This window comes from Ranitomeya variabilis, chromosome 6 (genome assembly GCF_051348905.1).
Source record: "Ranitomeya variabilis isolate aRanVar5 chromosome 6, aRanVar5.hap1, whole genome shotgun sequence".
Lineage (NCBI taxonomy): Eukaryota > Metazoa > Chordata > Amphibia > Anura > Dendrobatidae > Ranitomeya > Ranitomeya variabilis.
In genome coordinates this window covers 423212544-423356722 of record NC_135237.1, presented here as the reverse complement: position 1 = coordinate 423356722, position 144179 = coordinate 423212544, and the positions used below count along the sequence as shown (strand labels likewise).

Below are 144179 nucleotides of genomic sequence, written 5' to 3'. Positions count from 1 at the left end.
GCATAGTTAGTCCTCCGGCTGGCGCGTGGCATATAGGAAGCCGTAGGTATGCTCCCTGGCTACTGTTAGTTGTGTGGTAGATTTAGCTCACGGTCAACTCGAGTTTCCATCACCCGAGAGCTCGTTCGTTACTTATATGTTTCTTACGTTCCCTTGCCAATGGGAACCATGACACTCGCCCATATTTTTTGCAAACTGATTGGGACTGTTTTGGGCCCATTGTGGCATAACTGTCCACGTCAATTGTCGTCCCTGATGAGTGAATGCAAATAGAAATTGGCAATCTGGGTGTAATGGAATGTTGAAGAAGGCATTGGTAAGGTCGATGATTGTGAACCAAGCAGCGTTATGAGGTATCTGGGACAAAAGAGTATGTGGATTAGACACCACCAGAGTTTCTAGAACAGTAGCTGCACTAACTGCCCGTAGATATTGTACACAGGGGGTTGGCCGGGTGGGGTCTTTTTCTTAACGGGAAACAAGGGCGTGTTACATGGGGAAACACAGGGTACCATGGCACCATAATCAAGTAACGTTTGTATTTGCCCCTTGAGGCCCCGCTTCTGATCATGTTTCAAAGGGTATTGATGGACTTTGGGAAAAGGGGCACCAGGTTTGAGAAACACTTTTACTGGTTTTACAGGCATTTTCCCTATATCATCTGGCCTTTTTGACCAGAGTTTGGGTGGTATCTCTGAGAGATATGGGGCAAGTCGTTGATCCTCAGGCATTGTTGGGGGTGGATCTGGGCCTATCAGGGCCATCATAACTGTGGGTAGGGCGTGTAGGATACAGATCTCCTTATTGTGTTTATCTGCATAGGGGTTATATAACGTAAGGACCATCTGATTATTATCTTCGAATTGTAGTCTGGAGCGGAATTGTGATAATAAATCTGCCCCCAGTAAATTTACCGGACATATGGGAGAGATTACGATCTGGGCCGTGACTTCAGGGAAAGGTCCCACAGGGATGGGTTTTGTAAGAGTATATTTATTGGGTCTGCCAGCTACTCTAATTAAAACAAGCTCTTGATCTGAGAATTGACATGGCGGGGCTGGGAAGGGAGGTTCCCAGACATAGGGTTAAAAGAGATATTCGAGTATGGGACTGGATTTGTGTAAGGTGGGGAGGGCAGGAGCTGAAGTCTGTTACGTGGGCCACTGATAAGGAACGGAGCTGCGTCCTTGTAGCTAGGGTGGGGGCTAAGATTGGAGAAGGAATCGCTGTGGCCATTGATTTAACCTTTAATTTCCCTGCTGATGCAGAGCGGGGTAAGTTCTGAAAACTTTGTATTACTTTTAAATGCATCATCCGGAGTGGAAGTCTCAATATTGGATCTGACTGACATTATTGCCTCTTTCAATTCAGATTTAAGGCCGGACATTAAAGCTACTACAAAAATGTGTGAATGGGCTTTATTTTACAATGAGAAACCCAGATCTTTAAATACTACCATAAGACGCCCATAGAACTTCTCGGCAGTTCAGGATTTTCTAGAACAGTAGCTGCACTAACTGCCCGTAGATCTTGTACCAGCCGGTACACAGGGGGTTGGCCAGGTGGGGTCTTTCTCTTAACGGGAAACAAGGGCGTGTTACATGGGGAAACACAGGGTACCAGGGCACCATTATCGAGTAACGTTTGTATTTGCCCCTTGAGGCCCCGCTCCTGATCATGTTTCAAAGGGTATTGATGGACTTTGGGAAAAGGGGCACCAAGTTTGAGAAACACTTTTACTGGTTTTACAGGCATTTTCCCTATATCATCTGGCCCTTTTGACCAGAGTTTGAGCTTTATTTTACAATGAGAAACCCAGATCTTTAAATACTACCATAAGACGCCCATAGAACTTCTCGGCAGTCCAGGATATATTGGTGCCTTGGGGTTAAGGGGCATAGGGCTTACAGTCGGGAGGAGAGGCTTAATTTTCTGGGGAGGGACCATATTATCTAGCAGGGAGATCCCCTGTCCCAAATTTTGTATTGTTTGCTTTCCCAACACATTAATCTCAGTCACTTTCTCAGTTCCTTCTTGCACCATAAAACATCCAGTTTTTTGTCATAGTAATAGACAATTTTCCTTTTTCAACGTAACAAAAACAATCAGAATTCACTTCCTCTGTTGATCCTCAATTTGCTATATATCAACCACTCAACTTGAAGCAGGTAAATCTTTTATGAATTTTTTTAATTACATTGATAACTAAACAATCATTTACAAGTTTCCTTTTAAAATTTAGTCACCATATTTCATTTTTAATTTTCAATTTTAGTTTACAATATTTTTTTTATTTCAATATATACAGTATTATTGTTTTAAACATAAATATTCCAGCGTGTACTATACCAAGGACAGAATATATCGAGAATCTTGAGAGCAGCTACGTGTCCCCTCCATACCAGAGATTTAGAGATAAGAATAGAGAGGCGACAATCACAAGCAAATCCCGCAGCGGTTTGATTCCCCCCTCCCATCAGGTATTCAGCAGAGATAAGAATTCACAGCATTCCTCAACACAGAAAGGAGAAAGCAATAGCGCAGCTGTTTGACTCACCCCTCCCATCAGGTATTTTAGAAATTTCACACAGAAACAGAATACAGCAGTTCTCAGACTTAATTAATTTCTACAAAACCTTTATCACTCAATTCATGTGCCAGACCACCTTAGAAAAACCCATGATTGAGAATATCTTTCCTGCATTCTTGACAGATTTCTTTTCCCGTCTCTGGGCTAACAATATCAGATTCATCACACAAATTCAAAGTCTTCTTTTTCTTCCACGGGGACAACAACAGCGATGTCCGTTATTCCATTGGTGGTCGGTGGGCGCGGCCATCTTGCTTTGGCCGCAGAATCGGCGCTCTGCTGGCCGCGGCTTCAGGAAAATGGCCGCGGGCATCCGCGCGTGCGCAGATGGCTATCGCGGCGGCCATTTTCGTGAAGCAGAATTCGCATCTCGGCTTCACGAAAATGGCCGCCGCGATAGCCATCTGCGCACGCGCGGATGCCCGCGGCCATTTTCCTGAAGCCGCGGCCAGCAGAGCGCCGATTCTGCGGCCAAAGCAAGATGGCCGCGCCCACCGACCACCAATGGAATAACGGACATCGCTGTTGTTTTCACACCCCTGGCAGAGGATTCGGGACCTTGGGCATGCGCACACCACTACGCCACCAACGGAACACTACGCAAGATCTGGGGGAGGACACCACACCCTTTTGACCTGACCAGCCTGATTGACAGGTGAAAACGACTACTTCGGTAACGTATTTCGGCAGCATAGGTGGGAAATCGGGGTACACAAACTACACTATTGTAATGCACAGCTCAGGCCCTATTTAACGGTATTTTTATCTCATACCGAAAAAACGGGGTGACAGGTTCCCTTTAAGTGTTGTGCTCATGATCAGTAAATTTCCGTCCGTATTTGCAGGGTTTTATTTTCTGCAGCATATCAATTCTTTTTGGGTTTCTGCAGCGTTTTTGACTCATTGACTTCAATTGAGTAAGTCAAATCTGCAGCAAAAATGCAGGTGTAAAAAGGTTTGCGTATTTCCTGCTAAAAACGCTGCAATTTGTCAAAGGGAAATGATATCAGAAGGAGGAATAGTGTGTAAGCGGTGAATATGTGTGTTTCTGTGTGTGTGGACGGAGAATATGTGTGTGTTTCTATTTGTGGGCAGAGCATATGTGCGTTTGTCTGTCTGTGCACCCATCAAAACATTTACATATTCACATTAAAAATACATACTCACCAAACACCTAATCCCCGACGCCCGCGTCTTCTGCAAACAATCAAAATTAATAAACCATGGGGGGCGTGGCCTGACTGCGAAGGAGAGCAGTCGCACATCGTGGGAGCTCCTGCCTAGCTCGGGATTTCTTTTTAACCTACTGGCCCCGCGGTGAAAGTCATAACTCCGGGAGCAGCTGGAAACGCTTTGCCCGACCCCGAGTGCATTCTTGGACGGAAGGCACACCTCGTCCCAGTGCGGGATCGACAGCGGAGGAGAAGGAGAGAAGTGAGTGAGGCGCCGCCATCTTGGGCGACGCACGGGCTGAGAGCGCCACAGACTTCAGCGGCACCGGGAAGGTATGAGCAGCCCCTTACTGGGCCTCCCTCCCCTGCATCAGCCCACCGCTTACACGGCCGTTGCTTACCTGCATCAACGTCCCCTGTGGCCCGGCGTCTCGTGCGGCACGCTGGACTGTGGTTGCTGGACCCCAGCTGCCGTCCCCTGCCTGCGGTGTTTAGCCGGGGAGAAGGAGGACGTGCCTGGCGGCAGGACTGCTGAGAGGGATCATCGTCCTTAACGGCGCCCTGTGTCTCATCCGGCTGCATCGGTGGAATAGCGCGCCCCTGGGAGCGGGGTGAAGGACCAGGGGACTTCCTGCCAAGCCCGGCACCATCTTGGACCCTCCGCAGGGTGCAGGGAGGAAAGATCCCTGCAAGCTGCGCTCGGGGCAGGATCGCTCCCCTTCTACGGCTCGTCTCTGTGCCTCCCCTCCTGCTGCCCCATACCCATATACCCAGTACAAACCCCACAAAATAACAACCTGGCTGTGGGTTGCATTGAGGGGATAGTCTGGCATTGTGCGCTGGATCTGGCTGTGTCGACATTCGGGCTGTGCCTCTGTGACACAAATCGGAGATCTTACTGACTTTTTCTTGTAATACATGTGCCATTACTTTTATATTTCTTGAATTTTCCAGTGGCTACCAGCGTGCCTGATTTTACATAAAGACGCTGGATCAATCATTAAGGGTCTTTGCTGACATCCTGTGGTGAAACCTGGAACAACGCCAGATTTACATTATATCCGTTATCTTAGGGTACTGGGATCCAGCTTACAGGGTCTTGTACACGTCCCTAGTGAATACCGAGAACTCGGCCCGGGGTGGGCTTGCTGATGGGGGGCTAGGCTCTGTGGAGTGACGGCCCCACCCCCCATATCCCATCAACATTCTAGACACATAGTGCTAATCACAGACATCTATGGCAAAAAACAGAAGGATCCCTGAACAGAAAGTAAACTCGATCGGGGAAACTACCTCTGAGGATATGAAACGCTACTTAAATCCGACCCCCCAGACTAGACACACAAGGTCTGCAATGACTCCTTCTACTAATCGTGACAATTTCCCGCCTGGGGAGTCAATGGGTGCACGTAGTTCGTCGGCTGATGACTTCGAAGAGGACAACGCAGATTAGGAGGAAATGAACATTGTAGAACTAAGCAAGTATATCAAAGCTCTACCTACAAAAAAAGATCTTGAGGGATTTGCTTGCAGGCTTGAAAATTCATATAAGCAAGAAATCCACAACTTGCAGAAGGAATTCACCACACGAATAGAGGACGTGGAAAAAACTCAAGAGAACATCTTCCGTGAACTGCAAGCTCATAGAGACATTTTAATAGATCACACTCTTAAAGGGAACCTGTCACCCCGTTTTTTGAAGATGAGCTAAAAATACCGTTAAATAGGGGCAGAGCTGGGCGTTACATTAGTGTCTTTGTGTGCCTTTATAACCTACCTAAGCTGCCGAAATACCTTTGTAAAGTCGCCGTTTTCTGCTGTCACGCTGGTCTGGTCATATGGGCGTGGTGACAGCGCTGTTTCTCCCCCAGAAACCTGCTCATCATTACGTTGGTGGCGTAGTGGTGTGCGCATGTCCAAAGCGAAAATCCACTGCCCAGGAGATTCAAAACAGCGCGGTCTTCGCTATTCGCCGCTTACCGGTGGGCGCGGCCATCTTTCCTGTGGCCGCGCGTGCGCAGATGGAGCGCTCTGCTGCCCGGGGCTTCAGGAAAATGGCCGCCGCGATCTCCATCTGCGCACGCGCGGAATCCCGGGGCCATTTTCCTGAAGCCCCGGGCAGCAGAGCGCTCCATCTGCGCACGGTAACACGGGGTGACAGGTTCCCTTTAAGCTAGAAGATATATCATCTGGCATGGAAGACCTTGAAAATCGCAATAGACGAAATAACATTCGTATACGAGGTCTACCAGAATCTATTGGCTCCTGTTGTGAATTCTGCTCTTGGGCTCCCTCCGGTGGTTGTAAGTGGTAGCGCTGCTGTCTCTGAATCGCAGCATTTATCAGGTGTGTTCACTTTTTGCAATTTTGACTGGGCTATTTAGTCTTGCTTCACCCTTTAGTCAGTGCCAGTTGTCCATTGTTCCTGGAGGATTCACATCCCTGCCTGGTCTCTTCTGCTTTGCAGTTCATTTCAACAAAGATAAGTTCTGGCCTTGATTTTTGCTGTCCACATGCTGTGGCCTTATTGTTCAGTTCTTTTCCATGTTTTTGTCTTGTCCAGCTTGGTTTTTATAAGGATTTGTTTAGCCAAGCTGGTATCTCTGGAGATGCAGATATACCCTCCATATCTTTAGTTAGCTGTGGAGATTTTATATTTTCTGTGGTGGATATTTTCTAGTGTTTTAATACTGACCGCATAGTACTCTGTCCTATCCTTTCTATTTAGCTAGAAGTGGCCTCCTTTGATAAATTCTCATTTCAGTCTGTGTATGTTTTTTACCTCTCCTCTCACAGTCAATATTTGTGGGGGGCTGTCTATCCTTTGGGAATTTTCTCTGAGGCAAGATAGTTTTCCCTTTTCTATCTCTAGGGGTAATTAGTCCTCCGGCTGTGTCGAGATGTCTAGGGAGCGCTAGGTACATTCCACGGCTACTTCTAGTTGCGGTGTTAAATTCAGGGTCTGCGGTCAGTACAGGTACCACCTTCTCCAGAGTACGTCTCATGCTGCTCTTAGGCCACCAGATCATAACAGTACAACTGGCCAACAATGAGTTAACCGCATCTCAGAAGAAGGGAAGGAAAGTGCTGAGCCATTTTTTTTTCTGTAGTCTGTTGTGTTGTTTTTTTTCTTCCCTCTTTACCTCTGGGTGGCTCAGGAGTTCGGCGCTGGTATGGATGTTCAGGGATTGGCTTCTCGTGTGGATCAACTTGCTGCTAGAGTACAGGGTATTTCCGATTATATCGTTCAGACTCCGGTTTTAGAGCCTAGAATTCCAACTCCTGATTTGTTTTTTGGGGATAGGTCCAAATTTCTGAGCTTTAAAAATAACTGTAAACTGTTTTTTGCTCTGAAACCCCGTTCCTCTGGTGATCCCATCCAGCAGGTTAAAATTGTTATCTCTGCTGCGTGGTGACCCCCAGGATTGGGCATTCGCCCTGGAACCTGGGAATCCGGCGTTGCTTAATGTAGACACCTTTTTTCAGGCGCTTGGGTTATTGTATGATGAACCTAATTCAGTGGATCATGCTGAGAAGACCTTGTTGGCCCTGTCTCAGGGTCAAGAAGCGGCAGAATCATATTGCCAGAAGTTTAGAAAATGGTCTGTACTGACTAAATGGAATGAGGATGCCTTGGCGGCAATCTTCAGAAAGGGTCTTTCTGAATCCGTTAAAGATGTTATGGTGGGGCTCCCCACGCCTGCTGGTCTGAGTGATTCTATGTCTCTGGCCATTCAGATTGATCGGCGCTTACGCGAGCGCAGAGTTGTGCAGACTATGGCATTGTCTTCCGAGCGGAGTCCTGAGCCTATGCAGTGTGATAGGATTGTGTCTAGAGCTGAACGACAAGGATTCAGACGTCAGAATAGGTTGTGTTTTTACTGCGGCGATTCTGCTCATGTTATTTCTGATTGCCCTAAGCGTACCAAGAGAATCGCTAGTTCAGTTACCATCAGTACTGTACAAACTAAATTTCTGTTATCTGTGACCCTGATCTGCTCATTATCGTCATTTTCTGTCATGGCATTTGTGGATTCAGGCGCCGCTCTAAACTTAATGGACTTATAATTTGCCAGACGTTGTGGTTTCCCCTTGCAGCCTTTGCAGAGTCCTATTCCTTTGAGGGGCATTGATGCTACACCATTGGCTAAAAATAAACCTCAGTTTTGGACACAGCTGACCATGTGCATGGCGCCAGCCCATCAGGAAGATTGTCGTTTTCTGGTGTTGCATAATTTGCATGATGCTATTGTGCTGGGTTTCCCATGGTTACAGGTGCATAATCCGGTATTAGATTGGAAATCTATGTCTGTGACTAGTTGGGGTTGTCAGGGGGTTCATGGTGACGTTCCTTTGATGCCAATTGCCTCCTCCCCCTCTTCTGAAATTCCTGAGTTTTTGTCAGATTTCCAGGATGTTTTCAATGAGCCCAAGTCCAGTTCCCTTCCACCGCATAGGGACAGTGATTGTGCTATTGACTTGATTCCAGGCTGTAAGTTCCCTAAGGGCCGACTTTTCAACCTGTCTGTGCCAGAACATACCGCCATGCGGAGCTATGTTAAGGAGTCCTTGGAGAAGGGACATATTCGGCCATCTTCTTCACCATTGGGAGCAGGGTTTTTTTTTGTTGCCAAAAAAGATGGCTCCTTGAGACCCTGTATTGATTATCGCCTCTTGAATAAGATCACGGTCAAATTCCAATACCCTTTGCCTTTGCTTTCTGATCTGTTTGCTAGGATTAAGGGGGCTAGTTGGTTTACTAAGATTGACCTTCGAGGGGCATATAATCTTGTTCGTATTAAGCAGGGTGACGAATGGAAAACTGCGTTTAATACGCCCGAATGCCATTTTGAATACCTTGTGATGCCATTCGGACTCTCTAATGCTCCATCTGTGTTTCAGTCCTTCATGCATGATATATTTCGGAATTTTCTTGATAAATTCATGATTGTATATTTGGATGATATTTAGATTTTTTCAGATGATTGGGAGTCTCATGTGAAACAAGTCAGGATGGTATTTCAGATCCTTCGTGATAATGCCTTGTTTGTGAAGGGGTCTAAGTGCCTCTTTGGAGTACAGAAGATTTCTTTTTTGGGCTTCATTTTTTCTCCCTCATCTATAGAAATAGATCCGGTTAAGGTTCAGGCCATTCATGATTGGATCCAGCCCACATCCGTGAAGAGCCTTCAGAAATTTTTGGGCTTTGCTAATTTTTATCGCCGTTTCATTGCCAACTTCTCCAGTGTGGTTAAACCCCTGACCGATTTGACGAAGAAAGGCACTGATGTGACGAATTGGTCCTCTGCGGCTGTTTCTGCCTTTCAGGAGCTTAAACGCCGATTTACTTCTGCCCCTGTGTTGCGTCAGCCGGATGTTTCTCTTCCTTTTCAGGTTGAGGTTGACGCTTCTGAGATTGGGGCAGGGGCCGTTTTGTCTCAGAGGATTTCTGATGGTTCCTTGATGAAACTGTGTGCCTTCTTTTCTCGAAAGTTTTCGCCTGCGGAACGCAATTATGATGTCGGCAATCGTGAGTTGTTGGCTATGAAGTGGGCATTTGAGGAGTGGCGACATTGGCTTGAGGGGGCCAAGCACCGTATTGTGGTCTTGACCGATCATAAGAATCTGATTTATCTCGAGTCTGCCAAACGGCTGAATCCTAGAAAGGCCCGATGGTCCCTGTTTTTCTCCCGTTTTGATTTTGTGGTCTCGTATCTTCCGGGTTCTAAGAATGTTAAGGCTGATGCCCTCTCTAGGAGCTTTTTGCCTGATTCTCCTGGGGTCCTTGAGCCGGTCGGTATTCTGAAGGATGGGGTGATTCTTTCTGCCATCTCCCCTGATTTACGACGGGTTCTTCAGGAATTTCAGGCTGATAAACCTGACCGCTGTCCAGTGGGGAAATTGTTTGTTCCTGACAGATGGACTAGTAAAGTGATTTCGGAGGTTCATTGTTCTGTGTTAGCTGGTCATCCTGGGATTTTTGGTACCAGAGATTTGGTTGGTAGGTCCTTTTGGTGGCCTTCTTTGTCACGGGATGTGCGTTCTTTTGTGCAGTCCTGTGGGACTTGTGTGCGGGCCAAGCCTTGCTGTTCCCGCGCTAGTGGGTTGCCTTTGCCTTTGCCGGTCCCTGAGAGGCCTTGGACGTATATTTCTATGGATTTTATTTCGGATCTTCCAGTTTCCCAGAGGATGTCAGTTATCTGGGTGTTTTGTGACCGGTTTTCTAAGATGGTTCATTTGGTACCTTTGCCTAAGTTGCCTTCCTCTTCTGATTTGGTTCCGTTGTTTTTTCAGCATGTGGTTCGTTTGCATGGCATTCCAGAGAATATTGTGTCCGATAGAGGTTCCCAGTTTGTTTCTAGGTTTTGGCGAGCCTTTTGTGCTAGGCTGGGCATTGATTTGTCTTTTTCTTCCGCATTTCATCCTCAGACAAATGGCCAAACCGAGCGAACTAATCAGACTTTGGAAACTTATTTGAGATGCTTTGTGTCTGCTGATCAGGATGATTGGGTGGCTTTCTTGCCATTGGCCGAGTTTGCCCTTAATAATCGGGCTAGTTCTGCTACCTTGGTTTCACACTTCTTTTGTAACTCTGGTTTTCATGCTCGTTTTTCTTCGGGGCAGGTTGAGCCTTCTGATTGTCCTGGGGTGGACTCTGTGGTTGACAGGTTGCAGCAAATTTGGGCTCATGTTGTTGACAATTTGGTGTTGTCTCAGGAGGGGGCTCAGCGTTTTGCTAACTGTCGTCGGTGTGTTGGTTCCCGGCTTCGGGTTGGGGATTTGGTCTGGTTGTCTTCCCGTCATGTCCCCATGAAGGTTTCTTCCCCTAAGTTTAAGCCTCGGTTTATTGGCCCTTATAGGATTTCTGAGATTATCAATCCAGTGTCTTTTCGTTTGACCCTTTCAGCCTCTTTTTCCATCCTTAATGTTTTTCATAGATCTTTGTTGCGGAAATATGTGGTGCCCTTTGTTCCCTCTGTTGATCCTCCTGCCCCGGTGTTGATTGATGGGGAGTTGGAGTATGTGGTTGAGAAGATTTTGGATGCTCATTTTTCGAGGCGGAAGCTTCAGTATCTTGTCAAATGGAAAGGTTATGGCCAGGAGGATAATTCTTGGGTTGTTGCCTCCGATGTTCATGCTGATGATTTGGTTTGTGCCTTTCATTTGGCTCGTCCGGATCGGCCTGGGGCTCTGGTGAGGGTTCGGTGACCCCTCCTCAAGGGGGGTTACTGTTGTGAATTCTGCTCTTGGGCTCCCTCCGGTGGTTGTAAGTGGTAGCGCTGCTGTCTCTGAATCGCAGCATTTATCAGGTGTGTTCACTTTTTGCAATTTTGACTGGGCTATTTAGTCTTGCTTCACCCTTTAGTCAGTGCCAGTTGTCCATTGTTCCTGGAGGATTCACATCCCTGCCTGGTCTCTTCTGCTTTGCAGTTCATTTCAACAAAGATAAGTTCTGGCCTTTATTTTTGCTGTCCACATGCTGTGGCCTTATTGTTCAGTTCTTTTCCATGTTTTTGTCTTGTCCAGCTTGGTTTGTATAAGGATTTGTTTAGCCAAGCTGGTATCTCTGGAGATGCAGATATACCCTCCATATCTTTAGTTAGCTGTGGAGATGTTGTATTTTCTGTGGTGGATATTTTCTAGTGTTTTAATACTGACCGCATAGTACTCTGTCCTATCCTTTCTATTTAGCTAGAAGTGGCCTCCTTTGCTAAATTCTCATTTCAGTCTGTGTATGTTTTTTCCCTCTCCTCTCACAGTCAATATTTGTGGTGGGCGGTCTATCCTTTGGGGATTTTCTCTGAGGCAAGATAGTTTTCCCTTTTCTATCTCTAGGGGTAATTAGTCCTCCGGCTGTGTCGAGATGTCTAGGGAGCGCTAGGTACATTCCACGGCTACTTCTAGTTGCGGTGTTAAGTTCAGGGTCTGCGGTCAGTACAGGTACCACCTTCTCTAGAGTACGTCTCATGCTGCTCTTAGGCCACCAGATCATAACAGGCTCCTCTGATCTAGACCGCACAGTACAAAGTATCTTCCTAGACTTGCTGGACGATAAGGAGGGCAATTCTATTGAGTTTGATAGGATCCATCACGCTCTGGGTCCCAAACCCACTTCTGACACGCGACCACGCGATGTCATATGTAGAATTCACTATTACAGGATCAAAGAAGCCATAATGATGGCTGCCAGGAAAAAAGAAGTTGTCCGTTTTGAGGGACATCAAATTTTAATTCTTTGAGACCTATCCAGAAGCACACTACTTCTACGCAGAGCCCTGAAACCATTACTGGCCGAACTTAAAAAGAAAGACATCCCATACAGATGGGGGTTTCCTTTTCAATTAACAGCAATTAAGGGAGGCAAAACGGCTTCTTTTCGAAGGCTATGTGATTTGTCTACTTTTCTGGGCACCTTCGAACTTCCTATGGTAAATCTTCCTGAGTGGCCCGTGAGCCCGATGCTTCCAGAAGCCCCACCAGAATGGCTCAAGGTCCAGCAAGCCAAAAAACGAGACAACAAGCGTGCTCCATCTGATCCGCCATGAGAACTTCCTATTTTTGCTTGTGTGTCCTGGTGGGTGGGCTCTGCCTATTGATAGAGTGGGCCTCATAAGACGGCTTCTATAGTCTGGTTTTTCTTCTTTCTCTGTTATGCTAGACAGGGTTGTCTGGCAATCATTGCATAGTTTTATTTTGTTAGCACCTCATTTTTATATTCTTCGTTTCTTATGTGCAGATGTTGCGGACCAAGGGAAGTCATAGGTTCGTAGCAGGAGTTCTCCCTCCAAACTCTTCCCCCCTTTTCTCTCAGGTCTTTCCTCCTTTCCCCCTCCCCCCCCCTTTTTTTTCTTCTCTTTTCCCTCTTCCCTTCTCTCCCTTCCCTCCCTCTCCTCTTCTCATCTATATGGGAGATTTGCCTGCATAAATAGGCTTATACCAATATTTTCCATAGCTTATAAAACAACCTCGACTTTACATCTTGGTACCTGCACAGATAGTTAATCTCCTTGTTTTCATATACAACATATATAATTAGTAGTGTTGACATGTGTCTAACTGTTATTTTTCATGTTTTCTTGGGTTGGGGGGGGCTGTTCATGGCTCCTCTTTGGGCTTCCTTCCCCTTGGCTGGGTTCTCGGGTAGTATGCTACCAGAACGCGTCTTAGCGTTGCAAGAATTACTGAGTCTTGGCTCCATTGTAACTATGGATGTGTTTTGTTTTCTCTTTGTTTCTCTCTTTTTCTGTTCTGCGCACTTCCCCTTTCTTCTCCTTCCTAAATGTCTCTTATCTATGCGGGTACCTCTCTCGGGTGGATCTTTGAAAATTTGTTGCATTGTGAAGTATTCGGACTATGGGTAAAATAAAGTTTTGCTCCTTTAATGTAAAGGGGCTAAATATCCCTGAAAAAAGAAGGCAGGTTCTATGTACAAGCCACAAGCAGCAGGTTTCAGTCTTAATGCTCCAGGAGACCCATTTTAAAACAGGGGTTGTCCCTCTATGTATCTCAAAATATTATCCCAAATGGTACCACAGTTCCAATCCACATGCCAAATCTAAAGGGGTTTCGATAGCTTTCCATAAAAATTTTATGCCTGAAGTTCTGAGTTCCTTAGTAGACCCAGATGGTAGATATGTGTTTCTAAAAATTTCCTGTGATGCACGCCAACTGGTCTTAGCTAATGTTTATTTTCCGAATCAAGGTCAGCAGAGTTTCGGTGCGGAGTGTGGGAGGCGCCTCGGGGAGTTTGCTGGCTCCTCTCCTGTGATACTGGGGGGCGATTTCAACATTCCCATGAATCTGGTGGTAGACGTCTCCTCGGGTAAGACTTCTTACTCACTTTCTTCTATTAGTCGGATTCGGAAACAAATGCGCGATATGAGACTAGTAGACGTATGGAGGGTTCTTCATCCGGGCACTAGGGATTACAGTTTTTTTTCACAAGTACACAACACATATAGCAGAATTGATTACTTTTTTATCTCACATAACCTGCTGGATCTTCCAGTGGAGGCAGAGGTGGGTTCGATTCTGTGGTCGGATCATGCTCCGATATATTTCTCAATTCTGCTTCATTCTAACATAAAACCGGGATTTTCGTGGCGCCTAAATATGAACTTACTCCAGGATACACTATGCAAAGCCGATGTGGTAAAAACGATCTCCAACTTTGTAACAGACCATGAGGGGGATACTACATCTCCTCCTATGAAATGGGAGGCTCTAAAAAGCGTAATACGGGGAGTCCTCATCTCGCATGGTGCGCGCCTGAAGAGGGAGAGGGTTGCGGAAATAATCAAACTATCAGACCAAATTTATAAATTAGAAACGCAACATAAAAGGGATCTTAATGATGTTACGTTTGCACACCTGTCTACAGCTAGGCAAAAGTTGCTCGCCTTATTGGATCAAAAATCACGCTACTTCAGGGAAAGGCTCCGAAATCGCTTTTATCAATTTGGAAGTAAAAGCGGCAAGATTCTGGCTAGATATATTAACCCACGCGGCCCAAATACATTTATTCCTTTTATTAAAAACGGGAGAGGGGAGAAGGTGCACAACACCAGGGACATCATTTCGTGCTTCAATGACTATTATAAAGACTTATATAACATAGATGGACACTATAAGGATATGTCTACATCCTCACTCCATAACAAAATTAACACATATCTACAACAAAATAAAATACCCCTCTTATCAGAAGATAAGGTACTGGATCTAGAAAGGGAGTTTACATTGGAAGAGGTATTGGAAACTATTAAAGATCTGAAGCAGGGGAAAAGCCCAGGTCCAGATGGGTATTCAGCTGGTTTTTATAAGTTATTTTCCACATCATTGAGCCCGATCTTTCTTGGAATGTGCAATTCTGTTTCCTCCGGCGGTTCCTTTCCTCCTCAGGCTTTAGCCACTCATATCACGGTCATACCAAAACCGGATAAGGATCCCTCGTTGTGTAATAACTACCGTCCAATATCCCTAATAAATCTAGACGTAAAAATCTATGCAAAAATGATTGCAAATAGACTGAGTCCTCTCCTTCCTGATGTGATAAATCAGGATCAGGTGGGCTTTGTCCCGGGTAGGGAGGCGCAGGATAACACCATACGGGCCATCTCTTTAATAGACAGGGTGGGACGGGAGGGAGGAGATCCTATGTGCATCCTGTCGATTGATGCTGAAAAGGCCTTCGACCGGGTGCACTGGGAGTTTTTATTCCAGGCCTTGAGGATGATTGGTTTGGGAGAAAATATGTTGCATAGAATTAAGGCCTTGTATGCCTCTCCTAGCGCTCAGGTTAAGGTAAACGGCGCCTTTTCGGATGCGTTTGCAATTAGGAATGGCACGAGGCAGGGGTGCCCGCTTTCCCCTCTCTTGTACATTTTGTCGATGGAATATCTGGCCACTGCCATACGTAATAATCCCTCTATTAGGGGAGTTAAACTAAGATCGGAGGAGCACAAGTTGGCGCTTTTTGCCGACGATATTCTTTTATATATTACTTCCCCTATAACTAGTATACCCAATATTATATCAGAATTAACAAAATTTGGACATTTAAGCAATTTTAAAATTAATTCCCATAAATCAGTGATCTTAAATATATCATTACCACTATCTGAGGTGGGCCGGTTGCGCACCTTCTTCCCGTTTGGATGGCGCTTTGACTCACTTACGTATCTAGGGGTCAGGTTAACAGCCAGAATCTCTGGATTGTATGACGCAAATTTTAAAACGACGTTACAAAAAGCGGAGCTGGACCTGGAGAGGTGGCATAAACTTCAATTGTCCTGGTTTGGTAGAGTTAACGTAATCAAGATGGACTTGTTGCCACGTCTTTTATATTATTTCCAGACAATCCCGTTGTACCTTCCTGCTTCCTTCTTTTCGCGACTTAAGAAAGCGGTCATCCGATTCATCTGGTCCCATACCAGATCCCGAATATCATATTTTGTTGTAAGCAGGTCCAAGAAAATGGGGGGAATTGGCCTACTGGATTTCCTAGTTTATAGCCGTGCCTCAATCGGTACATGCATTTTAGATCTATACCACAGCAGAAATAATAAGAAATGGGTTGGCCTGGAGGGTGATCTTGTTGGTGGGGATCCTCAGACGATACTATGGAACACGGGAGGAGGGGGGTTTGGGTCTAGCCTACCCTTCATGACTAGGAACATGCTCCTGCTTATCCCGCAGAGTGGCAGGAACATAATAACCTCTACATCCCCGGGACCACTAACCCCATTATATGACAATCCTCACTTTCCTGCAGGACTCCGTAGGGAAACTTACCTGAGTAAGAACAGGGCTTCACGGCCCATCATATATGACTTCATAAATCAGACAGGTATTAAGCCCCTACACGAAATATACCAGGGGGAGGAACCTCCTGAGGGCTCTTGGTTCTTCTATGAGCAGTTAAAAAGCTTCATAAGCGCGACATTCAAACTTAACAAGTCCATGGGAACTCTGACCCCTTTCAAGAAAATTTGTATTGCTGGGGAGCCCCCGGTCCGCAAGGTCTCCTTGTTATATAACCTTTTCCAGGAGAGTCAAACCCCAACACATGACTTTCCTACGTTTTTTTCGAGATGGGAGAGTGACTTGGGGATATCTTTGTCTCAAGAGGAGAGGGACAAGATTTTATTATTTACTTTTAGGACCTCGCTGTCTGCTATGTCACAGGAGAGGAGCTATAAGATTCTGTCGAGATGGTATAGATGCCCTTACCAGGTTCATGCTATGTTCCCGGTGATCCCAGATATCTGTTGGAGATATGCAACAGAAAAGGGGACATATGTCCATATCTGGTGGGAATGTCCGCCTATAAAGAAACTATGGACGCTAGTCTTTGATCTTTACAATAAATTATCTATTCGCAAAATACAGCCCACGGTGGAACTAGCCCTTTTGTCTCTGTGTGACCTATCGATCTCTGGGTTTAAGAGGAGTCTTCTCAGATATTTTCTCACGGCAGTCAGGAACTTGATTCCCCGATATTGGAAGCAGGATCGTTACCCCTCATGCTCCGATTTTGTTGCGGAACTAAACGATATTTACAGAATGGAACAATTGATTAACCAATCCACTGGGGATTCTGGAAAATTCTATAACATTTGGGCTCCATGGATTGTATTCAGGGAGACCCCAGAGCTGGACGCGTGGCTGTCCAGATCCTAACCTGCATCTGAAACCGCTCCAGATGTGTTCATGGAGTGGATGCTGCCCCTTTACCCCAACTTACTGTTGTGGCTTAAAATCAATGTCAACGATATATCGGCTTCCCCACCGCTGTATGGGGATTGGGGCTCACCCAGGGGGGGTCGCATTCCCCGTACTTATCGTACCCTTCTATCTCTACCCGCATTCCCTTCTTTCTCCCTCCTTTCTTCTTTTCTGTAACTTTCTCTCTTTCTAACTGCCTTTTCTACTTAGTGACGTTTTTTTTTTTCTAAAACAATCGACTCAACATAGTGAGTAATGAATGATTTTCTTCGTTGTTGTTTACCTGTTACAATAATGAATGTTATTATTACTAAATTGAAAGTGATAACATTGGCATTGGCCAATAACACCCGGAAACCGCTGGGACTTTATCTTCATGTTTGAATCATGGGTTGTATCCTATTGATTTAACCATCTGTGTTTCAGCGTTGTTCCATTTCTGTATTGTTCATTTGCTTCAATAAACTTGATTTATACAAAAAATTAATAAACCATCATATACTTACCTTTTCGCCATAGTCCATTTAATACCGAGTGTCCCTCGTCGATCTCACCCGGCCGCCGGCGATACACTGACAGAAGGTAATTGCTCCCGCAGTGTATCACTGAGCCGCTGTGAGAGTTCACCGGAGTTCATCAGGTGATCAGCTCCGGTGCTCTCGCTTACGGCACCACTGCGTGGGAAAGTTCTCACACAGCGGTAGTGCCGTAAGTGAGAGCAACAGAGCTGATGAACTCCGGTGGACTCTCACGGCAACTCAGTGATACACTGCGGGAGCAATTACCTCCTGTCAGTGTATCACCAGCGGCCAGGTAGAGCGGTCCCATCTCCCGATGTGACTGTTCTACATGTGAGATTACCGTTGGACACTCGGTATTAAATGGACTACGTCGGACAGGATAGTATATGTTGGTTTATTATTTTTTTGATTGTTTGCAGAAGATGAGGGCGTCGGGGATTAGGCGTTCAGTAAGTATGGTAAAATAGGTATTAGACCTACCGATAATTATGTTTCCAGGAGTTCATCCTGACAGCACCATGGAGGTTGTCGTCCTCCTTGCAGGGACAGGAAAGCACACAAGAGGTTAAAAGGCCCCTCCCCACCCCATTCCCTCAGTGTTTTAACAAGTACCACACCATGGTTGATGGAACTTAACAATTTTACAAATTTATTAATCAATATCATATTAAGACATCATGCAAAATAACATAATCCTCATGGAGAGGTGATCCAAGGAATGCCCACCTATAGATTTTCTGGCTGGGCCCACCAAAGTAGTGATCTTCTCACTGCCGGGGATAAGGACGTTGCTCTGTCGTGTGAAGACTGGCGCCAATCTCAGACTGACAAGATTTCCCTCTGCAGGGCTCTAGAGTGGTACTGGGCCCTCCGGACACAGGAGATGCAAGCCGTCAGGACGCCTAAAACTTTCATTGCAGACCTGATGGAAGCGCGACTTCTCAGGAGCTCTCTGATTCTGTTCCGCACCGACTCCTGTTTCACTACTAGTAAGCAGGATGTTCTGCGACTGGAGTCCAGCAACACGCCCAGGTAAATTTCCCTGTTTTCTGGGTCCAAATCCAACTTTTTTCTGTTGATAATCAAATCCAGGTACTCCATTGTGGATTTGGTAATTTCCCTGTGCAGTTGGAGTTCTTCCGCTGAACTTGCCACTAGGAGGAAGTCATCTAAGGGTACTGTCTCACAGTGGCACTTTGGTCGCTACGACGGCACGATCCGTGACGTTCCAGCGATATCCATACGATATCGCTGTGTCTGACACGCTACTGCGATCAGGGACCCCGCTGAGAATCGTACGTCGTAGCAGATCGTTTGAAACTTTCTTTCGTCGTCAAGTGTCCCGCTGTGGCGGCATGATCGCATCGTGTAACAAAGGTTGTATACGATGTGCGCACAGTAACCAACGGCTTCTACATCGCAAATACGTCATGAAATTATCGCTCCAGCGTCGTGCATTGCGAAGTGTGACCGCTGTCTACGACGCTGGAGAGATATTGGAGCGACGCTGGAGTGTCACGGATCGTGCCGTCGTAGCGACCAAAGTGCTACTGTGAGACGGTACCCTAAGTACGGTACTATGATAATCCCCTGGTTTCTCAGATAGGCTATCACTTCCGACACCAAATTGCTAAAAACTCGGGGAGCCAAAGCCAGGCCAAATGGAAGGCAATGAAACTGGAAGTGGCAGGTCCGATTCCGGAATTTCACCGCAAACCTCAAATATTTTTGGGACGCCAGGTAAATATGAACCTGATAATAAGCGCTTTTCAGGTCGAAGGTGCACATTAGAGCGTCTTTGTCTATAAGGTGAACCGCTGATTTTACCGACTCCATCCTGAATCTCTTGGATTTGACGAAAAGGTTTAAGGGCTTCAGGTTTATTATGGTGCGGGACTCCCCCGATGGCTTTATGATGGTGAAAAGAGAGGAGTATTGACCCTCGCCCACCTCTGCCTGGGGATCAAAACTATAACAGCTGAGCTGACCAGCTGTCTTACATCCGCCAACATAGTAGATTCTGTCAGTAAGATCCAGGGCGCGATAAACCTTTTGGGGGAGGTGTAGCAAACTCTATTGCATAGCATTCTGCTATGGTTCTGAGAACCCACTGATCCTGGGTAATCTGGGACCAATTTGCCACAGTTGTCCCCTAATCATTGCCTTCTGGATCTTGAGCTCGACACAAACAGGGTCCCCTTACTTCCCCCCCCCCCCTGCTGTAGGAGCTACTGTAGGTTCCCTTACTGGGCTTCCCCTGGCCCCTGGATTGTCTCCAAGAGGGGCATGCCTTACAAAAGGACTGGTTCCTCCTAAACCTGTCTTCCGGGAACCCCTTCTTTTTATCGTAAGCCTTCTCTAAAATATCATCCAGTGGCGACCCGAACACCCTTAACCCGGAGAAGGGAATGGAGCATAACTTGTTTTTAGAAGCCTTATACCCCCGACCAGGTTTTCATCCATATAGCTCTATGGGCCGCATTGGACAATGAGCTATTTCTAGCAGCGACTCTTACAGATTCGGCAGATGTATCTGCTAAAAAGGCAGTAGCAGATTTCATCAGAGGAAGGGAGGCTAAGATGTCCTCTCAGGGTTTTGTTGGTTAAATGCGCCTCCAGTTGCCCCATCCATAAAAACATAGACCTGGTAGCTGAAGTAGCGGCTATGTTGGTCTTAATCAAAGCCACAGATGACTCCCAGGCCCGTTTCAGGAGATTATCCGCCTTCTTATCCATAGGATCCTTTAAACTTGAAGAGTCCTCAAAGGGGATGGATGTCTTCCTGGCGACCTTAGCGACTGGCACATCAATCTTCGGTATCTCTTCCCAGATCTTAATGTCCTCAGGATCAAAGGATAGATGTTCTTAAAGCCCCAAGATATCACTAAGCACCTCTCAGCATCCTCCCACTCCTCCAAGACCACAGCCCGAATGTGATTGTTTACCGGGAACACACGCTGCTTTTGAGCTCGGAGACCCCTGAACATTACGTCCTGTCTTGACGGACATCCTCCACTTGCGTTCGTATTTCTGAGAGCTTGTACAAGCTCGCCATATCCTCAAGAGGAAAACAGTTATCTCCTGCCCCAATCCTGACTCTCCGATAGCACTTTGCCCTCTTCCTCCTGGTCTGACCCCAGGGGTTGAGATTCCTCATCTGAACTGAGCTTTATCTCCCACCGAGGTCTCTTAGCACATGGACCTGGACTGGGAGGCTGCGGACGAGTAAAGCTGGATATGGAAGCGTGAAACTCTTCCCGAATCAGGGACCTCATCTCAGACAGTAGGGATGGCTGCTCTTCCATCACAATTTTGATGTTGCAGGTGTCACAAAGCATTCTGCCATACGTGTCCGGAAGTTTTACATGGCATATAGGGCATCGTCTGGTCTTTGCAGAGGCTTTGCCAGACCGTTTGGGCATAGGCAGGGACATAGCTGGGGTTCCCTTATCCTGCACAGCGCAAGAGAGGGAATAGTCAGGGGCCCTGCTCTTACTTCACCGTCAGCGCGACGGAATTCTCCACCGTGTGACTTCTGGAAGTAGCGGTGCCGGCCGGCATCCAGGCCGAAAGCCTCCCACCGGGTGGAAGCGTGTTATGACCCCAATGGCGAGGGTCTCAGAGGAACGTGGAAGTCTGCAGAATACAAAAATCCAGCTCATAGGGCAGTGGTAACTGGGTTGACCATATATCTACTCCTAACGCCAACACTAGAAGTAGCCGGGGATCATTCCTACGTTGATTCTAGATGACACGCGCCAGCCGGAGAATCTAGCTACCCCTAGTAGAGGAAAACAAAGACCTTTCTTGCCTCCAGAGAAGGGGACCCCAAAGCTGGATAGAAGCCCCCCACAAATAATGACGGTGAGGTAAGAGGAAATGACAAACACAGAAATGAACCAGGTTTAGCACAGAGAGGCCCGCTTACTGATAGCAGAATAAAGAAAGGTAACTTATATGGTCAACAAAAACCCTATCAAAATCCACACTGGAAATTCAAGAACCCCCGAACCGTCTAACGGTCCGGGGGGAGAACACCAGCCCCCCTAGAGCTTCCAGCAAAGGTCAGGATATAGTTTTGGAACAAGCTGGACAAAAATACAAAACCAAAACAAATAGCAAAAAGCAAAAGGCAGACTTAGCTGATATAACTGGAACCAGGATCAGTAGACAAGAGCACAGCAGACTAGCTCTGATAACTACGTTGCCAGGCATTGAACTGAAGGTCCAGGGAGCTTATATAGCAACACCCCTAACTAACGACCCAGGTGCGGATAAAAGGAATGACAGAAAAACCAGAGTCAAAAAACTAGTAACCACTAGAGGGAGCAAAAAGCAAATTCACAACAGTACCCCCCCCCTTAGTGAGGGGTCACCGAACCCTCACCACGACCACCAGGGCGATCAGGATGAGCGGCATGAAAGGCACGAACTAAATCGGCCGCATGAACATCAGAGGCGACCACCCAGGAATTATCCTCCTGACCATAGCCCTTCCACTTGACCAGGTACTGAAGCCTCCGCCTGGAGAGGCGAGAATCCAAGATCTTCTCCACCACGTACTCCAACTCGCCCTCAACCAACATCGGAGCAGGAGGCTCAGCAGAAGGAACTACAGGCACAATGTACCGCCGCAACAAGGACCTATGAAATACATTGTGAATAGCAAACGACACAGGAAGATCCAGACGAAAAGATACAGGATTAAGGATTTCCAATATCTTGTAAGGCCCAATAAAACGAGGTTTAAATTTGGGAGAGGAGACCTTCATAGGAACAAAGCGGGAAGAAAGCCATACCAAATCCCCAACGCGTAGTCGGGGACCCACACCGCGGCGGCGGTTGGCAAAGCGCTGAGCCTTCTCCTGTGACAACTTCAAGTTGTCCACCACATGATTCCAGATCTGCTGCAACCTATCCACCACAGAATCCACCCCAGGACAGTCAGAAGGCTCCACATGACCCGAAGAAAAGCGAGGATGGAAACCAGAGTTGCAGAAAAAAGGTGAAACCAAGGTGGCGGAACTAGCCCGATTATTAAGGGCAAACTCAGCCAACGGCAAGAATGTCACCCAATCGTCCTGATCAGCAGAGACAAAACACCTCAAATAAGCCTCCAAAGTCTGATTGGTTCGCTCCGTCTGTCCATTAGTCTGAGGATGGAAAGCAGACGAAAACGACAAATCAATGCCCATCCTACTACAAAAGGATCGCCAGAACCTGGAAACGAACTGGGATCCTCTGTCAGACACAATATTCTCAGGGATGCCGTGCAAACGAACCACGTTCTGGAAAAACACAGGAACCAGATCGGAAGAGGAAGGCAGCTTAGGCAAAGGAACCAAATGGACCATCTTGGAGAAGCGATCACATATCACCCAGATAACGGACATGCCCTGAGATAGCGGAAGATCAGAAATGAAATCCATGGAGATATGTGTCCAAGGTCTCTTCGGGACAGGCAAGGGCAAGAGCAAACCGCTGGCACGAGAACAGCAAGGCTTAGCTCGAGCACAAGTCCCACAGGACTGCACAAATGACCGCACATCCCTTGACAAGGAAGGCCACCAAAAGGACCTGGCCACCAGATCTCTGGTGCCAAAAATTCCCGGGTGACCTGCCAACACCGAGGAATGAACCTCAGAAATGACTCTGCTGGTCCACTTATCCGGGACAAACAGTCTGTCAGGTGGACAAGACTCAGGCCTATCAGCCTGAAATCTCTGCAACACACGTCGCAGATCCGGAGAAATAGCTGACAAGATAACTCCATCTTTAAGAATACCAACAGGATCAGCGACTCCAGGAGCATCAGGCACAAAGCTCCTAGAAAGAGCATCGGCCTTCACATTCTTTGAACCAGGTAAATACGAGACAACAAAATCAAAGCGGGAGAAAAACAATGACCAGCGGGCCTGTCTCGGATTAAGGCGTTTAGCAGACTCGAGATACATCAGATTTTTGTGATCAGTCAAGACCACCACACGATGCTTAGCACCCTCGAGCCAATGACGCCACTCCTCAAATGCCCATTTCATGGCCAACAACTCCCGATTGCCCACATCATAATTTCGCTCGGCAGGCGAAAACTTCCTAGAGAAAAAGGCACAAGGTTTCATAACAGAGCAACCAGGGCCTCTCTGCGACAAAACGGCCCCTGCCCCAATCTCAGAAGCATCCACCTCAACCTGAAAGGGAAGTGAGACGTCAGGCTGGCACAAAACAGGCGCCGAAGAAAACCGGCGTTTCAACTCCTGGAAAGCCTCCACGGCAGCAGGAGCCCAGTTAGCTACATCGGAGCCCTTCTTGGTCATATCCGTCAAAGGTTTCACAATGCTAGAAAAATTAGCGATAAAACGACAGTAGAAGTTAGCGAAGCCCAAGAACTTCTGAAGACTCTTAACTGACGAGGGCTGAGTCCAATCAAGAATAGCTCGGACCTTGACTGGGTCCATCTCCACAGCAGAAGGGGAAAAAATGAACCCCAAAAAGGGAACCTTCTGTACACCAAAGAGACACTTTGAGCCCTTGACAAACAAAGAATTTTCACGCAAAATTTTAAAGACCAACCTGACCTGCTCCACATGCGAATCCCAATTATCAGAAAAAAACAAAATATCATCCAGATAAACAATCAAAAATTTATCCAGATACTTCCGGAAAATGTCATGCATAAAGGACTGAAAAACTGAAGGCGCATTGGAGAGACCAAAAGGCATCACCAAGTACTCAAAATGACCTTCGGGCGTATTGAATGCGGTTTTCCATTCATCACCTTGCTTAATGCGCACAAGGTTGTACGCACCACGAAGGTCTATCTTGGTGAACCACTTGGCACCCTTAATCCGGGCAAACAAGTCAGACAACAGCGGTAAAGGATACTGAAATTTGACAGTGATCTTATTTAAAAGCCGATAATCAATACAAGGTCTCAAAGATCCGTCCTTTTTTGCCACAAAAAAGAATCCCGCACCAAGAGGGGAAGAAGACGGACGAATATGTCCTTTCTCCAGAGACTCCTTGATATATGAACGCATAGCGGTATGTTCAGGTACCGACAGATTAAACAGTCTTCCCTTAGGAAATTTACTGCCTGGGATCAAATTTATAGCACAGTCACAGTCCCTATGAGGAGGCAGTGCACTGGACTCAGACTCACTGAAGACGTCCTGATAATCAGACAAATACTCCGGAACTTCCGAAGGCGTAGAAGAAGCAATAGACACAGGCAGGGAATCCCCATGAATACCACGACAGCCCCAACTTGAGACTGACATAGCCTTCCAGTCCAGGACTGGATTATGGGTCTGTAACCATGGCAGCCCTAAAACAACCAAATCATGCATTTTATGTAAAACCAGGAAACGTATCACCTCGCGGTGTTCAGGAGTCATGCACATGGTAACCTGTGTCCAATACTGCGGTTTATTTGCAGCCAATGGTGTAGCATCAATACCCCTAAGAGGAATAGGATTTTCTAATGGTTCAAGAGTAAAACCACAGCGCTTAGCAAATGAGAGATCCATGAGACTCAGGGCAGCACCTGAATCTACAAACGCCATGACAGGATAAGATGACAGTGAGCAAATCAAAGTTACAGACAGAATAAATTTAGGTTGCAAATTACCAACGGTGACAGGACTAACAACCTTAGCTATACGTTTAGAGCATGCTGAGATAACATGTGTAGAATCACCACAGTAGTAGCACAAGCCATTCCGGCGTCTATGAATTTTCCGCTCATTTCTAGTCAGGATTCTATCACATTGCATTAAATCAGGTGTCTGTTCAGACAACACCATGAGGGAATTTGCGGTTTTTCTATCACATTGCACCGAATTAGGTGTCTGTTCAGACAACACCATGAGGGAATTTGCGGTTTTGCGCTCCCGCAACCGCCGGTCAATTTGAATAGCCAGTGCCATAGTATCATTCAGACCTGTGGGAATGGGAAAACCCACCATAACATTCTTAATGGCTTCAGAAAGGCCATTTCTAAAATTAGCGGCCAGTGCACACTCGTTCCAATGTGTCAGCACGGACCATTTCCGAAATTTTTGGCAATACACTTCAGCCTCGTCCTGCCCCTGAGACATAGCCAGCAAGGCCTTTTCTGCCTGAATCTCAAGATTGGGTTCCTCATAAAGTAAACCGAGCGCCAGAAAAAACGCATCAAGATCAGCCAATGCCGGATCTCCTGGCGCCAGCGAAAAAGCCCAATCCTGAGGGTCGCCCCGTAAGAACGAAATAACAATTTTTACTTGCTGAGCAGAATCTCCAGATGAACAGGGTCTCAGGGACAAAAACAATTTACAATTATTCACGAAATTCCTAAACTTAAACCTGTCTCCGGAAAACAGTTCAGGAATCGGTATTTTAGGTTCTGACCTAGGATTTCTGATAACATAGTCTTGTATGCCCTGCACACGAGTAGCCAGCTGGTCCACACTTGTAATCAAGGTCTGGACATTCATGTCTGCAGCAAGCATAGCCACTCTGAGGTAAAGGGGAAGAAGAAAAAAAAAAAAAAAAACTCAGAATCTTCTTTCTTATAATCCCTCTTCTGCAATGCATTAAACATTTAATACTGGCCTGGCAAACTGTTATGACCCCAATGGCGAGGGTCTCAGAGGAACGTGGAAGTCTGCAGAATACAAAAATCCAGCTCATAGGGCAGTGGTAACTGGGTTGACCATATATCTACTCCTAACGCCAACACTAGAAGTAGCCGGGGATCATTCCTACGTTGATTCTAGATGACACGCGCCAGCCGGAGAATCTAGCTACCCCTAGTAGAGGAAAACAAAGACCTTTCTTGCCTCCAGAGAAGGGGACCCCAAAGCTGGATAGAAGCCCCCCACAAATAATGACGGTGAGGTAAGAGGAAATGACAAACACAGAAATGAACCAGGTTTAGCACAGAGAGGCCCGCTTACTGATAGCAGAATAAAGAAAGGTAACTTATATGGTCAACAAAAACCCTATCAAAATCCACACTGGAAATTCAAGAACCCCCGAACCGTCTAACGGTCCGGGGGGAGAACACCAGCCCCCCTAGAGCTTCCAGCAAAGGTCAGGATATAGTTTTGGAACAAGCTGGACAAAAATACAAAACCAAAACAAATAGCAAAAAGCAAAAGGCAGACTTAGCTGATATAACTGGAACCAGGATCAGTAGACAAGAGCACAGCAGACTAGCTCTGATAACTACGTTGCCAGGCATTGAACTGAAGGTCCAGGGAGCTTATATAGCAACACCCCTAACTAACGACCCAGGTGCGGATAAAAGGAATGACAGAAAAACCAGAGTCAAAAAACTAGTAACCACTAGAGGGAGCAAAAAGCAAATTCACAACAGAAGCGGCTCTACCCAGGAGCCCGTCCGATCGCTGGTCTCTGCAGCTGAGGGACTCACCACCGGGAAGTGTCAGCCCCGGACTGCCTGACAGGGGGAAGGATTTGACGCGCCGCACAATCCCCCTGAGCCAATCCTCCGGTAAGCAGAGCTTCTTCTCTCCTGTGTCCCTCCATGCAGGGACAGGAAAAACACTTAGGGAATGGGGTGGGGAGGGGCCTTTTAACCTCTCGTATGCTTTCCTGTCCCTTCAAGGAGGAGGAAGATGACCTCCATGGTGCTGTCAGGAGGGACGTTCTGGAAATTTAGATTCAATAAAGGAGTCTGTGTGCTTATTTCAAATACAGGACTTTTTTCTGGCTGTGTCTTTATTTACCATGTAACTATAGGATTAGTAATGGATAGGTGTCTTATAGACGCTTCTCCGTTACTAAGCCGTGGGCTTGATGTCTCCTGACAATACAAAGGTGACATCAACCCCACAAATATGAACCCCACTTGCCACCACTACAGGGCAAGTGGGAAGAGCGAGGCTAAGTGCCAGAATTGGCGGATCTATAAGATGCACCATTTCTGGGAAGGCTGAAAGCTGATGTTTTTTGCCTGGGGGGATGGGTGCCAATATCCATGGCCCCTTCCCCGGCTATTAACATCAGCCCACAGCTGTCTGGCTAGCCTTTGCTGGTTCAATTTTATCGGGGTCCCCCTGTTAACTAGCCAGTAAAGGCTAAGCAAACAGCTATGCGCTGATATTAATAGCCTGGGAACCTTTGGTTATTGGCTCCTTCCCAGAATATTAACATCAGCCCTCAGCTTTCTCTCTGCTGATTATGTAAATTATGTGGGAGCCCACGCAATTTAAAAAAAAAAAATGTTTTTTTGTAAAATAAACATATTGCATTTCACACAGATTTCTGACAGTTGCTGTTTTGTTACAGATTATGTAGGTTAATTATGTTAATGCTCCTACATAAGATCAATATAATACACCGTACACTCTGAGGATATATATTGTGACAAAACTATAATTTATTACAGTGCTACAAAGATAATATTCAACTGTGCAATAGGCGACCAGAAGTCAAAAAAATGACAACGTTTCGACTCTTCCCGAGTCTTTTTCATGTGGTCACTAAAAAAAGAACGAAAATGTATGAGTAACAGACAAGACAATATATACAATTTATACAATTAATGCAATATGCAGCCGTTAGCACATAAGGATAAAGTCCCAGCAAAGAGAAACAAAGAAGTACTTATCGGTTACATAGCACATACTGGATATTAATATACATCAATCAATTAGCAAGCAAAGGTAGTTACAATCGGGATCATGGTCCAATATATAGTTATAGAGTACAAGATCCAGTGGGAGTGTCGGGGTCGTCACGACAATAACCCTTATTCACCAGTCATTCCAAATTAAAGTATGAGCAGAGCATGTGGTACCGGGTAAGAATGAGTCAGACAAAGAGCTGGTTCAATCTCAGTTGATGCTCGTGCATCTACAAGTGTCAGCAACGATCACAGCAACTAACTTTGTCGGGGTCGTAAACGACAATATACCCTCATTCACCAGTCATTCCAAATTAAACTATAAGCATGTGGTACCGGGTAAGAATGAGTCAGGCAGGTAGCTGGTTCAATCTTAGTGCATGCTCGTGGATCCACACACATGTGTGTAACCGTCACAGCAACTGAACTTTATTTTAGAATACACAATACTATATTGAGTGTTAGGGGAAGGCGTGCATTAGGCGGGGTTTAAGCTAACATTCAGTCTTTCTGATTTGTTCTAACATCTTCTGGTGGATCCTCCTTTTCTTCACATTCCTTAAGTTTCGTTTCTAAAGAAATGAATCTTCATCCCTCCAGACACTAACCTGAAACGAAACTGAACTCTGGCGGCCATCTTTAAATACAATTACATTTGCTTTAGCAGGGGAAAACTTATTGTTTCACAGTATATAATATATAAAAGTACAAAAGGTATATAAGAAAGTATATTTTCACCTTGACAATCCCCCCTAAACACTAAGTTTTTCCCTTAAAGAAAGATCCTTCGAGACTGTCCATGTGATGGGAAAAGGGGAGGTGCATTTCTTCATCCAGACACCTCAGAAACTCTCCCCTAGCGAGAGGCCTCCAGGCAGCTGAACCCTTCACTAACCTCACATGGAGTTCTCCCACTGTCCCTAAACTAAATCTCTTGGCATCATCTGAGAATGGGGGGGTTTTGTCTATTCTCTTGAGAGGAATATACTTCGGGATCTCCCCTGGATCAGTACCATTGTACTCTGATGGATCTACTTCTTGATTGCGGAAGGTGCCAGTCGGAGTTGCTTTGGCAATAACCTTTTTATACAAGGGAATAACACAACAGAGAATTATCGATCCAATTATAAGGAGGGCAATTTGTACTAAACAAACTTATTGAAGGAATCCCTTGATCCCACCTAACCAACTGGAGAAGAAAGATGTGTCTACTCCAGCATACATGACACGTCGTCTTATTGTCCTAATTTGTTCAACTTCTTTAGAAACCTTCAGGTCTTTCGGATCTACATTTCGCCATTCAGGTCTGGCTGTCTAGATTTCGTCTCGTATGTCTTTGGTCATACCGTCAATGAATGTATTTACCAATACTCTAACATCAAGTGGGTTTATGGGACTGTTTTCCCATTTCAACTGAAATAGCTCTACACTTTCCTTTTGTCACATCTGTAGAAAATCTTAATTTGCGTCTTAGCACGTCACTTGTTTTTGTGCTCACTAACTACCTAGGCCTGCCTAGGTGCACTTAATACGTCCATCATATGGTCATTATTTGTCTGTAGAATGAGAAAGGTTGGTTCTCAGGGTCAGCCAAATGTTTTTGCATAGCTAGCTAGTCAGAGGGCCTCCAGGGATAATACTCCTGTATCTGTCTTACCCTACCTGATGTGGTTGGTTCTCTGGTGGTGGGGAGTGACATGACATGCTGGTCTACAGCTCCTTCCCAAAAGGATTACTGTCAGTCTACTCCTAAAAGTTAATGTCCCCACTATCCACCAACCACAATCCTGTGTCAGCTTCTTATATCACTACATGTGATCTTGTCTGGACAGGATTCAGTGTAATTCTCTTAGGTCGGGTTGCAGCACTGGTCATACAAGTGTTAGGGCCCAAGTCCTCAACTATATCCTGAAAGGCATCACAGCTATAATTAACAAATCCTTGTTCTCTGTAATATATATATATATATATATATATATATTTGATCCATTCAACATTTTTATTAATCTGCACCTGTGGGATTATAGAAGCAAAGTCAGCATAAATCTGGTTCTGGGCTTTAAACTGGTCAGGCACCCCCCTTGGCACTCCAATGGCATCAATATATATACTAGTGGATCTTCTTCATAACTCAGGTGCAGCTGATCGAGAGTTCTCCTTTTTCTGGTAGGTTCATCAGGTACCTTTGGATCCCAAGGTAAAATCTTGAACTGCATGGCTAGTTTAACAAGGGTGCATTGGCCTATCCAGGCATTAGGCAACCTGGGACGAAGCTTACCATCTCCACATAACCAATAAATATCGTACATATAATATGTATGTTTGATTAGCAAATCAGTATCTAGAGGACTGTTCTCCTTGCAGAAACCTGTCTCAAAGATGCCTACTGGTGTACCTATGGTGTCGTGGGAATTATAGCAGGTGTAATTGTCAGCTAATACGGTTACTTCTCCTGGGACCTTTAGTCTGGGTTTCTTATGAATTAGTGGGACATAATCTGGGCAATCAGTGGACTTCAAACCTTTCAACAAATTCATGACACAGGCGGTGGTGTTGTCATCAGGAAAAAGCAATGCATGTGTGTATTCGCAGCAGCACAAGCAATACATCCTACAGAGATATTCTGGACTCTTACATTGTATCTCACCCATTCTAACCACAGGTTTTTCCTTGGGGCTGTTTGTGTTTCTATGGAGAAAACCTCTTGCCAACTGAGACCTGGAATGGGGATCACTTCATTAACTACATTTTGCAAATGCTCACCTGGGCCTGTTTTAACTGTACTGGTAACAGGGGCTTTGGTTGGTCTGAAGCTAATATCCTGGAGCTGTATATGGCCTAAATACCCATGGTATCCACTACTAAATACATAATTATAATGCCTTCCCAGTACAAATGTCTGCAGGTCAGCAGATTGGGGGCTTTCGAGATTTAGGAGGAGGGGGTGACAACTTTTACCCCATTTACAGCCCCTGAGTGGTTGCAGAAAAGCGGTTAGATGCATTCCCTCACAAAGACTTCCACCCGTCCCATCCTTGGGGAACATGGCTTCGCTAGGTTTATATCCCCAATCATTCCCTGTACTCCAGGCAGCATCTGTCCAATAATAACAATTATTGTTGTCGTTTCTGGTAACACATATATAAAACTGGATGATTCCCTCTACCACCCGTTCAGTCTCAAGGCATTTGACTACATCACAGAAATCAAATCGCCAGATATTCACCGGGGCTGTCAGGTTTACCCAGAGAATAGTGGGACCAGAATTCTTATTTACAATAGGGGCCGAAGAGGTAGGGGCGAGGATGGCCCCCAACCTCAAGATCAAAAACAGCAACATTTCCCTTCAGTCACTACTGTGACTAAACACTGGTTCGGTCTCTTTTACAGTGTGAGGCGTGGATACAGGTGCTCTTTCCTTCAAGTTTTACTGCAGTGGGGGTGACCGGGATCACCGTGTGAAGTCCTTCAAATCTCGTCTGGAGACAATCTCTGCGCACAAACTTTTTCACATACACCAGGTCTCCTGGCACAAAAGGATGGTGTCCAGGAACCTTGTCTGAGTCTGGAAGAGAACTGAAGACAGTTAAATGCACTTTGGCAAGGTGTCCATGTAAGGCCTGCACATAGCTAGTCAAGTCCTGGTACTTGGGCTACAACTGTTGTGGAAAGAAACATTCAAGATTGGGGCTCCTGCCAAACAGAATCTCATACGGTGACAGTCCTGTCTTCCTGTTTGGGGTATCTTACTGAAAACAAAGCTAGAGGAAGGCATTCTGTCCATGGTTTACCAGTCTCTGTCATTGCCTTCTGGATTTTAAGCTTAAAAGTTCCATCTAGTCTCTCCACTTTTCCACTGTTCTGCGGATGGAGTATGCAATGCTTGACTTACCCCCAGTGCTGCCATTACCTCTGACATGATCTCTCCAGTAAAATGGGAACCCTGATCGCTTTCAATGACTTCAGGAACTCCATACCTGCATATGATCTCAGCCATCAGTTTCTTCGCCGTTGTCTTAGCCGTAGCTTTGGCAACTGGGTAGGCTTCTGGCCAACCTGAAAATAAATCAATGCAGACCAACACATACTCATACGTCCCTACCCTGGGTAACTGAATTTAATCAATCTGCAGTCTCTGGAATTGGTTAAAGGGGCCGGGGAGTGTGTTTGGATGGGGTTTTCACTGTCCTACTCTGATTATGTGTGGCACATATCATGCAGCTCTGTACCTGCCTTTCTGTGCAGGTGGAAAACTCGGGGGCAATCCATTGTTTCTATAGGGTGTCACACATGGCCGTCTTCGAGTGGTGCACATTCCCGTGCAGAACCTGTGCCATCATTGGGTACAGTACCTGTGGTAGGCAGACCTTTTCACCCCTCCCCCATAGTCCGGTAACGGTATCAGAGCAAGCCCCTATCCTTTGCCACCTATTTTTCTCCTCCTTACTTGCCTGTTCTTGTAACCGGGCTAAGATGTCTTTCAACACAAGTGGAGATGGTGGGGTGTCCAGGTGATGTACTCTAGAGGCTACAGGAGTGCTTGCTGCTTTCTTGGCAGCCTGGTCTGCCAGTGCGTTACCCTTTTGTCCGTCCATCAGTGCCTTTGGTATGTGCCTTTACCTTTATAATGCCTGCTTGCTTGGGTGGGAAACTGTAGTGCATTCATAAGTTGCTGGACTGCCTCAGCATGTTTAAAGGGGTGGCCATTTGCTGTCAGGAAAGCCCTGGCTCTCCAGATAGGCCCATAATAGTGTGTAATGCCAAAAGCATACCTGGAATCAGTGTAGATATTTACAGTCTTACCTTCTGCTTCTTGTGCACACATATGAGCTAGCATTGACTCTGCCTTGATTACCTCATGTTCTGAGACCACAGCATATCTGGTACAGTAGCATCCTTGGTCATCTTGGTGACGGGATCCATCTACAAAAAGCTCAAAATCAGCATTAGAATAGGCACACTAGAGACCAGCCGTTTCCTGAGACATCAATTCTAGACAATCATGTGGTTTGGAAACCTAATCTTGTTCCTCTGGATCCATTCTTAAAAGAAAAAAGAAAAAGAGAGTGTCCTTGCTCATGTCACCTACTCCTCCCCCCTTTGGATCCAGGGGAACTAGGAGAAAAGTAGCGGGGTTCAGGACAGTGCACCTTTTCAAAGTCACATTAGTAGGCATGAGAATAGCACACTGAAGTCGCAGCTGTCTAGCCATGGACATGTGGCCAGGTTGTACTTGGTTAAGGATACTATATACATCGTGTGGGGTGTGGACCATCAGTGGGTAATCCAAAACAATCTCTGAAGACTTGTGTAGCAACAGCTGGACAGACAACACAGCCCGAACACAGAAGGGGCTTCCTCTTGCCACCGTATCCAAGCGGCCGCTGTAATAAGCAACAGGTCTCTGTTTGTCTCCATGAAGCTGAATCAGCACACCTGTAGCATGTCCTGCATAGGTGAGCTCTGTCTGCAAGGCAGTCTGCAATACTGTACGGCAATGCTCGGGTGTCTTGTAATCGTATACGGGGCCTGCAGTGTGTAACACTATATCACAGGGCAAATTCCCTCTTTGGGTGGACATAGCGTCTCCTGGATACAAGGGGCCATAAACGACAAGGTAGGCCTGACACTCTTGGGCTATGGCTGGGCTTCCCTGTTGGCTATCTGTTGGGCCAAACCACCTCTATGTGACAGGGTAGAGTTAGCTGGGTTCACTATGGCTCCTGCCTGGTGGGTAATTATGTCCCCATACCCTACTGAGAAAAGAACCTGGGATTCCTGAGGTGTGATATAGTAGCGTGAATGACAGGGAAACCAAACTTCAGATTCCTAGAAAGTCTGGCCTTGTAAGTGTGAAGGTTTCACGGGAAGAGGAGATGTAGAGGCCTTTCCGGGCTGGGAGGTCTGGCATTTACACCGATTAAAGCAAGCTCTTGGTCTGAAAATTGACATGGGGCTGGGGAGGGAGTTAGATTCCTATACAGGGTTAAAGGCGTATTGGAGTGTGAAGCTGGACTTGCATGTACGATAGGAGGGGGCAGAAACTGGAATCTGTTACATGGAGATAAGAAACACTGATCTCGCAGCTGCAGCGATGGGGGCCAGTGAGAGAGCAAGAATTACTACGGCTAGTGATTTAACCCCTGTCTTTCTTGCTGGGCTAAATTCTTTTGAAAACTCTTTTACTATTTTCAATACATCATCCGGAGTGGAAATCTCAATATCAGATCTACTACAAAAAGGTATGAATGGGCTTTTTATTACAATGGGAATCCCAGATCTTTAAATACTACCATAAGACGCCCATAGAACTTCTCGGCAATCCAGTATATATATTGCTGCCTTGACTGTAAGGGGCACAGGGTTTACAGTCGGGAGTAGAGGCTTAATTTCTTGGGGAGGGACCATATTATCTAACAGGGAGCCCCCCCCCTGTTTCTCTTCAATTTGCTATATATCAACCACTCAACTTGATACAGGTAATTACCAATCTTTCAATTACTTACAAGTTTTCCTCTAAGACTAGACACAGATCTATTTCACTTTCAATTCCATACAGTACTTATTGCTTTAAACACAAATCTCTCAGCGTATACTAAACCAAGGACAGAGAAAACTTTGGAATGCAATACATGGTTTCCCTGTCTGTAGCCCACAGCACCGAAGGGAAAAATTTCAAGCAGATCGCGCAGGGATTCACTCACCCCCTCCCATCTAGTAACACGGAGATAAAAACTTCCACTGCATTCTTCAGCGCTGAAGGGAGAGCAAGAGCCCAACTCTATACCCCCCTTTCTCCAGCACGTAGCGCAGATCAGGAGAAAAGAGGAGAACTGACAAAGAAATCTCGCAGCGGTCCGCTCCGCCCCTCCCCTACACTACATAGCACTGATACAAAGCTCCGTATCCTCTACAAAGTCACAAATTACAGCAGTTTTCAGACTTAATTTCTACAAAACTTTCCTATAATCCTCCGTGGTCTGGGCGGAGCCCCAAGGACGGTCTGTACGCACACACAAGGCAGGTCTCCACACAGGTTGGATTCTGCACAACACAAACAGGACACACCTATGCTTCTGGAGATCTCTTTCCGCTGCCATTACAGGGCGGTGGCTGGGACTACATTTTCATCATCAGTGGCATGGCGGCCATTTTACAATCTGTAAGATCACAGTTCAAAGGCATTTTATAACCAAATACGGGTTCTATATTGTCTGATCCTTCCTCTCTATCAACCTATTTTCATCCTTTGTTCTTTAAGCTTCGCGCAACTCGCAGATAAGCTTCTTGACTGCCTCTTGCCCTCCCGTGACCATTGTCTTGACTTCCACGGCATCCTCATCTAACCTGTGGGGCACGGACTTCTTCTGCTTTAAGATACGCAGCATGACTCTTACAGAATACTATGTCCTCCTGCAGTAGGCCACTGGCAGCGATACCAACACTGCGTTCTATACCACGGAACTTCGCGTTCAACGTACTAGGAAAAGAGCCTCGCGCTCAATATTTCCTGTCCCTAACCTGAACAACAGTGATTAACAGGCTATCCTGCCACGATATTCCAAACCGTCGGGAGGCGGTCTCCTAGTGAGAGCCCTCCACAGAAATACAGGTGGTCCCCCTCCGGGACGTCTTAATTACCTAGCTGGTACAATATCACAGAGGCTGCGTCTCCTATCCCTTCCTCTAAGCTGCCCCACAATCTACAACTCGCTCAATTTTTCAGTCCACTTCACTACTAGACAATAGTCACGGGTAGGACGGTTGAATGGAGTACAATGACCGGTAAAGGAGGTGTGGTGTACAGAGGACGCACAGAATGTGACGTCTCTCAGTTGCTGGTTCAGAGCGTGGCACAGGATCGCATTCGATCTCACCACTCGATCGGTCACCTCCCGGACCCAAAGAGACCACAGACAAACCAATAACGGCTGAGACACTAGCAAGTGTGACATATACAATGTACATGATCGCCACTTACCGTGTACGGAGGGTGATCAGTCCTCGAGGTCAGCCACTACGGGTATCATCCACAGACATCCAGGCATGGGTCCAGAGGGTCTCGGATCGCTGGCCACGCCCCCCGTTGGGCTGCCAAATTGTCGGGGTTGTAAACGACAATATACCCTCATTCACCAGTCATTCCAAATTAAACTATAAGCATGTGGTACCGGGTAAGAATGAGTCAGGCAGGTAGCTGGTTCAATCTTAGTGCATGCTCGTGGATCCACACACATGTGTGTAACCGTCACAGCAACTGAACTTTATTTTAGAATACACAATACTATATTGAGTGTTAGGGGAAGGCGTGCATTAGGCGGGGTTTAAGCTAACATTCAGTCTTTCTGATTTGTTCTAACATCTTCTGGTGGATCCTCCTTTTCTTCACATTCCTTAAGTTTCGTTTCTAAAGAAATGAATCTTCATCCCTCCAGACACTAACCTGAAACGAAACTGAACTCTGGCGGCCATCTTTAAATACAATTACATTTGCTTTAGCAGGGGAAAACTTATTGTTTCACAGTATATAATATATAAAAGTACAAAAGGTATATAAGAAAGTATATTTTCACCTTGACAACTTTATTTCCGGATACACAGTACTATATTGTTTTAGAAAAAGGAATGCAATAGGCGGGGTTTAAGCAATACATATCTAGTATTCAGTCTTTCTGATTTGTCCTGATGTCTTCTGGTGAATCCTCCTCTCTTCACATTCCTCAAGTTTCGATTTCAGAAGAAATGATACTTCTTTTCTCAGAGACGAAAAGTAGGGCATAGGTGAATACTGGCAGCCATTTTAAATACAGTTACATTAGCATCTGCAAGCATGGGGAAAACTTATTGTTTCACATAACAGTACAAAAAGTGTATAAAGATATATCTTTTTCACCCTGACAGGAGGACAAGGGTCCAAAGGAGACATAGAGCCCAAAAAGGCAGAGGCCCAATAGGGTAGTAGATATGTTTGTAGTAGAGGTTATTTACCTTAGCAAGGTTGAATAAAGGTATGTCGCACAAGTTATTCTTTAGCAAAATATAGGATATCTGTGGGGGATAAGAGGCGTCAATAAGGTTGTAAAATAGAGGACAGAAGTGCTTAGCAGCTAGGGAAAATTACCTTACATAGAGCAGTATCTAATTTAGTTAGATCCAGTATGGAGTGGTTAGAATCTGTGTTGAATACAAGGGGTTAAAATGTATGTAGTCCGGAACACAGAAAAGGAGTATGTATAATGGTGGGGCAGTAAGTTACCTGGTGGAGCTGGAGTAGAGGTAATGATTCCGTGCCATAGGGGTATACAGGGTTTCTGTGGGGAACATGAGTAACTTAAGTGAAGCTGTCAGTAGAACGCCCCATGGTGGCAGTTAACATATGCGGTCAGAGATCAGGGTACCAAGACATGTGCAGTGGTGGAACAGGGGATTACCTGGCAGGACTGGGATGTCAGCGGCGCTCCCGCGCTTTGCTGGATGAGGCACATGGAGGATGGCGTCTCGGCCCTATTATAGGGAGGCGGCGGGACTTGCGGTGCCGGAAGTGCTTTCACCCGGCACCGGAAGTCCCGCCGCGTCCGTCGCCAGGTGTTGTGCGCATGCGCAAGCATTGAATGGGGGAAAGAACGTTCCCTGATATAGGAGAGCATAGTCAGGGATGATGGTAATAGCGCCTGCGCAGCCCTGGAGTAAAAGGAACGTGATAATTGTTTGTAATGGACTTATAGATACATACATAGTAACCCTTACAAGATATTGAAAACTAAATAATATGGCAGAATGACCCTAGAAAAGAGTGATTAAAAATAATAAAAAAACTGAACACAGATATCCTATATTTTGCTAAAGAATAACTTGTGCGACATACCTTTATTCAACCTTGCTAAGGTAAATAACCTCTACTACAAACATATCTACTACCCTATTGGGCCTCTGCCTTTTTGGGCTCTATGTCTCCTTTGGACCCTTGTCCTCCGGTCCTCCCACTGGATCTTCTACTCTATAACTATATATTGGACCATGATCCCGATTGTAACTACCTTTGCTTGCTAATTGATTGATGTATATTAATATCCAGTATGTGCTATGTAACCGATAAGTACTTCTTTGTTTCTCTTTGCTGGGACTTTATCCTTATGTGCTAACGGCTGCATATTGCATTAATTGTATATATTGTCTTGTCTGTTACTCATACGTTTTCGTTCTTTTTTAGCGACCACATGAAAAAGACTCGGGAAGAGTCGAAACGTTGTCATCTTTTTGACTTCTGGTCGCCTATTGCATAGTTGAATATTTTCTTTGTAGCACTCTAATAAATTATAGTTTTGTCACAATATATATCCTCAGAGTGTGCGGTGTATTATATTCATCTTGAGTGCTTTAGGACTACCTAGTCCTCTACACCAGCACCTCGCCATTGCATTCCTAGTGCACAGCAATTTTCTTTTCAATGCTCCTACATAGGCTGGTGACTGTGTGTTTTTATTTAATATTAATGAGGGTATCTGTCTGAAGAGGTTGAACAAGGAAATGACATCACAATTCTTTTTTTTAATAATATATCTTTACTTTGCTCTATGGAATTACAAAAACGCATAAAAAATATGCGTATTTTCAACTGTGTTTTTCTGCCAATACGCAACAATAGCCTTAAGGTAATTGGTTCTCTATTTTCTTCAGTTGCAAGGGTCTGACCCTGTTCGCAGAGCCAATTGAAGGAAGGGGGGGGGGGGGCAATGCCAGTTTTGTCTTCTCTTCACCATGAAATCCCTCTGCTAAATGAAAACAAGACATACAGTGCCTAAAAGTAGTATTCAACCCCCTGCAGATTTAGCAGGTTTAATAAGATGCAAATAAGTTAGAGCATTCAAACTTCAAACAAGAGCAGGATTTATTAACAGATGCATAAATCTTACAAACCAAAAGGTTTTGTTGCTCAGTTAAATTTTTATAAATTTTAAACATAAAAGTGTGGGTCAATTATTATTCAACCCCTAGGTTTAATATTTTGTGGAATAACCTTTGTTTGCAATTACAGCTAATAATCGTCTTTTAGAAGACCTGACCAGGCCGGCACAGGTCTCTGGAGTTATCTTGGCCCACTCCTCCATGCAGATCTTCTCCAAGTTATCTAGGTTCTTTGGGTGTCTCATGTGGACTTTAATCTTGAGCTCCTTCCACAAGTTTTCAATTGGGTTAAGGTCAGGAGACTGACTAGGCCACTGCAACACCTTGATTTTTTGCCTCTTGAACCAGGCCTTGGTTTTCTTGGCTGTGTGCTTTGGGTCGTTGTCTTGTTGGAAGATGAAATGACGACCCATCTTAAGATCCTTGATGGAGGAGCGGAGGTTCTTGGCCAAAATCTCCAGGTAGGCCGTGCTATCCATCTTCCCATGGATGCAGACCAGATGGCCAGACCCCTTGGCTGAGAAACAGCCCCACAGCATGATGCTGCCACCACCATGCTTGACTGTAGGGATGGTATTCTTGGGGTCGTATGCAGTGCCATCCAGTCTCCAAACGTCACGTGTGTGGTTGGCACCAAAGATCTCGATCTTGGTCTCATCAGACCAGAGAACCTTGAACCAGTCAGTCTCAGAGTCCTCCAAGTGATCATGAGCAAACTGTAGACGAGCCTTGACATGATGCTTTGAAAGTAAAGGTACCTTACGGGCTCGTCTGGAATGGAGACCATTGCGGTGGAGTACGTTACTTATGGTATTGACTGAAACCAATGTCCCCACTGCCATGAGATCTTCCCGGAGCTCCTTCCTTGTTGTCCTTGGGTTAGCCTTGACTCTTCGGACAAGCCTGGCCTCGGCACGGGAGGAAACTTTCAAAGGCTGTCCAGGCCGTGGAAGGCTAACAGTAGTTCCATAAGCCTTCCACTTCCGGATGATGCTCCCAACAGTGGAGACAGGTATGCCCAACTCCTTGGAAAGGGTTTTGTACCCCTTGCCAGCCTTGTGACCCTCCACGATCTTGTCTCTGATGGCCTTGGAATGCTCCTTTGTCTTTCCCATGTTGACCATGTATGAGTGCTGTTCACAAGTTTGGGGAGGGTCTTAAGTAGTCAGAAAAGGCTGGAAAAAGAGATAATTAATCCAAACATGTGAAGCTCATTGTTCTTTGTGCCTGAACTACTTCTTAATACTTTAGGGGAACCAAACAGAATTCTAGGGGGTTGAGGGGTTGAATAATAAATGACACTCTGAAAAAACTTTTCCCAATTTAAAAAAAAAATTAAACAAAGAAATAACTTTCTTTTTTGCTGCAGTGCATTTCACACTTCCAGGCTGATCTACAGTCCAAATGTCACAATGCCAAGTTAATTCCAAATGTGTAAACCTGCTAAATCTGCAGGGGGTTGAATACTACTTGTAGGCACTGTATGTGTGTTGTACTGTGGGGTTACTTCTGTACTCACTTGTCGTTCGGGAACCCTTGATACCTCCCCATCCTTAGGACCGGAAACAGCTGCACACATAACAGGAGACATATGATTCGGTTCAGCAGGTTCAGTTTTACTGTGCAATTTGGATACATACAGCTGCGGCATATAGAATGAAACAAGAGTTCCCTCTTGGTTGGTGTTCTTGTAGCGCAGTACACTATCAGTTCTTGTGTCCATTCTGCTCGACCTGCCCCCACCTTAACAGCTTCTGTTGGTACCAGGGACTTCCTATCTGGCATTACAGCTTCTCCCACCATCTTTACCTCTCGCTGTGACCTGACCGTCCTCTTCCATTCAGGGGAGAGCCATGCAATCCAGTCTCTTTGGGCCCTAGACTGCCCATGATCTGCGTGAAACTGCAGACGTGTTCTCATACTGTTTGAGGACTTAATACTGATTGGACTCTTCGCAACTTGTGCATCCGTTGACCTTGGACCTTTCACTACTAATGCTGTGTGAGACTCCCTCCCTATGAAGTGCTTCCCATTTTTTTCTCATCTAACCTCTACCAATATGTGTGCTATTCCCAAGCTTTTAACTATAGCTTACCTTGAATTATGCTAAACTGTATGCCTGTGACTTGTCAGTGGTTCCCCTATGGACAGCTCCCCCCATCCCACTCCCTGGGGATGGCCTTGAGGTTAAACCTCCAGGAAAATCGAAAGCATACAAAAACTTTAATAAATACAGGTGCTGTATATCCACTGGAAGTTACAAAACCTAAAAAATGATACACAGCCAATATATTTAATAAATAATATATATTGTTTATTGACAATGTTAATTAAAAGATAAATAATTCATGAACAGAAAAAAAGAGAAAAGGCCACCAGGTGGCGAAAGAGTGCAGGGCTCGATCAAGGGGTATGAATATACAAGTACAAAGATGGAAAAGTAAGTCAATGAACAAAGTTATACAATTCAATACACAAACATTTGTTTCAAAAAAGTTATAAAAGCTATCTATATATATTATTTATACGTTAGTATATACTACGTGTATTAAAGAGTATAACGATGAGTAGTAATTATACATAGTTACACAATCAGCAAAGGGCTACAAACTTTGATCAATGCTACAATAAAAGTAACAAATATATCTAATAAATATGATAAGAGCAAGGCAGGTCAATGTGTGTTAAAAATTTAATTAATATAAATAGGTGACCTATCAGCTGACCACCAAGGTGCTAGTGCATTTACAAATCATACTGCATATAGGTAATAAATAATCATTACAATCACTGCTTGTCAAAAATTTTAAATGCACAGGAAAAAATAATAATGTAAAAATAAATTTAACAAACAAATCTGGAAAAAGTAATAAAGGTAGAACAGGTCAATGTTAAAGGGAACCTGTCACCCCGTTTTTTCGGTATGAGATAAAAATACCGTTAAATAGGGCCTGAGCTGAGCATTACAATAGTGTAGTTTGTGTACCCTAATTCCCCACCTATGCTGCCGAAATACGTTACCGAAGTAGTAGTTTTCGCCTGTCAATCAGGCTGGTCAGGTCAGATGGGTGTGGTGTCCTCCCCCAGATCTTGCGTAGTTTTCCGTTGGTGGCGTAGTGGTGTGCGCATGTCCAAGTCCCGAATCCTCTGCCAGGGGTGTAAAAAAAACAGCGATGTCCGTTATTCCATTGGTGGTCGGTGGGCGCGGCCATCTTGCTTTGGCCGCAGAAGCGGCGCTCTACTGACCGCGGCTTCAGGAAAATGGCCGCGGGCATCCGCGCGTGCGCAGATGGCTATCGCGGCGGCCATTTTCGTGAAGCTGAGATGCGAATTCTGCTTCACGAAAATGGCCGCCGCGATAGCCATCTGCGCACGCGCGGATGCCCGCGGCCATTTTCCTGAAGCCGCGGTCAGTAGAGCGCCGCTTCTGCGGCCAAAGCAAGATGGCCGCGCCCACCGACCACCAATGGAATAACGGACATCGCTGTTGTTTTTACACCCCTGGCAGAGGATTCGGGACTTGGACATGCGCACACCACTACGCCACCAACGGAAAACTAAGCAAGATCTGGGGGAGGACACCACACCCATCTGACCTGACCAGCCTGATTGACAGGCGAAAACTACTACTTCGGTAACGTATTTCGGCAGCACAGGTGGGGAATCGGGGTCCACAAACTACACTATTGTAATGCTCAGCTCAGGCCCTATTTAACGGTATTTTTATCTCATACCGAAAAAACGGGGTGACAGGTTCCCTTTAATAAAAGACAAGTGTCAATAGTGAATGACCTGCCTATTAGCTAATAAGGTGCCAGTGCATATAGAAATAATGCCTCGCAGACCAAATGCTTCTGCATATTAATAGTCAAATGCGGATCAAATAACATACATCTGTGCTGGGCCCGCACACACCCGACGCGCATTTCGCCTTGGCTTTGACGAGGGGGAGCTGTCAATGAGGCCCAGAGTATGATCCAACTTTAGTTGTATCAGTGTCCTCAGGACACATATACAGCTCAATGATGGTGGAGCAGGGAGCCGAGAGGTCCTTCCTCCACCGTTCAGTCAGGTCATGTCAGTGGCAGCGGAGAAAGGTAAGAGGAGCAGAATTCAGATGTGTGTATATATATATCTATAGCTGTGTATGAACATCCACGTGTGCCCTTAGGGTGTGTGTCCACGGTCTGTAATGACGGCGCTTTGGATGGAGCGGAAAACCCGCTTCGCCCAAAGCGCCGCCCCCCTCTGTACGCACAGTGATTCAGGATGTGTTCATTGCACTCATCTGGAATCTCCGCACCCCATACATAGGGCCCTGTGATTTACCTTGTGGCGACGGAGCGTCACCACAAGGTAAACAGACATGCTGCGTTCTAAAAAGACGAGCCGCATGTCCGTAAATGCAGGGCCTCCGGATGCGTGTTCGCACGCATAGTGGAGACAGCATTTCATAAAATCACCTCCACTATGCTGTAACATCTGGACGCTGCGGGTTGAACGCTGCGGTTGTAAGCAGCATCCAATCCACAGATAATCCGGATGTAATCCTGAACATGGACACATACCCTAACAGGGCCGCCATACTGCGTGGGAACACTAATGGGCCTCACCAGATTTCTGTGTGGGCACATGTTAGCGCCTAACAATTACTGTGGCGCGTTCTGCAGCATGCGCCCCTCTCTTATTGTGCATAGTTGGGAGAAATGGATTGGAATAACCCATAGTTTTCCAGAAAAATACTTAGAATTGAGAGTCCTCAGTGGTTGATACCTTTTAATGGCTAACTGAAAAGATGGTAACAACAAATTGCACGCTTTCGAGACTACTCAGGTCTCTTCATCAGGTATAGACTAATAGAAATTCTGAAGAATCACATATTTATTAAATGATTAAAGATATGTTATTTATTATATATGTGATTCTTCAGAATTTCTATTAGTCTTTGCCTGATGAAGAGACCTGAGTAGTCTCGAAAGCTTGCAATTTATTACCATCTTTTCAGTTAGCCATTAAAAGGTATCAACCACTGAGGACTCTCAATTCTAAATATTTTTCTATCCCCTGGCTGACACGGTACCAAGATATATCTTCCCTGTACCTTAGTTGTCCGGGGATTTGTTCTCATAGGGCTGCTGCTGTTACAAAGAACAAGGTCTGCACCTGTGGCGAAACACTTGCACCTGCAGTCCTCCACCGGTAGTGGGCGCTGTGAGCACCGTTTCTCACTTATCACAACGTGCAGCGTTTACTACAGCTTCTAAACAGGCTCTAGTTTTAGCCTCCTCTGAACTTCAGCGTGTTACAGCCTAGCGCCCTCCTCCCAGAGCGGCAGACCCGGGGAGGACCGCTCTATACGCGGACAACTTCTCTCACAGCTGTGTGTGTGTGTGTGTGCCCATCTCCGCCACTTCCGAGGAAGCAAAGCTGCTATCACTTCCGGGTTATTGGAAATGAAGGGTCGCTGCCATTGGTCAAGCTGTCAAAACTGAGCCCTGTGATTGGTTGCAGAGTCGCCGGACTGGTGCCTGATTGGCGACGTGACCGGGTTGTACTTCGGGATTGGCTGCTCGGTCGGTGCAGCGTGTGATTTCGCAGCGTCACTGCTGTGCGGGGCCCTGTTTGAATGAGACTGGGAGACAGCGACAGCCTGGAGAGCGGACTGCGCCCCGATAGCCGCCATGCCCGTATATGCAGGTACGGGCGCTATGTGCGGGGACTGCTGGGGCGATGCGGCCTGGGGCATGGAGACGAGTGCTCTGCTCCTCTGTCGCCCTGACTTCCTGCAGGAGAGGAGCGCCATGCTGAGGCCGCCCGTGTTGTGGGTGCTGACCTGGGGCAGCTGCTGCTATTGACCTCTTCCTTCCGCGGGCAGTTTTCATGATGGTTCTCTTTCTCCCGACACTGTCCATGTTCCCATCTAATGTAATGCCGAGAAGTGTGGGCGCGGTGATCTGGTGAAGAGAGCCTGGTTCCGCCTCAGTGTTTGGGTTTACTGTGGTCATTGATTGGTAAAAATGCCCAGGAAAGGTGATGCCCCGGGTCAGCGCCATCTCCGTGGGCCAAGGAGGAATCCGACCACCGTACGTTGGATTGGGGGGTGTGGGTCTTGTACCCTGTCACTTCTTTCCCTCCGGCAGTGGCCTCGGCTGAGGGCCTGTTATTTGTCCTGTGCGCTGTCCTTTGGTGTCATTTTGGGCTGTATTCTCCCATTTGACTGCTTTTTATGACCTTTTTGGGGAGGAAGGTGGTGAAACTGTAACAGAAATTCTAGTATTTTTATTCTTTGATTTTTCGTGCTGACACTTACCTTTTTATAGGTTTAATAATTTTGGTAATTGGACTAATGGGGTTGTATCGAAATGAATTTTTTTTGTTAAAGGCAGATGATTCATACTCTTAAGGGGCGATTTTTTTTTTGTTTGTTTGTTTTAATCTTTTTTCATATTAGTCGTTTTTTGGAGACTAGAAACTGATTCTTAAACCACTTGTGCTATACGCTGCAGTACAAAGTGAGATGAATAATCTTATGTGAAGCCCCACCATAGGAGTACAAAGGTGGTAGTGACTGGGACCCCAGGAAGCCCCTGGTTGCCATCCAGCTGCACCCTACAGTTGGGTCACGGGAGGGGAGTGGCAATGTGCACCCAAACGGACCCCCCCCCCCCTTGATTGTGCCCACTCCATACACTCTCATCTCCGTCCAGCGGATGTAAGGAAGGAGTTAAAGGTGAGTTAACAAATAGTGACTGATAGACGCGGTGCCCTATGGCCATGATCCATGAAGACTGGCATTATTTTCATGCAGGTTTTAGTGATGGCACCCCTGTAGTGAGATGGCCCTCCTTCACCAAGAGGTGAGCTCCACTTAATGAATTAGGTGCACCTTACACCTGGAGTGTGCCCTCGTCAGAAATGTTCCTCCGGCCAGTCGTACAGGTTTGTATGGATATTTGTGTACTTGGGATCGGTCCCGTACTGTATCTGCCATTCACTTCGCTCCAGTTTTCTATTCTGTATGCTGGCAGAAGCACCAACCTCCATGTGTCTTGGTGTTCATGATGATGTACAGGATGTAAAGTAGTTTTTGTTTTTTTTTCTTTACACAACATGTCAGACGTACATTTTTGTCTGTCTGCAAGCTGGCATCTTTGTTGCCATGTTATCTAAAGGGTTAAATAGTCAGAGGGATGTTAGCCATACATTGGAGCTGGCATCCGCTGCTCATGGAGCAGCCCCATTGCCATGCATTATGTCCCATTGTGATAAGGGATGCAAGGGCAGGATCAGGTTGTACAGTTGTGTCTTTAGAATCCGATATTAGATAATTCCCCCCCACAGCCCCGGTTCTCCCCTTTATCCATGTGGCCCTGTGAGGAGCAAATGCGATCTCATATGGTCTAGTATGCAGCAATGTACCTGATTTCTGTCTGACGCTTGCCTTAGTGTAATTTGTCCAGGTTCCTCATGATGTGGGTGTCTCGGTAAGAAACCTTATATTACCTGCCACTGCTGGGCCCCTCGCCAGTCACTAGAAAGGGCGATTCTGTCCCCACTTGACGGGCACCACAAGGACAGATGGGGGATCTTATGATGAGGCGGACATACAAATCTTTACCCCTTTGAGAAAATCTGTCATCTCTACGGACGTGTTTGTTTTAGTAAGCGTTGCGCAAAAAAATGAATACATTTCTAGTGGAATAGGATGCCCCGTACACAATAGTTGGCAGTGGATGAATGTTGTCTCGGCTGACAGCTCTCCGACTCCTCCATACACCAGATCTCTCAATCCCCTGTATTCTCGATGAGAGGTCTAATATCAGACTCATCTTCTGGCGACTTATCTCAGAGCAACAAAAATGCCAGCCCTAAATTGGCCATGCCAGATCCTTATAGGGGTTGTCCGGTCTTAACCCCTTAACCCCCAAAGGTGGTTTGCACGATAACGACCGGGCCAATTTTTACAATTCTGACCACTGTCCCTTTGAGGTCATAACTCTGGAACGCTTTCACGGATCCCTGTGATTCTGACATTTTCTTGTGACATATTGTACTTCATGTTAGTGGTAAAATTTCCTCAACATTACTTGCGTTTATTTGTGAAAAAAACGGAAATTCGACAATTTCGCAATTTTCCAACTTTGAATTTTCATGCTCTTAAATCAGAGATATGTCACACAAAATACTTAATAAGTAACATTTCCCACATGTCTACTTTACATGAGCACAATTTTGGAACCAACTTTTTTTGGGGGGTTAGGGAGTTATAAGGGTTAAAAGTTGACCAGCAATTTCTCATTTTTACATCACCATTTCATTCTATATGATAGAAAATACCAAGTGTGACACCATTCTAAAAACTGCACATCTAAAGGTGCTCAAAACCACATTTAAGAAGTTTATTAAACCTTCAGGTGTTTTACAGGAATTTTTGGAATATTTAAAAAAATGGAATAGCCTCAGTGTCATGCATATGCATTATGTCCTATTGTGATAAGGATGTAATGGCAGGAACAGGTTGTACAGTTGTGTCTTTAGAATCCGATATTAGATACGGTAATTCCCCCCCTCAGCCCCAGGGACATTCTACATGCTTCCCAAAATCCACAAATCTGGAAATCCAGGAAAACCAATTATTTCATGTGTGGGCACCCTTACTGAGCAGGTATCTGGATGGGTAGAGGGTATTCTTAAACCCCTGGTAAAGGATACCCAGCTTCATTCAGGACACAACTGACCTATTGAATAAATTATCAGCAATAGGTCCTCTACCAGAAGGAACCATCCAGGCCACCATGGATGTGGAATCTTAGTACTCTAATATCCCACACCAGGATGGATTAAATGCCTGCAAATTCTTCCTGGAAAACACAGGGACTGATGCTGATTCTGTGCTGAAACATATAAAATTCATCCTCACCCAAAATTACTTTGAATTTGACAAGAAGATCTATCTACAGGAGACTGGCACAGCAATGGGAAGTAAAATGGCCCCACAGTATGCAAATCTGTTCATGGCCAAGCTTGAAAGCAACTTTTTGTCCTCATGTCCCATCAGGCCTCTGGCCTACTACCACTACATTGATGATATTTTAATCATCTGGACGGAGTCTGAGCCACAGCTAAAGACGTTCCATGAACAGTTTAATCAATTTCACCCTACCATCAGCTTAACACTCAACCACTCCTGCACTGAAATTAACGTTTTGGACACCATCATTAAGCTGCAGAACAATGAAATAGAAACATCCCTGTATCAGAAGCCAATCGGCCGTCCAACATACCTTAAATGGGACAGTTTCCATCCAAAACACATAAAAAAACTCTATTGTCTACAGCCAAGCCATCAGATACAATCGTATATGGTCCAACCCCATGGATAGAGATGAACACCTTGGTCGCCTCAGAAAGACCTTTTTGAAGCGGGGCTACCATCGAAGAACAATTGAAAACCAGATTACAAGAGCCACCAGAATATCAAGGAATCACCTGCTACATTACAAAGCTAAAGAAGAAAACAACCGGGTACCTCTAGTAGTTACCTACAATCCAAATCTGGAGGCGCTAAGGGGAGCGGCACGGAAATTACAACCTCTACTACAAAAAGATGCCAGTTTACAATCCATTTTTCTAGACCTTCCCCCCCACTACTGTGTTTTAGGCAGCCCCCAAATCTAAGAAGCATCGTTGCCAAAAGCTCCCTGTCCTCTCCAACAGCTGCAGGTACCTTTCCTTGCAATCAGGAAAAATGTAAAACCTGTCAATTTATAATGACCACGGACAAGATAAAGATCCCCAATTAATTCACATCTGGACTACAAGATACCAGGTACTTTCAGATTCGTCACTTCTAATGTGGTGTACCTAATTATTTGTACTAAATGTCCAACTGGGGGTCTGCATGTAGGGGAGACATGGGCAGAAACTGAGAACAAGAATAAATTCTCACCGCCGCACAATAAGAGAAAAAAGAATGTATCTACCTGTGGCAATACATTTCTGTCTCCCGGATCATAACATTATGGACATGAAATTACTTGTATTAAAAGGTAACTTCAAATCTCAGAGAGACGGAAGAGTCTGGGAATATAAACTGATGATGACCTTTGACTGTCTTAGTGCAGGAATGAATGTGTCGCATGGATTTATGTCTTTTTACATCATCTAAGGAATTTGCCCCTCAGACCATGTGGGGGCATCATAACAGAACCAGACCCCAATCAGAGGACAATACAACACTCCTTATCTAAGAACTGGTCCAATATTTATGGACATAACTGTTTATCACTCATGGTAATTCTGCTTCATGTCACCTGTCTTATCCATGTTTTTTTCTGTGATGTGTTGTGCATAAATATGTGGTTCTCCAGAATTTCTTTTAGTCTGTGCCTGATGAAGAGACCTGTGTAGTCTCGAAAGCTTGCAATTTGTTGCCATCTTTTCAGTTAGTCATTAAAAGGTATCAACTACTGAGGACTCTCAATTCTAAATATTTTTCTATCCACTGGCTGACATGGTACCAAGATATATATCTTTCCTGTATAAAAAAAAATAAAATGAACATTTAACTTTTTTTTCACAAAAAATGTACTTCAGATCCAATTTGTTTCATTTTACCAAGGGTAACAGGAGAAATTGGACCCCAAAAGTTGTACAATTTGTCCTGAGTACGCAGATGCCCCATATGTGGGGGGGAACCATTGTTTGGGCGCATGACAGAGCTCGGAAGGGAAGGAGCGCCGTTTGACTTTTCAATGCAAAATTGACTGGAATTGAGATCGGATGCCATGTCGCGTTTGGAGAGCCCATGATGTACCTAAACAGTGAAACCCTCCACAAGTGGCACCATATTTGAAAGTAGACCCCCTAAGGAACTTATCTAGATGTGTTGTGAGAACTTAGAACCCCCAAGTGTTTAACTAAAGTTTATAATGCAGAGCCGTGAAAATAAAAAATCTTTTATTTTCCCAAGGGTAACAAGATAAATTGGACCCCAAAAGTTGTTGTCCAATTTGTCCTGAGTACGCTGATACCCCATATGTTGGGGTAAACCCCTGTTTGGGCGTACGGGAGTGCTGGTAAGGGAAGGAGCACTGTTTTTTACTTTTTCAACCCAGAATTGGCTGGAATTGAGATAGGATGCCATGTCGCGTTTGGAGAGCCCTGATGTGCCTAAACAGTGGAAACCCCACAATTCTAACTCCAACCCTAACCCCAACACACCCCTAATCCCAACCCTAACCACACCCCTAACCCAAACATGCCCCTAACCACACCCCTAACTCCAACACACCCATAACCCTGACACACCCCTAACCCTAATCCCAACCGTAAATGTAATCCTAACCCTAACTTTAGCCCTAACCCTAGTGGGAAAATAGAAATCATTTTTTAATTATTTTTCCCTAACTTAGGCGGTGATAAAGGGGGGTTTGATTTACTATTTATAGCGGGTTTTTATATTTGGCAGCTGTCACACACTAAAAGATGCTTTTTATTGCAAAAAATAGTTTTTGCGTCACCACATTTTGAGAGTTATAATTTTTCCATATTTTGGTCCACAAAACTACATTTTTTGATCGCTTTTTATTCCGTTTTTTGTGAGGCAGAATGAACAGAAAACAATCAATTCATGAATATCTTTGGGGGGGGCGTTTATACCGTTCCTTTGGTAAAATTGATAAAGCAGTTTTATTCTTCGGGTCAGTACGATTACAGCGATCCTCATTTTTTTATGTTTTGGCGCTTTTGTACAATAAAAACTTTTATATTAAAAAAATTTAATTTTGCATCGCTTTATTCTGAGTCCTATAACTTCTTTTAATTTTTCCGCTGATGACTCTGTATGGCGGCTCATTTTTTGTGGGATAAGATGACGTTTTCAGCGGTACCATGTTTATATCCGTCTTTTTGATCTCGTGTTCCACTTTTTGTTCGGCGCTATGATGATAAAGCATTGCTTTTTACCTTGGGTTTTTTTTTTTTTTTTTACGGTGTTCACTGAAGGGGTTAACTAGTGGGACAGTTTTATAGGTCGGGCCGTTACGGACGCGGCGATACTAAATATGTGTACTTTAATTGTTTGTTTTTTCTTATTTTATTTTTATTCACATAGAAATGTATTTATTGGCGATTATATACAATACCGACCAAAAGTTTGGACACACCTTCTCATTTAAAGATTTTTCTGTATTTTCATGACTATGAAAATTGTACATTCACACTGAAGGCATCAAAACAATGAATTAACACATGTGGAACTATATACTTTATAACTACTATATAACAAAAAAGCATCAAAACAAAAGATGCTTCCCTATGCCATCGGAGCGCTGCGATCATGTTTGATTGCAGAGTTTTGAGGGTTAATGTTGCGGGAGCGGCCGTGACCGCTCATGGCACATAGTGCCGTATGTCAGCTGTGATAATCTGCTGACGCTCGTCCGTGCTCCCCCCCCCCCCCCCCGTGAGCGCACCTGATCGCCTATGACGTACTATACTTTCCATGGGAATTAAGTCCCAGGGCACATGGACGGGATAGTACGCCCAATGGCAGAAAGGGGTTAAATGACAAGTCTACTGCTCTGTGACTACAGACTTGTGGTTTCTCACATCGCACGCACTGCACACTGTGAGGATTCTCTGGTGTCAGCCCCAGGAATGGTGGGCATGTGGCCGCACGCATGCCATATGCATAATCCGACTAGACTGTTTCTGTCGTGCTCAATGCAATGTATTGCGCGAGGCTGGTAAAGGTCTAGTCGGAGTCTGGCCGTGAATGTGTATCACATACTTGTGGTCAGGTGATCGCTGTTGCTGGCACGGACAGCGGCGAATCCTTGCAGTGTGCGCGATGTGTGAAGTCACAAGTCTGCAGTCACACTGACTGCAGACTCGTTTTAGACTGAACAAACCCTTTAATCTTCCCATACATCATATGTTGGGGAGACTCAGTAGGCCCCCCCAAATACACAAACTGGCAGCCAAGCCCATGTAGATCACTGTGGTTTATCCTGATGAAGTTGTGTACTTCGAAACACGTTGACTATTAAACCACATCTCTTTGAAATCTGGTCTTCTCCTCATTATTGATGGCAGTACAGGTTAACCCATTCATTTCCAGTTTTTTCTTTTAAAGGGAACCTGTCAGTTCCCCTGTGCCCTCCAACCCAGGAGCATTCACCTATGTATGATTAACCCCCCTCCCTAACCAGTCCTGTATAACGTAATTCAGTTACATAAATGCGTTAAAAAAGCCTCTATAATGTCACCATTCCTATGCTAATGAGGGCTTTGACTAGTCGATATGTTCAGTAAGTCAGGGTGTATGTTTCCCAGCTTCAGAGACGCACTGCTCATGACCAGAAGTTTAGAAGATGGTTTCAGCGCAGTGTATGTCTCTGAAGCTGGGAAGCGTACACCCGGACACATTGATGCTGCCGATACGAGCGGTGCGCATGTGCAAGATTTCCATGAGCTGCCGATGACACCGCTAGTGCAAATTGTTATCACACCCACAGGGACGTCATAATATGGATGGAGGGCTGGCTTCTCTGGGGAACTAATGCCCTATCGACTAATCAAAGCCCTCATTAGCATAGGAAATGGTGACATTATAGAGGCTTTTCTAAGGCATTTATGTAACTGCATTACGTTATACAGGGCTGGATAGGGAAGGGGTTAATCATACATAGGTGGAGGGCACGGGGGGGGACCTGACAGGTTCCCTTTTAGCCCCTCTAGATCGTTGTTAGTCTAATGTGTATAAGAGCTGTAACGGGGCACATTGCAGAATTCTAAGACAAAATTGCTGGCATATTATGGGGAATACAAGTACTTGCTGCATCCTGTCAGGAGAGGGGATGTCTTCTTTATCCCATGTCTATACTAATATGAAACACATGCTTTATTTACCTGTGAGGTTGGCACTGATGTATGTGTAATGCCGTGGCCGGAGGTGCATTAGACTGTACCTGGTGGTAAATGAGGTTTGTCTGTACCCATGAGGTGGTGCTGCGGAGGGAGTAGTAATCGTCCTAACAATGGCTCCTTATATCCTCCTGTGTGCGCTGTGACCTCATCCAGCTTGTGATCAGGCAATGAAGTCGCATTGTGTTCTCCTCCGTGTACCTTTCTGTATTCTGGGTATAAAGCAGATTATCAAAAGTGCAGGGAAAACAAGAGCTGTTACGTTTGGCCTCCAGTCAGATCCCAGGTTATATATTCCAGGTGGTCTCTACTCCCCCTATTTATTAGTTTCAGTTCCCTCAGATCTTTACCTGTTTGTTTTTACCAAGCATTAAATTGTGCTATTTTCTGCCACCAGTTAACGTGAAGTGGGGGAAGGAAAAGTTTGATAATGTGGAGTTGAACACCGACGAGCCTCCGATGGTTTTCAAGGCCCAGCTGTTTGCACTGACAGGAGTGCAGCCGGACAGGCAGAAAGTCATGGTGAAAGGAGGCACATTAAAGGTATGAGCTTTACAAGGTGCTCTGGTTCTACTCTGCGGCTCTGAGCTTCCCATCTTTTGGTTATCCCGAACTTGGCTGCATTCACCTCAGTGGTAAAGTGCAGGAACATCACATGCATCCTTATGTACGGAAGTGCCGCACTGCGTGCTGAAGCGCAGCAGCCCCATTTAATACCATAAGGCCACGGTCACACGGTCAGTATTTTACCTCAGTATTTGTAAGACAAAGCCAGGAGTGGGTGATAAATACAGAAGTGGTGACATGTTTCTATTCTACTTTTTCTCTCTTGGTTTTGGCTTGGGCCTCTTTCACATTTCCGTCGGTACGGGGCCGTCACCAACTGTCGGCCCTACGTACCGACGGACGTTGTGCAAAATAGTGCACAACGTGGGCAGCGGATGCAGTTTCCCGACGCATCCGCTGCCCATTATGAAGACCGGGGAGGAGAGGGCGGATCCGACGGACAAAAAAAACGTTCCCTTGAACGTTTTTTTGTCACGACGGTCGGCAAAAACACGACGCATCCGTTGCACGACGGATGCGACGTGTGGCCATCCATCGCAATCCGTCAGCAATAACAGTCTATGGCAAAAAAACGCATCCTGCTGGCACATTTGCAGGATCCATTTTTTTTTACTAAACGACCGATGGCAAAAAACGGAAATGTGTAAGGCTACTTTCACACTAGCGTCGTGCACTGCACGTTGCAATGCGTCGTTGTGGAGAAAAAACGCATCCTGCAAAGTTGTCTGCAGGATGCGTTTTTTTCCCCATAGACTAACATTACCGACGCATTGCGACGTAGTGCCACACGTCGCAACCGTCGTGTGACGGTTGTGTCGTGTTTTGGCGCACCGCCGCCACAAAGAAAGTTACATGTAACGTTTTTTTGTGTGTCGGGACCGCCATTTTCGGACCTTACAATGAAGCAGTGGAAGCGTCTTAAGACTGCTTCCGCTGCCAACGTCGGTGATTTTCTTCACAGTATGCGTCAGTACATCGGGCCGACGCAGCGTGACCGCCCCATACCGACGCTAGTCTGAAAGCAGCCAAAAAGGCCTTACACATACTGAGGTTAATTACTGACCAAATTCTGAATGTGTGAACGTAGCCTAGCCATTTTATATCTGCTCATTAAACCATCACTAGCAAATCCTGGAATAAGACTTTATTGAAATAAAGCTTAATAATATCATGTTGCTCAGCTTTTTTATGCACTTACTGCAGATCTGCTTTCATTTCTCCGCTTGCAGTCAGTGAATAGAAACATTCCTGCTTACCTTCATGGAGGACAGATTTCTATATATCTTTTAAAGGCTAAAAACATGCAGTATAAGATTTTTCATTCACAAACAACAAACAGACATATTATATATCTGATAGCTGAAGCACACCGTTGATTAGACGTTGTCCCCATTGCTCCTGCTCCTTGCTCTTCCTGCAGAGTGCCTCTAATATCTGATGTCCTTTTGGTGTACAGCCAGGAGCTGACATTATATTGTTAATCCATCTAGTTTTTTCTTTTCTTTAGGATGATGATTGGGGTAATCTCAAGATAAAAACTGTAAGTCGTTTCTTCATGTTCTGATGAAATCAGTTTGCATTAGTCTATTTTGCATGCAATGGGTTGGAGTTTCAGTGTGACAGCTAGAAGCTGCTGAAAATACAGTAAAATCCTCCTTTTGTAAATTGACTGTCCACGCTCCTGACTAGGCAGGTGACATGACGGTATACTAAACTGCCTCCGCTCAATTCCTCTGCACCTCGTCTGTCATTGTCCGGCTTCAGAAGTGGGCGAGCACATGCCAGTGACTGACCTCACCAGTTATGCCCATCTTCTCCACTTAGATATTCCTGTGGTATTTAAAGGGAACCTGTCAGCAGTTTTGGCCGATATAAGATACGGCCACTGCCTTTCAGGGCTTATATACAGCATGCTATAATGCTGTAGATAAGCCCGCGCTTTGACCTGAAAGATAAGAAATATAAGTTTGGTTTTTTTCATCCTGGATCCTGATTCTTTCTCTTGAATATACATTGGTACTCGTGGCATCGAAGAAATGAAAACCCTTTTTTCCTTGCTTTTTGTAATTTTTTTTTTTTTTTTATTGATCAATTAACAAAATGCAAAATGAATGAACAAAAGAGAAATCTAAATGAAATCTTTAGTGTGACTGCATATACCTTCAATACAGCTTCAATTCTAGGTACACTGGCACAAAGTCAGATGTAAAAATTACAGTCAGTTGTACGAGTAATCAAATATATCAAATAAGTATATTTTTCACACGTTTATCAAAGCGGAGTCAGTTGAAACAGCAGTGTAGGAGGCATAAGCTCTGTACGGAGTAACCAAACTTAAAAAAAAAAAAGAAAAAAAAAAGGGGGTCAGGTTATAGTTGACAGCTTCAGTTTACAGGTCATACAATATGGCAAGACAGAGCATAGCAACAAGACTCAAGGTAGTTATACTGCAGTAAGGACTCTCCCAGGCAAAGATTTTAAAGCAGACTGGGGTGCTGTGCAAAATTCTTTTCTGGAAACGACAAGATATAGGCAATGTTGAGGGCTGTAGACACAGTGGTCGGCCAAGGAAACTCAATGCAGCAGATAAAAGACCCATCATTTTGCTTCCCTTCAAAATCATAAGATGTTCAGCAGTACCATCAATTCAGAAGTGGCAGCAACCAGTGAGACCCAGCCTCATCCATGTATTAATCAGACCTCTCTCCAGAAGAGGTATTTATGTGTGAAATGCTACAAAAAAAAAACCCCAAAAAACATGCCTTCATCAAGGAAACAAGGCCCAGCAACTCTGCTACGCACACAAACATAGGAATTGGGGTGCAGAAAAATGGCAGCAGGTGCTCTGGACCGATGAGCTAAAATTTTTAAATATTTGGCTGCAACAGAATCATTTTGTTTCTGCAAATGAAGTTGGGGAGTTAATGTTCACCCAGGCAGATACTTAAGCATTGTGCAATACCATCAGGTAGGTGTATGATTGGCTCCAAATTTATGCTGCAGCAGGACACTGACCCCAAACTATCTTCAGCGTTAAAGAGAGCAAGTCCTGGAAGTGATGATGCGTCGCCCAAAGAGTCCTGATCTCAACATCACCAAGTCTGTGGGATAGCATAAAGAAACAAGTATTTAGTCAAGCCAACAACCAGAGAAGATGTGTATTTATTTCTCCGATATTTGGAACAATCTCACTGCCGAGTTCCTTCAAAAACTGTGTAATTGTACCTAGAAGAATTGATAGTTTGAAGGCTAAAGTTGGTCAGATCAAATATTGATTTGATTTAGATTTGTTTTCTTCATTTTGTTAATTATAATAACTACTAGCACTTCTATTATTGAAAGCATTCACACTTTGCAGCAGTTTTTCCACTAAAATGTTTGCAACGTTCTTTATATTAAAGGGGTTGTCCACTACTTTCAGTTAACCCCCCCAATGTATCCCCCCGAGGCCCCTAATGAATTTTATAAATACCTTCTGTTGCCGTTTTCGCCTGTGAGTGGCGCCATGGCGGCGGCTGAGTCCGGGTCACGTGACCCCCAGGCTGCAGCCGCCGCTAATTTCCGCCGACATCACGTCAATTTCCAGACTCTGGAAATTGATGTGACATCAGCAAGAGGCGTGTCCCAGCCGCACAGTCAGCAATCACTCAAGAGTGACTGGGCTGTGGGCTGCCTGCCTGGCTGTGCTGGGGGCGGGCGGGGTTGTGCTGGGGGCGGGCGGGGATCTGCTGGCCGGCCGCGGTCATGTGCCGAGATGTGCGGCCGGTGCGTTGGCGGCGGCCGGTGCCGTGGCGGCGTTCGTTGCGGTGGCCGGTGCGGCTGTCGGTGCCGTGGCGGCGGCCGGTGCGGTGGTGGTGGCCTGTGCGACGGCGGGGGTCTGCGCGGTGAAACCGAAGGTGCTGGAGTGTAGCTGTGCTGTGGTGGTGGCGTCGTCGTCTGTGTGCAGGCATCGTCCGATGGGACTACAAGTCAGTGACACATTAGCCAATGATGGGACAGTAGTAGTCCCATCATCCGGCTAATGTGTTGAATGTAAAAAAAACAAAAAAAACACACATATACAATACATACATACATACATACATACATACATACATACATACAACACACATACAGGACATGCGATGACATGCACCATGCGACGAAATGCACCATGCGACATCATGCGACATGCAGCATGCGACATGCTACATGTGACAACATGCGACGCCATGCGACTACATGCAGCAAGCGACATGTGACAACATGCGCCATGCGACGACATGCGCCATGCGATGAAATGCGCCATGCGACGACATGCAGCATGCGACATCATGCGACATGCACCATGCGACATGTGACGGCATGCGACGACATGCACCATGCGATGACATGCAGCATGCGACGTCACATCATGCGACATGCCACATACAGTACATACATACGTACAGTACATACATGCATACAGTACATGCATACAGTACATGCATACAACATGCATATAGACATACAGTACATGTAACAGAGTACATACTCACCATCACTTGTCACCTTGATCCCCGAAGCCAGTGTCATCTGTAAAAAATATTAAAATAATAAACAAACACTATACTACCTGATCCACAGAAATCCAATTAAAACGAGTGTCCCTCGACGATCTCCCGTGGAGAGCAGGAGCATCAGCTGATGCGACCGCTCTCCAGGGGCTCCAGGAACACAATGAGGGGAGGAAGGTATCCTTCCACAATGTATTCCCCACAATGTATTCCTACGCCCCTGTGAAAAATAGTCCCTAGTCTCACTTTATGGCATTGCTGTGTGAGAAAGTTCCCACGCAGCTTTTTGCCATAAAGTGAGACCAGTGAACTATAGTAACCTCAGTGATGCACTGCAGGAGCCATTGTCTCCTGTCAGTGTGTCACTGAGGGTCCTATAGAGCAGTGACATCACCCGATGTCACTGTTCTATAGGGGAGATCGTCGTGGGACACGTTATTAATTGGACTACGGCGGACAGGTAGTATACGGTTTATTATTTTACGTTTTTTGCAGGCGCTGAAGTATGGTTAAATGAAGAATAATAAAATACTTTTTCCCTAATGTGTGTGTGTTTTATTAACCCTTTATTACTATTGGATTAATAACGGATAGGTGTCTTATTGACGCCACTCCGTTATTAACCCGGCTTAATGTCACCTTACAATAGCAAGGTGACATTAACCCCTTATTACCCCATATCCCACCGCTACACGGGAGTGGGAAGAGAGGGGCTAAGTGCCGGAATTGGCGCATCTTACAGATGCGCCATTTCTGGGGCGGCTGCGGACTGGTATTTGTAGCCGGGGGGGTGGGACCAATATCCATGGCCCCTCTCTAAGCTATGAATATCAGCCCACAGCTGTCTGCGTAGCCTTTCTGGCTATAAAATATAGGGGGACCCCACATCATTTTTTTTTTTTTTTTGGGATCCCCCTATTTTAATAGCCAGTAAAGGCTACGCAGACAGCTGCGGGCTGATATTCATAGCAGGCTACAAATATTGGCCCCCGGCCGTCGGCTTTCCCCCTCTGGCGCAGAAAATTTTTTTTTTCTTTTTTTTTTTTACTGAAACATATTGTTCATTAACCCCTTTCTGCCAGCTGACGGAATAGTACGTCAGCTGGCAGTATCCCCCGCTTTGAGGTGGGCTTCGCGGTGAGCCCACTTCAAAGCCGCAACATGTCAGCTGTTTTCAATACAAAAAAAAAAATGTACATTATCGCTAAACGGCATAGCAAGAAAAAAAAATCAAAAGACAAAATTACATTTTTTTTTGTCGTCGCGACACTGCATTAAAATGCAATAATGGGCGATCAAAAGAACGTATCTGCACAAAAGTGGTATCATTAAAAACGTCAGCTCGGCGCGCAAAAAATTAGCCCTCACCCAACCCGATATCTCAGAACATATAGACGCTACGGGTATCGGAAAATGGCGCAATTATTTTATTTCTTTTTAGCAAACTTTGGAATTTTTTTTCACCACTTAGATAAAAAATAACCTAGACGTGTTTGGTGTCTATGAACTCGTAATGACCTGGAGAATCATAATGGCAGGTCAGTTTTATGCTGTATGCACATGTTGCAGATTTGGGTGCAGAATTGTCTGCACAAAATCTGCATCTCCTTGCAGAAAACGCCGCTGCGTTTTGGATGCATTTTTTTCACGTTTTTTTCATGTTTTTTGCGCGGTTTTGATGCGAGTTTTTTGTGTGGTTTTGATGCAGTTCTTGGTGCGGTTTTTGTTGCGGTTTTTGCGTGTTTTTTATGCGTTTTTGAAAGCTAAATAAAGATGTATTATTGAAAAAAAAAAAAAAAAAAGATTTGTGATGTCATTATTGTCCAACCCACACTCAATTACACACAGATAGATAGACATATAGATGATGGATGAAATGGATAGACCGATCTACATGTAAATAGATCTATAGATGCATACATCTACCTATTCCTATATCTATCTATAGATATATCTGGATAGATATATCGGATAGATGTATGGATAGTGTAGGGTGCGTGTCCACTGTCCGGATTACATCTGAATTAGCTGCAGATTGGATGCTGTGTACTTGTAGTCCCATCGGATGATGCCTGCACACACACCCCAAAAGACCCCCCGAACAGTCCCGCACACACCCGAACAGTCCCGCACACACCCGAACAGTCCCGCACAGCGCCGCACACATCCGAACAGCCCGCAGACCCCGTCCGCACACACATACACGCACACCGTCACCGCCCACATTCCGCCCACACACTTCCCTCCTCCCGAACTGCAGTGTTTCTCAGACCCACATCCGCATCTAAACTGCAGATCTTTTTTACATCTGCGGTTTTGCTGCGGATGTGCCCGACTCATTGAAAGTCTATGGGTGCATAAACGCTGCACAAAAGAAGTGACATGCTCTGGAAAAAAAAAAGCTGCGTTTCGGTGCGGCTTTATCCACAGCATGTGCACAACAAGTCTGCGGCTCCCATAGGCTTACAATGGTTGTGCACTACACTGCGGATTTGATGCAATTGTGTGCGGCAATTAGTGAACCTAGCAAAAAAGCCAAGCAAAAAACAAGTGTGGGATTGCACTTTTTTTGCAATTTCATCGCACTTTGACTTTTTTTCACATTTTCTGTTACACGACATGCTAAAACCAATGGTGTCGTTCAAAAGTAGAACTTGTCCCGCAAAAAATAAGCCCTCACATGGCCATATTGATGGAAAAATTATGGCTCTGGAAAGAAGGGGAGCGATAAACGAAATCTATCTATCCGTGTGTAATAGAGTGTGCGTTGGACAAATGTAAAAGAGGAGGTTGGACAGAAATGACATCACAAATCTTTTTGAAGATAGAGGAGGGAGGGGTTGGGGTGTGTCTTGGAGTGGGTGTGCTAGGTGCTGGCTTCCAGGCCACTGCAATGCATCATGGAACTTGTAGTATTAGAGCACAGTAAGTCAGGAGAAAGGAAGTTGTCGATTAACCCCATGAGAGCTGGATCCAGCACTGAAGATGTGCTGCTACAGCATGATAAAAGGTAATATTGCTAAAATAAAGACCAGTGGATGTTTTCAGTGGCACATAATAGCAAGATTTATAAAAAAAAAAAAAATGTTTATTGTAGTGGACAACTTCTTTAAGAAGTCTTGCAATTTTCACACGAATACTAAACTCACACTTTGTTTCTTATAGCTGACTTTTCAGCAGTCTCATTATGAAAAAAAAAAAAATTGGTGAAATAAAAAAAAACCAAACAACTTACTATGTAAATTGGGTTTTTATTTTGAGATGGCACATTCCCTTGAAGGCATGGTTTCCCGCAGTTGAAAATGTGAACATTATGTGGTCATTAGAAAATGTGAACATTATAAAAAAAAAAATTACTATTTATATTATTTATATAGCACCATTGATTCCATGGTGCTATACATGAGAAGGGGTTACATTCCTGTAATTTGTATCACTTATGGTAAACAAACTAACAATGACAGACTGATACAGAGGGGCGAGGACCCTGCCCTTGCGGGCTTACATTCTACAGGATAGTGGGGAAGGAGACAGTAGGTTGGGAGGTTGCAGGAGCTCCGGTGTTGGTGAGGTGGTAGCTCCGGTAGTGGTGAGGAGGCAGCGGGGTCATTGCAGGCTGTAAGCTTTCTTGAAGAGGTGGGTTTTCAGGTTCCGTCTGAAGGATCCGAATGCGGTTGATAGTCGAACGTGTTGGGGCACAGGATTCCAGAGGATGGGGGATATTCGGGAGAAGTCTTGGAGGCGGTTGGGTGAGGAGCGAATAAGTGTGGAGGAGAGAAGGTCTTGGGAGGACCGGAGATTACGTGAGGGAAGATATCGGGAGATTAGTTCAGAGATATATGGAGGAGACAGGTTATGGATGGCTTTGTAGGTCAGTATTAGTAATTTGAACTGGATACGCTGAGGGAATGGGAGCCAATGAAGAGATTTGCAGAAGGGAGAGGCGGGGGAGTAAGGAGGAGAGAGATGAATTAGTCGGGCAGCAGAGTTAAGGATGGACTGGAGAGGTGCGCGAGTGTTAGCAGGGAGGCCACAGAAAAAGATGTTGCATTAGTCGAGCGGGAGATGATGAGGGCATGCACAAGCATTTTAGTAGATTGAGGGTTGAGGAAAGGACGGATTCTGGAAATATTTTTGAGCTGGAGGCAACAGGAGGTGGAAAGCACTTGTGCTGTTTGAAGGACAGGGCGGAGCCAAAGGTTACTCCGAGGCAGCGGACTTCCGTTACTGGGGAAAGCGTGATGTGAGATGGGGGGGGGGGGGGGACGGGACATGATGAGTTCAGATTTGTCCGCATTGAGTTTGAGGAAGCAAGAGGTGAAGGAGGATATGGCTGATAGACACTCCGGGATTCTGGACAGCAGAGAGGTGACATCTGGGCCAGAGAGGTAGATCTGAGTGTCATCAATATGAAGGTAGTATTGGAATCCATGGGAATTTGTGTTGTTCCAGGCTAAGTGAATAGACTGAGAAGAGTAGGGGTCCTAGAACAGAGCCCTGGGGGACTCCAACAGAGAGAGTGTGGGAGGGGGAGACGCTGAATGTGCAGTTGGTAAGGTATGAGGAGATCCAAGATAGGGCAAGGTCTTTGACACCAAAGGAAGAGAGGATCTGTAGTAGGAGGCAGTGGTCAACTGTTTCGAAAGCAGAGGACAGGCCTAGGAGGAGGAGTACAGAGTATTGTCCGTTAGCTTTGGCTGTTAGTAGGTCGTTAGTGATTTTGGTCAGGGCAGTCTCAGTGGAATGATGGGGACGGAAACCAGATTGTAGATTGTTAAAGAGCAAGTTAGATGAGAGGTGGGAGGAAAGTTCAGCGTGGACGTGTTGCTCCAGGAGTTTTGAAGCGAATGGGAGCAGCGATATTGGGCAATAGCTGGACATGGCAGTTGGATCTAGGGTTGTTTTTTTTTTTAAGTATAGGCGTGATTGTGGCATGTTTGAAAGCAGAAGGGAAGGTACCAGAAGTTAATGATGGGTTGAAGAGGTGGGTCAGGGATGGGATAAGTGTGGTGGTGAGGTTGGGGAGGAGGTGGGATGGGGCAGTGGAGGAGGGAGTTAAGTTTTGAATAACTATTTTGGGTTGTAGGATAGGGAAGATACGAGGGTTGTGAAGTAGGCCTGTTTAGCAGAGGTGAGGGCAGATTATGAACACTTACCGTGATGTGTTAAAAAACATGTTGTAGATGGGGATGAAGACATTCTTGATTTATGTAGTTCCCCCTCCCCCACCCCAAAAAGTCCGGATTCAAGCCGAGTGTCATGCTACGGTTCTCCGAGCCTCTCGCATGACAGGATCAGAGCACATCTGCAGAGGAGACTGAGAAAGTAATTTCTCCATCTCCTCTGCTGGCGGTGTCTGCGGGAATCGCACTGCACTCGGGTGATACCCGTGTACACTGTGATGTTTCACTCACACCAATAAACTTGTATGGGTGTGAGTGAGCCGAGTCTCACTGCATTCACAGCATGCTGCTATTGTTCTCTCATGTTGAATCGGAATGAGAAAATAATCGCAGATGTGATCTGCCCCATAGAATGACACTGGGCAGAGTACAATGTTATGTTTTATCGCATAGCCCTCAGCCATGTTATACGGTAGTGCGACCCCATCCTAACATATATAATTTTCCTTTCATGTTCTTCTCTTTCAAGGGAATGAGCTTGCTAATGATGGGCTCTGCTGAAGCTCTTCCTGAGGAGCCCGCAGAGAGGCCTGTATTTGTAGAAGACATGACAGAGGAGCAGTTGGCCTCTGCAGTAAGTGTACTCTTATAGCATTTTATTCTTTGCAGCTTTCAGATTTATATCTTTTCCGTGACACATCTCACAATGAGGTCGAATTGTATATGAATTTCAGGTATCTGGTTTAATCGAAACTAATGTCATCACAAGTATTGATGTATATTTTTGTAGAAACCGGACTCTCATTTGAGTAATTTAAAAAAAAAAAATAAAACACTGTGCATGGCATACTTGTGGTGTCCTTTGCTGTTCTGGTGATTGCCCATCAGACCATCCGCCTTACGTTGTCCATTGCTGATGAGAAGAACTCTCTTCTATTCCTATTGATTGTTCTGTACAGTAGTGGGAATGGCTTTGCTGCTTGTGTAATAGAGGATCTACAGTCCTGCTCACTATTATTGGCACACCTTCATTTTTTTTCAAAGACGGTATAAACTCTTCATAAATGAATGGAAATGTACCTACCGTATATACTCGAGTATAAGCCGAGCCGAGTATAAGCCGACCCCCTTAATTTTGCCACAAAAAACTGAGAGAACTTATTGACTCGAGTATAAGCCTAGGGTGGAAAATGCAGCAGCTACCGGTGAATTTCAAAAATAAAAATAGATGCTCCATACCGTTCATTATGGCCCCATAGATGCTCCATATAAAGCTGTGCCACATATAATGCTCTGCACCGTTCATTATGGTCCCATAGATGCTCCATATATAGCTGTGCCATATATAATGCTCTGCACCGTTCATTATGGTCCCATAGATGCTCCACATAAAGCTGTGCCATATAGAATGCTCTGCACCGTTCATTATGGTCCCATAGATGCTCCACATAAAGCTGTGCCATATATAATGCTCTGCACCGTTCTTTATGGTCCCATAGATGCTCCACATAAAGCTGTGCCATATATAATGCTCTGCACCGTTCAGTATGGCCCCATAGATGCTCCATAGAAAGCTGTGCCATATATAATGCTCTGCACCGTTCAGTATGGCCCCATAGATGCTCCATAGAAAGCTGTGCCATATATAATGCTCTGCACCGTTCAGTATGGCCCCATAGATGCTCCATAGAAGTCTGTGCAATATAAAATGCTGCTGCTGCAATAAAAAAAAAAAATGACATACTCGCCTCTCTTGCTGCCCGCAGCTCCTCAGCGTCCCGTCTCGGCGTCTCTCCGCACTGACTGTTCAGGCAGAGGGCGGCGCACACACTAGTACGTTATCGCGCCCTCTGACCTGAACAGTCAGAGCAAGAGGACGGGAAGACGGAGCGGCGCCCGGCGGGTGGAACGTGGACAGGTAATTATGACATACTCACCTGCTCCCGGCGTCCCTGGCTCCTTATCCCGGACAGCTGGTCTCCGGGTGCCGCAGCCTCTTCCTCTGTCAGCGGTCACCGTTACCGCTGATTAGAGGAATGAATATGCAGCTCCACCCCTATGGGAGTGGAGTCCATATTCATAACTTTAATGAGCGGTCCCACGTGACCGCTGAACAGGGGACGAGCTGCGGCACCGAAGACCGTGGGACGGGCAGGGGGAGCGCCAGGAGCGCCGGGACTAAGTGAGTATGCGACAGTCCTCTCTCCCCCTCACCCGCCGACCCCACCGCCGATCATGACTCGAGTATAAGCCGAGAGGGGCACTTTCAGCCCAAAAATTTGGGCTGAAAATCTCGGCTTATACTCGAGTATATACGGTAAGTTATATCCTCAGGACTTTTTCATTAGTGGTCCAAAGTAAAACCACAATAAAACATTTTTTCTCAGCTAACATGTTGCAATTTCAAAGAAGAAACAGAATAAACTGCATGTACAGCAATAAAGACCCCCCTAATTAATACTTTGTTGTACACCTTTTGACATTGATGACTTCCTCCAAATGTTTCTTGTAGCCATCTATAAGCTTCTTGCACTTCTCAGCTGGTGTATTCTCCCACTCTTCCTTTACAGTTTGTTCACGCTCTTGAATGTTTGCACGGTTCTTTTTCCCAATGGCAGATTTCAGCTCACCCCAAAGATTTTCAATAGGATTGAGGTCAGGACTCATTACTGGCCTTTTTAAAACAGTCCATTCTTTTCTTTTTCAACCGTTCCTCTATTCTTTTGGATGTGTCCTTTGGGTCATCATCTTGCTGGAGTGCCCATGATCTTCGACTCAAACCAAGTTTGCTTATACTGGTTAGGACATTTCACCGTATAATCTCTTGATAATTCTCTGATTGCATGATTTCTGTAATACTGTCAAGGCCTCCAGTACCAGACCCAGCAAGGCAATCCCACAGCATTATGGATCCTCCACAATGCTTAACTGTTGGTAGGTTGTTCTTTTCCTTATAAATTCACAGACAAAGAACCCCAGTACTAAGTGATTAAAATGTAACCTTTTATTATTAAATTATTAAAAGAACATCATAAGTGCACTACACAAACCATCACCATAACAACAGACACAACCAATAGGAAAGGCCAGGGTGGTGCCTAGCCCTGCACTTCACTATGTGCACCCTACCTGGCAGCGGAGGTTGGTACCCTATTACCTACTCAGATGGCGCCCCCGCTCACCGTAGGCTATCTCTACTATCCCTATTGGATCCTTAATAATAAAAGGTTACATTTTAATCACTTAGTACTGGGGTTTTTTGTCTGAATTTTTTCAATAAATATACCCCCAAGGATAATTTTTCTTTTTCTGTGAAAGTCTTTTCCTTATAAGCTTCATTGCTCTGTGTGTAAATGAACTGTTGCTTTGCATTGCCAAAAAGCTCTTTTCTCCTTCGCCACATTGGGGGACACAGAATCATGGGTGTTATGCTGCTGTCACTAGGAGGCTCACACTAAGTTGAGACAAAAAAGGTTAGCTCCTCCCCTACAGTATACACCCTCATGCTGGCTTCCAGAGACCCAGTTCAAGCTTACTGTCCGTAGGAGCCACACTGGATTTAACTTTTTACTGGACGAAGGGGCGACGGAACCTTTCAAGGCTCCGATCTCCCCGAACCAACAACAGGCGAGCACGGGAGTTTTACCTCTCCGTATACTCTCCTGCGACGTGGGATGCCACTGCCTGAGCTGACTTTTGGGCGACGGGCCCCTTCAAGGGCACTGATCTCCCCCTGCTTTACAGACAAGCACTGGAATGTCACCTCCAGTATCCTCTTCTGCAGCCAGGCCTTATTGCCGGACATCTGCCCTGCCCACCAGGTCTCACCCTCGGCTGTTCAGAGGCACGTTCCACTGTGGCGTCCGTGCAGCCCCCCACTGCATCACCACTGAAAAAGCGGATGATGGAAGGAGGCGGACGGTTCCTCTCCACCCCCTTTTAAGGGGACGGTGGATGGAGGCTCCCCTAACCATGCACCGTCCTATCTACCTTGAATCCTACATCAGGCTGGTACAGGAGATCTGAGGTTTTCAGCCCCCCCCCCCTCCATAGGGGTAAGTGCAGATAAGGGGTCGTGTTTTCTGGCGTTTTGGGAGAGCTCCATGGCGGTAAGGGCTCTGCGGCGTCTTCCCGGCGGTCCGCGGGTGTGCGCCGGCCGAAGTCGAAAATTTAGTCCCCGGCTTCGGCCTAGTACAGGCCGCATTCCGATAAACCCTGCCCACGCTCGCGTCATTCTTGCGGCTCCGCCTCCGGTCCTGGCGCTTCTCGCTCCCTGCGAGACTACCCCACAAACTCTCGGCAGCCATCTTCCCTCTGCACAACAGCACCGGCCGGCTTCTTCCACACGCCAGCAGCTTTGGAGGTTTTTTCCACGCCACCTATCCGACTTGCGAGGCAAGGGACCTGGGTAAGGAGACTTCACTAAGTGCTTCCCAGCAACGTTATCCCTCTGCTTCCACTAGCAGCCTCTTTTTTTCTCATATTGGGGTACAACATGTCGCAGTTAAGGGTTAAAAAGACCACTAAGGTACATACCACCTATTTCTCTTCGTGTACCACCTGCCAGCCTCCTCTCCCTCGGCCTCAAAACTCCACTCTGCCCTGCCTGTGATGCCCAATGTGCCCAAGAGCCCTCCGCCGCTACCGACCCCAGTGTATCTAGCCCCCCTGAGTGGGCCGCGTCACTGTCACAATCCATGGCTTCGCTAGCCAAAGCGATTTAATCCCTTCATGACCCCTCTGGGTAGCGGGGCGTTCGTTTTCCTGGGTTAAGAGACCCCTCTATAACAGGGGAATCATTGGCCAGCAGGGGCCGCTCTCACCTGAAAGAGGTACGGACATCCAAAAAACGGATCCGCACTACCTCTCCTGAGCATTCACCACGCCATTCAGCCTCTGCTAGCTCCACTTCTCGCTCACCCTCTCCAGGGTCTCAAAGCGATCACGACTCTGAGTATGAGTCTGAGGCATCCTTGGACCCGGATTCTCTGGAGTTTCGATCAACTGTTGATTCCTCATTGAGGCTGTCAATCATGCGCTAAAGGTTGATGATGACCCTAATTCAGCTCCGGATCACGCGGTTTCCTTTACGAGAACCAAGCGATCCCATAAGGTGTTCGCCTTTCATCCAGATTTCCTAGAGATTGTCCGGCGACACAGGGAGCGACCGGATAAACGCTTTACGGGTAAAAAGGCCCAGGAATCGAAGTATCCCTTTTCTGCAGATCTCGTCAAAGATTGGACAGAACCACCTCTGGTAAATCCTCCGGTATCGCGTTTGGCTACCAAAACGCTTTTATCCGTACCTGACGGGGCTTCAATTAAAAATCCCACAGAACGCCAGTTAGATTCTCTGGCTCGCTCGGTGTATGAAGCCTCAGGTTCCTCCCTATCTCCTTCCTTCGCAGCGGCATGGGTCGCCAAAGCAATAGTTTTCTGGGCAGAGGCTCTTGCAAAATCCATTCAGGACCAGGCTCTTCCTTCTGAAGCGGCAGATCTCGCCAAACAAATCACCATGGCTGGAGATTATGTGATGTACGCGTCATTAGACGCAGCAGACTGTGCGGCAACTGCGGCTTTAAACGCCATCACAATTAGGAGAGCTATTTGGCTTAGAGAGTGGCGCGCGGATTCCTCCTCAAAAAAAGTCTATTATTTCCCTTCCCTTTCAGAGCGGACGTCTGTTTGGAGAAAAATTAGACCAGCTTATTTCCGATGCTACAGGAGGGAAAAGCAAGTTCCTCCCTCAACACAGGCCTAAAGCTGCTTTTCAGCGCCAGCAACATTTTCGTTTTCGGCCCTTTCGCAGTAGCCCTGTCTGGTCCAACTCCACAGCCTCGTCCAGATCAGAACGATCACTACGCACAGACAGAGACTCTCGGCCTTCTTACAGACCGAATCAGTCCTGGCGAGGTAAGCCTAGGCAACCCAGAACCAGGGGATCCAGGCCTTCCAGATTTCCTTCACAATGACTCGGGGAGAATTCCAGTCTACACCACCAAAGTAAGCGGATGCCTGCTTCTTTTTCAACACGTCTGGCTTTCCGTCATTCACGACTAATGGGTCGGAGACCTGATGTCTTCTGGTTACAAAATAGAATTCTCTGGCTCCCCTCCAGCACGGTTTTTTCCCTCTTGTCTACCAAGTTCGGGGGTTCAATCTCGTGCACTTCATCGCGCCATCGAATCCCTCCGCCAAAACGGGGTAATTGTTCCGGTTCCAGAACACGAGAGATTCAGAGGTTTTTACTCAAACCTCTTCGTCGTGCCAAAAAAGGTCAGGACGGTGCGCCCTATTTTGGACCTGAAGCTCCTAAACAAGTATGTAAAGGTACGGCACTTCAGGATGGAATCCCTCCGGTCAGTCATCTCCTCAATGGAGAGAGGGGAGTTCCTAGCATCAATAGACATCAAAGATGCTTATCTTCATATCCCAATCTTAGGCCTCCAGTACCAGACGCAGCAAGGCAATCCCACAGCATTATGGATCCTCCACAATGCTTAACTGTTGGTAGGTTGTTCTTTTCCTTATAAGCTTCATTGCTCTGTGTGTAAATGAACTGTTGCTTTGCATTGCCAAAAAGCTCTTTTTTTTGTTTCATCTGTCCACAGAACATTTTCCCAGAAGGATTGTGGTTTGCCAGGGTACTCTTTGGCAAAGATCATTCGTTCCTTTTTATTTTCTTCAGCAATGGTTTCTTCTTTGGCTTTGACCCATAAAGCTATGCTTTAGCGTGCAGCATATGGTACTTGTTGAAATCATGACCCCAGACTGTTCCAGGTTGGTTTTCAAGTCTTTGGATGTTTGACGTGGTGTTTTTTCCATCATTCGCACCAACCTTTGAAGACCTCTCTTGTCAGTTTTCTTCTTTCCCCCACGTCCATGGAGGTTCTTCACTGTTCCTTGCTTGGCAAACTTCTTAATAACATTGTGCACTGATGAACCTGGGATTCCAAGGTCCATAAGAGATGACCTTAGTCTTGTGTTTGCTAATAATAGCAGTTCTGATTTCCTCAGCCAGCTCCTTTTTGTCTTCACCATTGTGAGAAAGGAACAGGGCCTACCATGTGGGTTTTCAAAACACAGAAGTCATCATTAATTTGTTAATTCATGTCACATGGGCACTGACAATCACAGGTGATTCTCATTTGTGATTTACCACAGGCGAGGCACAATGTGTTTCCATACTACTTTAGTGTAAAAGATGTCAATACTAGTGCACAGCAAGCTTAAGGTTTTTCTATTTTTCCCTCTCCTTGTTTTTTGTTATACATTATTTATCATTTGCTTTTTTTTTTTTTTTTTATTAAATACAAGTGTGCTATACAAAAAAAAAAGCTTGATTAATGTGAAATATCTCCTGAAAAAAATGATGTACTTAAAATTCATGGGCTCCAGTAACAATGAGCCGGACTGTAGGTGTCGGGTGATTGATGTAGGCCATCGATATCAGATTTTGGGGTTCCCTCTTCCAGAACCCCACCAATCAATTGATTAAAGGTGCCATAGTACATATAATTAAAATTCTGCCTTGGTAGAAACGTAACACAATTTGCTGAACAAATCCCCAATAAAGATGCCCACGGTGATTGGTTCAATGTGCATGTTCTTAACACTTTTTCATCAGGATCTTTGTATTTTCTTTTGTGTATATTAGAACAATGCAAAAAAAATTGAGGGGAAAAAAAGGCAAATTGGACATCATTTCACACACAACCCCAAAATTGATTCAGACAAAATTGTTGGCAAACCACTCGTTAAAACTCACCTGTGGCAAGTAACAGGTATGGACAATATGAAAATCACACCTGAAACAAGATATAAAAGGGAAGAAGTTGACTTGGTCTTTGCATTGTCTGTCTGTGTGTCACATACTAATCATGGAGAACAGAAAGAGGAGAAGAGAACGGTCTGAAGACTTGAGAACCAAAACTGTTAAAAAATATCAGCAATCTCAAGGCTACAAATCCATCTCCAGAAATGTTGATGTTCCTTTCTTCACGGTGTCAACATAATCAAGAAGTTTGCAACATATGGCACTGCAGCTAATCTCCTTGGACGTGGATGGCAGAAAAAAAATTGATGAAAGGTAGATAGTCCAGATGGTGGATAATCAGCCCCAATCAAGTTCCAAAGAAATTCAAGCTGTCCGGCAGGCTTAGGGTGCATCAGTGTCAGCGCGAACTATCCCATGGAGATTTGAATGAAATGAACCGTTGCGGCTGGAGACCCAGGAGCAGGAGACCCAGCAAGAACGATGCAATGTGGTGGTCGTGACTGAAATGCTGGCCTGTGAGGTTAAGTGAAAGTACCCCTCCAATTGGTTGAATCTCCGAGAGGAAGCTCTGTGATAGGAGCAAAAGCGCGCCGAGAAGACGTGCGCTGTGAAGCGGGTGGGGCCCTGCTATTGGCCTGAAAAGAGCGCACGACTTAAAAACGTGAGTGGCCAGAGTAAACCGGGAGGAGGTGCTGCCAGGTAGAAGTGGCCGCAGCTGTGCGTGTATTACTACATTACAGCCGCCCTGTCCCACGTGTGAAGGGACATTAACATTTCTCTGACATGCCCAGCTACGGGGAGAAGATCATACATACCTGTAACTTGCGTTCCTGGTCCTCTTCACCAATGAGGATGCCATCAGGAGCCCCAAGGTGGATGGGGGTCACTGGTATGAGAAATCCTCCTTCCCGCACCGTCTCCAGATGGTGCAGAAGATGGCGTCAACACCTTATTAGAAGGGGGAAGGCCACCACTGGTGACCAGTTTTTCTCCCAGCCCTCTCTGAGGAGAGGGGTGGGGAAAAGGCTAGGACCGGCCATCAGGAATCACCCTGAACACCGTTGAAGGTGACAGGGTATGAGGTTATGACTTGCAGGTCCGAGAGTGGGCGATGTGGGTGACACCACACTGCTCTCTGTCGCGTAAGTGTGGGAAAACAGGGTGAGAAATTACACCCTGTTACCCTGAAGATGAAGAACCTGAAAGACAAAGGTAAAAGGTTAATAAAAGCACAACAGTTGACCTGAAAAGGAAAACTGTGGATTAAGGATCAGATCCAGGCCCTTTTCCTACTGACACTAAGCGCACACACACACACACACACACACACACACACACACACACACACACACACACACACCTTTCAGTGTTTGCCTTGAAACACGCAATTATTTTTCCACAATGTCTGTAACTGACTTTTCATGTCTTCTGTATCTTACAGATGGAGTTGCCTTGTGGGTTAACTAACCTTGGAAACACGTGTTACATGAATGCCACAGTTCAGTGTATTCGCTCGGTGCCAGAACTAAAAGAGTCTCTTAAGCGGTATACATGAGTTTGTTTTTTTCTTGGCCGTCTTACAGGCCTGTGGTTATAAATAAAAGCCTCTTGTGTCAAAAGAATAGTTTGGGATTTCTGGCTATTTGAGCTGTAGATTAAAAGCAAAAGCACACACTGGCAAATTTTTAAATTTTGCAACTTTTTAGAAATGTTTTTAATGCAGGAAATGTTTAATCTGGGGTTTCTTCTTAGGTGCTAATAAGCGCTTAGAGACTTAGGGGGCCATTCATTAAGACTGGCCTAGCGTGCTCCGGTATTAATGAAGTGCTCCCTGGAGTACCCTGACTTCATTAAGTGACATTTTCTGTCTGATGCTCTGCATGTGCCACCACCAGAAATGTACACCAGCTAGGGGGTGACGTACATTTAGCGTAAGTTGCACCACTTTAGTATTGTAACTTATGTATATAATGGGTACCCATACCTGCCTTTGCTATGCCCATATTGGCATAGCTGGCTGGGACTGACTTACAAATGCAAAATTATGCACTGTTTTTTCATGGCTGCAGAGTGTTGATATCAGATTCCTGGTGTAAGCACATTAATGAATCCGGCCCTTAGGGTTTACTACGCCAATACTACCTATACTGTATGACACGTAATGCTGGGATCATACACAAGGGTATCTAGACAAAGGATCCTTGGGTTGGATTTCTTACTTAAACCCATGCAGTTGTGGCCTGTGCCGGGGTCCAGGCCCAGTTGTGGCCTGTGCCGGGGTCCAGGTCCAGTTGTGGCCTGTGCCGGGGTCCAGGTCCAGTTGTGGCCTGTGCCAGGGTCCAGGTCCAGTTGTGGCCTGTGCCGGGGTCCAGGTCCAGTTGTGGCCTGTGCCGGGGTCCAGGTCCAGTTGTGGCCTGTGCCGGGGTCCAGGTCCAGTTGTGGCCTGTGCCGGGGTCCAGGTCCAGTTGTGGCCTGTGCCGGGGTCCAGGTCCAGTTGTGGCCTGTGCCGGGGTCCAGGTCCAGTTGTGGCCTGTGCCGGGGTCCAGGTCCAGTTGTGGCCTGTGCCGGGGTCCAGGTCCAGTTGTGGCCTGTGCCGGGGTCCAGGTCCAGTTGTGGCCTGTGCCGGGGTCCAGGTCCAGTTGTGGCCTGTGCCGGGGTCCAGGTCCAGTTGTGGCCTGTGCCGGGGTCCTGTGACGTACAATTCTTTAAAGCAAAGTAATGCTAATACTATTGGGGTCATTATAACATGGCTTGTATGGGGGTGTATTACCTCACAGGGTGTTGGTCAAAGCTCTGTAATGTTTGTGTGTTCATTTATTTCAGCTATACCGGTGCCTTGAGAGCATCTGGAGAAATGGCCTCCGCTCAGTATATTACTGCAGGTTTGTGTCTTGTTTCTCCGTAGAGTATACATATTATATGCACCGAGAAGTAACATGGATTTCACAAAGTTAAGGATCGATTAAACTTTTTGATGAGATCAGTTGTATTAAACTAGAACTTATAGCAGTGTAAGGCTGCCGTCACACTAGCAGTAAGTGGTGCATATGTTTCTATTATACTTTTCCTCTATTTGTTCCACTCCTGGTTTTGGCTTACAAATACTTATGTAAAATACTGACCAAATACTGCTAGTGTGACGGCAGCCTAAACGCTCCATGCCATAGTTTCTTATTCTTTCATGACTCAGTTCATCAAATGTGTGACACATCCATCTTTCCTGTTTAGCCCTTCGTGATTTATATGAATCAATGGATAAGACCTCTTCCAATATTCCGCCAATCATCCTTCTACAGTTCTTACATATGGCCTTTCCACGATTTGCAGAAAAAGGTGAACAAGGACAATATATACAACAGGTAATTTTTCCAAAGATGCCCTTTGTAATGCTAAGGCTGGGGTACAAGGCCAGTTTGGCCGCGACTCTTGCTTCACTACCAAAGTTCAATAGCTGTCGCTGCTACTTCCTGCGACTATGTCAAGCAAGTCAAATTAAATTAAGTCTAACCATGTTCGTTTTTTGTTTTTTTTTTTTTTTTTTTTTTTGTGCCTTGCTTGTCGCATTCATAGGTCATAGTACCCTTGGAGTTGCAATGCGACTCAATTCAATTGTATTGCACTGCCATGCAGCCTAGCAGACTTTAATCATGCAACAAATGTTGCAGCCAAAGTCTTTGTTGTTACTCCAGCCTTAATGTACCTTCCTGGACCCCCCCCCCAAAAAAAAAAAAATAAATAAAAAAATAAAAATAAATGTAGCATTCTGATGAGCCACTTTCTAGTTACAGTATGATCTACTTTCTTATGGTCTTCTGTATGCCTGGATGGGTTGCTTTATGAAAGCAGCCCATCTGCACACCTCATAGAACTCACTTCATAGAACTCACCTCTGTGCCGGAGTTCAGGGCGGCTCTGAAAAGTTGACCATGCACATTATACTTCATCTTAACCCGCCAGTTTTGGTAGGAGTGAACGGTCTAATGTGCATTGGACTCCCCGACTCTTGCTTGGCAACATTGATGGGAAAGAAGGATCTGGCATTTTTTATTTCAATAATTTTGTTCTTGTGCATTATTAGCCACTGCCACAAGTGGTTGGTGGTACTGAGACTGCATTCATGCTTGCTCTAACCAGGAGTGCATGTCTATAACCGAGCTCAGGGGGAATTGCTGTTGGCCAAATGAGCAGTTTGCTGACGCTTCTTGAATGTGTATGGGCAGTTTCTGCATGGCTCCTGGCAGTCTTGAGCCATCATTCATTACTCAGATGAATGCAGTGGCCACTCTATGGGAAATGGGTAGTGTCTGATATCTCTGGAAGCGTCAGCTGTTTGCTGAGGGTCCAGGATGCTGGACCACAGCAGATCATGGTGGTTCCAAGGAGAAAGATGCAGCACGTGATGAGGCAAACCCTTTTAATATATTACCCATATGTCCTCTATTTGAATTGGTTGTTGAACTTGCATATTATGTTTTTATTTTCCAGGATGCTAATGAATGCTGGGTAGAAGTTATGCGGGTTCTTCAGCAGAAGTTAGAACCCATAGAAGGAGACACAGAAATGGAGGTAAATGCTCAGTAGGTGGCTTTTATTACTGCTCTCACTGTCTGTCCTTCCTTTTGGTCCTAATTTAGTTGCTTTGTACCCCTACAAAAAGTGTATATTTTGAAGCGAAGACGTTCACTACTGCCTTGATGTTTACGGCTCACTGTTTTATATTGTAGGCTGTTAAGTATTAACATGCCCTGGTCTATATCTAGACATGGTGCTGTATATAAATGTCTACAAGTCCAAGTTCACACTACTGTATTTTCATTCCGAGTGCTGTTTGAGATTAAAAAAAAAAGACAACACTCAAGCTAACATGCAGATGTGTTCGTTTTTTCCTCCCCCATTATTTTTTCACGGACTGAAGCTGCACTTAAGAAAAAATTTGCATTTTGCACTAATTTTTTTCAATGTGTCAGATGGGACTCCTCTATTCAGGCCAATTGGTGCACAAAAGGAAATGTTATTGCATATGGTGCCGCTGTATATAATCATTTTTATGATATGTAGCCAGGGCCGTATTTGCCACTAGGCACTTGAGGGCACGTGCCTAGGGCGGGACAATGCAGGGGGGGGGGGGGGGCGGGCGGCACCTGAGCAAGGTTGTGTTTTTTTTGTTTTGTTTTTTTTTTAAGTCGTGGGTCGTCCTGCCTGCCTCCCACCCACCCTCCTTGAAGACGATACTCACCCTGCTCCAGCGATGCCTGGTCTCAGCGTCTGCAGCTCGTCCTGAGTGAGCAGTGGTACCACTCATTAAGGTCATGAATATGCGCATATTCATGACCTTAATGAGCGGTATCACATGACCGCTCACGCAGGAAGAAGGTGCTGCGCCGGGAGTCGGGACAGAGCCAGTGTGATGTCGGCACGGCGTGGGAAAGGTGAGTATAGGGGACGGGGGGATGAAGGAGGACGATAAGCGGCGCCATGCAAGATGGGAGCGGGGGGGTTGAGAGATCAGCCATGCATACAGGGGGGGGAATATGAGCCATGCATACAGGAGGGGGGGGGATATGAGCCATGCATATGGGATGGGAGGGAGATGAGCCATGCATACAGGAGGGGGGGTCATTACAGTATTGAGCATCATGTGGGATCATTATACAGTATGGAGCATCATGTGCGGCCATTATACAGTATGGAGCATCATGTGTGGCCATTATACAGTATTGAGCATCATGTGTGGCCATTATACAGTATGGAGCACTGTGTGGACATATTTTTTTTGTTTATAATGTATATGAAACAGTGTGATCAGCAGTGCTAAATGGCTGTGGTTGGGATGTGGATATGGGTGTGACTAGTTGTGAAATGGGTGTGGTCAGAGGCGTGGCCTAAAATTTGCCGTGGCGCACTACGTGCGCCGCAAACTTTATACCTCCTTCCCTTCATCAAAAGTTGGGGGGTATGGTACCGCATTTGCCAGATCACGGCAAGTGCCGTAAATCCCATAGGGAATGAATGAGGCCGAACGCAGTGTTACTGTAAGTGATCCGTTACGCAGAAGATGCAGAAAAACTGCCGGATCTGCTGCAAAAGGCGACTTTCACATCAGCGATTCTTGCCAAAGTCACTGCCGATAGTGTCATACTCACCAAAGGGGGAGGCAGCACTAAAAGTGCCTAGGGCAGCAGAAACTCTAAATACGGCCCTGTATGTAGCTCTTTAAGTTTTGAAACTTCATTTAGTGTTGTAAATTTTTTATAACGTCGGTATGAAAACTGATTGCATGCTTATAACCAATGACAAAAAACTTTTTTTTTTTACAGATTTTCTGGATCAAACTTGTCTTTCTTTTTTTTTTTTTTTGGTATTTGCTCATGTGACAATATATTCTAGAATATAGTGACTTATCTGTATTTTAGCGGTAATTTATACCATGTTACTGGTTGTGATTTTGGAATGTGATGTTCAAATCTGTACATATGTTTTTGATTTGTGTAGACAGTCTATTTTTATTTGACTCGCTGTTATAGCGCCACCATATTCCACAGCGCTTTGCAGACAATATCGGCACTGTTACCATTGGGGCTCATATTCTAAATTCCCTATTAGTATGACTTTGGAGTGTGGAATTTGGAGACTGGAGGAAATGCATGAAAACATGGGCAGATCATACGGACTCCTTGCATATGTTGTCCCTGGTGGGATTTGAACCCAGGACCCCCAGCGTTGTAAGGCTACAGTGCTCATTGTCTTGCACCTTTTAATAAAAACAAAATGATCTGTGCAGAAATGTGCAAAATGATTCTGTAAGGTAGCTCATATTTCTATGTCCATTTACTGTCTTAGCAAAATAGTAGGATAACTAACCCTTTATCTTGTCTCTTTAGACGGAGTCTCCTGGCGCTGCTGCTGCACCAAAGAAGAAGAGTTTTATTGACCAGTTTTTTGGTATTGAGTCGGAATTGACGTATCCTTTTATAGCAAACATTAAACAAAATGACACTGAAAACAGTGTTGGAACTGTGAGGCTCACATCGAGGGCATGGAAACCATTTCTTTTTTATCTAGCATCTCCAGAGGTGCTTTACGTTATTCTTGTGCCATGCAGTAAATAGATCATGTTTGTTTTTTCCTTGTGGTACATCATATCTCGTTACTGATTTCATCTAGCCGCACTTCTTTCTTGGTCCGTGTCTCAGCCTGCTTTTACTTGCGTTATGGCCATTATTTCTGGTTGCGAATTAAATGTAGGGTGCAGAAGGTAATCTTCATTGAGCTGCATATACAGAGTACTCACACATTGCAGTTGTCATCTGACACCATCCTGATACTTTATTGAAGAAACTAAAATGGGTAACATTAGTCACTGACATTCTGAGTCTACATGGTGACGTTTCTGCCAGAATCCCCCTCTTCCTCATCTACTATATAATTGTCTAAGGGTCACTTCCGTCTTTCTGTCTGTCCTTCTGTCTCTCTGTCTGTCACGGATATTCATTGGTCGCGGCCTCTGTCTGTCATGTAATCCAAGTCGCTGATTGGTCGTGGTAAAACAGCCACGACCAATCAGCGACGGGCACAGTCCGGCGGAAAAATGGCCGCTCCTTCCTCCCCGCAGTCAGTGCCTGCTCCGTACTCCCCTCCAGTCTGCGCTCACACAGGGTTAAAGGCAGTGTTGACCGCGGTGTAACGCACTCGGTTAACGCTGCTATTAACCCTGTGTGGCCAACTTTTTACTATTCATGCTGCCTATGCGGCATGAATAGTAAAACGATCGAATGTTAAAAATAATAATTAAAAAAATCGTTATATACTCACCGTCCGTCGGCCCCTCGGATCAGGAACAGGCCTTTCCCGCTCCTCGCGACACTCCGGTAACCGGTCCATGCTGCGATCTCACAAGATGATGACGTAGTGGTCTCGCGAGACCGCTACGTCATCATCTCACGAGACCGCAATGCGCTCTTGAGACCGGAGCGCACGAGCATCGTCGGTAACCGCTTCGCTTGGATCCGGGGGCTCCGGAAGGTGAGTATATAACTATTTTTTTTTTTTTTTTTACCAGGGATATGATGCCCACATTGCTATATACTACGTGGGCTGGGCAATATACTACGTGGGCTGGGCAATATACTACATGGGCTGGGCAATATACTACATGGGCTGGGCAATATACTACATGGGCTGGGCAATATACTACATGGGCTGGGCAATATACTACGTGGCTGGGCAATATACTACATGGGCTGTGCTATATACTACGTGGCTGGGCAATATACTACATGGGCTGTGCTATATACTACGTGGCTGGGCAATATACTACATGGGCTGTGCTATATACTACGTGGCTGGGCAATATACTACATGGGCTGTGCAATATACTACGTGGCTGGGCAGTATACTACGTGACAATGTACAGCGTGGGCTGCGCAATGTACAGCGTGGGCTGCGCAATGTACAGCGTGGGCTGCGCAATGTACAGCGTGGGCTGCGCAATGTACAGCGTGGGCTGCGCAATGTACAGCGTGGGCTGCGCAATGTACAGCGTGGGCTGCGCAATGTACAGCGTGGGCTGCGCAATGTACAGCGTGGGCTGCGCAATGTACAGCGTGGGCTGCGCAATGTACAGCGTGGGCTGCGCAATGTACAGCGTGGGCTGCGCAATGTACAGCGTGGGCTGCGCAATGTACAGCGTGGGCTGCGCAATACACTACGCATACATATTCTAGAATACCCGATGCGTTAGAATAGGGCCACCATCTAGTGTTTAATAACCATGATCCAGCTGGACCGTTCTATAGGCACCAATTAGCCCTAATACAATCTCTAATTCCTAATGCATTCACAAAACTAGATCAGAACTTTATGCATATGTATAAAAGCTCCAGCCATAAAATAAGCGATCATAAGATGCAATAATGTAATGCTTCTCAGTTAATCATTTCAGTTGTAACGTTTTAATTCGGACCATCCAATAAATTTCCTGCTGCCGCAGCAGTTCCTTACTAGCTGTAATATCCTGAATAGTGGCAACCTCCTCTAACACTTGTCAATGTAATGCATTGAGTCAGTAGCCAAATTTTTATAAGATCGATTAGTAGATTTATTTCCATTCAAACGAATATTAACAAGTATAGAAGTCTGCCCTACATAACCTCGTCCACACCTGCATTTTAATAGGAATATGCAAATTTCTCCTTCACCTCATTGGGGGCACACAGACCGTGGGTGTATGCTGCTGCCACTACACAGACCGTGGGTGTATGCTGCTGCCACTAGGAGGCTGACACTAAGTGATACAAAAAAAGTTCTCTCCTCCCCTGCAGTATACACCCTCCTGCTGGCTCTCAGCTAACCACTTCTTGCTTAGTGTCCGTAGGAGGCACACGGACGGGTCGGCTAATCAGACCCAAAACTCTTTATTTTTTTACCTTTTACATTTTTGATTTTACTTTCTACAACGAAGGGGCGATGGATCCTTTCAAGGCTCCGATCTCCCCGAACCATCAACAGGTGAGCACGGAGATTGTCGCCTCTCCGTTTCCTCTCCTGCAACGTGGGATGCCACGAATGAGCTGATTCTTAGGGGCGACGGGCCCCTTCAAGGGCACCGATCTCCCCAAACCCTGCACGGACGAGCACAAGGAGTGTCCCCTCCACGTACCCTCTTCCCCAGCCAGGCCTATTGCCGGGCAACTGGCCCTGTCCACCCGGGGGCTGAACGCCGTGGATGTACAGAGGCCCCTCTCTATGGCATCCGAGCAGCCCCCACTGTCCCACCACTGTTAACCCCTTCATGACCCAGCCTATTTTGGCCTTAATGACCTTGCCATTTTTTGCAATTCTGACCAGTGTCCCTTTATGAGGTAATAACTCAGGAACGCTTCAACGGATCCTTGCGGTTCTGAGATTGTTTTTTCGTGACATATTGGGCTTCATGTTAGTGGTAAATTTAGGTCGATAATTTCTGAGTTTATTTGTGAAAAAAATGGAAATTTGGCGAAAAATGTGAAAATTTTGCAATTTTCACATTTTGAATTTTTATTCTGTTAAACCAGAGAGTTATGTGACACAAAATAGTTAATAAATAACATTTCCCACATGTCTACTTTACATCAGCACAATTTTGGAAAGAAATTTTTTTTTTGCTAGGAAGTTATAAGGGTTAAAATTTGACCAGTGATTTCTCATTTTTACAACAACATTTACAAAACCATTTTTTTTAGGGACCACCTCACATTTGAAGTCAGTTTGAGGGTTCTATATGGCTGAAAATACCCAAAAGTGACACCATTCTAAAAACTGCACCCCTCAAGGTGCTCAAAACCACATTCAAGAAGTTTATTAACCCTTCAGGTGTTTCACAGCAGCAGAAGCAACATGGAGGGGAAAAATTAACATTTAACTTTTTAGTCACAAAAATGATCTTTTCGCAACAATTTTTTTATTTTCCTAAGGGTAAAAGGAGAAACTGGACCACGAATGTTGTTGTCCAATTTGTCCTGAGTACGCTGATACCTCATATGTGGGGGTAAACCACTGTTTGGGCGCACGGCAGGGCTCGGAAGGGAAGGAGCGCCATTTGACTTTTTGAATGAAAAATTATCTCCATCGTTAGCGGACACCATGTCAGGTTTGGAGAGCCCCTGTGTGCCTAAACATTGGAGCTCCCCCACAAGTGACCCCATTTTGGAAACTAGACCCCCCAAGGAACTTATCTAGATGCATAGTGAGCATTTTAAACCCTCAGGTGCTTCACAAATTGATCCGTAAAAATGAAAAAGTACTTTTTTTTCACACAAAATTTCTTTTAGCCTCAATTTTTTCATTTTCACATGGGCAACAGGATAAAATGGATCCTAAAATTTGTTGGGCAATTTCTCCTGAGTACCCCGATACCTCATATGTGGGGGTAAACCACTGTTTGGGTGCACGGCAAGGCTCGGAAGGGAAGGCGCGCCATTTGACTTTTTGAATGGAAAATTAGCTCCAATCGTTAGTGGACACCATGTCGCGTTTGGAGAGCCCCTGTGTGCCTAAACATTGGAGCTCCCCTACAAGTGACCCCATTTTGGAAACTAGACCCCCCAAGGAACTAATCTAGATGCATAGTCAGCACTTAAAACCCCCAGGTGCTTCACAGAAGTTTATAACGCAGAGCCATGAAAATAAAAAATTATTTTTCTTTCCTCAAAAATGATTTTTAGCCCGGAGTTTTTTATTTTCCCAAGGATAATAGGAGAAATTGGACCCCAAATGTTGTTGTCCAGTTTGTCCTGAGTACGATGATACCCCATATGTGGGGGTAAACCACTGTTTGGGCGCACGGCAGGGCTCGGAAGGGAAGGCACGCCATTTGGCTTTTTGAATGGAAAATTAGCTTCAATCATTAGCGGACACCATGTCGCGTTTGGAGAGCCCCTGTGTGCCTAAACATTGGAGCTCCCGCACAAGTGACCCCATTTTGGAGACTAGACCTCCCAAGGAACTAATCTAGATGTGTGGTGAGCAGTTTGAACCCCCAAGTGCTTCACAGAAGTTTATAACGCAGAGCCATGAAAATAAAAAATTATTTTTCTTTCCTCAAAAATGATTTTTTAACCCACAATTTTTTCTTTTCCCAAGGGTAACAGGAGAAATTGGACCCCAAAAGTTGTTGTGCAGTTTCTCCTGAGTACGCTGATACCCCATATGTGGGGGTAAACCACTGTTTTGGCACACGTTGGGGATCGGAAGGGAAGTAGTGACTTTTTGAAATGCAGACTTTAATGGGATGCTCTGCGGGCGTCACGTTGCGTTTGCAGAGCCCCTGATGTGCCTAAACAGTAGGAACTCCCCACAAGTGACCCCACTTTGGAAACTAGACCCCCAAGGGAACTTATCTAGATGTGTGGTGAGCACTTTGAACCCCCAAGTGCTTCACAGAAGTTTATAACGCAGAGCCGTGAAAATAATAAATGTTTTCTTTCCTCAAAAATATTTTTTTAGCCCAGAATTTTTTAATTTTCCCAAGGGTAACAGGAAATATTTGACCCCAAAAGTTGTTGTCCAGTTTCTCCTGAGTACGCTGATACCCCATATGTGGGGGTAAACCACTGTTTGGGCACATGCCGGAGCTCGGAAGGGAAGTAGTGACGATTTGGAATGCAGACTTTGATGGAATGGTCTGCGGGAATCATGTTACGTTTGCAGAGCCCCTGATGTGCCTAAACAGTAGAAACCCCCCACAAGTGACCCCATTTTGGAAACTAGACCCCCCAAGGAACTTATCTAGATGTGTGGTGAGCACGTTCAACCCCCAAGTGCTTCACAGAAGTTTACAACGCAGAGCTGTGAAAATAAAAAATCATTTTTCTTTCCTCAAAAAAGATGTTTTAGCAAGCAATTGTTTATTTTCACAAGGGTAACAGGAGAAATTGGACCCCAATATTTGTTGCCCAGTTTGTTGTGAGTACGCTGATACCTCATATGTGGGGGTAAACCACTGTTTGGGCGCACGTCAGGGCTCGGAAGGGAAGTAGTGCCATTTGAAATGCAGACTTTGATGGAATGGTCTTCGGGCATCACATTGCATTTGCAGAGCCCCTGATGTGCCTAAACAGTAGAAACACCCCATAAGTGACCCCATTTTGGAAACTAGACCCCCCCAAAGAACTTATCTAGATGTGTGGTGAGCACTTTCAACCCCCAAGTGCTTCACATAAGTTTATAACGTAGAGCCGTGAAAATAAAAAATAATTGTTCTTTCCTCAAAAATTATGTTTTAGCAAGTAATTTTTTATTTTTGCAAGGGTAACAGGAGAAATTGGACCCCAATCGTTGTTGCCCAGTTTGTCCTGAGTACGCTGGTATCCCATATGTGGGGGTAAACCACTGTTTGGGTGCACGTCGGGGCTTGGAAGGGAGGGCGCACCATTTGACTTTTTGAACGCAAGATTGGCTGGAATCAATGGTGGCGCCATGTTGCGTTTGGAGACCCCTGATGTGCCTAAACAGTGGAAACCCCTCAATTCTAACTTCAACACTAACCCCAACACACCCCTAATCCCAACTGTAGCCATAACCCTAATCACAACCCTAACCCCAACACACCCCTAACCACAACCCTAACCCCAACACACCCGTAACCCTAAATCCAACCCTAATCCTAACCCTAATCCCAACCCTACCCACAACTGTAACCCCAACACAACCCTAACCCTATCCTTAACCCTAACCACAAGCCTAATCTTAACCCTATTTCCAACCCTAGCCCTAATTCCAACCCTAAGGGTACCGTCTCACATAACGATTTACCAACGATCACGACCAGCGATACGACCTGGCCGTGATCGTTGGAAAGTCGTTGTGTGGTCGCTGGGGAGCTGTCACACAGACCGCTCTCCAGCGACCAACGATGCCAAGGTCCCGGGTAACCAGGGTAAACATCGGGTTACTAAGCGCAGGGCCACGCTTAGTAACCCGATGTTTACCGTGGTTACCAGCGTAAAAGTAAAAAAAAACAAAACCGTACATACTCACATTTCGGTGTCCTTCAGGTCCCTTGCCGTCTGCTTCCCGCTCTGACTGAGTGCCGCCGTACAGTGAGAGCAGAGCGCAGCGGTGACGTCACTGCTGTGCTGTGCTCTCACTTTCCGGCCGGCAGACAGTCAGAGCGGGAAGCAGACGGCAAGGGACCTGAAGGACACCGAAATGTGAGTATGTACGTTTTTTTTTTTTTTTTTTTTTTTTACTTTTACGCTGGTAACCACGGTAAACATCGGGTTACTAAGCGCGGCCCTGCGCTTAGTAACCCGATGTTTACCCTGGTTACAAGCGAACGCATCGCTGGATCTCTGTCACAACGATCCAGCGATGACAGCGGGAGATCCAGCGACGAAATAAAGTTCCAAACGATCTGCTACGACGTACGATTCTCAGCAGGGTCCCTGATCGCTGCTGCGTGTCAGACACAGCGATATCGTATGGATATCGCTGGAACGTCACGGATCGTACCGTCGTAGCGATCAAAGTGCCACTGTGAGACTGTACCCTAACTCTAATTCCAACCCTAACCCTAAGGCTATGTGCCCACTTTGCGGATTCGTGTGAGATTTTTCCGCACCATTTTTGAAAAATCCGCAGGTAAAAGGCACTGCGTTTTACCTACGGATTTACAGCGGATTTCCAGTGTTTTTTTGTGCGGATTTCACCTGCGGATTCCTATTGAGGAACAGGTGTAAAACGCTGCAGAATCCGCACAAAATTGACATGCTGCGGAAAATACAACACAGCGTTTCCGCACAGTATTTTCCGCACCATGGGCACAGCGGATTTGGTTTTCCATAGGTGTACATGGTACTGTAAACCTGATGGAAAACTGCTACGAATTCGCTGCGGATCCGCGGCCAATCCGCTGCGGATCCGCGGCCAATCCGCTGCGGATCCGCGGCCAAATCCGCACTGTGTGCACATGCCCTAACCCTACCCCTAATTCTAACCCTAATTCTAACCCTAATTCTAACCCTAATTCTAACCCTAATTCTAACCCTAACCCTAGTAGAAAAAAAAATATATATATTTTATTTATTTTTATTATTGTCCCTATGGGGGTGATAAAGGGGGGTCATTTACTATTTTTTTTTATTTTGATCACTGTGATAGGCTATATCGCAGTGATCAAAATACATCTGAAACTAATCTGCCAGCCGGCAGATTCGGCGGGCGAAGTGCGCATGCGCCCGCCATTTTGGAAGATGGCGGCGCCCATGGAGAAGCCGGACGGACACCGGGAGGCCCGGTAAGTATGAAAGGGGGGTGATCGGATCACGGGGGGGGGGGACCGAAGCACAGGGAGGGGGGACCGGAGCACGGGGGGAGCGGACAGGAGGACGGAGGAGCGGACAGGACGACTTAGGGGGGCGGACCACGTAACGGAGCACTGGGGAGGAGATCGGTGGGTGTGGGGGGGGGACAGATTAGGTTTTCCAGCCATGGCCGATGATATTGCAGCATCGGCCATGGCTGGATTGTAATATTTCACCGTTTTTTTGGGTGAAATATTACAAATCGCTCTGATTGGCAGTTTCACTTTCAACAGCCAATCAGAGCGATCGTAGCCACGAGGGGGTGAAGCCACCCCCCCTGGGCTGAAGCACCACTCCCCCTGTTCCTGGAGATCGGGTGAAATTGGAGTTAACCCTTTCACCCGATCTGCAGGAGCGCGATCCCTCCATGACGCATACGCTGCGTCACAGGTCGGATTGGCACCGACTTTCATGATGCAGCGTATGCGTCAAAGGTCGGGAAGGGGTTAAACCTGATGGCACAAGGAGGCGGACTGTTCCTCTCCACCTCCCTAACAAAGGGATGATGGATTGAGGGTTACCCCTCTATCCCTGCTTCGTCCACGCTGCAGTACCCGACCTGCAGCAGTACCATAGCGTGCGTGTGCTTTCCTCGGCACTGAAACCCAGTTATCCGCGGCGGCTCCATGCCGGGACGCGCACCGATGGTGAGTGGATCCAGTCAGCGATGGACCTCTGCAGTGGGATATTCACATGCTGACATGCAGTCTCCGCTTCCGTGTGGCCCACCTCCCTGAGGTAACACTCCGGCCGGCTGCAAAAATTTAGCCCCCGGCTTCGGCGGATGTGTAGGCTGCATCCCGGATGCCGTGCCCGCACTATGGCGCGCTAAGGCGGCTCTGTTTACCTTTTCTGGCGCTTCTTCCCTGCAACGGGAGCGATCGCTTCTCTCGGCAACGCCCCTCTATTCTACCCCTGGTATTGCTCACGCCGGCTGCAGAAATCTAGGTCCCGGCTTGGGCCTATTCATGGAAGTAACTAGGCTCCGCCCATATCACATCTGTGGCTCCGCCCCTGAATTGCCACCTCTCACTCTCTGTGAGACTTCACCACTTCTGCAACTCCCGGTGGCCATCTTGGTCCACCCTGCCAACACACACACACGCTATGGTTTTGCATTAAAGGGGCACAACGACTCTGCAACCGGGTAAGGAAGTACTGCTCTCTTCCCCTGTATCTTCCCCCTGTGCTTAAAGACACATGTCCAGTATCTCCTGCCTGGTCTTAAAGGTACACGACCATTATTCCCTTGCCTTAGAAGTACACGACCAGTATTCCCTGGTCTTAGGGGCACATGACCAATATTTCTTGGTCTTAAAGGCACATGACCAGCATTCCCTGGTCTTAAAGGCACATGACCAGCATTCCCTGGTCTTAAAGGCACATGACCAGCATTCCCTGGTCTTAAAGGCACATGACCAGCATTCCCTGGTCTTAAGGGCTCATGACCAGTCCAAAGCCGGTCACTCTAAATGAGCTCAGGAGCCCTCCGCCGCCGATCCCAGCTTATCCCAGAGTACCTAGTTCCTTGAGTGGGCTTCATCACTGCCGCAACTCATGGATTCTCTGACCAAGAGATTGAATCCCTCCGTGAACCCTCTGTGGCTCGGAGTGCTCGCAGGACTAATATAGATGGTCCCTTTCCTTCATGTGAGCCGTCGGCTAGCAGGGGCCGCAAGTTTTCTAGAAACGTACAGAAATGATTTGCTGAGAACAAGTCTCTGAATACGGATCGGATATTGCCTTGGTTCTGGACTCCAGAACTTCAGAAAAGGATGGATTTGCCTATTGATATCATCCACTAATCTCTGTAGATTGACGAGGACTTCGGTTCTACTCTAGACCACGCACTGTCCCTCATAAGGAGACTAAACTCCCAGCAGAGCATTTGCCATAAGCGATCCACTGGACAGAAACCTCTTCAAGCGCGGTATCCTTTTTCAGCCAACATGCGAACACGTGGGATGTCCCCTCCACGTATACCCACCTAAGATGTGAGATACCACACCTGGTCTGATTCTTAGGGGTGTCGGGTCCTTTTAAAGGGCACCGATCTCCCAACACCATCAATATACGAGAACATGGTGTCGCCTCCATGTATCCTCTTCTGCAGCCAGGCCTAACGCCGGGCAACCAGCCCTGTCCACCCGGGGACCTTAACTCTGTGGATGTACAGAGGCTCCCTTTTTGGCGTCCGAACACCCCCTTCTGCTCCCTTCCCTGTTGAGGATGGTGGATTGAGGGTTCATCATTTTAACTCCGCACTGTCAAAAGAGAGCGGCGATAGTAAGAGACTGCTTTTCCTGACCTTCTGCATGCAGCTGCGTATTCTGCCACTTGGCATATTAACCGGGTAGAACCAGTATCCCTGCCCGATGGGTCATCAATTAAAAATACAACGGACTGTCAGATAGCAAATCTAGTTCGTTCCATCTTGTGACCTCCGGTTCAGCGCTCTACCCCTCCTTAGCTGCCACATGTGTTGCTAGAGCAATGGTGTCCTGGTCAGAGACCTTAACTAAGTTGATTTCCAACAGTAACCTCCCGAAGACGGTACAGCTGGTCAATCAAATTTCTTGAGCGAGGAGACTAGCTGCTTCACGCCTCTCGGATGCGTCTACTTGCGCAGCGCTGTCAGCCGCAAATGCCATTACACTCAGAATGACATTATAGCTCAGAGAATGGAAGCGTACTCTGCGTTCCAAAGGCCTCTGACATCACTCCCTTACTAGAGTGATTGGTTATTCGGTGAGAAGTTGGGATCCTGAACCTCAAACTTCTACCAAGCTTGACAAGGTCCCCCTTCTTCGGATGTAGTTCCTCCGCTCAGCCATTACTTCAATGGAAAAAGGTGGAGTTTCTGGCATCCACTGACATTCGGGATGCTTACCTTCATATTCCTATGTTTTCCCCTCTTAAAAAATTCCTTCGCTTTCCCTTTCGCGAACAACATTTTCAAATCTCGACCTTGTCCTTCGGCCTTGCTACCGCATCCATAGTGTTCGCAAGGGTTATGGCAGCTGTCATGTTCCTCTTGCACCCTAGAGGCGTAGTCGTCCTGCCCTATCTGCTCGATTTTCTAGCCGCTCTTCCAGCCCTGTGCTGAGTCGTCAATATCTCTTGCGATACCTTCTCTCTCCTGGGCTGGCAGCTAAGCTTAGACAAGTTTTTCCTCATTTCCAGCCCAGCAGATAACCTTTTTGAGGATGATCCTGGAATCTTCCAGAAGGTTGGTGATTTCTCCCTTGACACAAGGCCGTGGCCCTTCAACAGGGAGCTTGCGCACTTGTTCACTCATCCCCTCGTTCCATTCGATTTGGTAGGAGGGTTCTGAGGAAAACTGATGACAACAATGTAAGTGGTTTCCTACGCTCCTCTCGTTTTCTGCAGGTCAAACAGGCTTTCAGAGGGTAGTCTCTAAGCTCCTTCCTCATCCAGGAGAGATCCTTTCTCCCGGTTCAATGGTTATTAGTGACTACCGATGCCAGTCCTCTTCTGATCATTGTTCTGGGGATCTAGTTCTACTGCAGGTCCACTGCCTTCTGGTGGGTCACCCCATCCGATTCAATCGGACAATCCCATGTCTGTGCCATGCGTCAATCATCTAGCAGGTACCCACGGTCAGGCGTCATGGCCGAGGTACCTTACATTCTTTGTTGGGCACCGATCTCATTCGGTGATCTCGGCACTACACATCTCAGGAGTAGAACTCTGGGCGGCAGACGCCGTCAGGGTCCCGCCTCATGTGAGTGGGAACTTCACCCGGAAGTCTTCCATCAGATCTGTCTTCTCTGGAGCACTCCAGATGTAGGTCGGATGGCGTCCAGACTGAACGCCAATGTACTCTAGTCCATGGTTCGGCCTCCAGATCCAAAAGCCATCGCAGTGCATGCTCTGGTTCTTCCATGGTACCATTTTCCATAACCCCTCTTCCAATACTTCCAAGATCTTTTTGGAAGCAGGAAGGGCCCCAGTGATCCTGGGAGATCCGCACTGACCATGTCAGATTTTCTCGTTTGCAGAACTAGTATTTTCCCGTCTTATTGCAACAAAACTGCAAATATGGACTTCCTCGCAGGGAGTCTTCACATGTGGTTCTTCCCTATCGCATACCGTTAGATCTTTGGGACCTTAATGGTCCTGGGAGTCTTACAGTAGACTCCTTTTGATCCGGACAGACTTTACTCTCAGGGAAGGTCACCCCTTTTTTCTCTGCGATCTCCTCATCTTGATGAGTTTTCGGAGCTAGCCACTCCGTTCTTTCAGACTTTTTTTCCCTTATTACCATCAAGGCAAGGTTGCCCTCAGGCCATCCTGTCCCTTGTTACCAAGGTGGTATTGTATTCACACAGTTATGAGGGCTCGTTCTTACATCATCTCTTTCGGCACCAGTCCACAAAACGGAATGGGTTCCCCATATTCTGGACGAGGCGAGTGCTCTGAGTAGGTACGTCTCAAGGACAGGGTCCTTCCGAAGGTTGGACACTTTATTTGGACTACTTCACGGTAAGAGGACGGCTTCCTGATGGTTACAGGAAGGGTTTAGTCGTTTAATCGGCCATGTTAGCCTGGTAGATTCGTTACACCATCCAGGAGTCCTTCCGTGTTAGATGTCAGCCTATCTCCCTGTCTATCGAGGGTTCTAGGCACCAAGCGTCGGCAAAGCACGCCTGCAAGCTTGCAAGTTCGTCCAGTCCGCATGCATTCATGAAACACTATAATTCCCAGACTTCCACAGATGTGAGTCTGGGCAGGCGGACTCTGCAGGCCGCGGTGGCGCACTTGTAAGTAGCGGTTACACAGGGCCTGATCTGATGTTTTCCCCACCCAAGGACTGCTTTTGGACGTCCTACGGTCTGTGTCCCCCAATGAGGCGAAGGAGAAATAGGCATTTTTGTGTACTCACCGTAAAATCCTTTTTCCGAGCCATTCATTGGGGGACACCGCTCCCACCCTGTTATTAGCTTGTGCTTGTTTTATAATTTGACATTATATACACTCATATATTGTTATTGATCTACAACTGCTTTTGCACCGAACTGGTTAGCTGAGAGCCAGCAGGAGGGTGTATACTGCAGAGGAAGAGCTAACTTTCTTTGTATCACTTAGTGTCAGCCTTCTAGTGGCAGCAGCATACACCCACGGTCTGTGTCCCCAAATGAATGGCTCGGAGAAAAGGATTTTACGGTGAGTACACACAAATCCCTATTTTCATATCACGTGAAAAAGAAAACTTTAGCTGCAATTTTTTTTTTTTTCATTGGGTAAAGAGTGAAATTAAGGAGAAAATGTATATCATCATCCTTAACAGAATTTCAATGCTAGCAACTGAGGCAAAGCAAAAGTACCTTTTTTACTAGATTAAATTCTCCTGATTCTCATAAACTGACTACGAGAGGCCTTTAAAAAGGAAGGGTATGGTGGCTATTATAATGTAAAATGTTATTGTTAAGCATCGGTTTAGGAAACAAGGAATATTCCTATTTATCATCAAATTTCACAAGATGTACATCCAAATAGTTGCGTGACTGCTGTTTTCATTTGAAAATTGGATGGTCTCCCAGTAGGACACAGGACTGCCCCATAAATACTGCGATATGTGAGTAGTCTGTATATGAAACTGCTTGAAGATTGCCTTATACACCCAACATCTTTATTCATATAATACATGTGGTTTTTGAACTACTGAGATGTCGTAGACATGATTTTCGCTAGCCTTGTGTTTTCTTAATGATGCCCTAAGCATGAAATGTGCTGAATCGGAGGAAGAAGAAGTAACCAAAAGCTATGAAAATCAACTCCAGCTCAACTGCTACATCAACCAAGAAGTGAAATATCTCATCACGGGCCTCAAACAGGTGAGAGCAGCTCCTTGTGTTTTACACTGTATCAGTGATCGCCCAAAGGCAATTACTTAGGCTGTGAATAAATGGTAGCTTTTCCTATTAGTCTGCACATTATAAATGTATTTTTTTATTTACCGAAAGAGCATATGGTCAGCAAAATAATCTTTGTTATTCTATATAATAAAATATTTCTATTAAACTCTGCATGATTTTTAGGACCGTTCTTGTTTAAGAATGGACCCATGGTGGTCTGTGAAAAAACTAAAAAAACAAACAAACCACTCCCTTACTGGACGCACACTGTTTATTTCCTGGCTTCCTTTCCAGATTGAGGGAAGGAGGGTGGATATCGGGTGAGTGCTGCAGCCAATCATTGGCCAGACTGGTTACAGCGTTCACGGTCCCGTTCTATCAAAGTCGTAAGAAACTGTCTTCTAGATCCCACAATGTTTCTGGCTCATATGAATTTTTTTTTCTTTTTTGAAGACCACTATGGGCCAAGTTTGAAATGATTGAAAGGTAGGGGGCAACACCTGAAAATACATTTTTAACTCTTATGTAGTGAGTGCCCCCAAATACATGAACCAAGTCTCTAAATAACTCCCCATGTTTATGCTTCCTGTGGCCTGCGTGACATGCCAGTATGGGACAGTCGTGGTTGATTTTTCTTGTTGTAATGCATTAGTTTGTAATCGATGCTTTTATTTGCTGAAGGAGATTTTTTTTATTGTAGCGCTTTTTAAGCTATTTAACTTTTTCAGCGCCTTCAAGACGTAATCACAAAACTGTCACCGTCATTACAAAGAGATGCTTCATATAACAAAACTGTAAGTATAGAAATTGTTGCCTTTAAATCACTTTGTAAAAATTACCATAGTATTTTGAAGTTCATGAGAATATTTTTTTATTATACTATGAAACTGAATGAAAGTCCCAAAAAAGAAAGCCGTAGTTTACAGAAAGGAATAAAAGACTATAGACACTTTTTTTAACAAGGGTTGTCTGCAGATTTTATTTATTTGTATGCCTCCTGATATCCAGTTTACAACCTGATCGAGGTTTTAGATTTTTTTCTCTTGTGGGAGTGTCCCTCTCTGTAATACATGCTGGACGTGAAGTCTATGTCCTGGGTGCTGCTGTGTGCACCTGCTTTCTTGTATCTGCATGAACTGCACTTATTTCCTCTCCATGAACTTGAATTTTTCTATAGCCTGTTTTCTTTATCCAACTTTCAGAAAAAAAAAACACAACTTGGGTTGGAAATTGTACACAGATGTGCAATGGAGATAGGGGAATATATATTGCAGATCTTGTGTACAATTTCCAACCCAAGTTGTGTTGTGTTTTTTTTTGTTTTTTTTCTGAAAGTTGGATAACTTTTTGCATTTAGGATGCAAAGTGATCATGATTATTGCAGGTTTACTTAATGGGCAGACAGTATTTAGTTCTTATGCAGAATTTGTATTTGAACTCCCCCCATCTGTCAGGACTCACCCGTGTAAAAGCACACACGTCCATACATTTTCTCATTAAGCACAATATAATACGCACTTGCTAATAAATGATATGCACATTTGCATAATGTGCACGCATATACATAGTACAAAAATCCACACAAGGATATATACGATACCCACACACAGATAACACATGCATATACATCACAAAAATGTCATGTACTTGTTCAGATGACCAGAGGAGTATTTGGTCATTCCTTCATTCAGACTGTTAGGGCTTGTTTCCATTTGCGAGAAACGCGTCTGTGTCTCGCATGTGGAAACCAAGCTCTGGTGCCAGCACTTGGGAGCGGAGAGTGCGGCCGCATAGCAACACATGGAGCCACATGCTCTGCTCTATAGTGCCGGCGCCAGAGCTTGGTTTCCACTTGCGAGACACGGACTTGTTTCTCGCAAATGGAAACAAGCCCTTAGGCAGAGAAAATCCTCTTGTACCTAACAGTGCGAAAGCTCCTGTCTGCCATAGCCAAGGTCCTGAGTCTGACAGGACAAACCACACTTATTAATTTTTAGTAACTATTAATACTGAGCATAGAAAAATGCAGAGGACTCTTCCCACGATGTCCTTAGAGAAGGAGAATCCACACTCGGAGTAAAGTGTAATCACAGCAGCATCTGAGATGTTTGCAGCTGTCTGAAGCTGGGTGCGCAGAGCTTTATTACACTTAGACACCCTTCACATGTCCTGGTATTTCCAGTAGTGGGAAAACAAGTACCGGTGCTATCCTTGTGGCAGTATGATACCATCCGTGTGGTATACGTATGTCTGTGTCCGTGTGACACATAATGGAATAAAATGAATAATGCAAATGATAGATGTTTAGGTGTTGGATGTGCAATGATAAAGATTATATATCTTGATGACATATATTCATCTATTATCAGTACTTTGTGTGTGTACTTTTCTTGTATTTATCTAATCACTAAATAAAAAAAAAATGGTGTGGAGTCCCCCTTATTTTTATTACCCGGCTGAGGGAAAGCAGACAGGTGGGGGCTGGTGTTGTTGTTCTGGGAAAGGACCATTATCCATAAAGATTTGCAGCCTATTAATATCAGCTCACAGCTGTTTGCGTAAGCAGGCTAATAATAATAATTTTATTTATATAGCGCCAACATATTCAGCAGTGCTTTACTGATGAGGCTTAAAGAGAACGGGTCACGTGGAAAAAAAAAAACGCTATTAACCTGCAGATATGGGGTTAATCGACAGGTTAATATCTTTCTGAACTTGCTCGACACCTAGACACCCACTGCGGTAAGGAAATGAACTTTATTCCACCTGGCAGTGTTCGGCATCTAGTCACTGCTCTGTGTACAGAGAGCAGCAGCTGTAACCATACCCTCGGCACTGACTGACAGCAATTCGGCATTGGGGTCGGCTGTCAGTGTCGGGGGTACAGTTACAGCTGCTGCTCTCTATACACAGAGCGGTGACTGAACCCACGCCAACGCCACCCCCGTGACTGAAACCAGAACGCTACAGGTTCCCTTTAAGAAATACACTTAGTTGTTTTTCAACAACCGCAGTAAAGTTGCATTTTAACATCTGAGACCTCTCATAGCCAGTCTTGATTATTTTGGTGCATTTTCTAAGAATCTGTTACATTTCAGACTCTATTGTCTAATTTAAAGGGGTTTTCCCACAAATACAGTGCCTTTTCATATACTAACACATGTCATAACTTAATACTTTCTCATTTGAAGTATTAAAAAAAAAAAAAAAAAGTATAGTTTGTCAGCAGTCTTCAGACGTATATAGTGTTACAGGCCTTTATCTGTGCTGTCTGTCAAGTCAGTCCGACCATAATGGGACTTCCTAGTAATGATCGCGCATGGAATCCTCCTGAATAAAGCATGCAGTCATGGCCGCCGACTTTTCTCATTAACACGCAGGGCTTCCTCATCCGCACTGTCATTGTTCATTCATCAGCATGGAGTGAGTTTGCTTTCCTTAATGAAGAGACCTGCAGACACTCTGTACGTCAGTCTCTCTAAGTCTTCTGCTTCCTAGCTACTCGGCAGCACCGTACAGCGGTCGCATTATAACAGAAGCTCCAGCTACTTGCCATACTCCGTTCCTATGAAGTCAGTCTGTAACCAGAGGGTCTCTGACATTGTTATGGGACTCGGGAGCGCACACAGAAGCAGGGAACTCTGGGAAATGTAGTTCGAATATCCTGGAGGAAGTCATGTGATGCTGGGCTGCTGACACCCATAGGCAAATACATTCAGTGCAGCGGACAGGGAGTTTGTCTGATGTCCTGTAAAAACTCAGATATGAGGTAGGAAAATGCATAGAATGCTTTGAGGTGCATGTGGCTAAAGTGTTTTGTTTTTTATCATATTCATGAGAAAACCCCTTTAATTTTCACTTTTTGTGGTCTCTTCACAGACAAGAATAAGCCGTTTACCTGCCTACCTGACAATCCAGATGATGCGGTTCTTTTACAAAGGAAAAGAGTCTGTAAATGCCAAAGTTCTTAAGGTACGTTTGTATCTCTGTGATTTGTGAAGTTTAATAATGTGTCACAAAGGCTGTAATGATCACTTGTGCTCTACAGTTCTGTGAAAGTGTTTGCCCCCTTCCTGATATCTTATTCTTTTGAAATGTTGCTGAAGAATTCTGCAAAGATGAGTGGGACGAAATTCCTCCTGATCGTTGTAAAAGACTCTGCCTGTTCTGTCCTCACTAAATAAGGCAGGCTCACGTAGCTATACAGGCAGCTAAACCGCTATACCGGAGTCCAATAAGGAGGCTGTGGTTGAGTCTGTGCTTTATTAAACGTAGTGGTATATTGATGCGGTGAAACTGTAAACAATGATATACATACAATCAGTGCATGGTATAGAAGAAATACATACTACACATGATGTACATTATGCATAAACATTTTAGAAAGCTAGTAACTGAACTACGGTACAACTGACTAAGCTGGGCTAATATAGAGCAGAAATTATCTACAGAAAGTATAAAGACATACCGGCAATGCTATCGCAAGGAGGATGAAGTGCAAGCATCTTTCCTTGAAGGCAAACTGTAGGAAGTGAAAGAAAATGGAGGGAGATGAGCTACCATAATGCTTTTGCAAAGGGGGAGGAGAATCAGACATGGAAAAATAGAAAAAACAGAAATAGAAGTGTGAACATGACTCTGACCGCTAGATAGAGCCAAAACACTACAAACAAAGGTATGAACAAATTAGATGGCGGAGACAGAACACTCCCCGTCTGACATCAACGGATGTCACTACTCCTTTCTTCTGAAGTTAACAATAGGACCAGTTCGGATACCGGTCTGAAAAATGTCTTAGGTTCATTCCCTTTGGTCATCCTTAGTTCAACTTTGCGGACGTTACCGTCTTTGCTCGGGAATGTTGCGGTAACTAGACCAAGTGGCCACTGGTTCCGGTGAATTTGACAGTCTTTCACAAGAACAAGGTCACATATGCTCAGATTAGGCTTAGTAGATTGCCACTTCGTCCGTGGCTGCAGGGTAGACAAATATTGTTTGCGCCACCTGTCCCAGAAAGTATTTGCAAGACTTTGTACCTGTCTCCATTGGCGCTTGTAGAGGTCCTTAGCGTCGAATCCTCATGGAGGGGCACTGGACAGTCCCGTTTTCTGGGTAAGGAGAGTAGCTGGAGTCAATAACAAGGGCTCCTCAGGGTCGTTAGGAACTGGAACCAAGGGTCTTGCGTTGATCATAGCTGCAGCTTCTGCCATGAAGGTCATTAGGCTTTTGGGTAAGCCTCGCTGCTCCTTTAGATTTTTCCATGTCACAAGTTCTGGTGGTCCTGAATGAGCGAGCTATATGAGTCAGGCAGGTAATGGCTCGAATAAGCGACTTCCAACTTGAGAATCTGTGGAACCTGCAAGATCCAAGCTGGATAACAGAGGTCATTGTATGAAGTGTAGACACCTGAGGGCTGATTTCAGCATCTGAGTCCTCTCCTACTAGTTCAAAGGTGTCTGAAAAGCATTCCTCGATGTACAATAGTTTTGGTCCTGAGAGCCATGTTGTGCTTCCTAGTCGACTTGCGTCAACTGCCCTAGTTGCATGATCTGCGGGATTCTGGTCCGTGGGTATGTAATGCCACTGCTTCGGATGAACTGATCTCCTGATTCGTAGTACTCTGTTATTGACCAAAAACATAGAATCGCCTGGTTTCGTTGTGGATATATTCCAGGACTATTTTGCTGTCTGAGTAGAACTTGGCCTGTGTCAAGTCGATATCCATTTCGGATGTGATGAACTTCGCTAACTCAACAGCTAAGACTGCGGCACAAAGCTCTAACCTGGGTATAGTGTGCTCTGGTTGTGGTGCGAGTTTGGCCTTCCCCATAATAAACCCAATGTGGCACTGACATTTGGAGTCTACAGTTTTGAGGTAGGCAACAGCGGCAATCGCTTTGACAGAAGCATCTGCAAATACGTACAGTCTTTGGCTTTGTATTTCTGAAGATGGCACAGGGGTGTATGATCTTGGCACGTTCAGGTTTGAGAGGGCTGCTAACGAGTTCTTCCACCCTTCCCACTGGATCCTCTTGTCAGGTGGCAGAGGTGCATCCCAGTCAGATGTTTCTCTAGTTAAGTCTCTTAGTAGGGCCTTGCCTTGTATAGTAACAGGAGCTGCAAAACCCAAGGGATCGTACACACTGTTGATGGTAGACAGGACGCCTGTGCATGTGAAAGGCTGACCTGAAAGGTGAAAGTGTCTGACTGTAGATTCCAGAGAAGCCCGGGGCTGCGTTGCATTGGTGCAGGGTCTGAGCCCAGGTCCAGGTCTCTGAGACCATTACATAGGTCCTGAGAAGGGAATGCTTCCACGAGTTCTTGGCTGTTTGAGGCTATTTTATGAAGCCTAAGGTTCGAGCAGGCAAGCATGTCTTGGGCTCTCCTGAGAAGACTGACGGCAGTCTCATTTGAAGGCATGGCTTTCAGACAGTCGTCGACATAAAAGTCCTTTTCTATGAATTGTCTGACATCTGCTCCGTATTCTGCTTCTCCTTCCTGAGCCGACCTTTTGAGTCCGTAAATGGCGACTGCAGGGGAAGGACTGTTGCCAAAGATGTACACTCTCATGCGATACTCTGTGACTTCTTTAGTAGGATCATTGTCTCTGTACCAGAAGAATCTTAGGAAGTTCCTGTCTCTCTCTCTCTCACAAGGAAACAATGGAACATTTGCTGGATGTCAGCGATGAAGGCAATGGAATCCTTACGGAAGCGCATAAGTACTCCCAGAAGTTTGTTATTGAGGTCTGGTCCTGTCAGTAGAACGTCATTCAGGGAGACATCATTAAACTAAGCACTGGAATCGAACACAACTCTAATCTGGCCTGGTTTCTTAGGGTGATATACTCCAAACATGGGTAGGAACCAGCATTCTTCAGAGTCTTTGAGAGTGGAAGCTAGTTCTGCATGACAGTTTTCGAAAATCTTTGACATGAAGGAGAAAAAGTGATCTTTCATCTCTCTGGTTTCTTTTGTATATTATGTTTGAGAGTGGAGAAACGTTGTAATGCCTGATTTCTGTTGTTCGGTAGACGTGGTCTGTGGGTTTTGAAGGGAAGAGATGCGACCCAGCTGTTGGTCTCATCTTTAGCAAGTCCCTTGTCCATTATCTCTAAGAACAACTTGTCCTCTACCGACATTGCCACTTGGTTGTCCTGCTTAGTTCTCTGGAAGACTGTACACCCTAACTGATCCTCATAGCTTCCCGACACTATACTGCTGTCGTGAGTAAAGTCTATTAAATGGTTGGGACGTTGGATGCTGTGTGGCAGTTCCCTGACATGGAACTCATTGTTACAAGGTTGAAACAGAGATGGTCGTCCTTTCTCCAATGTATTTGTCAGCATGCTTGTCACAGAAGATGGCAAGATGGTGCATGCGTCCCAAGCATACATTGCCAATTATGACCCATCCTAGTTCTAGCCCTTGGGCATAGGGCGCATTGTGGAGTCTATTGATGTGATGTCTCACTTTATGAACCTGCAGGATATCTCTCCCCAACAGCAGAATTATCTGGGCCTGATGGTCGAGTTCCGGTATAAGGTGTGCTATTCGTTTCAAGTGAGCGTGATGGATTGCTACATCTGGCGTAGGGATTTCAGATCTGTTGTCTGGGATCTGGTTACATTCGATGATTGTAGGTAGTGGTAGGCAGAATTGTCCGTCTAAAGACTCGATTTGGTAGTCAGTAGCTTTCCTGCCTGCTGTTGTCACAGTACCTGCACACGTCTTTAATGAGTAGGGAGTCCTTGGCCCTTTGATGTTGAATAGGTTGAAGAATGTTGATCTTGCCAAGGATCGATTACTTTGATCATCCAAGATGGCATAGAGTCTTACAGATTGGTCTCTATGGCCTTTTGGGTATACTCTGACGAGGCATATTTTTGAACAGGACCTACTGTCTATTGTCCCTTTGCAGACTTCTGTACATTGTGAAGTGATCTCTGGTGTAGCTGTATCAGTGTTCCTTTCTTCCCCGCCATGCTCACTGTTTCGTGTACTCCATGGAGCTGGGCCAGGGTGTAGAGCAGTGTTATGGTCTGTGGTGCCACATTCTGTGCATTTTACCCTTGCAATCCTTGGCGAGATGAGTTCTGGACGAGCAACACTTGTAGCAGATACCGTTTTCTTTCAGGAAACTTCTGCGATCTGACATAATCTTTATTACTCTGTCGCCTCATTGGGGGACACAGGACCATGGGTGTTATGCTGCTGTCCACTAGGAGGCGACACTATGCATAATCTGAAAAAGATTAACTGTGGCTCCTCCTGTGCAGTATACACCCCTGGACGGCATCAGCCTTCTCCAGTTTTTGCTTAGTGTCGCATAGGAGGCACACCTAAAAGATTTTTACTCTGTTTTTTCCGACGGGATTACAGATGAAGAAAAGAGGGTCTCCTGTGAGACTCCTGGCATGGCTCCTTCCTCGCCCCCCTATTATGGGGTGCCCAGTTGAAGTAGAGATGGCTATTCCCCATGTTGCTCCTTCCCCAGTCCCTCGGGTGCTGGTTCGAAGTCGAGACCCCCCCTCCTTCCCCAATTCCTTTTGGTTTCTGGGTGGAGGTCGAGGCGAGGATAAAGGCCCCCTGAAGGTGACAACAGCACCCTCCCTATCCCCCTCTGGGGGTATTAGGTTGAGACACCTCAGGTAGGGCCTGTACAGGCAGCATTCTACAGCTCCCAGCAATGGGCCAGCACACTGCGCCTGCATCCAGGGACCCCAGCCCAGCTGCGGGCTCCTGTTGGGGCCGGGGGGAGTGCAGGCAGGCATGGCACATTTAGACACAGGGCTCCCTGCCGCCCGTCTCTGCGGCAGCACCAGCTCTATACTGCCTCAGGGAGACCCCTACCGGGCTCCCCCTTCCGCTTATAGCCCCACCGCCATCCTGCCTTTAAATCCGGAGGGGTCCGGTTCAGATCCGACCCCCTCCCGGACTTTCGCGCCGGCCTGGAGCCCTTCTGGGCCTCAGGCATCTAATTTAGGCCCCGTCTTCGGCCTAGATGAAGCTGCCGCCTCCTCTCCGCCCCCTGGCCCGTACCCCGGATGACAAATATGACACTACAGTGTCATAAAGGGGGTGGATCGAGACAGAAAGATCGCGTTTTTACACAGCCTTGCCGCCTTTTTCCAGCTCTCCGCCCCCTTCTCCTCCTTTCCTCTCTGTCTCAGCAGCCATTTTCGGCTGCAGATTAACCCTGCATCTCCCGGTCTGCAGGACCAGGACCAGGCAGCCAGTCTTCAGGGGGCACAGGACTGTGGATCTTCGGCGCTGGACCTAGGGGCACACTGGTGGGGTAAGATCACAGCTGGGTTTTTTACTCAGCTGTGAATCCATATTACCTATAAGGCTCCCCTATAGGTTTCTCTACCCCTGTAAGGTCCTCTGCTGGAAGCACTTCTGCACTCTGTGCACTATGCCGGGCTCAAGGTCCAAGAGAACCAGGCAGAACTGCTATTATGCATTCTGCACAGCCTGCGGGACTGCTCTCCCCAGTAGTAGCACGTACTCGCATTGTCAGAACTGTATACAAACTAATGTGTCAGAGCCCCAAGAAGCCCCTGCCAATGCCTCGGTGTCTAATGCCACGCCGGAATGGGCTACTCAGATATCGCAATCTATGACGCAGTCTATAGATAACCTAACCTCCACATTGCTTCAGGCTCTGCAGGGTCATGCCCCGGCTATGACCGTTACCCAGCAAAGGGAGAGCTTGACTCAGGAACAAGATGACCCTGGCACATCCACGTCTAGGTCAGGACGCAAGCGGACCCATAGATCAAGTCCATCTGCGTCATCTCATAGCACACGGTCATCCCCCTCTAGGGAGAGACACCGTAGCTCCAGGTCATCTAGACCGTCCCATTCCAGGGACAGACAATGCAGATCTCCGCAATCCCCGACCAGAGAAGGCCTCCTCCCCAGCCCACTCAGCAGGGGACGCCTCAGTGATACACAGGATTCGGAAGGCATCTGCGACTCTGACTCAGACAGAGAAACGGAGGGGTCCCTGATCCCAATCCCTCCTAGCAATACAGCGCTAGTTGAGGACATAATTTCATCAATCCATCGGGTGCTGGACATTTCTAATCCGCCACCAGAGGCCCCAGAACATAAGATTTCCTTTGAAGGACCTCTGAAGCCGCCTAAGGTTTTCTCTATCCACCCAGAGTTTAAGGCGATCCTTAAAAAGCAGCTCTCACAGCCTGAGAAAAAATTCGCTAATCGCAAATATCTGGAGGCGAGGTACCCCTTCCACACAGAAGGACACCAAGGAATGGACAGATCCACCTGAAGTGGACCCCCCAGTCTCTAGGCTAGCAGCACAGACCCTCTTTTCACTGCCAGATAGCTCAACCCTCAGGGACGCAGCAGACCGGCAGGTAGAATGCATGGCTCGTTCAATTTTCGAGGCAGCAGGGGCATCCCTGGCTCCCGCGTTTGCCTCAGTCTGGGCTGCCAAGGCCATTCTGGCCTGGGCAAAGAATTTACAAGCTCTCCAAGCATCCGCTCCTGAGCTGTCGGACCAAGCGGTTCAAATAGCAGTTGTAGCAGACTACATGCTCCATGCAGCTCTGGATTCAGCAAGGGGAGCAGCGGGGATAGCATCAAACGCCATCACGATTCGGCGTATCCTCTGGCTGCGGGAATGGAAAGCGGACGCAGCCTCAAAGAAGTCCCTCATGCACCTCCCCTACCTCAGAGGGAGACTTTTCGGTGAACAGTTGGACACTATGATATCCAACGCCACCGGGGGTAAGAGTACTTCTCTTCCCCAACTGAAACCAAACTCGATTCCGATCCTTTCGGAATTCCTCGGGCTGGTCCGTCTCGCGTCCAGCACAAAATCGTAACCGTTCCCCACGCAGGGACAACTCACGATCGATGCAAAGGTCGGACAAGACCTGGCAGTCAAAAGCAGGCCAGCCTAAGCCCAGAGGAGGAAAATCTCAGACTTTCTCCTCATCATGACATCAAGTCTGGCTGCCTATTACAGAAGACAGGTGGGTCATGGAACTAGTGTCTTCCGGATACAAAATAGACTTCACCTCCAACCCACCGGACCGATTCTTCCTCTCTGTCCCCCCAAAACCCCCAGCTAAGGCTCGTGCCTACCACCAAGCGGTCTCCTCGCTTTTTCAAGCAGGAGTCATAGTACCGGTACCCACGACCGACCGCTTCCGAGGGTTCTACTCCAATCTCTTAGTAGTTCCCAAGAAAGGAGGCAGCGTACGGCCCATACTAGACCTAAAACAGCTCAACAAATATGTACGGGTCCGTCATTTCCGCATGGAGTCCCTTCGGTCCATCATTGCGTCCATGGAGAAGGGAGAATATCTCGCTTCCATAGACATACAAGACGCGTACTTGCATATACCCATTGCACCTGCCCATCAGAGGTTTCTCAGGTTCGCAATAGGCCAGGACCACTACCAATTCGTGGCTCTCCCTTTCGGACTCGCCACGGCTCCCAGAGTGTTCACCAAGGTCATGGCAGCCACCATGGACGTCCTGCACTCCAGAGGCATAGTAGTCGTTCCATACCTGGACGATCTACTCATCAAGGCTCCCACCTTCAAGGACTGCGAGCTCAGCGTCTCAATCACAACCGATACTCTCAGTCGCATGGGCTGGTTAATCAACCTACAAAAGTCATCACCAACCCCGAGTCAGTCCCTGACCTTCCTGGGAATGTTATTCAACACCTCCAGGGGTCTAGTGCTCCTTCCCAAGGACAAGGCACTGGCTCTCCGACTAGCAGTTCGCACCCTCCTCCGCAAACCCCCTCGATCTCTCCGGTTTGCCATGAGAGTCCTCGGCAAGATGGCAGCAGCAATAGAAGCTCTCCCATTTGCCCAGTTTCACATCAGACCTCTCCAACTAGCCATTCTCAAGTCCTGGGACAGGAATCCCTTTTCGCTCGACAGGGAGTTCCAGCTAACTTCGTCAACCAGGAGGTCCCTGCACTGGTGGCTCAAGCCAACCTCGCTAGCAAAGGGGAAATCCTTTCTCACAGGTCAATGGAAGGTTCTGACCACCGACGCGAGCCTGACGGGTTGGGGTGCGGTGCACCTACACCACAGGGCACAGGGCAAGTGGTCCCCAGTGGAAGCGACCATGCCCATCAACACCCTGGAAATTCGTGCCATCCTTCTGGCATTGAGGGCCTTCCATCACTTACTGGCAGCCTCTCACATCAGAATACAGTCGGACAATGCCACGGCTGTGGCATATGTGCATCACCAAGGGGGGACCCGCAGTACCCAGGCGATGCGGGAAGTGTCACACATCCTCCCCTGGGCGGAGGACACAGGGTCGGTTCTTTCGGCGGTTCACATTCCAGGTGTGGACAGCTGGGAAGCAGACTTCTTCAGCCGACAAGGAATAGACTCGGGAGAGTGGTCTCTCCATCCCGAAATTTTTCAACAGATCTGTCTCCGCTGGGGGACCCTGGATGTGGACCTAATGGCATCCCACTTCAATGCCAAGGTCTCCAACTTCATGGCCAGAACACACGATCTGCGGTCGCTCGGAGCAGACTCTCTGGTTCAGGACTGGAACCAGTTCCAGCTTCTGTATATTTTTCCACCTCTCCCCCTGATATCCAGAGTGGTGAGGAAGATCACACAAGAGAGAGTTCCAACCATCCTAATTGTACCGGACTGGCCCAGACGCACATGGTACGCCGACATCGTACAACTCACAGCAGACGCCCCTGGCGTCTCCCCGGCCGCCACGATCTTCTATCACAAGGCCCGTTCTACCACCAGAACTCAGGGGCTCTCAATTTGACGGCGTGGCCCTTGAGACCTGGGTTCTAACCCAGGCAGGGCTCTCGACGGACGGCATTGGAACCATGATCAGAGCACGGAAAACAGCCTCTGCCAAGATTTATTACCGTACCTGGAAAGCTTTCTTTACCTGGTGCGAATCTCGTGGCCAGATTCCACTCCCTTATTCCCTACCCAAAGTACTTGATTTTCTCCAATCGGGTCTGGAGGCCAGGCTGTCATTGGGCTCGCTTAAGAGCCAGGTGTCAGCCCTCTCCGTGCTTTTTCAAAGGTGCATTGCTACCAAGCCGCAAGTAAGGACTTTCCTTCAGGGGGTTTCCCGATTGGTTCCCCCCTACAGACGACCGCTAGAAACGTGGGACCTCAACCTGGTCCTGACAGCATTGCAGGAACCACCCTTCGAACCCCTTAAGGAGGTCCCGCTCCGCCTTCTTTCCCAGAAGGTGGTTTTTCCTGGTGGCAATCTCCTCGCTACGCAGGGTGTCTGAACTGACAGCACTCTCCTGCAGACGGCCCTTCCTAGCTTTTCACCAGGACAAGGTAGTTCTTCGTACGGTCCCATCCTTCCTTCCGAAGGTTGTGTCCGACTTCCACCTCAATGAGGAAATTTCACTACCATCCCTTTGTCCGGTTCCGGTTCATAGAGTGGAGAAGGCTCTGCATACGCTTGACCTTGTCAGGGCATTGCTTATATACGTGTCTAGGACTGCGTCCTTCCAGAGGTCTGATTCTCTTTTCCTCCTTCCGGAAGGCGGCCACAAGGGTCTGCCAGCTTCCAAAGCTACCCTTGCCAGGTGGATCAAATCCACCATACAAGAGACCTACCGCCTTAAGAATTCTCCTCTTCCAGCTGGTATTACGGCACACTCTACACTGGCGGTAGGGGCCTCCTGGGCCATTCGGCACCAGGCTTCGGCGCAACAAGTGTGTAAGGCGGCCACTTGGACTAGCTTACACACGTTTACTAAACACTACAGGGTTCATACCCAGTCCTCAGCGGACGCGAGCCTGGGTAGATGTGTCCTGCAGGCGGCGGTGCCCTAAGTATAGGGGCCTGTCTGCACAATATTCGTCCATTGCTTCCCACCCAGGGACTGCTTTAGGACGTCCCATGGTCCTGTGTCCCCCAATGAGGCGACAGAGTAAAGGAGATTTTTGTGTACTCACCGTAAAATCTTTCTCTTAGCCTCTAATTGGGGGACACAGCTCCCACCCTGTTGCCCTTTCCGGGCCGTTGTAACTGTTGAGTTCTCATATTGGTTTCTTGAGCTCGTACATAGTTGCCTTCTTACAGGCATAATTATGTTATTCATGTTACGTTACTCCTACTGCTTTTGCACAAAACTGGAGAAGGCTGATGCCGCCCAGGGGTGTATACTGCACAGGAGGAGCCACGGTTAATCTTTTTCAGATTATGCATAGTGTCGCCTCCTAGTGGACAGCAGCATAACACCCATGGTCCTGTGTCCCCCAATTAGAGGCTAAGAGAAAGATTTTACGGTGAGTACACAAAAATCTCCTTTTTTTTTTACATAGCGCTAGCTAACATATTCCGCAGCGCTTTGCAGTTTGCACACATTATCGTCGCTGTCCCCCGTTGGGGCTCACAATCTAAATTCCCTATCAGTATGTCTTTGGAATGTGGGAGGAAACCAGAGTACCCGGAGGAAACCCACGCAAACACGGAGAGAACATACAAACTCTTTGCAGATGTTGTCCTTAGTGGGGCTTGATCCCAGGAATCCAGCGCGGCAAGGCTGCTGTGCTATCACTGCGCCACCGTGCTGCCCGTGACATAGATTTTCCTCTGAAGGCTCTGCATTTCAGGAGAGTATGAGGCTTCTGATGAAGTGGGCAGTGCTTGTCAGGGTCCTGCACCTTTGTGTCTGATTGGGAGCAGCCAGCAGACCTGTAATTAGAACCTGGAGAAGAAACATAAGTCTTGTGTACTGCTACAGATGTTCTGCGTGGATTTGCAGGTGGTGATGGTGTGGCATATGGCATTGCAAAGTCAAGGCTGGGATGGTTTCTAATTCTCGCTTGTTGGTGTATAAAGTCTACAAACATGGAGAAGGGAGGAAAGGGAACACTGTTTGTATTTGTACGTGGAACCATGTGTGAGCCACCTCTTCTGTAGATTGTAGGAAAACTTTTGGACTATAGGGTTAACACCTCTGGCTGTGTCGAGGAATGCAAGTCCCTGTAGGTCGTCTTCATATTTGGCAACTTGGACTTCCATTAGCAGGTCGCTTAGTTCTCTAAGTTTCTGGAGACCTTTCTTAGAAATTTTAGGGAAGTCATCGATTCTTTTTTACTTCTGCTGAGCCGTAACATTCATCCAGCCTCTTCCAGATCTCTTTGAGGCCAGTCTCAGGGCGGTTTATATTAACGTCTCTGATCCTTACTGCGTGTTTGACTGACTCTTCTCCCAGGTATTTGACTAACAGGTCTACCTCTTCCCTGTGTTGTAGCCCCAAGTCTCTAATGACATTTTGGAAGGAAGCTTTCCAAGCTCTGTAACCTTCAGCCTGGTCAGTGAACTTCATGAGTCCCTTGGCAACCAGTTCACGTCGTGTGAAGAACTTGGCAAATTCTGGCGTGAACCGGTTGTCAGCGGAGTACACTGATGATGGGTTGCCCTGATAGTGATGTGAGGGGCTTTCGTACCTGTTAGTGTCCTCAGGGTGGCGCCAGCCGGTGTTGTATTGCTTCGGTCTGACGTACGGTGTGTCAGCAGGGTGATCCACGCTGGTTACCTGGTGAGGGGCAAGGTAGTCATTAGCAGAGTTGTTTTGCCTCACGTTTTCGAGTTTGTTTCTGTCTTGGAGCTGAGCCTCATGACGACTCTCGCTCATGCATTGTGGTGAGTCTTGCAGTGGAAACTCCAGACTCGACATACTACTTCAGCTATGCAGCTTGGGGTTTAGCGCGGCTTCTAGTGATTCTGCTTAGGCAAGGGCTGCGGCAGCTTCCCTTTTTGCTGCTAGGCTTTCTAAAGCGGCATCCACACATGCCTTCTCTAACTGTGACCTTCTCTCTTGGTCATCCAGGCGTGCTTTCTCTAATTTAAGTTGCATCTCTTGGTCAGCAAAGCTCGCTCGCATTTTAGCGGCATCACCATTTGCGCGGGCAATGGTGACCGTGCTGCTGATGGATGTTGTCTTTGAGGAGACGGAAGTAACAGATCTTGTCCTGTGTGATTTGTGAGACATGGTGTCTTGGGAAAGTGCTTGGCTGTGCAGAGATTGCTGTAGCTGTATTTAGTCTGTGTAGCCGGTGACTTGAATCCCACTAGTTGGATGGCTGCCGTTTCACTGTTCTGGCCTCACTAAATAAGGCAGGCTCACGTAGCTATACCGGAGTCCAATAAGGAGACTGTGGTTGAGTCTGTGCTTTATTAAACGTAGTGGTATATTGATGCGGTGAAACTGTAAACAATGATATACATACAATCAGTGCATGGTATAGAAGAAATACATACTACACATGATGTACATTATGCATAAACATTTTAGAAAGCTAGTAACTGAACTAGGGTACAACTGACTAAGCTGGGCTAATATAGAATAGAGCAGAAATTATCTACAGAAAGTATAAAGACATACCGGCAATGCAATCGCAAGGAGGATGAAGTGCAAGTCTCTTTCCTTGAAGGCAAACTGTAGGAAGTGAAAGAAAATGGAGGGAGATGTAGGCTGAGCTACCATAATCCAAGTTCAAAGAAGAAAAGAAAATGCGGCACTCACCCCAAGATAGCAGTGAAGTTTCTGGACCCGTTGAAGCACATTTGTGTGCGAAACGGCCGTCGTCCGTACTCCAATACCGCACCCTCCTGTATACCTGCACTTCTGATGTCCTGACGGATGTATTTCATATATTTTCTCCAATAAAGTCCACGAACTTCACTGCTATCTTGGGGTGAGTGCCGCATATTCTTTTCTTCTTTGAACTTGGATTTTTGCTTGACATTTTCATGCAGAGCACCAAACCCCTTAGCATTCGTGACGCCTGATTACCAGCTGTCCACCTTCAGTCCTGTCTATTGGAATTTGCATTGCTCTAGTGCCGTTCTATTTTTCACACTTGTCTGTGGTTGAGCTACCATAATGCTTTGCAAAGGGGGAGGAGAATCAGACATGGAAAAATAGAAAAATCAGAAATAGAAGTGTGAACATGACTCTGACCGCTAGAGAGAGCCAGAACACTACAAACAAATAAAGGTATGAACAAATGAGGGCTTGTTCACACGATCCTTTTTTTCGCTGCGGATTTTTCAGGTCCTGATTTGTGAAAACCGCAGTGCCAAACCTGCGGTGGTTTTCACTGCGGTTTTCAGTCCTTTTTCTACTGCGGGTTTCCAGCTGCATTTTCCTATTGGTGCAGGTGGAAACCCGCTGCGGAATCCGCAGACAGAATTGACATGGTACTTCTTTTTTTCCGCTGAAAATCCGCGCTGATTTTCAAGCCGAAAAAAGGATAGTGGGCACAGCGGATTTAGTTTTCCATAGGGTAACATTGTACTGTACCCTGCATGGAAAACGTCTGCGGATCCGCAGCTGCAAATCCGCTGCGGATCCGCAGCGAAAAAAGGATCGTGTGAACATAGCCTTAGAAGGCGGAGACAGAACACTGCCAGTTATCACAATCGCGTGATTGCAGTTGTTGCTGCTAAGTGTGGCCCAACCAGTTATTAGGTTTAGGGGCAATCGCTTTCTCACACACAGGACCCTGTAGGTTTGGATTTCTTTTTCCATTAATAATAAAGACCTTCATTTATAAACTGCATTTTGTGATTACTTATGTTATCTTTGTCAAATATTTACATTTGTTTGCTGATTTGAAACATTTAAGTGTGTCAAACATACAAAAAAAAAAAAAAAAAGGAAATCAGGAAGGGGCACACCCTTTTTCACAGCACTGTATTGAAAAGCCATGCCTTCCAATTGAGGCTCATTTAATTGGGACCTGGATACAAAGCACAGCTCCTATATAAACTCATCAAGAAAATATTAGCGTTCAGGGATTCAAGCTTGAGGAGGATAATTTGCATATTCCAGGTGCCTTCTGGGAAAAGCGAAGAGTCTCCCTCAGCAAGAAGATCGTTGGGTACAGCCGGGACCAGCTGCTTGGAAAGCATCACCAAACCAGGGATTCAAGCTTGAGGAGGATAATTTGCATATTCCAGGTGCCTTCTGGGAAAAGCGAAGAGTCTCCCTCAGCAAGAAGATCGTTGGGTACAGCCGGGACCAGCTGCTTGGAAAGCATCACCAAACCAGGGATTCAAGCTTGAGGAGGATAATTTGCATATTCCAGGTGCCTTCTGGGAAAAGCGAAGAGTCTCCCTCAGCAAGAAGATCGTTGGGTACAGCCGGGACCAGCTGCTTGGAAAGCATCACCAAACCAGGGATTCAAGAATTTTTGCCTGTAGGACATTATTGCAAGAAAGCTTGGCTGAGTAGATTACACAAGAAGGAAAACACACAGCAAGTCAGCAGGATCTAGGAGCAACATGGCAGATGTGACAACCTACATGGTGAGCTGCAGCATGTGCTACATGTTCACAGATCGACCAGAAGAAGAATCCAATTTCACCTGTCAGAAGTGTAGACTAGTGGCCCTTTTAGAAGAAAAGGTGCGGGGTCTGGAAGAAAGAATAGCAACTTTGAAACTCATCAAAGAGAATGAAGACTTCCTAGACAGAACAGAAGCATCTCTACTGGTCACAGAAGGTGAAAAAAGTGTCAGAGAACCTCCAAAAGCAGATGAGTGGAAGCATGTGACCAAAAGAAGCAAGAAGACCATGGAGAAATCACCAACCACACAACTGAAGAACCGATATCAAATCTTTGTAGAGGATGAAGATGGCACACCTAAGGACGAAGCAATACCAGAAAGCAAAAAAGAAAAGGGTACACAGCAACAAGTGACAGCAAAAAGTACAGCCAAGAAGCAACGAAGAGTGGTGGTGGTGGGAGACTCACTACTGAGAGGCACAGAAGCAGCCATCTGCAGACCGGACATAACTGCAAGAGAAGTATGCTGCCTTCCAGGTGCGATGATCAAGGATGTGACTGATAGGATACCAAAGCTCTTCAGCTCCAAGGACGTCCACCCATTTCTTCTGATACATGTTGGCACCAATGACACGGCAAGGAAGGACCTACCGACAATCTGCAAGGACTTTGAAGAGTTGGGGAAGAAAGTAAAGGAGCTGGATGCACAGGTAGTTTTTTCTTCTATCCTTCCAGTAGACGGGCATGGCACCAGGAGATGGAACAGGATCCTTGATGTGAACAACTGGCTAAGACGATGGTGCAGACAACAAGGATTCGGATTCCTGGACCACGGTGTGAATTACTTGTACGATGGACTCCTCGCCAGAGACGGACTACACCTCAACAAACCTGGGAAACACACATTCGCCAGAAGACTCGCTACACTCATCAGGAGGGCGTTAAACTAGAAGAAGAGGGGACGGGAAGAAAAACATTAGACTCGAACAAAGAAGACCCAGGAAAACATACTCAGAAGGGAGGTAAGAACATTTCTAAAACAATCCACAGCGAGGAGATTGGAACAAAACAAAATCCTCTAAACTGCATGCTCGCAAACGCCAGAAGCCTGACAAACAAGATGGAAGAACTAGAAGCAGAAATATCTACAGGTAACTTTGACATAGTGGGAATAACCGAGACATGGTTAGATGAAAGCTATGACTGGGCAGTTAACTTACAGGGTTACAGTCTGTTTAGAAAGGATCGTAAAAATCGAAGAGGAGGAGGGGTTTGTCTCTATGTAAAGTCTTGTCTAAAGTCCACTTTAAGGGAGGATATTAGCGAAGGGAATGAGGATGTCGAGTCCATATGGGTCGAAATTCATGGAGGGAAAAATGGTAACAAAATTCTCATTGGGGTCTGTTACAAACCCCCAAATATAACAGAAATCACGGAAAGTCTACTTCTAAAGCAGATAGATGAAGCTGCAACCCATAATGAGGTCCTGGTTATGGGGGACTTTAACTACCCGGATATTAACTGGGAAACAGAAACCTGTGAAACCCATAAAGGCAACAGGTTTCTGCTAATAACCAAGAAAAATTATCTTTCACAATTGGTGCAGAATCCAACCAGAGGAGCAGCACTTTTAGACCTAATACTATCTAATAGACCTGACAGAATAACAAATCTGCAGGTGGTCGGGCATCTAGGAAATAGTGACCATAATATTGTACAGTTTCACCTGTCTTTCACTAGGGGGACTTGTCAGGGAGTCACAAAAACACTGAACTTTAGGAAGGCAAAGTTTGACCAGCTTAGAGATGCCCTTAATCTGGTAGACTGGGACAATATCCTCAGAAATAAGAATACAGATAATAAATGGGAAATGTTTAAGAACATCCTAAATAGGCACTGTAAGCGGTTTATACCTTGTGGGAATAAAAGGACTAGAAATAGGAAAAACCCAATGTGGCTAAACAAAGAAGTAAGACAGGCAATTAACAGTAAAAAGAAAGCATTTGCACTACTAAAGCAGGATGGCACCATTGAAGCTCTAAAAAACTATAGGGAGAAAAATACTTTATCTAAAAAACTAATTAAAGCTGCCAAAAAGGAAACAGAGAAGCACATTGCTAAGGAGAGTAAAACTAATCCCAAACTGTTCTTCAACTATATCAATAGTAAAAGAATAAAAACTGAAAATGTAGGCCCCTTAAAAAATAGTGAGGAAAGAATGGTTGTAGATGACGAGGAAAAGGCTAACATATTAAACACCTTCTTCTCCACGGTATTCACGGTGGAAAATGAAATGCTAGGTGAAATCCCAAGAAACAATGAAAACCCTATATTAAGGGTCACCAATCTAACCCAAGAAGAGGTGCGAAACCGGCTAAATAAGATTAAAATAGATAAATCTCCGGGTCCGGATGGCATACACCCACGAGTACTAAGAGAACTAAGTAATGTAATAGATAAACCATTATTTCTTATTTTTAGGGACTCTATAGCGACGGGGTCTGTTCCGCAGGACTGGCGCATAGCAAATGTGGTGCCAATATTCAAAAAGGGCTCTAAAAGTGAACCTGGAAATTATAGGCCAGTAAGTCTAACCTCTACTGTTGGTAAAATATTTGAAGGGTTTCTGAAGGATGTTATTCTGGATTATCTCAATGAGAATAACTGTTTAACTCCATATCAGCATGGGTTTATGAGAAATCGCTCCTGTCAAACCAATCTAATCAGTTTTTATGAAGAGGTAAGCTATAGGCTGGACCACGGTGAGTCATTGGACGTGGTATATCTCGATTTTTCCAAAGCGTTTGATACCGTACCGCACAAGAGGTTGGTACACAAAATGAGAATGCTTGGTCTGGGGGAAAATGTGTGTAAATGGGTTAGTAACTGGCTTAGTGATAGAAAGCAGAGGGTGGTTATAAATGGTATAGTCTCTAACTGGGTCGCTGTGACCAGTGGGGTACCGCAGGGGTCGGTATTGGGACCTGTTCTCTTCAACATATTCATTAATGATCTGGTAGAAGGTTTACACAGTAAAATATTGATATTTGCAGATGATACAAAACTATGTAAAGCAGTTAATACAAGAGAAGATAGTATTCTGCTACAGATGGATCTGGATAAGTTGGAAACTTGGGCTGAAAGGTGGCAGATGAGGTTTAACAATGATAAATGTAAGGTTATACACATGGGAAGAAGGAATCAATATCACCATTACACACTGAACGGGAAACCACTGGGTAAATCTCACATGGAGAAGGACTTGGGGATCCTAGTTAATGATAAACTTACCTGGAGCAGCCAGTGCCAGGCAGCAGCTGCCAAGGCAAACAGGATCATGGGGTGCATTAAAAGAGGTCTGGATACACATGATGAGAGCATTATACTGCCTCTGTACCAATCCCTAGTTAGACCGCACATGGAGTACTGTGTCCAGTTTTGGGCACCGGTGCTCAGGAAGGATATAATGGAACTAGAGAGAGTACAAAGGAGGGCAACAAAATTAATAAAGGGGATGGGAGAACTACAATACCCAGATAGATTAGCGAAATTAGGATTATTTAGTCTAGAAAAAAGACGACTGAGGGGCGATCTAATAACCATGTATAAGTATATAAGGGGACAATACAAATATCTCGCTGAGGATCTGTTTATACCAAGGAAGGTGACGGGCACAAGGGGGCATTCTTTGCGTCTGGAGGAGAGAAGGTTTTTCCACCAACATAGAAGAGGATTCTTTACTGTTAGGGCAGTGAGAATCTGGAATTGCTTGCCTGAGGAGGTGGTGATGGCGAACTCAGTCGAGGGGTTCAAGAGAGGCCTGGATGTCTTCCTGGAGCAGAACAATATTGTATCATACAATTATTAGGTTCTGTAGAAGGACGTAGATCTGGGGATTTATTATGATGGAATATAGGCTGAACTGGATGGACAAATGTCTTTTTTCGGCCTTACTAACTATGTTACTATGTTACTATGTTACTATGTTGTCTCGAGACTTTTTACTACCTACCTGGCAATCGTCTAAACTTTTTTTTCTTCTTTAATTCTACACAGGATGTCAAATTTCCCCTCATGTTGGATGTGTTTGAGTTATGCACACCGGATCTACAGGAAAAGATGGTCCCTTATCGATCTAAGTTCAAGGATCTGGAGGATAAGCCACCTAAAGTAAGTAAATAATCCAACAATTCCAATGAGTGCAGGATATTTACACAAATGAATGAGCAGATGTTTAGATGAGTGACAGAAACTCATGTAGCAGCGCATGGACGATAATAATTTTGACTTATATTGTGCACTTCCAGTGGACTTGTGTTGGCAGACCATGCTGCAGGTTATTGTAGATTTTCAGTGCTCAATGTTGTCCAAAAATTCACAACTGAGTGAACGTTGGTGGATTATACCATCACGGTAAAGTACACTGACTTTTCAATGGATGAAGACCGCTGCGTGGACTAAATGCTACAAGTTTATATTAGAGTATTCATTTTTGATCTCTATAGACATCACTAGGTCTTTCTATTGAAGTCCATGCGAGGCTCCATGAAATTGTCTTTACAGAATACCCAAAAAACTAGTAGAACATTCAAGGCAAAAATTACTTGGCCCCCAGTGGTTTGCTGAGAAACTGAGCAGGTATTGCGCCATTAGCCTACTATGATGAATAGGACAGAGGCACAATACCTGCAGATCATGCTCGAGATCGGAGCCAGATTACACCTTTTAAATTATTAGCTAATTTCCTGTTTATACTGCTACACTTATGCCTCATAGACTAGTGCAGCTACACCTTTAGGGCAGCGGTCTCCAACCTTTCTGACCTTAAGAGACCCATTTGGCATCGCACCCCCACAGAGTAGCAAAACTAAGCTCCCGCTTCCCCCCCCATTACCAGTAAAATGAAAGCCAAAGCTTTTGATACAGATAATAATAATAATAATTTTTATTTATATAGCGCCAACATATTCCGCAGCACTTTACAATTAAGCCGGGACATGTACAAACAATAAATCCAGTACGAGTTAAGACAATTTAAACAGTGACATTAGGAGTGAGGTCCCTGCTCGCAAGCTTACAATCTACAAGGAAATGGGGGGACACAATAGGTGAAAAGTGCTTATTTCAAGTCTGGCAATTATAATACATAGGGATTTTCATACAAAGCTGCATGATCCGGTCATCAGCCCGTGTGTTTAAGTGCAGATGTAGTACATGTAGATGTAGTATATGTACATCCAATATTTCCCACAGTACCCCCATTCGGTATCCTTGCATCAAGCACTCCCACCACACTACAGCATCCAGGTACAAGCACTTCTCTAATGGTATGTGCACACAATCCGTAAATGCTGTTGGTTGGATACAACGTACTTGTGCAGTGTCCAGATGTTACAGCATAGTGGATGGGATTTCAAGAAATCCCTTGCCCACTAAGCGTCCACAGATGCCCACAGCTCAACTGCGGAGACGCACATGCGGGGCGCGTCTTTCCAGACTGCAGCATGTAAGTTTATGTTGTGGAGACACAAGTCTCCACAAGATAAATCTCACCCATATAATGTATTGGGTGCGGTGATTCCACACGGTTCAGTGAACACATGCGGAATCACAAGTGTTCAATAGCGGGCAGCGATTTGTGCGGAGCAGACATGTGCTGCCTCCAAAGTGCTGCTAATTCCTGATCGTTTGCACATACTCACTGGCAGCTTACCATACTGTCCCCCATCTGCCCCATGAGTACATGCCCATCCAGATCTGCTCTTCTGTGCGGGGCTGCTCACAAGCCACCATCTGCACCCCTGCTCCTCATAGTGGTGCTAATGTTATAACCGGGTAGACAGCTGTCATCCATGCATCGCGAGCCACAGGTTGCGGACCCCTGCCTTAGGGCAGACAGTATTGTGACAGTTAGTATTATGTGCTTACATGTTGGTATGTAGCACTAATGCTGTTTCTTGTTTCTTTTTGATTAAATATTAGGTAAGCCAGGTTAAGCAAAAAGAAGTTAAGTATGAACCATTCTCCTTTCCAGATGGTAAGTCCATAGTATTATAGATTTTTCTGGTTTCTGTTACCCTTTTGTCACTATTCTGGTCTACATTTGTTGATGGTGCATGGTAGTTGAAGCATGTGCAAAATACTTTAGACTGTCATGCCTCATAATGAATTTGACACATCTTATGCCAGCGCTCCCTTTAAAGGGAACCTGTCACCCCCAAAATCGAAGGTGAGCTAAGCCCACCGGCATCAGGGGCTTATCTACAGCATGCTGTAGATAAGCCCCCGATGTATCCTGAAAGATACATCTTTATTTTCAGATTTGAGTTAATGATATGCTCGTGCTCCAGGGCGGCCTGTGGGGAGTCTCCATGTGGTTCTCTGCTTAGGTATTCATGTGTATGGCCAAAAAAAAATCTCCTTCAGGCAGGCGGTGGCACCTGCGCTGCAGCATGATCGCATATGCAGTGGGTACAGAAAGTATTCAGACCCCTTTAAATTTTTCACTCTTTGTTTCATTGCAGTCATTTGGTAAATTCAAAAAGTTCATTTTTTACACAATAATGTACACTCTGCACCCCATCTTGACTGAAAAAACAGAAATGTAGAATTACTCTGTTGCCTCATTGGGGGACACAGAACCATGGGTGTTATGCTGCTGTCCACTAGGAGGCGACACTATGCATAATCTGAAAAAGATTAACCGAGGCTCCTCCTCTGCAGTATACACCCATGGACGGCGTCAGCCTTATCCAGTTTTTGCTTAGTGTCGCATAGGAGGCACACCTAAAAAAATTTTTTCTTTACTCAGTTTTTCCGACTTGATTACAGATGAAGAAAAGTGGGTCTCCTGCGAGACTCCCGGCATGACTCCTTCCTCGGCCCCCTATCAGGGGTGCCCAGTTGAAGTGGAGATGGCTATTCCCCATGTCGCTCCTTCCCCAGTCCCTCGGGTGCTGGTTCGAAGTAGAGACCCCCCTCCTTCCCCAATTCCTTTTGGTTTCTGGGTGGAGGTCAAGGCGAGGATAAAGCCCCCTGATGGTCACACAGCACCCTCCCTAATCCCCCTCTGTGGGCATTAGGTTGAGACGCCTCAGGCAGGGCCTGTACAGGCAGCACTCTTGCAGCTCCCAGTAATGGGCCAGCACACTGCGCCTGCATCCAGGGACCCCAGCCCAGCTGCGGGCTCCTGTCGGGGCCGGGGGGAGTGCAGGCAGTCATGGCACAATACAGACACAGGGCTCCCTGCACCCCTGTCTCTGCGGCAGCACCAGCTCTATACTGCCTCAGGGGGACCCCACACTGGGCCCCCCTTCCGCTTATAGCCCCACCGCTATCCTGCCTTTAAATCCGGGGGGGTCCGGTTCAGATTCGACCCCCTCCCGGACTTTCGTGCCGGCCTGGAGCCCTTCTGGGCATCAGGCATCTAATTTAGGCCCCGGCTTCGGCCTAGCTGAAGCTGCCGCCTCCTCTCCGCCCCCCGGATGACAAATATGACACCCATCCTGCGTGATAATATAGGTGAATCTAATGAAAATGTAGAGTCCCTGTGGGTGGAGATAAGGGGAGGGGGAAAAAAATAATAAATTACTGATAGGGGTTTGTTATAAATCTCCAAAAATAATGGAAGCAATGGAGAATATCCTCGTAAAGCAAATAGATGAAGCTGCGACTCAAGGTGAAGTCATTATTATGGGGGACTTGAACTACCCTGAAATAGATTGGGGAACAGAAACCTGCAGTTCCAGTAAAGGTAATCGTTTTTTGACAACTATGAGAGACAATTGCCTTTCACAACTGATTCAGGACCCAACAAGAAGGGGGGCACTGCTAGACCTAATATTAACCAACACGCCAGACCACTATTCCCCAAGTGACCCCCAACCCTTATATTTGATATGCGATCACAAAACAATAAGTTTTCATGTCTCCTTTAATAAGATGTGTAGTAGAGGGGTGACAAGGACACTAAACTTCAGGAGGGCAAATTTCCAACAGATGAGAGAGGATCTTGGTGCAATTAACTGGGACGATATCCTGAGACATAAAAGTACACAAAGAAAATGGGAGACGTTTATTAGCATCTTGGATAGGACCTGTGCAGGATACTGTGCACAGTATATACCGTATGGGAATAAACATACTAGAAATAGGAGGAAACCAATATGGCTAAATAGAGCTGTAAGGGGCGCAATAAGTGACAAAAAGAAAGCATTTAGAGAATTAAAGGAAGTAGGTAGTGAGGAGGCATTAAATAAATACAAAAAATTAAATTCTGTAAAAAGCAAATCAAGGCAGCAAAGATTGAGACAGAGAGACTCATTGCCAGAGAGAGCAAAAATAACCCCAAAATATTCTTTAACTACATAAATAGTAAGAAACTAAAAAATGATAGTGTTGGCCCCCTTACAAATAGTCTGGGTGAAATGGTGGATGAGGAAAAAGCCAGTATGCTAAATGACGTTTTCTTCAGTATTTACAAAAGAAAATCCCATGGCAGCCAATAGGACTAGTGATAAAAATTCCCAATTAAATGTTACCTGCTTAACCCAGCAGGAAGTACGGCGGCGTCTAAAAATCACAAAAATTGACAAATCTCCGGGCCCGGATGGGATACACCCTCGAGTACTGCAGGAATTAAGTACAGTCATTGATAGACCATTATTTTTAATCTTTAAAGATTCCATAATAACAGGGTCTATACCACAGGACTGGCGTATAGCAAATGTGGTGCCAGTATTCAAAAAGGGGACAAAAACTGAACTCGGAAATTATAGGCCAGTAAGCTTAACCTCTACTGTGGGTAAAATCCTGGAGGGCATTCTAAGGGATGCTATACTGGAGTATCTGAAGAGGAATAACCTCATGACCCAGTATCCGCACGGGTTTACTAGGGACCGTTCATGTCAGACTAATTTGATCAGCTTCTATGAAGAGGTAAGTTCCGGACTGGACCAAGGGAACCCAGTAGATGTAGTGTATATGGACTTTTCAAAAGCTTTTGATACGGTGCCACATAAAAGGTTGATACATAAAATGAGAATAATGGGGATAGGGGAAAATATGTGCAAGTGGGTTGAGAGCTAGCTCAGGGATAGGAAACAAAGGGTGGTTATTAATGGAGCACACTCGGACTGGGTCGCGGTTAGTAGTGGGGTACCACAGGGGTCAGTATTGGGCCCTCTTCTTTTTAACATATTTATTAATGACCTTGTAGGGGGCATTCGGAGTAGAATTTCAATATTTGCAGATGACACTAAACTCTGCAGGGTAATCAATACAGAGGAGGACAATTTTATATTACAGGATGATTAATGTAAACTAGAAGCTTGGGCTGATAAATGGCAAATGAGCTTTAATGGGGATAAATGTAAGGTCATGCACTTGGGTAGAAGTAATAAGATGTATAACTATGTGCTTAATTCTAAAACTCTGGGCAAAACCGTCAATGAAAAAGACCTGGGTGTATGGGTGGATGACAAACTCCTATTCAGTGGCCAGTGTCAGGCAGCTGCTACAAAGGCAAATAAAATAATGGGATGCATTAAAAGAGGCATAGATGCTCATGAGGAGAACATAATTTTACCTCTATACAAGTCACTAGTGCGACCACACTTAGAATACTGTGTACAGTTCTGGTCTCCGGTGTATAAGAAAGACATAGCTGAACTGGAGCAGGTGCAGAGAAGAGCGACCAAGGTTATTAGAGGACTGGGGGGTCTGCAATACCAAGATAGGTTATTACACTTGGGGCTATTTAGTTTGGAAAAACGAAGGCTAAGGGGTGATCTTATGTTAATGTATAAATATATGAGGGGACAGTACAAAGACCTTTCTGATGATCTTTTTAATCATAGACCAGTGACAGGGACAAGGGGGCATACTCTACGTCTGGAGGAAAAAAGGTTTAAGCATAATAACAGACGCGGATTCTTTACTGTAAGAGCAGTGAGACTATGGAACTCTCTGCCGTATAATGTTGTAATGAGTGATTCATTACTTAAATTTAAGAGGGGACTGGATGCCTCTCTGGAAAAGTATAATGTTACAGGGTATATATATTAGATTCCTTGATAAGGCGTTGATCCAGGGAACTAGTCTGATTGCCGTATGTGGGGTCCGGAAGGAATTTTTTTCCCCATGGTGGAGCTTACTCTTACCACATGGGTTTTTTTTGCCTTCCCCTGGATCAACATGTTAGGGCATGTTAGGTTAGGCTATGGGTTGAACTAGATGGACTTACAGTCTTCCTTCAACCTTAATAACTATGTAACTCTACAGTGTCATAGAGGGGGCAAATCGAGACAGAAAGGGCACGTTTTTTTACACAGCTCTGCCGCCTTTTTCAGCTCTCCGCCCCCTTCTCCCCCCTTCCTCTTCTCGGCGGCCATTTCTGCTGCAGGGATTAACCCTGCACCTCCCAGTCAGCAGGACCAGGCCAGCCAGTTTCCGGGGGTCACAGAACTGTGGATCTTCGGCGCTGGACCTAGGAGCAAACTGGTGGGGTAAGATCACAGCTGGGTTTTTTACTCGGCTGTGAATCCATATTCCCTATAAGGCTCCCCTATAGGTTCCTCTGTAGCATGGCCAGCCCTTCTGCACTCTGTGCACTATACCGGGCTCAAGCTCCAAAAGAACCGGGCAGGACTGCTATTATGCATTCTGCACAGCCTGCAGGACCGCTCTCCCCAGTGGCAGCACGTAACGCACTGCCAGGACTGCATCCAGACTACTGCATCAGAGCCCCAAGAAGTCCCTGCCAATGCTTCGGTGTCTAATGCCACGCCGGAATGAGTTACTCAGAGGTAGCAATCTATGACGCAGTCTATAGATAACCAAACCTCCACATTGCTTCAGGCTTTGCAGAGTCATGCTTCGGCTATGACTTACCCAGCAAAGGGAGAGCTTGACTCAGTAACAGAACATCCGTGGCACATCCACGTCTAGGTCAGGACGCAAGCGGACCCATAGGTCAAGTCCATCTGCGTCATCCCATAGCACGGTCATCCCCCTCTAGGGAGAGACACCGTAGTTCCAAGTAATCTAGACTGTCCCCTTCCAGGGGCAGACAATGCAGATCTCCACAATCCCCGACTAGAGAAGGCTTCCTCCCCAGCTCACCCAGCAGGGGACGCCTCAGTGATACACAGGATTCGGAAGGCATCTGTGACTCCGACTCAGACAAGGAAATGGAGGGGTCCCTGATCCCAATCCCCCCTTGCAATACAGCGCTAGTTGAGGACATAATCTCTTCCATCCATCGGGTGCTGGACATTTCTAATCTGCCACCTGAGGCCCAAGAACACAAGATTTCCCTTGAAGGACCTCTGAAGCCGCCTAAGGTTTTCTCTAACCACCAGAGGTTAAAGCGATCCTTAAAAAGCAGCTCTCATGAGAAAAAATTCGCTAATCGCAAATATCTGGAGGCAAGGTACTTTTTCCCACAGAAGGATACCAAGGAATGGACAGATCCACCCGAAGTGGACCCTCCAGACTAGCAGCACAGACCCTCTTTTCACTGCCAGATAGCTCAACCCTCAGGGACGCAGCAGACTGGCAGGTAGAATGCATGGCTCGTTCAATTTTTCGAGGCGGCAGGGGCCTCCCTGGCTCCCGCGTTCGCTTCAGTTTGGGCTGCCAAGGCCATCCTGGCTTGGGCCAAAAATTTACAAGCTGGCCTCCAAGCATCTGCTCCTGAGCTGTCGGACCAAGCAGTTCAAATAGCAGTTGTAGCAGATTACATGCTTCATGCAGCTCTGGATTCAGCAATGGGTGTAGCGGGGATAGCATCAAACGCCATCACAATTCGGCGAATCCTCAGGCTGCGGGAATGGAAAGCGGACGCAGCCTCAAAGAAGTCCCTCACTCACCTCCCGTATCTCAGTGGGTGACTTTTCAGTGAAAAGTTGGACACAATGATATCCAACGCCACCTCTCTCCCTCAACTGAAACCTATACGCACTTACAAGAAGTGTAACAAAACCGATTTCCGATCCTTTCGGAATTCCTCGGGCTGGTCTGTCTCGTGTCCAGCACAAAATCGTAACTGTTCCCCACACAGGGACAACTCACGGTCAACGCAAAGGTCGGACAAGACCTGGCAGTTGAAAGCAGGCCAGTCAAAGCCCAAAGGAGGAAAACCTCAGACCTTTTCCTCCTCATGACTCACAGACCCCGGAAGACATCCCACCCGTAGGCGGCCGACTTTGCTCTTTCAGCAAGTCTGGATGCCTACTACAGAAGACAGGTGGGTCAGGGAACTCGTGTTTTCCGGATACAAGATAGGGTTCAACTTCCAACCCACCAAACCGATTCTTCCTCTGTTCCCCCAAAACCGCCAGCCAAGGCCTGTGCCTTTCACCAAGTGGTTTCCTCGCTTCTTCAAGCCGGAGTCATAGTACCGGTTCCCGCGGCCGGGAGCTTCTGAAGGATCTAATCCAATCTATTCGTAGTCCCCAATAAAGGACGCAGCGTACGGCCCATACTGGACCTAACTCAACAAATTGTATGGGTTTGTCACTTCCGCTGGAGTCCCTTCGGTCCATCATTGTGTCCATGGAGAAGGGAGAATATCTCGCCTTTATAGATATACAAGACGCATACCTGCATATACCGATTGCACCTGCTCATCAGAGTTTTCTTAGGTTCGCAATCGACCAGGACCACTACCAGTTCGTGGCTCTCCCGTTTGAACTCGCCACGGCTCCCAGAGTGTTCACCAAAGTCATGGCAGCCACCATGGACGTTCTGCACTCTAGAGGCATAGTAGTCGTTCCATACCTGGATGATCTACTCATCAAGGCTCCTACCTTCAAGGACTGCGAGCTCAGCGTCTCAATCACAACCGACACTGGGCTGGTTAGTCAACCTACAAAGGTCATCACCAACCCAGAGTCAGTCTCTGACCTTCCTGGGAATGCTATACAACACCCCCAGGGGTCTAGTGCTCTTTCCCAGGGACAAGGCACTGGCTCTCCGCCTAGGAGTTCGCACCCTCCTCTGCAAACCCCCTCGATCTCTCCGGTTTGCCATGAGAGTCTTTGAGCAATAGAAGCGGTCCCATTTGCCCAGTTTCACCTCAGGTCTCTCCAACTAGCCATTCTCAAGTCCTGGGACAGGAATCCTTTTCCTCTCAGGTAATTCCAGTTAATGTTGTCAACCAGGAGGTCCCTGCACTGGTTGCTCAAGCCAACCTCGCTAGCAAAGGGGAAATCCTTTCTCACAGGTCAATGGAAGGTTCTGACCACCGATGCGAGCCTGACGGGTTGGGGTGCAGTGCACCTATACCACAGGGCAAGTGGTCCCCAGTGGAAGCGACCATGCCCATCAACATCCTGGAAATTCGTGCCATGCTCCTGGCATTGAGGGCCTTCCATCACTTTCTGGCAGCCTCTCACATCAGAATACAATCGAACAATGCCACGACGGTGGCATATGTGAATCACCAAGGGGGGACCCGCAGTACCCATGCGATGCGAGAAGTGTCATACATCCTCCACTGGGTGGAGGACACAGGCTCGGTTCTCTCGGCGGTCCACATTCCGGGTGTGGACAACTGGGAAGCAGACTTCCTCAGACGACAAGGAATAGATTCGGGAGAGTGGTCTCTCCATCCCAAAATTTTTTGCCAGATCTGCCATCACTGGGGGACCCCAGATGTGGACCTAATGGCATCCCACTTAAATGCCAAGGTCTCCAACTTCATGGCCAGAACACACAATCCGCTGTTGCTAGGAGCAGACGCTCTGGTTCAGGACTGTACCCAGTTCTAGCTTCTGTACATTTTTCCACCTCTCCCCGTTATCCAGAGTGGTGAGGAAGATCAAGCAAGAGGGAGTTCCAACCATCTTAATCGCACCGGTCGGGCCCAGACATACATGGTACGCCGACGTCATACAACTTTCAGCAGACGCCCCCTGGCGCCTCCCCGACCACCCGGATCTTCTATCACAAGGCCTGTTCTACCACCAGAACTCAGGGGCTCTCAATTTGACGGCGTGGCCCTTGAAACCTGGGTTCTAACCCAGGCAGGGCTCTCGACGTACGTCATTAGGACCATGATCAGGGCACAGAAGCCAGCCTCTGCCAAGATCTATGACCGTACCTGGAAAGTTCTCTTTACTTGGTGCGAATCTCGCGGCCAGACCCCATTCCCTTATTCCCTCCCCAAACTACCTGGTTTTTCTCCAATCAGGTCTGGAGGCCAGACTGTCCCTGGGCTCGTGTAAGAGCCAGGTGTCAGCCCTCTCAGTGCTTTTTCAAAGGCACATTGCTACCAAGCCGCAAGTAAGGACTTTTCTTCAGGGGGTTTCTCGATTGGTCCCCCCCTACAGACGACCACTAGAAACGTGGGACCTCAACTTTGTCCTGACAGCATTGCAGGAACCACCCTTGGAACCCCTTAAGGAGGTCCCGCTCCGCCTTCTCTCCTAGAAGGTGGTTTTCCTGGTGGCAATCTCCTCGCTACGCAGGGTGTCTGAACTGACAGCACTCTCCTGCAGACGGCCCTTCCTAGCTTTTCACCAGGACAAGGTAGTTCTTCGTACGGTCCCATCCTTCCTTCCGAAGGTTGTGTCCAACTTCCACCTCAATGAGGAAATTTCTCTGCCTTCCCTTTGTCCTTTCCCAGTTCATAGAGTGGAGAAGGCTCTGCATGCGCTTGACCTTGTCAGTGCATTGCGTATATATGTGTCTAGCACTGCGTCCTTCCGGAGGTCTGATTCTCTTTTTCTTCCGGAAGGTGGCCGCAAGGGTCTGCCAGCTTCCAAAGCTACCCTTGCAAGGTAGATCACATCCACCTTACAAGAGACCTACCGCCTTAAGAATTCTCCTCTTCCAGCTGGTATTACGGCACACTCTACACGGGTAGTAGGGGCCTGCTGGGCCATTCGGCACCAGGCTTCGGCACAACAAGTGTGTAGGGCGGTCACTTGGACTAGCCCGCACTCGTTTACTAAACACAACAGGGGTCATACCCAGTCCTCAGAAGACGCGAGCCTGGGTAGATGTGTTCTGCAGGCGGCGGTGCCGCCCCAAGTATAGGGGCCTGTCTACACATTTTTCGCCCATTGCTTCCCACCCAGGGACTGCTTTGGGACGTCCCATGGTTCTGTGTCCTCCAATGAGGCGACAGAGTAAAGGAGATTTTTGTGTACTCACCGTAAAATCTTTCTCTTAGCCTCTAATTGGGGGACACAGCTCCCACCCTGTTGCCCTTTTCGGGCCATTGTTTCTGTTGAGTTTTCATATTGTTCTTTGAGCTCGTACATAGTGGCCTTCTTATAGGCATGTCTGTTATTCATGTTACATTCCTCCTACTGCTTTTGCACAAAACTGGAGAAGGCTGACGCCGTCCAGGGGTGTATACTGCAGAGGAGGAGCCACGGTTAATCTTTTTCAGATTATGCATAGTGTCGCCTCCTAGTGGACAGCAGCATAATACCCATGGTCCTGTGTCCCCCAATTAGAGGCTAAGAGAAAGATTTTACGGTGAGTACACAATAATCTCCTTTTTTTTGCAAATGTAATAAAAAAGAAAAACTGAAATCACATGGTCATAAAGTAGTCAGACCCTTTGCTCAGACACTCATATTTCTCATATGCTGTCCATTTCCTTGTGATCCTCCTTGAAATGGTTCTACTCCTTTATTGGAGTCTAGCTGTGTTTAATTAACCTGATAGGACTTGATTTGGAAAGGCACACACCTGTCTATATAAGGCTACTTTCACACTTCCGTCGGTACGGGGCCGTCGCAAACCGTCGACCCGACGGATGTTGTGCTAAATTTAGCACAATGTGGGCAGCGGATGCAGTTTTACAACGCATCCGCTGCCCATTGTGATGAGCGGAGAGGAGTGGGCGGAGTTCCGGCCGCGCATGCGCAGTCAGAAATGGTGGATCTGACGGACGAAAAAAGTTACATTGACCGTTTTTTTGTCACGACGGACCGCTAAAACACGACACAACCGTCGCACGACGGATGCGACGTGTGGCCGTCCGTCGCAATCTGTCGTCCATTAAAGTGTATGGCAAAAAAACGGATCCTGCGGGCACATTTGCAGGATCTGTTTTTTTGCCATAACGATGGATTGTGACGGAGGCAAAAAGACGGAAGTGTGAAAGTAGCCTAAGACCTCACAGTGCATGTCAGACCAAATGAGACTCATGAGGTCAAAGGAACTGGCCAAGGAGCTCAGATACAGAATTGTGGCAAGGCACAGATCTGTCTAAGGTTACAACAGAATTTCTGCAGTACTCAAGGTTCTTAAGAGCACAGTGGCCTCCATAATCCTTAAATGGAAGAAGTTTGGGACCACCAGAAGTTTTCCTAGACCTGGCCATCCAGCCAAACTGAGCAATCATGGGAGAAGAGCCTTGGTGAGAGAGGTAAAGAACCCCAAGATCACTGTGGCTGAGCTCCAGAGATGCAGTAGGGAGATGGGAGAAAATTCCACAAAGTCAACTATCACTGCAGCCCTCCACCAGTTGTTCCTTTATGACAGAGTGGCCCGACAGAAGCCTCTCCTTAGTGCAAGACATATGAAAGCCCGCATAGTTTGCTAAAAGCACATGAAAGACTCCCAGACTATGAGAAATAAGATTCTCTGGTCTGATGAGACGAAGATAGACCTTTTTGGTGATTATTCTAAGCTGTATGTGTGGAGAAAACCAGGCACTGCTTATCACCTGCCCAATACAATCCCATCAGTGAAACATGGTGGTGGCAGCATCATGCTATGTGGATGTTTTTCAGCTGCAGAGACAGGACGACTGGTTGCAATTTAAGGAAACATGAATGTCGCCAAGTACAGAGATATTCTGGATGAAAACCTCTTCCAGAGTGCTCTGAACCTCAGACTTGGCTGAAGGTTAACCTTCCAACAAGACAATGATCCTAAGCACACAGCTTGAATAACAAAGGAGTGGCTTTAGAACAACTCTGTGACCATTCTTGACTGGCCCAGCCAGAGTACTGACCTAAACCCAATTGAACATCTCTGGAGAGACCTGAAAATGGCTGTCCACCAACGTTCACCATCCAGCCTGAGGGAACTGGAGAGTATCTGCAAGGAAGAATGGCAGAGGATCCCCAAATCCAGGTGTGAAAAACTTAATTGCATCATTCCCAAGAAGACTCATGGCTGTACTAGCGCAAAAGGGTGCTTCTACTTAATACTGAGCAAAGGGTCTGACTACTTATGACCATGTGATAGTTCAGTTTTTCTTTTTTAATAAATTTGCAAAAATTTCTACATATGTTTTATTTATTTTTTTCAGTCAAGATGCAGAGTCTACATTAATAAGAAAAAAATGCACTTTTTTGAGTTTACCAAATTGCTGTAATTGCTCTCTAAGAGTGAAAAATATAGAGGGGTCTGAATACTTTCCGTACCCACTGTATAATGTGTATGTTACTCATTTCTTTGATGTTAGATCTTGCTGAAGAAGAAAAAAATCCTCCGACGAGATGGCGGCCCCTGTGCAGTAGCAGGTATCGAATCATCGATAGCTCCTACTTCGCAGGTGCGGCCAGTGCCCTTTTCAAACATTTTTTTTCTTCCTTTGCCTCATTTGGGAACACAGTATGCTGCTTGCTACTAGGAGGCTGACACTAAGTTAACACAAAGTTAACTCCACCTCTGCAGTATACACTCTCGTTCTGGCTCCCAGAGAACCAGTTCTTGCTTAGTGTCCGTAGGAGGCACACATTTACCAATTTTTAAATTTTTCCAAGTGGAATGAAGGGGTGACGGATCCTTTCAAGGTTCCGATCTACCCGTACCATCAACAGGCGAGCATGGAGAGTGTCGCCTCTCTGTATCCTCTCCTGCAACGTGGGATGCCAAGCCTGGGCTGATTTTTTATTTTTATTTTTTTTTTCGGGGGGGGGCCACTGGTCCCTTCTTGGGCACCGATCTCCCCACACCCCTAACGGACGAGCAAATGGAGTGTCGCCTTCACGTATCCTCTTCCACAGCCAGACCTAATGCCGGACATTTAGCCCTGTCCCATCCTAGGGAATTTAACCCCTTGGATGTACAGTGGCCCCTCTCTTGGTGTCTGAGCAGCCCCCACTGCACCACCACTGATAAAGCGGATGGTACAAGGAGGCAGACGGTCCTTCTTCACCTCCCTTATAACAGGATGATGGATTGAGGGTTTTCCCCCTTAGCCTTGCACCGTCCAAACCAGCAGCAGCACAGGAGGACCTGCAGCAAGCTTCCTTACCTGTCACCCGGCAGCTTCTCCAAGTAAGTGCCAGGGCTGGAGGGCTCCTTTCAGGCGGTCTAGGGCGGCTCTGGTTAAGGGGGACCCATTTTGACAGCACGCATTCTGCCCCCTCCTGTATCTGTGCTGCAAATTTAGTCCCCGGCTGGGGGCTATCAGTCCCCCCCCTTCAAGACCACCTCAGGACACACTACCTGCCATCAGGAAGGAAAGGTCTCGGCAGCAAGTGTGCTCAGCGCAGGGGCCACGCAGTTGGAGAAACGCAGGAGGAGCAGGGACACAGACCTGGGTAAAGGAGCGCTGCATTATACATCCTCCTCCCTGCTGTAACCCCTTTTTTCAGCAGTATCCCTTCTCAGAAGCCCCTATTATAGGGCCACTTTGAAGGGTACTTTATGTCCCAGCCTAAGGCATCTAAAAAGTCTAACAAGACTATGGCTATATTTTTTACTTCATACTCCTCCTGCCAGTCTGCATTTTCCTAAGGCTCCAAGTTCGCCGCTCAGCAATGCCTGTGACCACAACAGCGCTCAGGAGCCCTCTGCCACCACCGAGCCCAGTGTACACCTAGTCCCCCCCTGAGTGGGCTTTGTCACTGTCTCGATCTTTGGTTTTGCTGGTCAAAGTGATTGAATCCCTCCATGATCCTTCGGGGGACCTGAGCACTTGCAGGACTGATGTAGACGGAGGATAATAATAATCATCTTTATTTTTATTAAGCGCTAACATATTCCGCAGCGCTTTACAGTTTGCACACATTATCATTGCTGTCCCCGATTGGGCTCACAATCTAAATCCCCTATCAGTATGTCTTTGTAATGTGGGAGGAAACAGGAGTACCTGGAGGAAACCCACGCAAACACAGGGAGAATATGCAAACTCCTTGCAGATGTTGTCCTTGGTGGGATTTGAACCCTGAACTCCTGCAGGGCTGCAGTGCTAACCACTGAGCCACCGTGCTGCCCAGAACCTCCCCAAGCCGGGATTAGTCGGTTAGCAGGAGCTGAAAGCACTCTAGAAGCAGTCAGGCACCTAGAAAACAGATCTATAGCACGTCTCCTGAGCAGACACGTGCTTTGTCACCTCAGAGCTCTGTTTCTCGCTCTCCCTCTCCAGAGGTCAGTAGCGAATGCGAATCTTGAGTGTGAATCTGATGTTCCCTTAAATCCGGATTCTCCAGATTTTCAGAAAATAGTGGATTCGCTGATTGAGGCTGTCAACCAGGCTCTAAAGGTTAAGGAAGATTCCTGCTCTTCTCCGGATCAAACAGTGTCCTTTTATAAGGCATTTGTTATTCATCCTGAATTTAGAGCCATAGTTAATAGTCACAGAGAACGCACGGATAAACGATTCACAGGACAAAGGCCTCTTGAAGCAAAGTATCCTTTTTCAGCTGATCTGAATAAAGATTGGGCTGAATCTCAGGCGGTAGATCCCCCAGTATCCCGCCTAGCGTCAATAACTGTCCTGTCAGTGCCGGATGGCTCATCCATCAAAAATGCCACAGACCGTCAAAGTTTGGCTCGCTCGGTCTTTGAGGCCTCAGGCTCGCCTCTCTATCCATCCTTTCCTGCAGCATGGGTAGCTAATGCAATGGTTTTCTGGTCAGAGACCTTAGCTACTTCACTTCAGAGCAGTTACCTTCCTCCAGAGGCGACGCACCTTGCAAACCAAATTGCCCGGACAGGCGATTACCTGGTACATGCATCCTTGGATGCGGCCAGTTGCGCTGCTCAGTCAGCAGCCAATGCCATCACTATCAGAAGGACATTATGGCTCAGAGAGTGGAAGGCGGACTCTGCATCAAAAGTCTCACCTCCTTTCCTTAGCAAACTGGTCAGCTTATTTCCGATGCTACGGAAGGAAAGAGTAAATTCCTTCCCCAACCAAGACTTGGGCGTCCCTTTTGGAGTCAGCAACAAATGTTTCTGTTCCTTTTGCTCCACTCCAGGCTGGGCCACTACCACTACTTCGTCCAGTTCAGGTCCATCATTTCCGCATGGAATCACTGCACTCAGTTATCACTTTCCTGGAAGAGGGAGATTTCTTGGCCTCCATCGACATCCGACTCGCTTATACATTCCGATTTTTTTTTTTTTTTTTCTTCCGACCATCACCCCCCATCCCCCATCAGAGATTCCTGCGCTTCGCTGTTTGCAGCCAGCATTTTCAATTCACGGCCTTACCCTTCGGCCTCGCTACGGCCCCCAGGGTGTTCACAAAGGTCATGGCGGCTGTCATGTCCATCCTGCAATCTCGGGGCGTAATCATTCTGCCCTATCTGGACGACCTGTTGATCAAGGGTCCGTCTTTCCATGACTGCGTTTAGTCCATTTGCATCACTTGCGATACCCTTTCTCGCCTGGGCTGGCTGATAAACTTAAGCAGATCCTCTCCTGTCCCAGCCCAATGGATTTCCTTTCTAGGAATGGCCCTGGACTAGTCTCGGGGATTGATAATTCTCCCTCCAGACAAGGTTTTAGCCCTTCAACAAGGATCCCCAGCGCTTTGTTAGTTTTCCCCTCACTCTATCCGGTTTGCAATGAGGGTACTAGGAAAGATGGTGGCCGCAATGGACTTGGTCCCTTTTGCCCAACTGCACCTTTGTCCCCTAAAACATGCCCTTCTGGCAGTTTTCTGACAGTCTCTCTCAACTGCAGATGCCACTTGTCCCTGCAGGTCAGACAGGCTCTCAGGTGGTGGACCCTGAACTCTTCCCTCAACCAAGTCTTTCCTACTTGTTAAATGGCTGGTGGTGACTACCGATGCCAGTCTTTCGGGCTGGGAAGCAGTCTTCCACCATCACCCTGCTCAAGGCCGCTGGTCAGTTCACAAATCGAAGCTACCGATCAACGTTCTGGAGATCCGTGCTATTTGGCTGGCCCTGCAACAGTTCCATCATCTTCTAGTGGGATGCCCCATCCATATTCAATCAGACAACGCCATGGCTGTGGCGTACATCAATCATCAAGGGAGTACCTACAGCAGGGCGGCCATGTCCGAGGTAACTCACATCCTTCAATGGGCAGAGAACAACCACTCTGTGATCTCAGCGATGCACATTCCAGGAGTGGAAAACTGGACGGTGGACTTCCTCAGCCGTCAGGGTTTCACCTTGAGGGAGTGGGAGCTTCAACCAGATCTGTCTTTGCTGGGAGACCCCAGATGTGGAACTCATGGCGTCCAGACTGCATGCCAAGGTTTCCCAGTTTATAGCGAGGTCTCGAGATCCAAGAGCAATCGGAGTGGATGCTCTGGTTCTTTCGTGGCGCCAATTCTGCCTTCCATACTTTTTTCCCTATCTACCGTTACTCCCCAGAGTAATCAGGAAGATCAAGGCGGAAGCAGTCCCAGTGATCCTGGTTGCTCCCGATTGGCCACGCCGTGCGTGGTTTGCAGAGTTGGTATGCCTCGTCTCAGCACCACCCTACATCTGCTCCCTCGTCTGTCTACCACCCTACCCGTGCCCTCCATTCTGCTAATGACCTGAAGTTAACATCCTCAATAATCAGAACCTCCCACTCCCGTCTCCCAAGACTTTTCACGTGCTGAGCCAATATTTTGGAATGCACTACCCAGCTTAATTCGATATACCCCAAGTTTTAAGCATGCACTAAAAACACATTTCTTCAGACTGGCCTACCACCTCAACACATTAATTTAACTATCCCTGTGTTGCCCATTCAAAATTTTTACCATAACCAGGTTCCTAGCATCATGCTGTCATACGACTTATGCATTTAATAGCCCTCTTTGTCTGTACTTTTAGGTATTCTGGTTGATAACCGGTTCATGCAGCATTACATGGAACACCCGATTTCTTACATTATGGCTGGTTCGAACAACGAAGGCAATTTTTGCCATCCACCTTTCGTGTCTCCCCTATTTCCTCATAGATTGTAAGCTTGCGAGCAGGGCCCTCATTCCTCTTGGTATCTGTTGATCTATGTGTTTTATTGTTATGCTTAATATCTTATTGTCTGTACAAGTCCCCTCTAAAATGTGAAGTGATGTGGAATATGTTGGTGCTATAGAAATAAAATTATTATTAAAGAGGTTGGCTCCCTAATCTAAAGGTGATATGCTCCCCTGCTCCACGTAGGCTGACCCTTTTGATGCCTATATACAGTGCCTTGTGAAAGTAACTTTTCAACCTTTTCCCACATATCATGCTTCAAACATAAAGATAGTAAATGTAACGTTTTGGTGAAGAATCAACAAGTGGAACACAATTGTGAAGTTGAATTTATTGGTTATTTTAACATTTTTTGGGAAATTCGAAAACTGAAAAGTGGGGCATGCAAATTTATTCGGCCCCTTTACTTTCAGTGCAGCAAACTCACTCCAGAAGTTCATTGTGGATATCTGAATGATCCAATGTTGTCCTAAATGCCTAATGATGATAAATATACCGTATTTTTCGCTTTGTAAGACGCTCCGGATTATAAGACGCACCCCAAATTTTGAGGAGAAAAATAGGAAAAAACTTTTTTTAATAAATTGAGGGGGCTTCTTATAATCCATGCGTCTTATTGCTTACCAGGGGTTGTGGCTGCGGTGGATCAGGGTCCCAGGGTCGTTGCTGGAGGCAGGAGTGGAGCATTGCTGCAGGCTGGGATGATGGGGTCTGCAGGGGGGCTTCGGTGCTGCATGGGGGCTGCTGTGCTGCAGGCTGGGATGAGGGGTGCTGCAGGGGGCTCTGGTGCTGCAGGGGGCTCTGGTGCTGCAGGGGGCTCTGGTGCTGCAGGGGGCTCTGGTGCTGCAGGGGGCTCTGGTGCTGCAGGGCTGTCTCCAGGGCTGTCTCCGGTGCTGCGGGGGGCTCTGGCAACATTTTGTGAAAGACCAGAGCCCCCAGCAGTTCGTCCATGCGTTCCTGTATGACTGACTCCGGGAAAATGGCCGCCGGAATCTCGAGAGATGAGATCTCAGTGCTGAAATCTCATCTCCCGAGATTCCGGCGGCCATTTTCCAGGAGTTAGTCATACTAGAACGCATGGACGAACTGCTGGGGGCTCTGGTCTTTCACAAAATGTCGCCAGAGCCCCCCGCAGCACCGGAGCCTCCAGCATCACCCGGGGCAGCAGCGGACAACCCCGGCAGTGGCGGCGGGCGACAGCGGCGGCGGGCGACAGCGGCGGCGGGCGGTAGCAGCGGCGGACACCCCCTCATCCCAGCCTGTAATGGTAAGCGGTATATCCGCTTTGTTAGACGCACCCACATTTCCCCCCCAAATTTGGGGGAAATAAAGTGCGTCTTACAAAGCGTAAAATACGGTAATCCACCTGTGTGTAATTAAGTCTCCGTATAAATGCACCTGCTCTGTGATAGTCTCAGGGTTCTGTTTGAAGCACAGAGAGCATCATGAAGACCAAGGAACACAACAGGCAGGCCCGTGATACTGTTGTGGAGAAGTTTAAAGCCGGATTTGGATACAAAATGATTTCCAAAACTTTAAACATCCCAAGGAGCAGTGTGCAAGCGATCATATTGAAATGGATGGAGTATCATACCACTGCAAATCTACCAAGACCCGGCCGTCCCTCTAAACTTTCATCTCAAACAAGGAGAAGACTGATCAGAGATGCAGCCAAGAGGCCCATTATCACACTGGATGAACTGCAGAGATCTACAGGTGAGGTGGGACAGTCTATCCATAGGACAACAATCAGTCGTACACTGCACAAATCTGGCCTTTCTGGAAGAGTGGCAAGAAGATAGCCATTTTTGAAAGATATCCATAAAAAGTGTAGTTTAAAGTTTGCAACAAGCCACCTGGGAGACGCACCAAATGTGTGGAAGAAGGTGCTCTGGCCAGATGAAACCAAAATCGAACTTTTTGGCAACAATGCCAAACGATATATTTAGCGTAAAGGCAACACCGCTCATCACCCTGACCACACCATCCCCACTTTCAAACATGGTGGTGGTGGCAGCATCATGGTTTGGGCCTGCTTTTATTCAGCAGGGACAGGGAAGATGGTTAAATTTGATGGGAAGATGGATGGAGTCAAATACAGAACCATTCTTGAAGAAAACCTGTTGGAGTCTGCAAAAAACCTGAGACTGGGACGGAGATTTGTCTTCCAACAAGACAATGATCCCAAACATAAAGCAAAATCTACAATGGAATGGTTCACAAACTATCCAGGTGTTAGAATGGTCAAGTCAAAGTCCAGACCTCAATCCAATCGAGAATCTGTGGAAAGAGCTGAAAACAGCAGTTCACAAATGATCTCCTTCAAACCTCACTGAGCTCGAGCTGTTTGCCAAGGAAGAATGGGCAAGAATTTAAGTCTCTCGATGTACAAAACTGAAACACATACCCCAAGCGACTTGCAGCTGTAATCACAGCAAAAGGTGGCGCAACAAAGTATTACGTTAAAGGGGCCGAATAATATTGCACGCCCCATTTTCATTTTTTGAATTTCCACTAAAATTTAAAATAACCAATAAATTTCTTTCAACTTCACAATTGTGTTCCACTTGTTGTTGAGTCTTCACCAAAAATTTACATTTGGTATCTTAGTTTGAAGCATGATATGTGGGAAAAGGTTGAAAAGTTCCAGGGAGCCGAATACTTTCGCTAGGCACTGTGTAGCCCTGTTTCTCAAAGAATCACCCAACCAGATAAAAAACACACCTCCAATGCTATTAAGCCCCTACACCTTAAATCTATATACATATAATTGGAGTATATTATTTTACTGTTCGTGAATGTAGATCTTTTTCATTCAAAAGCTTATGGATCCCATACACATCAATGGGGATCTTTTGCATACATTAGAAACAGAAGTGCACAGGATGAAAACTCCATTTTTCTGTTCCATTTGTTGTAACCTGATCCTGAAAAGGTTTTCACCCAAACAGAGAAAAATTTCACTTTCCGTATTTAGTCGGCTTCTCTTCCCTGAATTCCATACTCAAATCTAACACTGCAAATTTGCTTTTTTCTAGTACTTAATTTCTAAAAAGGAAAAAGTGTTTTTTTTTTGTTTTTGTTTTTCCTTTACACTCAATTTGTTTGTGACTTTCTGTTTTCCAGATATTGGTTCCAACAATTGTGGTTATTATGAGCTGCAGGCAGTTCTTACTCATCAGGGAAGATCAAGTTCTTCAGGACACTACGTCTCATGGGTCAGGAGGAAACACGGTAAATACATTTCAGTTGAGTTTAGTTAAGTTCGAGAAGTTAAACATGGTAATAATCCATGTGTATCTTCTCGGGGAGTCTGGCTGTGTCTGACAGCCAGCTCCCTGCCCCCACAGCTGCACTGATTTTTTTAAAATGTCAGTGCAGAATAAAGTGATTAAATAAGAAAAACAGATATCTTCCCACAGTCACTATTAAGGCAATATTACTGAAAATAGGAGCTGTGTAAATCTATATGCAAAGAGTGCGCTCCTCCTAGTATTGGCTGCAATCACCCCCTCCACACCCCCCCCCCCCCAAAAAAAAAATAAAAAAAAAAAAAATGAAATTTTTAGCAAAATTGCATGCAAATTTTTCCACAAATTTTACAGTTTGCATTGCACTATGGAAAACCTGCAAGTAAATCCACAACCTACTTCAGTAGCCTAAAAAAACTGCATTGTATGCAGAGGGTTTTGTAAGCCATGCATCGTGTGGCACTACACCGCCATCCCACAAAAATATGCAACATCTGAACCTAGTCAGTTGTTTGCGACCTAGATAATACCTGAAGCCACAGTTACATGTTGTCCCACAAAAAAGTACATTTTAATCAGTGTAACTTGAAAAAAAAATTGGTTCAACAACTGAATGTTTATAAAAAAAATAAATAAATATATGAATAAATGTTCCTGTGCGGGGGACACAGTACATAAAAGGTGCACATTTATAAGATTATACCAGCGCAGGAATATGTATTTTAACACATCCAATTGTGGAAGATAATATTATTCCAAGATCTATTGTAAAATGTATTTTGTGTGACAACCCTTTTAAATGTATTCTTCATTGCTGTCCTATGGATTATGCAGTCCTCTAACCCTCTGCTCTGTGATAGGAAATATTGCACAAGTTAGGGCACTTTTTATGCATGATTTTCTTATATAAGGATTTTTTTTTATATGATCTACTAATGTAAGTCATGACATGGTAGATGCCCTCTGTAATGCCACTGTATGTTGCCAGAGCTGTCCCACCCATGCTCTCTCGTGCTTTTCTCCCTTTTAGATGAGTGGATTAAGTTTGATGATGATAAAGTGAGCATTGTATCTCCAGAAGATATACTGAGGTTGTCAGGAGGAGGAGACTGGCATATAGCATACGTTCTTCTATATGGACCCAGGAGAATCGAAGCTACTGAAGAAGAGGCCGAACAATAATGACATTTGTCATTTTAGTCATTTTTTTTTTCTTTAGGTGTGAAATAAATGTTCTTCGATTTAGAATCACATGACCCAGATTTTTTTTTTAATAATAATCTTAGAGGAAGACGTGAATTGTCAAGTTCAATTCACTTTGGTGCACAAACTGATGATCCATATCGGAAAGCTGTAAAAAGCTTAAGCTTTCTTTTTCCTATTGTCTTAACGTAATTTTAAAAATTGGAATTCTAAAATGACTAAATGTCCAGCCACTGCCTGGTGGTGCTAAAACAATTTTTGTACGCGTTAATGAACAGACAATATTTATTGCACACCTTCATCATTCATTGTTACTATTGCATGGTTTATACCGCAGTACTTGCCGTCGCCTTATCTGACAGATCTGCCAGGAAGGAGGAAGGATATGTGTTGCCTCGTTGTAACAGTGCTGCTTCCCATAACTTAAGACCTGGCCACAATCGTGTGTCCAGCTTCATCTGACTATCTGGTCCAGACCAATGTTGGCATCTTGGTGACTTCAGAATAAAATTGTTATCAATTTCTGTCTCTAAGTCTGATTCGTAATTAATTTTCTCTGAGAGGGAGAAATAATAACCTAAAGGGGCATGAGAAATAAGTCAATTCTGGCACAACTTGTGCTATGAAAGCCTCTCAAATTGCATGTGCCAATTTAGTATGTGCTTTAAAGAGTTTATGAAAAGAAACTTCTTGATGTGACGTATGCCAGACCTGTGGAGGCAGAATTAAGTGCGCCATTTGAATAGTGAGTTGCAGAGAGTTAAGTTTTGGCACAGTTTCTGCCAGGGTAGTATAGCTTTTATCTTATTATATGCCATTACTTTAAGTCAAATTTTTTTATTGAACATTTTCAAATTTAAGGACATTTACAGACCAAAAAAAACAGATACCAAAACAGTAAGTAAGAGGTCATATCAAAGTGCAAAAGATGAACCAAAGTTCAATAAAGGAGAAGATACCATACTTGCTTGGTTACCTTTAACTTATTAGGACAAAGATTAAATACAGATGAGTACTTATATGCTGGAAAAGTGGAGTCAAGAAATATATTGCATCTGGAATTGGTGTACAACAGAGGCCAAGTGTTCAAAAAAGACCTAGATTGTATCTGTGTAACTGTCTTGATGCCAACCCTGATCCATCAACCCATGGGGTCCAAAGCTTTTCACATTTCATAATAACATTCCTATTTAAATAAATGCCCCTTTTCAAATTCAGTACAAGTTGATTTTATTTATAACCTCCGGGATTATAGGGACCTGATCTATTATCCATTATTGAGCTATTAATTTCCTAGCCATGAATAACATACAAGACATGGCAGTCTTACCATATTCATCAGTAGAGTTGAGCGGCTTTTACTTTTTTAGGATCGAGTCGGGTTTCGCGAAACCCGACTCTCAAAAGTCGGGTAGGGTGAAATCGGCCGATTATTACGATAAGTCGGGAGCCGACTGAAACACGAAACCCAATGCAAGTCAATGGGGAATCAAAGACGGCAGAGAGTGGAGGACAGGAAAACACCTACAGTGCCCATTTTAATGCCAAAAACATCAATTCTTAATACTGAAGATTGTCAATCTTAATTTACTTTATAATAATAGTTAGGCATTGAAAACTGGGGGTCCTTTGGCTAAAGTTGTGGGGGGGGGTAGGGCTGGCTCAAGTTTTTCGTTGGCCCAGGAAACGCGGAATATGTCACGGCGGTGGAGCAGGGAGAGGTAAGCATTTAAACTTTGCAAGTGCTGTGATCCTGAGCAAAAAGGGGGGGCCCACTCGTTCGCATTGACACTGGCACAGGGCCCCTCAAAGTACGGCGGTGTGTATGACGGCGAGGGCGCCTCCCACCGGCAGAGACACTTTTGCGTACTATGAGGGGCCCTGTGCCAGTGACGTTGCCAACGAGTATGCCCCCCCCCCCCCCCCCACCTGATGAAGGAACCTGCACTTTCATCTGCACCTTCCTCTTTGTCCCCGTGTAAGGTGGTATAGTATGCGGGAAGGGAAACCTGACTTTCAGCAGGGTCAGATTCTGGCTGTGTAGTGCAAGGGGAATGTAGTGGTCTGGGTCAATGTACCAGCAGAGTCATCTAGCAGTGGCTGGGCAATGGGCAGGATGACGAGGAAACACAGATATATGCCCAAATAATAAAGTAGGCTAAATGCAGTTCAAAACTGGTAACAGGACTAAACAGGCGGCATAGCTTTGTTCAGCGGAGGACAACTGTAATGAGAGGCTGACAATTAGTAGGCCCAATAAAGTAAGTAGGCTAAATGCAGTTCAAAATAGGTAACAGGAGTAAACTGGCGGCATAGCTTTGTTCAGCGGAGGACAACTGTAAGGAGTGGCGCAGACAGACTTAGTAGGCCTAAAATAAAAAAGTAGGCTAAATGCAGTTCAAAATCGGTAACAGGAGTAAACAGGCGGCATAGCTTTGTGCAGTGGAGGACAGCTGTAATGAGGGGCAGTCACTGAGCAGACAATGGCTGACTGTCATCAAGGCTTCCCTCCTCCTCGGCTGCAGACGCCTGCTCCTTAATGTGCGTCAAACTTTGCATCAGCAGATGCACTAGGGGGATGCTCATGCTTATGATGGCGTCGTCTGCATTTACCAGCCGTGTGCATTCCTCAAAACACTGAAGGACTTGACAGAGGTCTTGGAGCTTCGACCACTGCACACCTGACAACTCCATGCCTGCCCGTGTATGTGTATCCTCCCACAAATACATTACAGCACGCCTCTGTTCGCACAGCCTCTGAAGCATGTGCAGTGTGGAGTTTCACCTTGTTGCAATGCCGATTATTAGGCGGTGCTGGGGAAGCCTCAGCGATCGCTGATGGTTCAGCATACGGCTGGAGTGTACGGGTGACCGGCGGATGTGCGAGCAAAGTCTTCGCACCTTCAGGAGCAGGGCTGGTAACCCCGGATAATTTTTCAGGAAGCACTGCACCACCAGGTTCAAGGTGTGAGCCAGGCAAGGTATGTGTTTCAGTTCTGAAAGGGCTATGGCAGCCATAAAATTCCTTCCGTTATCACTGACTACCTTGCCAGCCTCAAGATGTACACTGCCCAGCCATGACTGAGTTTCTTGCTGCAAGTACTCGGCCAGAACTTCCGCGGTGTGTCTGTCGCCCAAACACTTCATTTCCAACACAGCCTGCTGATGCTTACCACTATCTGTTCCATAATGGGACACCTCGTGTGCAACACTGGCAGCTGCAGATGGAGTGGTCATGCGACTGAGCTCTGTGGACGAGCTCTCGCTTCTGGAGGAGGGGCGAACGCCTACAACCAACTGTTTCCTAGACCGTGGGCTAGGCAGAACTGTCCCACTATGGCTGTCCCGTGTGGACCCGGCATCCACCACATTAACCCAGTGTGCCGTGATGGACACGTAACTTCCCTGGCCATGCCTACTGGTCCATGCATCTGTTGTGAGGTGCACCTTTCTACTGACTGATTGCCTCAGTGCATGGACAATGCGGTCTTTGACATGCTGGTGGAGGGCTGGGATGGCTTTTCTCGCAAAGAAGTGTCGACTGGGTAGGTCATAGCATGGTACTGCGTAGGCCATCAGGGCTTTGGAAGCTTTGCTTTCAACCAACCAGTAGGGCATCTTCTCTAAAGAGATTAGTCTAGCAATGTGGGCGTTCAAACCCTGTGTACGCGGATGAGTAGTTTCTTTTCCTAACGAGAGTCTCTTGTAGGGTGAGCTGGACTGGAGAGGTGCATATGGTGGAACTAGCGGTGGTGGTGGACATGGCCGATTGAGAGAGGGTTGGTGATGGTATTCTTGATGTTGACCTACATACAGTGTTTCCTACCAAAAACCTTGTGATTCCCTGACTGCTTTGGCCTTGCGACGATACCTCCACATTTGCTGCTGGTGGTGTCCTAACTGGTGGGCTTACAGTGAGGGAAGCAATGTAGCGTTGCTGACTACCTTCATTCTGAGCAGGTGCACCAACGGTACAGGACGTTTGGTAGTTAGTCCAGGCTTGCAAGTGCATGCTGGTTAAATGTCTACGCATGCACGTTGTATTTAAATTTAGGGGATTCTTCCCTCTGCTAAAGGTCTTTGAGCATTTCTTACAGATAACTTTGCACTGATCATTCGGATCTTCGTTAAAAAATTGCCACACTCCACTCTTCCTACTATGCAATACCTTTTCAGGCATTGCACGCTGTGCTACTTTCACCGGATGGCCACGCTGTCCTAAAACTGTTTTTTTGGTTGACAAACTTTTTTGGCCTGAGACGGGCCTGCCAGATGAAAGCTGTTGTGATGTTGATGGCTGCTGCGGATCATCCTCCTCCGCTTCTGAGCTACTGTCAGCGGCACCCTTTTCCCCCAATGGCTGCCAATCTGGGTCAACAACTGGGTCATCTATCACCTCCTCTTCAATGTCATGTGCACCTTTCTCTGTCACTGTGTAAGGTGCTATAGCGTTCGGGATGGGGCACCATAGTCTCATCAGGATCAGATTCTGGCTCAGTACTCTGCGAGGGCAATGTAGTGATCTGAGTCAATTGAACAGCATAATAATCTAGCTGTGGCTGTGCATCAGTGCACTCCATGTCCGATTCATCTTGTAATGGGGCTGTTAACAATTTCCCTTTCTAACCCAGGCACGGTATGTGTAAAGAGCTCCATGGAGTAACCTGTAGTGTCGCCTGACGCATCCTTCACTTTTGCTTTGGGTGAAGGACACAAGGAAGCGACTTGTTCCTGAGCGGGAGCATCCACTGATGACTCGCTGCTTTTAAATTTGGAACTTTCTGAAGAGGAGGCAAAAGAGCTAGAGGCTGAGTCAGCAATGAAAGCCAAAACTTTTTCCTGCTGCTCCGGCTTTAAAACTTGTTTTCCTACTCCCAGATAAGGGAGCCTTCGAGGCCTTGTGTAGGCAGACGATGACGCTGGCTCAACACCTCAAGCCTTAGCTGCTATTTTGCTTTTCCCACTACCACCAGATGCTCCACCACCACCACCAGTACCAGCTGGCAACGACCGCCTATGGCCTCTTCCACCAGACTTCCTCATTTTTGGGAAAATCTAACCAAAATAGCAACCGTTATATGGTACTGTAAAACAAGGTAGAAGGTGTATATAAACTTGTTGAGAATTTAATTCTCCCTTTTTTTGTGCTGTAAGTGGCTGGCTGATACACCACAAACTAAGAGGACTGAGGTTTATGCACTTTGAGACTGAACCCAAACTCAGGCCCAGTGTATTTTACAACACAATGTAAGTGGCAGAACGTGGCTGGCTGATATACGACAAACTAACAGAACTGACGTATATCCACTTTGAATCTCCCTTTTTTGGGGGGGAGACAGCACCACAACTCAGGCCCAGTGTGTAACACAACACAATGTAAGTGGCTGGAAGATATCTGAAATTGTACTACAGTCCTTGGATTTTTTCCAATCTCCCTACAATGATCTCAGGACAAGTATGGCAGCAACAAAAAGGACTGCTGCACACAAGTGTGGACAAATAAACAAGATAACTGCAGAAAGGAGCAACAGGATTTTTGCTTTTAAAAAAGCAGTTGGTTTGCACAGCAGCGGTGCAAACAGCATTGCAGCTATCCGGGAGCCTTATCAGGCAGCCTAATAAGCTACAGAGCGGATGCTCAAAGATATAGCCTCCACTGTCCCTGCAAAACAAAGGTGGTGTTGGACAGTGGAAATCGCTACAGCACAAGCGGTTTGGGGATTAATTTTCCCTCCCTAACTATAGCCCTTCTTCTGACGAAGCTGCAGCAACCTCTCCCTATGCTAAGATCGGCAGAAGTAAGATGGCGGTCGGCGTGCATGCCCCTTTATACCCCCTGTGACGCCGCATAAAGCAAGCCAATCACTGTCATGCCCTTCTCTAAGATGGTGGGGACCGAGACCTATGTCATCACACTGCCCACACTCTGCGTCCTCCTTCATTGGCTGAGAAATGGCGCTGAACGCGTCATACGAAACGCGACTTTGGCGCGAAGATCGCTGACCGCATGGCCGATCCCACACTGGGATCGGGTCGGGTTTCATGAAACCCGACTTTGCCGAAAGTCGGCGATTTTTGAATTTGTCCGATCCGTTTCGCTCAACCCTATTCATCAGTAGTCAAGTCCTCAACAAACCCCAATATACACACAAAAGGAGTAGGGATGATATGAATTAAATAAACCCCCGTTCTAATTTACAACACCCCTTTCCAGAAAAGTTCTAGATTAGGACAGGACCACATGATTTGCAGTATTTATTTTACATCTAGAGCAAATAGGATTTATCCGGAGTCCTATGTGAAATAGGAATTAAGGTGTTCTGTATACTTGATGTAGCATACAGGAGCGACCAAAAGTTTAGCTTTTTTTTAAAGTGTGATTACTTCGGTCTGGTTGTTGTGATGCCATTTTCATGGTGATTTTAGTAAACCGGAAGCAAATGGTTAGGATGAAAATTGTGTTTTGATATTGTTTTTTTCCCTTTTATGTGTTAGTTTTCAACATTTGCTGGGCCAAATGTTTTGCATATTTTGTCATGGGTAGTTGAATTTTGCATAAAATGTAATTTTTTTTGTGTGTTTTTCGGTTTAAAAATGCAGACAGCCTAATTTATCACCAGATGTCAGGAAGCTTATTCTGTGAATTCAGGCAAAAGCCAAAAAGAGGTAACTATACAATTCAACTGCTGAGTCAAGTGTCATGCATAATAAAGAGAGAAAAGGAAGGTTATAGAACAGCTGACAAACCTAGAAGTAGAGGACCACAGAAAACTTCCTCCAAAGTTGATCACATTATTACGAAAGTCAGTATCTGATGTTAAAGGGCCACTGTCACCCCCCTCTAGCCATTATAAACTAAAAGAGCCACCTTGTGCAGCAGTAATGCTGCATTCTAACAAGGTGGCTCTTTTAGTTTTAGGTTCAAGCATACCCCAAATAAAACGTTTTTATACTTAGCCACAATTCCTGTCTCTAGCCAGGTAGGCGGGTCCTCACTCCCCAGCTTGGCCAGCTCCTCTGCCGTCACTCACATCTTCATGTGCTTTCGGCGCCGCCCCCTCAGCGCTGTTATCGTTTCAAATCCGGCGCCTGCGCTGTGTACTGGTGTCCTGCGCAGACGCAGTAACCTCTGGCCGTCTTTTGTTCTCTGGTATCAGCCATTACATCAGACATCCACAGAACACCAGGATGGATCTGCTGCACAGCAAATAGCTGTAGGACCTGCCATGATGTCACTGCCATGTGATTAGGGCAATCACATGGCAGTGACGTCATCGCAGGTCCTACAGCTATTTGCTGTGCAGCAGATCCATCCTGGTGTTCTGTGGATGTCTTTTGTTCTCTGGTATCAGCCATTACATCAGACGGCCAGAGCTTACTGCGTCTGCGCAGGACACCAGTACACAGCGCAGGCGCCGGATTTGAAACGATAACAGCGCTGAGGGGGCGGCGCCGAAAGCGCAGGAAGATGTGAGTGGCTAAGCTGGGGAGTGAGGACCCGCCTACCTGGCTAGAGACAGGAATTGTGGCTAAGTATAAAAACGTTTTATTTGGGGTATGCTTGAACCTAAAACTAAAA

At 46.2% G+C, this 144179-nt stretch overlaps 1 protein-coding gene and 1 long non-coding RNA gene across 2 annotated transcripts; one reads left to right on the top strand and one right to left on the bottom strand.

The window, feature by feature from the left end:
* Nucleotides 1-37437: 37437 nt before the first annotated feature.
* Nucleotides 37438-44915, bottom strand: LOC143782641 (uncharacterized). Its single transcript, XR_013217011.1, has 3 exons — nucleotides 44879-44915; nucleotides 37572-37666; nucleotides 37438-37451 (listed from the first exon to the last, which is right to left on the bottom strand). It is a non-coding gene; the product is annotated as an uncharacterized LOC143782641 (long non-coding RNA).
* USP14 (ubiquitin specific peptidase 14) lies at nucleotides 44305-137128 on the top strand. The gene is made up of 16 exons (XM_077270328.1): nucleotides 44305-44742; nucleotides 53372-53517; nucleotides 55049-55081; nucleotides 63729-63833; nucleotides 72418-72521; nucleotides 73800-73858; nucleotides 74205-74335; nucleotides 75462-75542; nucleotides 77858-77937; nucleotides 91560-91674; nucleotides 92424-92489; nucleotides 95575-95667; nucleotides 114058-114171; nucleotides 115984-116038; nucleotides 135273-135380; nucleotides 136428-137128. The coding sequence occupies exons 1-16, from the start codon at nucleotides 44727-44729 to the stop codon at nucleotides 136577-136579; spliced, it is 1458 nt and encodes a 485-aa protein (XP_077126443.1). The 5' UTR covers nucleotides 44305-44726; the 3' UTR covers nucleotides 136580-137128.
* The last annotated feature ends 7051 nt before the right edge of the window (nucleotides 137129-144179 follow it).

Excerpts from the sequence above, each read along its gene's own strand:
- USP14 (XM_077270328.1), top strand. Across the intron at positions 95,668-114,057 it reads TAAATGCCAAAGTTCTTAAG|GATGTCAAATTTCCCCTCAT; the intron begins GTACGTTTGTAT and ends AATTCTACACAG. Across the intron at positions 114,172-115,983 it reads TGGAGGATAAGCCACCTAAA|GTAAGCCAGGTTAAGCAAAA; the intron begins GTAAGTAAATAA and ends ATTAAATATTAG.